Source organism: Phacochoerus africanus, chromosome 1 (assembly GCF_016906955.1).
Source record: "Phacochoerus africanus isolate WHEZ1 chromosome 1, ROS_Pafr_v1, whole genome shotgun sequence".
Taxonomy (NCBI): domain Eukaryota; kingdom Metazoa; phylum Chordata; class Mammalia; order Artiodactyla; family Suidae; genus Phacochoerus; species Phacochoerus africanus.
The window spans coordinates 272212466-272356644 of NC_062544.1; the positions used below are offsets into that span (position 1 = coordinate 272212466).

Sequence of the window (144179 nt, forward strand, 5' to 3'; positions counted from 1 at the left end):
CAAAGCAAAGTTCTCTATCACCTCCGGGTTACAGGTTATTAAAAAAGTTATTTGAAATCTTGCTTTTAAATCATTATAGATTATTCTTATGACATGGCATTCAATCCTTTTGGTTCATCTATTTCCTAAAATAATTTCAAGATTTCATACCCTCTACTTACAACACATTTTGAAGTTATGATTTTTATCAAAAGTTCAAGTGGTTGCTAGATGTGATATTCAGTGAAATATAAATATTAGAAGTCCAAAATAAAACTGTTACTCCACTCTTTCATTTTTTATTTTATTTTTATAGCTGCACCTGAAGCAAATGGAAGTTCCTGTGTTAGGGTTGAACCAGAACTGCAGTTGCAGGCCTACACCACAGCCGCAGCAGTGGCAACACCAAATTCGAGTCATATCTGTGACATATGCTGCAGCTTGTGGCAATGCCAGACCTTAACCCACGGAGCAAGGCCAAAGATTAAACCCACATCCTCAGGGAGACAACATCAGGTTGTTAACCCCCCTGAGCCACAACGGGAACTCCCTTTTCTCTACTCCTAAATGTTTCCAATGGAATCTAAATTCCAAAGGAATTTCACAATCACCAATGTCCATTTAAAAATATAAATGTCCATGTATCTTATTGTAGATGTGCCTTGAAGTCTTATTTCCATTTCTTTTTTCCCACAGAATTTTATCCTAATCCAAAGAATTACATTTGAATTTTGCTAAGTAAGCTTACCATATTCACTTTAAAAAGGATGACCATACAGTTCCAGTTTTTTTTTAATTTTTCTTCTGAAGAGTTATCCTAATTCTCATCTAGTTCACAATTAAGTAAAATAATGTAAAAATATTTAAATGTTGATAAATAAGCAACAATCCAAATGCTAGCAGAAATTTACTTCTTACTAAAATGGACAGAACAGTTTTATTTTTCCTAATTGGTTCATCTTTTCATGAAGGAATATTATTGTGCTACCAGAATGATCCAGAGGCCAGTGTTATTCCTCCTCTTAATAAATAGCACTGAAAGAACTTGTCAAAAAATAGCAAGTAGCTGAGAATGGAATAAATTTTGTTATAGCAATGTCCTTCAATTCTTTGAACTTTTCCAGAGTTACATCCTAAACATAACATAGTAGTCTATCATAAAAGATTATTTTGAAAAATCTTAAGTCTCAGGATAATTTTAGAGCAATTTTGTTGAAAGAATTAGAAACCATCTGAGTTGAAAAGGATGTGTTTGCCTGTCAGCAGATCACTTTGCTTTCTCAATATTGGTATTTCTCAGGGTCCCTCAGTTTGGCCCTTGGGGATTTTTCCATCATAAGAAGAACAGGAGTGAAGGGGGGGAGGGTAGTGCAAAAAGGGCAAGTGTGAAAAGTAAACAAGAAACCCTGCAAATGATGAGAGTGTCCACAGACAGATCAGTTTGAGAAGAGGAAGCAGGAAATTAAGGATCTGGAAGCTGATTTGGTTGATTGTTCCCATGTGCCTGTGTGCCACCTTAGGACATCTGTGAACCCCTAGAGCGCACGTGCACACACACATATAATTCACAGCTCATTGACTTGGAAATAGACTTTCTGATCCCCAGGTCCTCCTGAACTTTGCCTTGTGAAATTCAAAGGCCAACCTTCTGAAACCCTCAAATTTAGAACTAACTCTTTGGTTTGGCTGTTTCACCCTTTGGACGAGTTCATAAAACCTTAATGCCCTGGCAGCTGCCTTAAAAGGGGGGAAGAGACAGAGGTGATAGTTGCCAGAAAAGAAAAATAATATATCCATTAGCATTTCAAGGCTGTGCCTTGCCACAGATTAAAAAAATATATATGCTCAAAATTATAAATGAACTGGGTGTATCCTGGGTGCTATAGGAGTAACTAAGTCAAAAGAATTTGATTAGCTGGTAATTTAAGATTAGTGGAAGAGTCCCCACTGTGGCTTAGCAAGTTAAGAACCCAACTAGTATCCATGAGGCTACAAGTTCCATCCCTAGACTCTCTCAGGGTGTTAAGGATCCAGCTTTACTGCAAGATTCGGTGTAGCTCACAGATGGAGCTCAGATCTAGTGTTGCCCTTGCTGTGGCTGTGGTGTAAGCCAGCAGCTGCAGCTCCGAATTGACCCCTAGCCTGGGAACTTCCATATGCTATAAGTGCAGCACTAAAATTTTTTTAAATTAAAAAAAAAAAAGAAATATTAGTGGAGATGGAGTGTCTTCTAGGCAGAGGGCAATAAGATAAAAGATAGGGATGCTGGAAATCATCCAGGATGTTCAGGGAAAAGTGGAATGCATTAGTTCTGGTGATGTTCATGTAACAGACAAGGGGGAGACAACACAGGAAAAATTAAAGGAGGCAGTGAGGACTCAGTGGAGATTTCTAAATCAGGGAATTGCATGAAGTGGCCATTTTTAATGGCCTGTAATGAGCATGATAGCAGATGAAATTTGGACCAATCATCAGGATTGTATTCCACATGTCAAATTCATAAAATCTACAAGTAGATAAATTTTAAAAAAAAGGAAAACAGCCTGGCTCGACTTGCCTTTGTATAAACTTTCCAGGGATTGGTTCAGATTTGTAAGAATGTGAAATGTGCCTCTATTTTCTATGTAATATGTATACATACATATAATAATCTGAAACAGTCTGTGGTCATTTAATGATAGCAATACATGTGTAGTTTCAGGAAGTCTGAGCCAACTGGTCCCCAAACTAATGATTTCTTTACTGAATGATTTATTTATTGAATTCGAGGTGATTCCTTCCACAGTACAGCAGAAGGTCTCAATTAGTGTTGAATTACCAAAGAATTCAGCAAAAAAAGAACAGCAATAAAACTGTATCTTTTCTAGACAATAGCAATAAAAATGTATCTTTTCTAGACAATAGCAATAAAAATGATAAAGACTATAGTCTATTGTCTCATCTTGGCCACGATGCCTAAGGGTAGAGACAGTCTGGGGTCCTTTTCTATCATGGCACAGAAGCAAGTGTTCTTCTGAAAATTCTTACGGTAAAGAGAATATGGACCCCTTTCCACCAAAAGTTGTTCCCATGCTTATCCCCGGAACCCGTGACTATGTGGCCTTACAGCACAAAAGAAACTTTGAGGACGTGATCAAATCAAGGGCCTTGAGACAGGGTGATTTTCTTGGATTGTCTCAGAGTTCCCAATGTAATTACAAAGGTCCTTAAAGTGAAAGACGGAGGTTTGAGGGCCAGATCCTAAAGAGATGTCATGACGGAAGCAGATTGGAGAAATGCGGGGCCACAATCCAGGGAATGCAAGCAGCTTCTAGAAACTGGCAAAGGCAAAAAAAAAAAAAAAAAAAAAAGATTTCTCCCCCCCCCCCCGCCCCCGCAGAGACTTCATAAGAAACCAGCCCTGCTGACACCTTAATTTTAGCTCAGTGCGTTGGTGAGAATGTAAATTGGTACAGCCACTGTGGAGAACAGTGTGGAGGTTCCTGCTAAAACTAAAAATAAAGCTACCATATGATCCTGCAATCCCACTCCTGGGCATAAATTTGGAAACAAACATAATTCAAAAGCATACATGTACCCCTATGTTCATAGTAACACTATTATAATTGCCAAGACATGGAAGCAACCTAAGTGTCCATTGACAGATGAATGGATAAAGAAGATGTGGTACATATACACAATGGAGTATTATTCAGCCTAAAGAATAATGAAAGGATGCCATTTACAGCAACATGGATGGACCTAAAGATTATGATACTAAGTGGTGAAGCAAGTTAGACAGAGAAAGACAAATATCATATCACATTGCTTATATGTAGAATCTTTTAAAAAATGATACTAATGAATTATTTACAAAACAGGAAAACATTTAAAGACATAGAAAACAAACTTATGGTTACCAAAGGGGAAAGAGGGGAGGGACAAATTAGGACTTTGGCATTAGCAGATACAAACTACTATATATAAAATAAAGCCCACTGTGGAACAAAAGAATCAGCAGCATCTTGTGAGTGCTGGGACACAGGTTCAATCCCCAGCCCAGCACAGTGGGTTAAGGATCCAGTGTTGTCACACCTGAAGCTTAGGTTGCAACTGCAGTTCAGATCTGATTTCTGGCCCAGGAATTCCATATGTTGCAGGGCAGCCAAAAAAAAAAAAAGTAGATAACCAACAAGGACTTACTGCACAGGGAACTATACTCAGTATCTTATAACTTATAATGGAAAAGAATCTAAAAAATTATATATATGTGTACATTAGATATTATATATTATATATATGTATTCATTATATATATTGAACCACTTTGCTGTACTCCTAAAACACAATATTGTAAATCAACTATATTTCAATAATTTTTTTTAATTTAGCCCAGTGAGACCTCTTTCAGACTTCTGACCTCCAGAACTGAGATGAAAAATGTGTATTGTTTTGGAGTTCCAGTCATGGGCTCAGTGGTTAACGAATCTGACTAGCATCCATAAGGATGAAAGTTCAATCCCTGGCCTTGCTCAGTGGGCTAAGGATCCAGTATTGCCATGAGCTGTGGTGTAGGTCAGAGGCATAGCTCGGATCCTGCATTGCTGTGGCTGTGATGTAGGCTGGCAGCTACAGCTCCAATTTGACCCCTAGCCTGAGAATCTCCATATGCCATGGGTGTGGCTCTAAAAAGCAAAAAGAAAAAAATATATATATGTGTTGTTTTAAACATGTGGAAATTTGTTCCAGTAGCAACAGGAAACAAATACAGTGCCCAGGTATCTTTACAAATTAACTATGTAGGCTTATCACATATTAGCTATATATTAAAATATATAATGTCTTCCAAAATAAAATCCTTTCAAGGAACCCACACACTGTTGGTAGGAATGTAAATTGTTGCAGCCACTGTGGAAAACAATATGGAAGTTCGTCAAAAAACTAATGATAGAGGTACCATATAACCCAGCAATTCCACTCCAGAGTATATATCTGAAAAAAAAGAGAAAACACTAACTCAAAATAATATATGCACCCAATGTTAAGAGCAGCACTATTTACAATTGCCAAGGTATGGAAGCAACATAAGTATCTTATCAACAGATGAATGGATAAAGAAGCTGTGGTGTGTGTGTGCATGTGTGTGTGCATATGAGTGAAATAAGTCAAAGACCAATACTGTATCATATCATTCATATGTGGCATTTTAAAAATACAACAAACAGTGAATAAAAAAAGAATCAGATTCACAGACATAGAGAGCACACTAATGGTTACTAGTGGGGGATGGGCAAGATGGGGTGGAGGAGTGGGAGATACAAATTATTGGGTGTACAATAGGCTCAAGGATGTATTGTACAACACAGGGAATATGGCCAATATTTTGTAACAACTGTAAATGGAAAGTAACCTTTAAAATTGCATTTTTTTAATTTTTTAAATAAAATTCTTTTAGCCATGTGCAGCAACATGCATGCAACTAGAGATTCTCATACTAAGTGAAGTAAGTCAGAAAGAGAAAGACAAATTCCATATTATATCGCTTATATGTGGAATCTAAACTATGACACAAACGAAGTTCTCTACCAAGTAGAAACAGACCCATGGACATAGAGAACAGACTTGTTGTTGCCAAGGAGGAGGAGGGGGAGGGAAAGAGTGTGAGGCATGGATCCATAGACTTGAGCTATTATATACAAAATGGACAAAAAACAAGGTCCTACTGTGGAACACAGGGAACTATAGTCAATTTCATATAAGCCATAACGGAAAAGAATATTTATAAAAAAGAATATAGGAGTTCCCATTGTACCACAGCACATCTGGCATTGCCTCTGTGGCAGCTTAGATCACTGCTGAGGCACAAATTTGAATCCCAGCTGAGGACAGTGGTTAAAGATCCAGCATTGCTGTAGCTGTGGTGTAGGTTGCAGCTGCAGCTCAGATTCAATCCCTGACCTGAGAATTTCCATATGCGTGGGTGCAGCCCAAAAAGAATAAATAAATAAATGCACCAATAAATAAAATTATGTGTGTGTATGTATAACTGAATCTACTTTCTGTGCAGCAGAAATTAATATAACTTTGTAAATCAACTATACATCAATAAATGAATAAATAAAATCCTTTAAAAATAATTATCACCTATGACTTTCAACTACCCTATATAATCTAATGCAGATATGAAAGTAAGTATCTCACCAGGGTAGGTACAAAGCAAATTGAGAGAGTTGGGGAGTAGAAATTTAGGGTTCTTAGAAATCATGGAGCCTCCCAAAAGGGCAGGAAGGAAATTTATCAACTGTGTTTCTGGTTCCTACACAACCAGTCCTATTTGCCCAGAAATCAATGAACATGAAAAATCTCTTAAGTATATCTTCAGTGGGCAAATTTTTTTTTCCTAAATTCATGATGTAGAGAGCAGGATAAAAGGCCAGAGATCACTGTGTGTAGAAAAGTATTAGATTTTTAAGACATAGATCCAGGCAAAATGTCAAGGGAGCCTAATGATTTTTGAAAAATATCTATTGGGACTGTTATTCATGCAAGGCTCCAGAGTAAAACCACAAATAGGAATTGATCTGTTATATTTTATAAAATCCAAATGCTATTTTCCTGTTTTTAAATACTTTAAAACATACACACACACACACACACACCCCATCTGAAACAGGACACAAGGGAAGAAATCGAGACAGCACATTCTAACCTTCTCAAGCTGCCAGGTCACGAATCTCTCCCTCCTTCCCTCCAGAGGGGGTTAGGCAGTGTACACTCTCCACCCTCCAGGAAGCTGGGACTCTTAGTGAGAGGCTAGTCACACAGTGTCCATCCCTAGACTGTGTTTTTAAAAGTGCAGGAGTAGCCATCGCTGTGGAATTAAGTGTGCGCTCACTTAAATTCAGTGAAGTGAAAAAGAACAAGTGAGAAAAAGGAAAGGCAAACAAATGTCAAATGTTTTGGCCTTGTTAACACTTTCTGGGAAGATTTTATTTGATAATAATTTCAGTTTCTTTCTCTGCTTCTACCCAAGGTAAAATGAGCCACGATGAGCAGATGGGAAAAAGCCTGCCCTTCTCCTGAAGCAGCCTCAAAGTTGAGCAGCCACTTAAGCCACAATCACCCCCTACACTGGCTTTCCATGAATTTGAGATTTCTACTCCTGAAATTTAGGCTTCATGTGAGGATTTTTTTTTTTTAAATGGCCACATCCACAGCATATGGAAGTTCCAGGGCCAGGAGTTGAATCTGAGCTGCAGCTGCACAACCTACACCACAGCCACAACAATGCTGGATCCTTAACCCTCTGAGGCCACTGCAGTCAGATTCTTAGCCCACTGCACCACAGTGGGTATTCCATGGAGGGTTTTTTGTTGTTGTTGTTGTTTGGGGTTTTTTTTTGTCTTTTTAGGGCCGTACTTGCAGCATATGGAAGTTCCCAGGCTAGGGGTCAAATCAGAGCTGTAGCTGCCAGCCTACAGCACAGCCAGAGCAACACCAGATCCAGGCTGTGTCTGCAACTATACCATTGCTCATGGCAATGCCGGATCCTTAACCCACTGAGTGAGGCCAGGGATCAGACCTGCATCCTCATGCATGCTAGCCAGATTCATTTCCACAGAGACACGACAGGAACTCCCATTTTCCAGGTTTGTTTTTGATGGAAGCAAATGACAAGGCTAAGACAGAGGCCTTGCAAAATATGTGAATTGGATTTGGAAATGAAGGGACTTCAAATTACATAAGCCTCTGCAAGTCCAGGAGCTGTTCCTAGAAAGAGCCTGTGCATTTTTACTGATGGTGCTGGGAATGTGTATCTTGGGCAAAGCTGGATCCTTCCTGCTTCACTTGCAGCAAACCCTACAGAAATTCTTGGAGGCAAGTGGCATCTTATGGCAAGATTTCAAAGAGAAAACATCATAGGCTAAGCTGGAGACCACACTTAAATCCGAGGAACAAAGGGTTTCCTAAAACTGAGCACAAGAATTTGCCATATCTGCCCAGCTGTATTAGTTACCTAGTGCTGTGTAACAAATATCCCCAGAACTTAGCACTTTAACACAGAAAACATGTATTATCTCACAGTGCATGTGGGTGAAGAATCTGGGTGCAGCACAGCTGGGTTATCTGACTCAGGGTCTGTCACAAGGTTATAACCAAGGAGTCAGCCAGGCTCCACCGGGAAAAGATGGGCTTCCAGACTGACGGGCTGCTGGCAGGAATTGGTTCCTCATGGGCCGTCCAGCTGACTGCTGGCCAGAGACATGAGTCCCTGCTATGTGGTTCCTCTCCACAGGGCTACTTCCAACACAGCAGCTTGCTTCCCTCCAGAGCAATGGCTCCACCAGAAAGAGAAAGAGAGGGCCAGCTAGGCAGGAGTTACAATCTTTCTGTAACCTAATCTCACTAGTGATATCCCCTCATTTCTGCTATTTTTTGTTTGTTAGAAGCACATCACCAGGTTCAGCCTACATTCAAGGGATAGAGATTACAAAAGGACATAAGTACCATGAGACAGAAATCATCAGGAACCTTCTCAGATGCAGCCCACTTTGACAGACACGTCAGGCAGTGCTGGGTGAGGCTGCTAGTGCTCTCTCCACCATCCCAGAAAAAAAAAAAATGCCCTACCTATATAAACAGCTTGCCCCCAGGAGAAACGATAGAGGATGAGCATTCTATACATGCTCTTTGATATCCACCAATGGGGCCAATAAATTCTGAATGAGTGAGTAGAGGACAGACTTTAAGCCTTGGGCTAATCAGAGAGTGGAGAGAAATGGGCAGGAAAACATCTTTCCAAATGGAAAGAAACATCAGGAATAAGGAATAAGCAGCTCCCAATACTCACAATACTCCATTTATATCACGATGTCTATTTTACATAAAAAGAGAATCATCGAGAAACGGAGTAACCCAAGGTCACACAGATATGACAGGGTGGAGGCAGAATCTATAAATACCCAATTCCTGAGAAAGTGCCATACTCTGTACTATAATTATACGTCCCCATATTCAGAATCTGCTTGAAAGCAACTATTTGATGAAGATATTTATGCTTGCCAGGGAAAATATCTCATTTCAGGAATGAACCTCTATTGTTCTTTCCATGTCCTGAAATGTCCCCTAAATCTCAAGTTTTATGACAGCGATGAAACAAGAGCTCTGCCAGAAAATAAAATATATATCTGGCTTGAAAGCAAGCAGGCACTGGCGTCAAGAGCTGGCTGCCTGGGAATGCTGCAGAACACCTCAGGACCGTGCAACTGGTGCTTCCAGCCCAGAGACATGCCAGTCTTATTTGTAGCCCAGACGGAAGTGGTGACATTGAAAGGTTTGTCCATAGTGCATAGGTGGGATATGTCACTCCTGATACCGTAACAGGTCGCAAAAGCACCGCTTTGAACTTGAAACAAGGTATTGCTTTCATCAGCTAGCCAGTGCCTCCTGCCCTTTTGTTCTTTGATATAGGCTATAGATCAAAGATGGCGACACTTCGCTTCCTGCTGCCTTTGAAGTACCGGGTCTGTACAATAGCTATTTCTAGCCTTACATGTAGCACAGAAATACAATCCATGGAGATCTCTGTCTCCTCAAGATTTCACATCCCTTTTGAAAATGGAAAAAAAGAATTTTAACCAAAGGATGGTCATAGGTGTACTGCCACGTCTAGCCTCATTTCTATTCAGTGGGTATTTGGGTGCCCACTGTGTGCCAGGAACTGTGTGATGCGTGCTGAGGGTCGGAGATAAAACAGAGAACATATGTGCCAGGATCACAGGGTCCAGTGTGGGAGGAAAAGAAGTTGGCTCCCCAAAACAGTGAATGCTATTGTTAAGGGATGTCTCAGGCCATGGGGGTATCAAAGGAGGGGCTGTACATGTGAAGGGGATTCACAAAGGCGGAAGACTCTGAGACGCAGACACACCTATGCATCTCTCTCTCTCTCTCGCTGGGACCCCGTTCACTCAGCTGCTCTTCCCTGGCCAGATAAAAGAAGGCGGTAGGCATGAAGCATGGGGTGTGGAAAGGGGTTAGACAGGGTCAAGATAAAGGAACTTGTGTGAGTAATGTCTCTCGAGAGAACAGTAGATGACCAGTAACAGCCTGCCTATACACCCAAATTTGCAGAGTCTCCACACTCCAGAAAGATTTGATCTGCCCAAGAAACTCCTAGATTTTTTTTTTCAAGGGCCACACATGCAGCACATGGAGGTTCCCAGGCTAGGGATGGAATCCAAGCTGCAGTTTCTGACCTATACCACAGCCACAGCAATGCCAGATTCAAGCCGCATCTGTGAACTACACTGCAGCTTGCAGCAATGCTGAGTCATTAACCCACTGAGTGAGGCCAGGGATCACACCTGTATCCTTATGTAGGTTCTTGACCCACTGAGCCACAACAGGAACTCCAGAAAATCCTAGACTTTAACTGAATCCTAATCTTACAAATGTCCCACAGAAACCTACATCTCCCTCAAGATCAAAGGTTGCCTCTTGGGAATTCCCTGGTGGTCTAATGGTTAAGATTTGGTACTTTCACAATTGTGACCCAGGTTCAATCCCTTGTCAGGGGAACATCCACAAGTTGAGGATGCAGCCAAAAAAAAAAAAACAACATTGCTTCTTGGCAATACCCAGACTCTTCTTGTAGAATAGGGTCTATGCAAGATGAGGCTTTTATGTAATCAATAAGTTATCTATTGTATAACACAAGAAACTTTACTCAATATCTTGTACTAACCTATGTGGGAAACAAAATCTGAAAAAGTATGTATAACTGATTCACTTTGTTGTACACTTGAAATGAACATAACATTGCAAATTAACTATACTCCAATAAAAAATAAAAATTAAATTGAAAATAAATTAATAAAAAATAAATGAATAAGTAATAAAAATTTTGAGAAGAAAGATGAAGGCTTTCCTGGGGGTCAGTTTGCCCCCTTCTCATCATCTGCCAGTTGACTGATACAAACAGTGGGCAGAGATAGCATTTGCATGAATCCCACAGTCCTTATCTACTTGGATGTAACAGAATTCCGCTTACGCAACATTGACTCCATTTCTCATCTAAGCCTCCACAACAGGTTCCATCTGAATACCCTGTCAAACACACCAATCATTCAGTAGTTAGCTTTCCCTGGGGCATACCTGCAGGTCCCCAGGCCAGTGAAATCAGTGATGCCATCCCAACCTCTCTGCCATTGAACTTGAACATGTATATCCTCCATTCTTAACTTGCATTGTATTTCTCCTTTCTTTATGAGTCACTAACATTTTGAATCATTCCCTACCCACTCACCCACCCCCAGTTTTCTCACACACAGACATTCTTCCCTGTCCAACCTTTCAATAACCTGCTTGCTGCTGTTCCCAAGCCACTACTTATTCTTCCCCTGTCACAGCTCTCCCTCCACCCAATCCCCCAGCAGTGACAGCCTCGTTGTGTATCTATTTCCTCCTTCATGCTAGTCTTGCAACAACCTCCATTCACAGATGTCTGTTCTCCCATTTCTTGGTTCATTTGTGGACTGAAGTGAGCTGTCATCACAGCTCCTTGATGGAGATAGTAACATTCGATGCTGTAGCAGTTTTCCTATTACTGAAATACTACAGAAATGATAATGTCTAAACCCAAGATTCCTAATATCCATATCAGGAGTCCAAAATGAGACTGAGCAACCCACATCTTTGTTTCACAGACCTCTCTATTCATCTAGGGAACACAAAATAATCTGTGACCTGTGGACGAAGACTCCTAAGTATGCAAAACAGCCTCCTTAAGTCTACTGAAGACAATTCTGACTCTTACCAGGAGACACAGTATTTATTTATAAAACTCTGTACAACTTTAATCTCCGACCACATGGGTACACTGTTGAAATCGTTTCATCTTCATGTTTTACATGTGTTTTACGTTGTGTACATTATTGCCCCAGCCTGTCTGCTTCGGACCCTAATCAGAAATTTAGCAACAGGATTTTCTTTTATTTCTCACGCATTTGTAATTTACAATCATATTTACAGTTGTGAAAAGCAGAGTGGTTAAAAAATGTATCCTGAGCTCCTGATCACCAAGAATGATTTTAAATTGATCGTCTATCTGCCATGAATTAGAGAGGCAATGAAGAATTTTAACATGGCCTATGCAATTATCCCACCCAAAAGCCTGACACCATTTGCATCAGCTCTAAGGGAATATGCTGCCTGAATAGCTCCTTGAAATAAGATCTTATCACCAGACAGAGAAAAGCTTCGTATCTTCAGCACGGCTGATGCCATCTTTTCTAAATGTAATAATATACATTTTAGCATTAAGTTCAAACATCAGGAGTATAATGCCTGCTCATAGGGAAAGCCAGTGTATCAGTTAGACATTGCCGTGTAACATACCACCCCAAGACAATGGCCCAAACAACGATAATTTATATAACTCATTGTCTTAGCCCATTCAGGCTGCTCTAACTGAATTCCACAGACAGGGCGGCTTATAAACAACAAGCATTTATTTCTCACAGTCTGGATGCTGGGAAGATGAGAGCACCAGCATATTTGATATCTGGTGAGGATCTGCTTCCTGGTTCACAGATGACCATCTTTTCACTGTAACCTCACCTGGCACAAGGGCCAAGGGAGCTCTCTGGAGCTCTAATCTCATTCACCTCCCAAAGCCCTACCTCCTGGTGCCATGATGCTGGGGGTAGGATTTAACAGTGACTCTAGGAGGTACTTAGACATTCATACTACAGCACTCCTGAGTCTGTGGGTCAGTGACCTAGACTAGGATAAGCTGAATGTTCTAACTTTAGGCTGAGCCTATTGGGGCATCTGGGTCAACTGTGGACTGGTTACATGGCTCTGCTCCTAGAAATTGGCTGGTTGTCAGCAGGAGCATTTCAGCTCTGCTCCAGGTGGCCTCTCCTTCTCCAGCAGGCTAGTCTGGGCATGGCCTCATGACCTTGGCAACTTTCCAGGCGAGACTAACAGTGCACAAGTCTTTTGAAACTGTCTTAGTTTTCTCTTGCCATGTAACAATTACCATGAACTGAGCACTTCAGCACAACAATCTCTTATTAGCTGATGGTTCTATAAATCAGAAGTTCAAAACGATTGTATTTGGAGTGGATACAAAGTATACAGCACAGGGAAGTATATCCAATTACTTGTGATGGAACATGATGGAAGATAACATGAGAAAAAGTATATATATAAAACTAGATCGCTTTGCTGTGCAGCAGAAATTGACAGGACTTTGTAAATAAACTATAATTTAAAAAATATTATACAAAGAAGTTCAGCACAACATGACTGGTACCTCTGCTTCCAGATCACAAGGCTGAAAACTAGCCAAGCTGAGTTCTGGTCTGGAGACCCTGGGCAGGGAGAAATTCTGCCTCCAGTCTCATTCTGGGTGTTGGCAAAACTCAGTTCTTTGTGGTTGTAGGACTAGGTTCTCTGTTTCCTTGCTGGCGGTCAGCAAGAGATCACTCTCAGCAAATAGAGGCTACCCACACTCCTTACCATGAAGCTCTGTCCAGCCAGCAAGGGCACTTCCAATCCTTCTCATGACTCAGATCTCTGACTTCCTCTATCTCTGACCTCTAGACCCAGATTTTCAGGGCTACTGTGATTAGATCAAGGCCACCTGGATAGTCTCCCTCTTAAGGCCAGCAGATTTGGAAAGTTAATTATGTCTGCAAAATCCCTCTGCTATAAGATAATCACAAGAGTGATAACATTATATTCACAGATGCTGAAAGCAGTCAAGCAAGAGAATTACACAAGAGTGAAGGTCGCTGAAGGTCACCTTGGAATTCTGCTCACAGCAGAGGCCTAGACCCCACTGACTCATCATCACGTCCACTACATTTCAAAGACCAAAGTAGGTCAGCCCAAATGCAGACAATGGGAAAATAGATGCTACCTTTTGATGAAAGGAGCTGCAAAGTCACACTGTGAGGAGGCATAGACACAAGGAGGGGTGAAGGGTTGAGATCATCTCCTGGAATCCATCACAGACAGCATGCATGAGACTTATTTAGAGTCTGGCAGCAAAACCTAAGGTAGCTCTTTCTGTGACAAGATAGTCTGGAGGGCAAGCCCATTTTTTTAACTTTTTTTTTATATGGCCACACCACGGCATATGGAAGTTCCTGGGCCAGGGAGTGCATCCAAGCCACAGCCACAACCCACGGCCACAGCTGCAAAGACACTGGATTTTTTAACCCACTGCACCAAGCTGAGAATAGAACCCACACCTCCAAAGCGATCCAAGCCACAAGCCCATTCCAAATTCTGAGGATGAGAATATGGACAGGCGGACAGTAAATGTCAGCCCCCCCCACCAAAAAAAAGTAGATAAGCCACTTTTTATTTCCTGGCTACTCCACTCCACAAAGCCCAGTCTATCTTTGCCTCCTGCTCTCTCATCAGTGCAATGACACACCAGGATGCTTCCACACCTCACTTCAGGGGGCACTAAGAGGGGGACTTGTTTTTCCCAAACCGGAAACCTGAGTATGTTAATATCCTTTCTAGAAAACCTGCTGACTGTGTTTGTTCCCAAAGAAAAGGATGAGAGAGGCAGGTGCAAAGGAAATAAAACCACAACCAGTCCAGATGGGAAAGTCAAAGTTGGCAGATAGATTTCTTTTCACTTACTTATACTTCAAGATGAATGGGGTTTTAAATCTTGTCTTCATAATAAGTCCTCAGAATTCTCATCTTCCTGACATATGCCAAGTTGAGGAGTTGGGGATATTTAAAAGAGGCTACCCATAAACTCAGAAGTAGAAAGAGACAAGAGTCCCAACTAATGCAAAACTATTACCAACAACAACAACAACAAAAATTTAGGGGGAGAAAAGAGTTTCTGTCCTGAGTGGAGTTATATCTGTTATTAAAATGTTGCTGAGGCTTTGGGGGCAGGGCCAGAGAAAACAGATTTCAAATATCAGCCTCTTTTTTTTTTTTTCCCGGAAGTGTTGAAATCATGGCCTACTTGTGTTTAAATGGTTTTTCAGAGTTTAATTAGTTCAGAGAATGTTAAGGAAGAAAAAAGATGAGTTGCTGCATGATTCCCCGGCCACCTCGGAAATGTGCACCAACTTTAGAATAAGAGCTTGTGGGGAACATATATTTCTTTTAAGGACTTTCAACAGCTGTTGAGCATTGTACCTTTCTCTCCATACATCATTTTACAGCTCTCACAACTCAGCTCAATGGCTAAATTTACCAAGTTCCGCATAATTTGTCAAGCCAGGTCTGCCAAAACTCTCAGAAGTTTCCATTGCCGATTGGAGTCTAGCCAGTAATGTACACCCAGCATCCAAGAGTAAGAGGGAAGCTCAAAATAAAGAATCATTTTCAGGGAGAAACACAGCCGAGTGCAGGCTGGAGAGAGAGATGGAAAAGTGAATTGCACTGTGTTTTTATTTATTTGGAGATAGCACTATGAGAGGATTTGCAAATTGTTTCTTAGCTTCTTCAGATCATTACTGGGGATGGAGAGCTCAGAAGAGCAATGTTTTGCCAGCACATCTATTTTGTCACCTTCCAGCTACGTATGTGTTCAATTTTCATTCTCAAAAAAACTATTAGCTTAGCTGGTGGTCTTGTATTGTTTCCACATTTGAGCAATAAAGCAGTGCCTCTTTTTTTTTTTTTAATTTTACCCTTTTTTTTTTTAGGTTAGGTTTGTTTCCACATCTTCCAAAAAGACAGCTGAAATCTATTAAGTATGTGGATCCCTATTATTTGGATAAGGTGTTGGCAATCTTTTAGGACATCATGCTTCTGATACCTTTTTCTGACAGTAAGAATGAGATATGATAGGAAATAAATGAGTTATGATTGGCTTCACATCCGTCAGAAAGATGAGCACTGTTGTATGTCGTAAATGAGAATTCTTAAGAGAGTGAATCCTAAGAGGTTTCATCCCAAGTTGCTGCTTAGTCTCCAAAAAAGCAAGACCTAGGACCTAGAAAAATCACCCAGAGATGAACCTGATCCCTGATATTCTGCAGTAATAACATTTCTCACTCCCTAATAATATACAAACTGACTCCCCCATTTAAATGGCATAGAAACCCCTAAAGCACAACACGTTGGGGGCACCTGGGTTTGCTGTGGGGACAAAACAGACAAGATTGGTGCCCTCAAGATTGGGCCTTAGTTATTTTAATGCTTCTTGCTTCCAATTAGTTTTTCTTGATCATGTTATTATCAGAAAATGACAGCATTTGATTCCATTTTGATAGCATATGACCATTTTCAGAACATCAGCTACATCCTAAAACACACCCACACTAAGTTGTAACCATGATTTAAAAATAAGTAAAAGAGGAGTTCCCGTCATGAGCAGTAGAAACAAATCGGACTAGGAACCATGAGGTTGTGGGCTCAATCCCTGGGCTCATTCAGAGAGTTAAGGATCCAGCGTTGCCGTGAGCTGTGGTGTAGGACGCAGATGTGACTCGCATCTGGCACTGCTGTGGCTGTGGTGTGGCCGGCGCTACAGCTCAGATGAGCCCCTAGCCTGGGAACTTCCACGTGCCACAGATGTGGCCCTAAAAGAGCAAAAATAAATACATAAATAAATAATAAAAGAGTGAGGGGTGGGATGGATTAGTTAGGAATTTGGGACTGACATATGCGCACTGCGGTGTACGGAACGGACAGTCAACGGGGACCTGCTGTACAGCACAGGGAACTCGATCCGATTTTCTGTGATCTATCTGAAGAAGAAGACGTGTGTGTATATGTAGAAAGGAGCCACTTTGTTGTATAACAGAAAGTATCATGCTGTACAGCAACCATACTTCAACAACAACAACATTTTTGAAGAATGAACAGCTTGGGGAAAAAAAGAAAAAAAAAAGGTCTTCTAAAGCTAATGTGTATTAAAGTGAGGCCCCCAAAAAAGCCCACATGTGGTATTCACAGATGCTCTCTCGAGAAATTAGTTGGAAGAGTGAGGTGAGTTGACTGGCATGTTTTGTTACTCCATTTTGAAGACCTAAAAACCGCCCTCCCTCTTAATTTTTTATTGCTAAACCACAGCATTTTCCTGTTTGGCCTGAATGAAGAAAACAGGTCTTTCTCTTTTCTGTTTTTCCCACTGAGAATATGGACTTGGTCGCCCGGTTATTACAGGAAGGATTCGTGAGGACGTTTCAAGTTCAACTAATTAAAGAAGTGTTTCCTGAAATTGGTATATTTGTATGTAGCTGCATTAGAAAGAACTAAATATAAAATGCTGCAGATAAAAATAAACAGAATTACTCAGAATAGAGAGAAGGAAAGACGTTTGGGCAAATGCCAAGACGTATTTGAATAAAATGGAAGTTAAGTTGTCTTCTCCATAGCTTTCATGTCTAAACTTTGTTGCCTGGTAGAAAACGAAGTTGTCAATATTCTGAACAACACTACAAGCACAAAATTGATCTGACATACTCTAGAACTGAGCACCATCTAAATAAAAGTTTCTACGATGGCGGGTATGTAATATATCTGTGATGGCCCAATAAGGCGGCCAACAGCCACATGGGAAATTCAATAAAAGTAACTGAAGTTTGGGAGTTGCCCTTGTGGCTCCGTGGGTTATGAACCCAGCTAGTAGCCATGGGGATTCGAGTTTGATCTCTGCCCTCACTCAGTGAGTTAAGGATCTGGCATTGCCGTGAGCTATGGCATCGGTCCTAGTAAGAAGCTCAGATCTGGTGATGCTGTAGCATAGGCTGGCAGCTGCAGCTCCAATTGGACCCCTAGCTTGGGAACTTCCATATGCCACAGGTGCAGCCTTAAAAAGCAAAAAAAAAACTTAAATTCAATACAATTGACAAGTCAGTTCCTTAGTCCCTGGTCTTGTTTTAAACACTTAATAGTATCCTGGACGAGTGGCTATCACTCTGGACAGCACAGTTCTAGGATCTAGGAAAGATGTTTAGGCAGTCACTGAACATACATATTCAAAGCTTGCCAAAGAGGGTGGAAATGGAAGATGCCCCCCCTCAAAGCTTCTGTGGAGCGTGAGCAAAAAGGGTCCACTTTGCATCATCTGGGGGATTTTTTCCTCTTTCCATCAGATTTCAGCCAATAATTAAAACAAGTTAGCAGAACTTTTGATCCCAACCCCTTGAACAACTTTTCAAATCTTCCCCTGGAGAATTCCCTCGACATGATTTTACACAACCTGTCTATAGACGTACACTTTGCAAGCACCCAATGTATGTTTTTCACGTAAATTCACTTCTCCGGGCCTTTGAGTATATTCATAATGGAAATTCCCCCTACATAAAGCCTATCTATATCATAGTAACCACACTTTCCAAGGCTGTTCCACGAAGCAGTTTCTCTATTTAGTTTTGTCTATTTCTGCAGCTCAGACCACGCAGTAAGATTTCCAAACGGGCAAGAAAGATGAAAATGGACAAAGTCCTTTATTGTACAGGGAAGCCTCTGGAATGTCTTTACTTTCCCATGAGAGCTGACACATTCAAATGACCCCAGGTCAAGATCTGAAGGCCAACCACAGATTCCTGCCCACTTTTTAGTCCATGGGTATTAAAATCCATAAACAGATGATGACATTTATTCATTAATCAGTCTGCACAAAGGACATCAAATGTCATCTGAATGGATTTTGTGTGACAGAAAGATCCTTAACCAGCTTCAGTTTCACACTCAAGGTCATCTCTCCTATAAAATTACTTTTTTTTTTTTTTTTTGCTTTTTGGGCCGCACTCATGGCATATGGAGGTTCCCAGGCTAGGGGTCTAATCGGAGCTGCAGCTGCCAGCCTACATCACAACCACAACAATGCCAGATCTGAGCCGCATCTGTGATCGATACCACAGCTCACAGCAATGCCAGATCCTTAACCCACTGAGCGAGGCCAGGGATCGAACCTGCAACCTCATGGTTCCTAGTCAGATTCGTTAGCCACTGAGCCACAATGGGAACTCCACATAAAGTTTTTTTTAAGCTGAGCATTAAAGTGAGTCCCAAAGCCATCAGAAACGTCCTTTCATACCTTTAAACTTCTGTCCCAGAAGTTCCCGGGAGTAATTTGCTTCACTCTTCTGAGGTCTGTTCCAGTCTGGACAAGTGGAAAACAGCCTCGTCAGTCAACTCCCTTCAAGGGAATCCCTTTAAGCCGGAAAACAGTCTAGAGCCAAGCAGCGTTCAGATCCGCCCTCAGGTAGCCTGGAAGAGATCAGTCTTCGGGTTGACTCAAACTCATCATCATTATGCACATCTGGACCATCTTCAACCAGAGATTAGACATTGGCCTTGAGTGAACTGCATTTAGAATCAATATCTATGGGACCTGACAGTCGATCAACATATCAAGAAACACATCACCTTCCTGAAAACTGTTTAATGCCTTTTGGCACCACTAGGGCACTGTTCATACAAGCATGTTTATGTGACCTCTAATATAATTACTAATGCAATTTACTCCCTAAGCTGGTCGTTTGGCTGAGAGGCACATGCTTTACCTCCCAGGTACCTGAAAAGCGTTTGCCTCGTTACCTTCACACTTACAGGGCCTGTTTTGAAATAAGTACAGTCCCACATCCAAACCTTTATTCCTAAGGATGAACCCAAGCCAGGTGGGGCCCATAGGAAGAAATTAGAAAAAAAAAAAAAAGAACCATGCCCAGGCCAACACTGTGATTAAATGAGGCTCTGATGTCAAGCTCAACATTTTACCTCCAAAAAAAAAAAAAAAGACACAAGGTCATGCTTGAAATATATATGAATCTTAGCAATATTTAAGGTGTATGAGGAGATGAGAGAGGGACGTTTTTCTCAGAAGGTCAGCAAGCCCAGGTTGGCCTCAGTCTAAAAGGCAGCTCTTGGTCTCATCACTTTATTTCCCTAAGTTCTGAGAATAATTATTTCTTTGTTAACATTTGGCAAAATTTCTCTTTAGAAACTTGAAAGAAGGTTGGGACTATCTCTGAAAGTTCATTTCAAAATAAGGTTGAAATCTAACCTTGGGATGCTCCGAGTGGGTAGCTAGAATAACAACGTATTTGCCTAGAGGGTTTTCAAGGGGATGTTACTGATTGGTACTTTGTAGTACAGGCCATGGAAGTGAACGTGAAAAACAGGCATAATTGCCTGTCCAAGTTTTCACCATAAATAATCATTTTTAAAAAGGTTCCAGTAACTTACCCACTAGGAAAAAAAAAAAAAGAAAGAAGAAAAAGTGGGACAATGATGCAGCGGCTTTGCTCTAAAATCATCATGTGTGAGGTCATGCTGCCATCTGCAGTATTTTCACCCAAACACGGGAATTTTAAGGAGCCCAGTAGACACGTGGCCGTTGGCCTGAGGGAGAAGCGTCTCTTTTGCACAACAGTAAGAGAAAGTTTTAGACCAACATTTTCTCTTTAGTCGTGGCCTCCCTCTCTCCCCACCCCCACACCACCATTTTTAAGTTTGTTCCACTTCCTGATGACGCTTAGGCACACAGGGTGATGTTAAATATTAAAATGAATTAACATGCCGTGCCTGGTAGAGGTGCCCTGAAACCATTCAGAAATGCTGTGATTCAGTGTCTGTGAGCGTGCACACACACGCAAAGGCCAGGTGGGCAGCAACAGTGAGGTGTGGTGACGGTAGGGGTGAGGCCCTAGGTGCAGGAAAGCCTATTAAAAAGAAAAAAAAAAAAAGTTTGGTAAATTTTAGAGGCTAAGGAATCTAAGGGGAAAGCTAGCTTCAGAAGCACATATACTAAAATTAGAATAATACAGAGATAGAGTTCCCTGGTGGCACAATGGGTTAAGGATCTGCCATGGTCATGCTGTGGCGTGGGTTTGATCCCTGGTCTGGGAACTTCTGCATGCCAAGGGTGTGGCCAGGGGAAAAAAAAAGAACACAGAGAAGATAAGCATGGCTTCTGAGCAATGATGCACAAATTCCTGAAGTATTCCATATAATACATATATATATTCTACATAAAATGTATCTGTAATATTATAGAATATATATAATATAGAATAAGATTATATTATAATGCTATAGGGTATATATACATAATATACTATATATATATTCTATAGGAATGTATTTGTTCACTAAGGCTGCTGTAACAAAGTAACAAAGTAACAAACTGGGCCACTTAAACCACAGAAAGTTATGGTCTCTCAGATCTGGAGGCTGGAAGTCCAAGATTAAGATATCAGCAGGTTTGGTTTCCTCTGAAGCCTCTCTCCTGGGCTTGGAAACCACCGTCTTCTCCGTGTCTTCACAGGGTCTCCCCTCTGTGTGTATGGTTTCCTAAAGTCATCATATGAGGAAATCAGTCATCACATCAGGCCAGCTTGATGACATCACTTAACCTTCATCCCCCTCCTGAAAGACCCTATCTCCAAAGACAGTTACAGCCCCAGGTCCTGAGGGGTGAGGACTTCAACATGTAAATGGGGAGAAGGAAGAACATAATTCAGTCCATAACAAGAAAAAAGTTAAAGAATTTGCTTCTGATGTTTGGGTCTAAGACGAATAGAAGTAAGTAACAAGACTGGGTTAATAATACAGAGATAGAGTTCCCTGGTGGCACAATGGATTAAGGATCTGGCATGGTCATGCTGTGGCGTGGGTTTGATCCAAGGCTGGGTTAAGATACCTAGAAAGAAAGGTGTGGGAGGGAGGGAGAGGTGGAAGGAAGGAAGGGAGGGAGGAGGAGGGAGGAAGAGAGGGAAGAAAAGCTGGAAGCATAACTAGAGTCTAAATTGGTTCAAACAAGAGATCTTAAGGAATTATACCTACTAGAAGGAGGAAGAAGCCAAAAACAAGAGAAGATGGTGAAACCTGGATGATCCCAGCCATTAAGACCACTCATCTTTGCTTATTACGCCCTGTATGGTCCAAGGGTGTCCTGAACCTGCAGTGTCACTGTGGCTACCCAATAGTGTGTTGCTCTGAAGCTCTCCAAGAAACCAGGCACTCAGCAGATCTCAGCAAAAACTGCCCATGAAAGTGTTCCTTTAAGTTTGCATTGGAACTTTCATCTAAATGGAGCAATATAGAAAACTATAGATTTGCTCTTCTTGAAAGGTGTGATCAGTTCACTGTTGGGCTCCATGGTCTGCAGCGCCTCTTGAAGACAGAACCCTGTGTTGTTTATCCTGCGCTGATACAGTCAGCTAAGGAAGCAGAGCAGACAGCTCACCCTGTGATATTCCCACTAAAGCATCAGCCTGATATTTCACCATTTGGCTGCTCCTGTCTCACCATAGGAAAGGACTGTTGTGCCTATTCCCTAATCTATTATTTCTCTTAATAAATAGAAGCAGCAGCTTCCGTTTATTACAATTCCCTGCTATGCTTAAGGCTCAGGCAAGGCAGTTTACACACAGGATCTCATTTGATAATCACCTTGGCAAACTCTTCAACCCATGAATGCACTTACCGAGATCTATTTTATGCACAAATGGTTATAAAACATGTAAACCATAGGAATCATATTTTGTAACCATTCTGTTTTATGCTATTAGGAAAAAAGCCATAGGCTGCCAATCAAAGAGTTAATTATGAACGGAACTAATTTATGTTGTTTGTCTTGCAACTTTGCAGCAGTTGATATATTCTGGCCCTGAGGCTTTATACTTCAACTCCTATGCTGTTTTTTGTTTGTTTGTTTGTTTGTTTGTTTTTCACTGATAATTTTGAATCCTCAAATGCAGGGTCACAGATAATACACCCTTTAGGCTCCCATTTGAAAATCCCAGACAATAACTTTATACCTAAGTAACAGCAGAAACAACAAAAGTATATTTTATCTATGTAAAAAGCGCAAATAAAAAGTAATTGTTCCTTATAAGCATAATTCCAATTACTGCTACGAGTGGAAAGCCCATGTAGTTAATACGCGGTCCACTTAGCTCACAAAATGAACGGGTTGGTTTAATCGTTTTGTGGAGTAATACTGTCCTCTGGTGGTGGTTAGGAAGAACTTCACATTTAATTGCAGAGCGTCATTATCTGAATCCTTGCAACATTCCTGATCTCCTTTTAACTATTTTATGATTCCCCTGATCTATAAAAGATACAGAGAATCTGACATATACATATTGTGTAATCTGCATGTTATTTAAATTTCATGGATGACATTTTTCCAGGCGTTCACTTTTTAAATTCGGCCAAGAGGGAACTGCTCTGGAGGGGTGATTTAAAGGTTTCAGTTCTGGCTTTACCTGGCTGTGCCCCTCGCTGCAGATCAAGGCGTCCTGGGACGCGCCCAAACCCAAGCGCTTTTCTTCCTGCTACCCGCCCCTATCTCACTTCCACCTTCAGTTCCACTTCCTTGCATCCTATTAATGCACCAATGTTCTCATTTTGCCTGAGGTTTTGATGAATAATAGGCAAGCTCCCGCTTCCCAGATATCATTTGCATTAGAGCGCTTCCCGAAATACATGACACACCCCTTCCCAGAAACAATTATGAAAGGGAATTTTAAGATACAAAACAGACCCATGGGATAATTTCTCTCACCCTTTCTGATGATATAGGATGTCTACAAGGACCCTGGAGTTTTTTCCAAACCTTAGACCTCTGCTGCCACCTACAGGAAAATTTTTGTAACAGCATGTTCTACCGCTACTATGTCAAAAATGTCCGCAAAGTTTCAGCTATACAAGATGCTTTAACTTCTGGAGATCTGCTGTCAACATCGTGCCCATAAATATGTTGTGCACTTCAAAAAGAGTTGAGGGTATATCTCATGTTGAGTGTTCTTACAATAAAGAAATAAAAGCTTTTTTTTTTTTTGCTTGCTTTTTTAGGGCCTTAGCCCCAGCATTTGGAAGTTCCGAGTCTAGGAGTGGAATCAGAGCTCCTACACCACAGTCACAGCAACGCGAGATCCGAGCTGCATCTATGACCTACACCATAGCTCAAGGCAACGCTGGATTCCCCAATCCACTGAGCAAGGCCAGGGATGGAACCCACATCCTCATGCATACTAGTGGGATTCATTTCCACTAAGCTGGAATGGGAACTCCCAATAATAGTTCTTTGAAATAGAGGAGGGGAAGGAAGGAGGGAGGAAGAAAGGAAGAAAGAAAGGAGGAAAGGCTACCAGGAGAAACGTCTGAATTTTGTAACAGCGCCAGCTAAGGAAAAATTGGCTGGCATCTATTTTATGGTATTTCACAAATTTTATAGCACTTTTTATTTGCTACTCTATCAAATAATAGGATAATAAAAATAGGAGTTCCCATTGTGGTTCAGCGGGTTAAGAACCCAACGTGGGGTCTGTGAGGATGCAGGTTGAATCCCTGGCCTCATTCAGTGGGTTAAGGATCTGGTTAAGTGGTGTAGGTCACATATAAAGCTCAGATCTGGTGTTGCCGTGGCTGTGGCATAGGCCTGCAGCTGCAGCTTGGAATCGACCCCTAGCCCAGGAACTTCCATATGGTCCAGGTACAGCCATGAAAAGAAAAAAGAAAAAAAGAAAGGAAAGAAAAGAAAGAAAGTAGCTGATGCTACTTCTATCGTGTAAATATATAAATAATAAAAGCATGAAATTTTCGTATTACATATATAGAACAAAACTATATGACATAAGTAATATCCTTACATCCTACAGTAAGAACCCCTGGCAATTAAATGGGACTTACTACGCGGCCAGCTGGGTTCTCTGTACTTTATCACTGTTACCATGTTTACACCTTTAATTTCTCAATTACACCGTGAGGTGAATACTATTATTAGCTCTATTTTGCAGAAGAGGGAACTGAGATTCCGAGAAACTCACTTGTCTAAAGGTCCCCTTCCGGTGAGGAGCCGAGCTTGGATCCAAGCCCTGTCCATCTGCCTTCAGAGTCAGGGTTCCTCACCACAGCGTGGACGCCTGTCATTTCAGTAAGCAGATGATAACGAGAAATGTGGTGCTGTGAGATAAGAAGAATTAAACCCAGCATCACCCCTGCATTCATTCACAAGGATCACTGGGCCCTGAGAAGGCAGAGGTGAGTGAGATAAGCAAGGGCCTTTCTCACTACCATACATGCTAATCTGAAGACAATCAACAGAAAATAGACTTTTTTTTTTTAAAGAACTGTGTGTGTAATAAGCACAGCTTATGAAATAGATAAGCTATGTTGAGAATCAGGGTTACGATGCTGTGGGACAAAGTGAAGCTGTTTTATGTTGAGCGATCTGAAAGGAGGTGATATTAAGCTAAGAGCCAATCAAAAATTTAATCTATCTTGAAGTTCCCCTGGCAGTTAAGGGTCTGGCATTGTCCTTGCTGTGGCTTGGGTTTAATCCCTGGCCTGGGAAACGTCCGAATGCTGTGAATGTGGCCAAATTTTTTAAATAATTTTTTTAATTTAAAAATAAAAATGTAATCGATCTAATATGAAGTTCAGGGGAGTTGGAGCACTCCAGGAAGATGTGAGAGCTAGTTCAAAAACCCTCAGGTGAGGAAGCATCTCTCCACAGGCTTGAAGAGCACCAACAAGTCCCGTTGTCAAGAGTGAAGGGGATGGGGGCGGAGGATAGAGGTTTGAGTCTAAGGCATGGCTCACCATGGAAGGCTTATAATATTTGGGGCATGGGGACTTTATGGTGGGAAGGGAAGAATTTGGAAGACTTCAAGCCTATTAAGAAATCACTCTGGACAACAAAAGACAAAAAAAAAAAAGGACTTCCCGTCGTGGCGCAGTGGTTAACGAATCCGACTAGGAACCATGAGGTTTCGGGTTCAGTCCCTGCCCTTGCTCAGTGGGTTAACGATCCCGAGTTGCCAGGAGCTGTGGTGTAGGTTGCAGACGCAGCTCAGATCCCGCCTTGCTCTGGCTCTGGCGTAGGCCGGTGGCTACAGCTCCGATTCGACCCCTAGCCTGGGAACCTCCATATGCCGCGGGAGCAGCCCAAGAAGTAGCAACAACAACAACAAAAGACAAAAAAAAAAAAGAAAAGAAATCACTCTGGGGAGTTCCTGTAGTGGCTCAGTGGTAACAAACCTGACTATTATCCATGAGGACACGGGTTCAATCCCTGGCCTCACTCAGTAGGTTAAGGATCCAGCATTGCCATGAGCTGTGATATAGTTCGCATACATGGCTCAGATCCTGCGTTGTTATGGCTGTGGTATAGGTCAGCAGCTACAGCTCTGATTTGACCCCTGGCCTGGGAATTTCCATATGCTGCAAGTGTGGCCCTAAAAAGACCCCAAAAAATTAATTAATTAATTAATTAATTAAGCCATCACTCTGGCTGCTCCATGTAGAAAGGGTTTGAAGGAGGACAGAATAGGAGAAAGCAGGATACCCAGTCAGAAATCACTTAATATACACTGTATTCTGTATATTTCAGAATATACAGTGGGGAAAAGTCTCTTCAACTAGTGATGCTGGGCAAGTGGGACGGCCACCTGGAAAGTGATGAAGTTAGAACACACCCTCTTACATTGCACAAAAATAAACTCAAATGGCTTAAAGACTTAAACATAAGACATGAAACCATAAAACCCCTCAAAGAGGTCATAGGCAAAACATTATCTGACAAAAATCATACCAATTTTTTCTTAGATCAGACTCCCAAGGCAATAGACATAAAACAAAAAGAAACAAATGGGACCTAATCAAACATACAAGCTTTTGTACAGCAAAGGAATCCATAAACAAAATGAAAAGACAACTACAGAATGGAAGAACATATTTGAAAATGATGTGACCAACAAAAGGGCTTAATTTCCAAAATATACAAACAACTCATACAACTCAACAACAAAAACAAACAAACTCAATCGCACAATAGGCAGAAGATCTTCACGCCAAAGAAGACTTACAAATGACCGACAGGCACATGAAAAAATGCTCAACATCACTAATGATTAGAGAAATGAAAATCAAAGCTACAGTGAGGTACCAACTCACACCAATCAAAATGGCCATTATTAACAAGTCTGCAAAGAACAAGTGTAGAAGAGGATGTGAAGAAAAAGGAACCTTCCTACACCATGGGTGGGAATGTAAATCAGCACAGCCACTGTGGAGAATAGTACGGAGAATCCTCAGAAAACTAAGGATAGAGTTACCATATTACCCAGCGATCCCACCCCTGGGCAAATATCCAAACAAAACTATAATTCAAAAAGATACATTCACCCCTATGTTCACTGCAGCACTATTCACAATAGCCAAGACATGGAAACAACCTCAATGTGCAGGGACAGATAAATGAATAAAGAAGATGTGGTATATATACACAATGGAATACCACTCAGCCGTTAAAAAGAACAAAATAATGCATTCACAGCAACACGGATGCAACTAGGGATTCTCTTACCAAGTGAGGTAAGTCAGAAAGAGAAAGACAAATACCATATGATAGCATTTATATGTGGCATCTAAGATGACACAAATGAACTTATCTATGAAAGAGAAACAGACTCACAGACATGGAGAACAGACTTGTGGTTGCCACGGATGAGGGGTTTCAAGGAGGGGGTGGTCTAGGAGGTTGGGGTTAGCAGATGAAGCTATTATACACAGAGGGATTAATCAACAAGATCCCACAGATAGCACAGAGAACTGTATTCTGTATCCGATGATAAACCATAATGGAAAAGAAGACTTTTTAAAAAGAGTGTATATAGGTATGGCTCAGCAGGTTGAGAACCCAACGTGGTGTCAGTGAGGATGTGGGTTCCATCCCTGGTCTCAGTGTTGAGGATCTGGAATTGGCCCAAACTGCCGTGTAGGTCACAGATGTGGCTTGGATCTGGTGTTGCTATGGCTGTGGTGTAGGCCTTAGCTGCAGCTCCGATTTGACCCCTAGCCTGGGAACTTCCATATGCCACAGGTGTGGCCTTAAAAAAAAAAGTAAGTGTGTGTGTGTGTGTATGAATCACTTTGCTGTATAGCAGAAATTAATACAATGCTGTAAATCAACAACACGTCAATTAAAAAAAAAAGAAAAAGAAATTACTTGCAATAGTGTGTCAAGATGTGAAGACGCCTTCAACCAGTAGTGATGGGGGATGGAGCCTTCTGGAGGGGATCCGTTGCAACCATTGTACACATACGTCATGGTCATAGAGTCTAAGGTGTGGCTGATGCTTTCAATGTGAAAGGGAAGGGGGGAGAGACAAATTGAAAATATTGCTCAGATAGACACGATGACCAGAACGAATCCAAAATAGCTGTACCTAATTAAAGAAGCCAGACCAAAAAAAATTCGCTTTAGGTTTCCATTGATATAAAATTCTAGAAAATATAATCTACAGTGATAACAGATCAATGACTGGCTGGGAATGGGGGTGGGGGGAGTCAGGAAGGTGGGGTCTAGGGATTCCAAAGAGACATGAGGAAACTCTGGGGGATGATGTGTGCCCCCATATGTGCTATACATTTAGCTCATAGTGATATTTTCACAGGTGTGTATTTATGTGAAAATTTAGCAAATATGCACTTTCAACATGTACCACACATTATACGTTGACGATACGTCGATAAAACTTTAAAAAAGAAAAGAATGATCCAACGTGGGGCATTGCTATGGCCTAGAAAGGAGATGTTTTGTGGTGGACGGGAGTAAATCCAGTGTTACGTTGTAAGAAGTCCATTCTTACTGTCTTTCTGATCATGTGACTGTGGCCAAGCAACTACCGATATGGTGAAGATACACAGTAGCTTACTTCAGGTGGTTGGTCCTATGTAAAACGCCCCCCCCCACACACAATTGTATTTAACTTTCAAAGGAAACTTCCAGAAATGAAGACAAAGCTACATTGTGGAATCACAATACCTCTACTTCATTACTAGTTTAAAATTAATTTTCATGAATGATAGAATGAGAAAAAGAATGTGTATATATATATATTTATATATATATGTATGACTGTATATATATATAGTGATGCTGTATACAGCAGAAATTGACACAATACTGTAAGTCAACTATGTTCTAATTAAAAATATATTTTTAAATAAAAATTTTAAAAATGAATCTTCAGAGTTCCCATCGTGGCTCAGCAGGGTTCGATCCCTGGCCTTACTCAGTGAGTGAAGGATCCAGCGTTGCCATGAGGTGTGGTGTAGGTCACAGATATGGCTTGGATCCTGCATTGCTGTGGCTGTGGTGTAGGCTAGCAGCTGCTGCTCCAATTCAATCCCTAGCCTGGAAACCTCCATACACCACAGGTGTGGCCCTAAAAAGACAAAAGACAAAAAAAGAAAAAAAAAAGAATTTTCATGTTATGTAATTACGAAATCTTTGGAGGGAAAATCCCTCTAGACAAAAGAAATATCATCTGCTTGTGGACTTCCGTAAGCTTTTAATGAAGGTTGTAGATTGGAATGCGTTCTTTTTCACTTGACTTTGCCATTTATCTGTACCCTGGTTTCCATCAAGTATTGGATTACTTGGGCTCAATTCTTCCCTCAAGTTATTTTTAGAGGATTCCATGAGGTTTGAAAATGATTACTGGAGTATCTCAGTTTCCTAAAGAAAATTCCAAACAATCAAAAAGTTTAGGAGTTCCCCTCATGGCTCAGTAGAGATGAATCTGACTAGTATCTATGAGGATGCAGGTTCGATCCCTGGCCTTGCTCAGTGGGTTAAGGAACCGGTGTTGCCGTGAGCTGTGATGTAGGTTGCAGATGTGGCTCAGATCTGGCTTTGCTGTGGCTGCGGTATAGGCTGGTGGCTACAGCTCTGATTCAACTCCTAGCCTGGGAACTTCCATATGCCATGGGTGCAACCCTAAAAAGCAAAAAAAAAAAAAAAAAAAACTTATGAATACAGTGCACTGAAAATAGAAAAATGGAAACATGTCTTCCATCCTCTGGGAGCACATGCAGAATTATCAATTATATGGAACTAAGTGGCATTTAAAACTTGGTCCCTCAACTCATATGATATCACTTATATGTGGAATCTAAAAAAAAAAAATGATACCAATGAACTTATTTACAAAACAGAAAGAGACTCATAGACACAGAAAACTAACTTATGGTTGCCAAGGGAAGGATAGGGTGAGGCATAAATAATTAGGTGCTTGAGATTAAGAGATATGCACTACTATGTATAAAATAGATAAATAACATAGTCCCACAGTACAGCACAGGAATCTATATTCAATGTCTTGTAATAACCTATAATGGAAAATAATCTCAAAAAGAATACACATATATATGTATATATATGTATATTTGTATAACTGAGTCTCTTTGCTGTACACCAGAAACAAACACAACACTATAAATCAACTATATTTCAATTTAATTAATTTTTAAAACTTGGTCCTCTTTGCACTGTCAGAGCGAGACTGCTGGGGTGGGGTGGGAACATTCCTGCCCTGTTCCTTAGCATTTTTATAGAATTTCCATTTTCTGGTTTGTTTTCTCCAAATCCTTGGAGGCAACCGAATTGTTGGTGTTACCATATCCAACACATCATCTATATTTGAGCAAATTGATTTAGATTTTGGATAAATCCTGTTGTACAATAAACACCACACACTTGGGGCTCTAATTTTCTTTTTTTTTTTTTTTGTCTTTTTGCCATTTCTTGGGCCGCTCCCGTGGCATATGGAGGTTCCCAGGCTAGGGGTTGAATTGGAGCTGCAGCCACTGGCCTACACCAGAGCCACAGCAACGCGGGATCCGAGCCGCATCTGCAACCTACACCACAGCTAACGGCAACGCCGGATTCTTAACCCACTGAGCAAGGGCAGGGATCGAACTCGCAACCTCATGGTTCCTAGTCGGATTCGTTAACCACTGCACCACGACGGGAACTCCAGGGCTCTAATTTTAAGAATGTAAGGACCTTTTACAGAGTTCCCTTCGAGGTTCAGCAGTTAACCTCCATATGCCATGGATATGGCCCTAAAAAGCAAAAAATAAAATAAAATAAGTATTATTTTTTAAGTTTAAGATTCCAGTCAAGAAGTATAAATATCAACATTGTTAAGCACTTGGTAACCTTAAACTTGACTTTCAGAATGTGACCCTCTAAGAGGCGGTCTTGCTATTATAACATAGTCTCTGCTCACAGCACAAAGAGGATGGTATTTTTAGAAGCAAGATGAGTAAATGGCAGATGGCTAAGACGATGTGGCTATCAGCCAATTTAACTGATCAGCCTACCAAGAAACTAGAAAGAGTATAATCAGAGAGTATGTGCATCCTTTACAAGGATATCCGAGGTGTTTTATGGCTTCGTAATGTTGATGTTCTCTTCCAAACACTGGCATACTCTCTAACAAAACAGCAAACTGTACATTTACACACCAAAACAACTAGTTGAGAAATAAAAATCATCATTGGTAAGTCAGTCGCTTTATTACCCTTTTAACTAACCAACTACATGCATTACTATATGAAAGGATTCAGTCATGTATTGAGGTTAAATTAAGAAAAAGGAAAGTGTGTGGAAATCTTACTATAGAATGAGCTTTGGGGGAAAAAAAAAAAGAAAAATCTTCTAAGTATGAAATTAGGTTCCCTTAGTATTTTTAGTCTCTAGCTGTGAGGTTCTCACTTTGTGTACCACTGTTTAGAAGATCACGGTATAGTATGTGAAAGTTTAATCAGCTAGTTTAATAACTGGAATTAATATTTGATGTCTGCTGGACCAAACCCATTCTGCAGATGAGAAACCAAAGTCTCAGAGAAGTTAAGGAACTCTCAAGCTTCAATCATCTCACTGCGATCGGGGGTCAGGAGTAAAACCTGGCTCAGTCTCTTTTTTAAAAAATGAAAGACTTTTTGGCAACTGAAATATAGCCAACCCTTAGCTGTCACCTCCCTTTTTAGCAAGCTCTTCCAAACTCACCATGTTTGGAGACTTCAAAAAGTATTAAGATACATTTATTCACTAACACGACACACAGAAATCCTGAGACATTCTTCACCTAATACTTTTAAGGGCTCTTGGCTTCCTAGCAGATCTATGAATTCTTAAATGATACTGAAAAGAAGCAGCCCTCATTTTGGTTGATGTTGATAGACATATCTACTGTTAAGGATTTCACTGGGCTTAGCATGATTGAAAGAGGAAGATTATTATAGGTACCATGTGCTAAGTAAAAACTCCATCATGGTTCATTCTAGAAGGAGTAGACTAAAAAATTGTTTTCTTTTCCTTTTCTTTAGGAAATCATGTGCCTAAAACAAGCCATAAATCAAGGGCAGAGAGATGTTACAGTGAAGATTTAAAACAGATGTGATACCTATACACAATGGAATATCATTCAGCCATAAAAAGAATGAAATAATGCCATTTGCAGCAACATGGATGGACCTAGAGATTATCATACTAAGTGAAGTTAGACATTGAAAGACAAACATCATATGATATCACTTATATGTGGAATCTTTAAAAAAAGGATACAAATGAACTTATTTGTAGAACAGAAACGGACTCACAGACTTTAAAATCAAACTTATGGTTACCAAAGGGGATGGGTAGGGGCACGGATGGACTGGGGGATTGGGACTGGCATATGTACACTGAGGCATATGGAATGATTGGCCAATGGGGACCTGCTGTATAGCACAGAGAACTCTACCCAATATTCTGTGATAATCTATGTGAGAAAAGAATCTGAAAAAGAATGAATGTGTGTATATTTCTAACTGAATCACTTTGTTGTACAAGAGAGATTGTCATAACATTGTAAATCAACTATACTTCAATAAAACTTTAAAAAATAAAAAAGTTTCAAAAAAAGATTTAAACAGAAAATTTTGAAGCCAATTTTTAATGTCTACGTTCTATTTAGAACCACCATGAGCAAAAATTTTGTTTAAAAAAAAAAAAACTTTAGTTTGCAGATAGGATATAGGAAAGTAATAAATAGAATAGAATATAAAACCCTTTAAATCTAAAAACAGTTGGATTCATCTGACATCTTGTTTGCAAAATGAGTCCCGCTCAATTTTTTCTAACCTCTAAAATTAGATTGTTGAATGAAACTTTCCACAGAAAAGAAACTCATGGGGAGTTCCTTTCGTGGTGCAGCAGAAGCAAATCCAACTAGAATCCATGAGGCTGCATGTTCCATCCCCTACCTCACTCAGGGGTGGGGAAACTGGCATTGCTGTGATGTGTAGGTTGCAGATGAAACTTGTGTCCCACAGTTGCTATGGCTATGCAGTAGGCTGGCAGCTGCAGCTCCAATTTGACCACTAGTCTGGAAACTTCCATATGCCTCGGGTGCAGCCCTAAAAAGCAAAAAAAAAAAAAAGAAAGAAAGAAAGAAAGAAAGAAAAGAAACTCACGGCCTTGAAGAACAGAGCTGTGGTTGCCAAGGGGGAGGAGGAGGGAGTGGGATGAACTAGGAGTTTGGGGTTAATAGGTGCAAACTACTGCATTTGGAGTGGATAAGCAATGAGATCCTGCTGTATAACACAGGGAACTATATCTAGTCACTTGTGGTGGAAGGATATATGTATATGTATGGCTGGGTCACTTTGCTGTACAGTAGAAATTGACAGAACACTATAAATCAACTATAATGGAAAAAATTAAAATCTTTAAAAATTTTTTAAAATAAAATAAAATTAGATTGTTGCATTTAAGTGCTGAAACCAATTTTTAATCTACATTTTCTCAGCTCCTATTTGCTGGTAAATAGGCTAGGCCCAGAAGTCCATTCTTACAGGGCTGAAAGAAATATAATTTGAAATACCTGAGAGTACCATCACCAGTCTGGTTATCTGGGTTAACTTGACAACCAGGAATGAATCCCCTGAGCCTCGTGACAATTAAAAAGACCAAAAAACAGCTGCTTTTTCAGTAAATAAACACCACCACCCCCTTACATTCTCTAGCGCTTTCTACTTTTCACCTTCCTCTTAGGTTTATTGTCTTCAACATAACTCAGAGCTGGCCTCATGGCTTTCCTCTCTCTCCTCTTCCCATTGGAGGAAGAGGTGTGATGCAGTGACTTGCCTATGGACACATGGCTGCTTAAGGACCAAGTGGAGTGGAATCTTATTGTCCCCACGGCTACTCCAGGATACTGTGTGTGCTAACTCTCTATCCCAGCCAGGGAGCCTCTGTCCTTAGATGGAATAGATGCACTCAGGATCATGGAAGCATGCATGTCTAATTGCAACACTTTCTTTTTTTGATAGAAGAAAATATGTATCTATATTGCAAGAATAACAATGTTCTAGACATGTTCGCAGACAGGACCATTCCTCTGTCACAGCACAGTGAGCCAGGAGAGGCCAGGACATCTGGGGCCGGTGTTGCCAGACATCTCTGTAAGGGATCCCAAACTTCACTGCTGTGGTTGGCCTCTGAATGGTCATCACCACAGCCTCACTTCCACAGAATAACTTCAGAACTTAACAGTAATGATTCTTCAGGCTTAAGAGGTAAAAAGTGCCAGGAGAGGGCTCATATGTTTCCAGAATTGCTAGTGTCCTGAATCATAAAAGTGTGTGCATGGAATTCCCTGGTGGCCTAGCCCCTTAAGGATTCAGAGTTGTCACTGCTGTGGCTCAGGTTCGACCCCTGGCCCAGGAACTTCCTCATGCTATGGGCATAGGCGGAAAAAAAAAAAAAAATTTGTGTGTTTTTCGACATGTGGCCAGAATAGACTGTCTGGCCTCTCCCAGAGTCCTCCTCATCCCGCGGGGCCCTGATGAGAGCAGAAGGGTTAACATTCTCAGCAGCACCAGAGAAAGGGTACAATGGGTGTCATCCTGGACCCTAACAGGGAAACAGTGTCCAGTAATGTGTAAATTCCATGGTACCTTTTAAGGCAGGTGATCTGAATTCTCAGCAGTACTTCCTCCCTGGAGGTAACCACTCACAATTCTCATAGAGTTAATTATGGAATGTAAAAAGAAACACTTTTAATAAAACAACACTATTTTGGAAATAGAATTTATTCTTCTGAGTCTTATAAAATCCTTTCCTATAACCTACTCAACTAGTATTTTTGCCTAGACAGAGATTCAGTACACACACACACACACACACACACACACACACACACACACACACGCTGTCCTGCTCTCTCTTTTCTGGGATACTTCTCCATCTAAAAAAGGCAGTGGAATCACAGAAGTTACTAAATATACTCTGATGTTTTCCTGGAGCACAAAAATAAAATAGCATTTTCTTTTTATTTTTAGATAAAAGATAGTATTTTTTTTTTTTTCAGAAAGAAAAGAATAGACCTCTTGGATTTTTATCTGGAATTTTCTAAGATCATCTAGGACATGTTTGGAGTGGAGTGTATTCACGTGCATTTCTACTAATCCCACACCAGAGGTTCTAAACCAGCTGGAGCTTCCATTGGCACCAACACCAGAGCAGCCCAAGGTCCCCTTCACTCAGTTGATGTGTAACCTTATGCATCCACGACCTCACAGGGCACCTGACCCTCACACACAAATGTTATTTCCTGAAATGAAGAAGTGAATGGAAATTCACTTGGCACCAGCAGCCCGTCATTCCTCCAGTAGCAAAGATCAACTGCATCTGAGGAAGTTCTGGTGAACCAATCAAAAGCGGGGGCTTTGTTTCTGAACTTGGCTGAGCCTGTCTCATGCCTTGTAAATGTCAACGTGTGTACGTGTGAGCATCTGACATTACTCTGCAGCACATACCAAAGGCCAAGAATTTGGCAGAGCTGAGCTGATTAGAATGCCTAAAAATATTCCCCTTTATCAAAATCCATTCTGATGCCTTTTAGCATGTGGACAAAATGCTAGGGCAGCAGGATCTTTAGGAAGCATAAATTCTGAGAGGCTTTCCAAACATCCAAAATGACACAGCCTCATTGTGTAAGACGTAACCCTTCAACTTAAGTTCTTGTTTGTCTATTTTTAGCCCAACAGATTTTTTTTGGTTTGGGGGTTTTTTTGTTTGTTTTTTTGTTTTGGGGGTTTGTTTTTTGTGTGTTTTTTTGTTTTTTTGTTTTTTTGTTTTTTGGGATTTTTTTGGTAAACCATGTAAGGCAATGCTCTCTTGTTTATAAACATTTAGAAAATGTAATCTAATTTAGTTCAACAAATAGCTATGAAGAACCCATGACAAGCAAGGCACTTTCTTGGGCTCCGTGGGAAAAATCAGGACAAACAGATAATTGTCCAAACTTTGAATTTGCCTGCAAGGTAGCAAAAGCTGAGCCCTTTCCTGGGAATGAGCTGTTCTTGGGCCAGGCAAACCGTGATAGATGCTTAGAAGAGTTATAAACCAAGAGCAAGGGAAGAAGATGCAAGGGAAAGACTAATTTTGCTGGAAAGGACTGACAAAGGCTTCTTGGAAATGGTGGCATTTTGATCTGTATCTTTTTTTTTTTTCCTTTGGAAGTTCCTAGTCCAGGGATCAAACTCTTGCCTCAGTAGCAGCCTGCCCACAGCTGGAACAGCACCGTATCTTGCACCACAAGGGAACTTCCTGATCTGGGTCTTTAAGAGTAGGGAGAATTGGAGTTCCCATCGTGGCTCAGTGGTTAATGAATCTGACTAGAAACCATGAGGTTGCGGGTTCGATCCCTGGCCTTGCTCAGTGGGTTAAGGATCCAGTGTTGCCATGAGCTGTGGTGTAGGTCACAGACTCAGCTCAGATCCAGCTCTGGAGTAGGCTGGCAGCTACAGCTCCAATTAGACCTCTAGCCTGGGAACCTCCATATGCCGCAGGAGTGGCCCTAGAAAGGCAAAGAGACAAAAAAAAAAAAAAAAGAGTGGGGAGAGTTACCCAGCCAGAGCTGGGGAAGTGCTCTAGGCAGAAGGAAAAACATGAGTGTGTACATATGGAAAGCACAGGGCATTAGAAAAATTAGTGTGAAATCTTCAAGTGTCTTCCTTATCACAAATGATAATGTTTTCCAAAATGAGAGGGCTCGTGGCACCAGAACCATTGCTCCCACAATCTCTCCAGTCAAGAAAATCTACTACAGCAGTTCCTGTCCTGTCACAGTGGAAACAAACATGACTAGCATCCACGAGGATGCAGGTTCGATCCCTGGCCTCACTTAGTGGGTTAAGAATCTGGCATTGCTGTGAGCTGTGGTGTAGGCCAGTGGCTACAGCTCCTATTCGACCCCTAGCCTTAGCCTGGGAACCTCCACATGCCATGGGTGTGGCCCTAAAAAATAAAATTTAAAAAAAATAAAAAAGACAAAAAAAAATGTACTACAGTGGATCAGTCTCTAAACAAGAGGGACAATATCACTTCTGCAAAATGACCAATAGCACAAGAGTGATGATTTATACTGGAGGTTAACAAGGCTTAATCCTAATCTGGAGACACACTGAAGAACTGGCTGGCATTTGCATGTCCACACAAATGTATATATCTGTACATTTCATTCTAGGCACTTTGCTTCACAGTGATTCTTTCTTTTTCAGCAATCCAAATACTCAGGGTCCTAGATTTTAGGTATCTCACACCCTAAGGAGATTTTCCAAAAAGCTGCAAACTCATGGTTTCAACCATGTTCTCACCATGGAGTTCAGGTGAGTAAATCTGGGAGGTGTAATATTGCAAGTGGTCAGAGATTTGAAAGACTTTGCTCAGGAATTACTTATGTTCTTACCTGTAAAATGATTCTACCCAGCACTTACAAGGAGAGTGAATTGCCAAGCTCTGACCCTACCACACAGAAGTCACTGTGAAGGATTATGCCATAGTCAATGCACAAGCAGTTACTCAAGACCCAGTGTCTGTACACATATGAGATGATGAAATCATGTCTTGAAGATAGTTAATAAGACTTAAATAAGAAGAATGTGCTTTCTAGATCAATGACTTTTTTTCTTTTCTTTTTTTCTTTCTTTTCCCTATGCACCTGCAGCATATGGAAGTTGCCAGGCTAGAGGTTGAATAGGAGTTGCAGCTGCAGGCCTACGCCACAGCCACAGCAACTCCAGCTCCGACCTGCATCTGCGACCTACACCACAGCTTACGGCAACACCAGATCTTTAACCTACCAAGCGAGGCCAGAATCAAACCTGCATCCTCATGGATACTAATCGAGTTCTTAAGCTGCCGAGCCACAACGGGAACTCCAGACCTTTCTTTATGAAGAAATGGCATTGCTTATATTTCTTTATGAGGCAAGGACTGGTCCATCTGTTAGAAGACTAAAAAAGTGATAAAAAGAAAACAAAGGATATGTCCTAGCAAAAAAAGTACATTGCACCAAATATTAAAGAAATGTATTAGCACAATTTCCTACATCAAGGCCTGAATCGTAGCAACTGAAATCAAGTAACTTCTGATCATTGGCACCATTTGCATGAGTCTTTGACATAACTCAAGAGGACTCAAGGCAAATTCAGGCATTTGATTCATCACCTGTGCCTACAGATATATGCCTAGTTCTTACAAGCATCAGATGGATTGTTCAATCATATGTTCCCTGTGAACTGGGCACCTGCCCACCTTGGGACCACCTAATACCATAACCAGGACTACCTAATACCACAACCAGGACTACCTAATACCATAACCAAGCTGACCTCTCCTAAGAGCATCACCTGCTGGTTCAGCCACTATGGGTTGAACTTCCAATTAGAGATTCCAATGCAGGCAAATCATGCATATACTATGTGCTCTTTCTTTTTAGTTTAAGGCAGAAGAGTTTAAAGGATGAGTTTCCTCTCAGCAGTATAGGAGGGTTGGAAATATAAACTAAATAAGGTTCCAAGAAGATGGGAAGTTAAGCACAGCAAAGACAAGATGAATGAACTAAGGCATTCAGACGGGTTGGTCACTTATTTTCTGACACTTTAGCAACCCAATGAAGAGAAGAGCTTGAAGAGAAGGTCTGTAAAATGAAGACAATGATGGGGATGGGGAAGGCAGGAGCCCTGGTTAAATATGAGTTGTAGGTGCGATCAGTCCAGGGGGGACAAAGGGAGAAAGTCAGTCCTTAGATTTAGGGTCTAAAAATTCAGAGGAGACTCTGATCACAGCAAAGAATATAAGAAGAGAGTCTGGAAAAGACTGAAAAGAAATTGGCAAAAAGAAGAAATCATTCATTGTAGAGAAGCAGAGGGGTTGGGAGCAAACAGGGAAAGGAAATTCATGTGGCAGTGAGAGAGGCTCAGGAACTGGCCCAAGAGAGAATTGTGAAGGTAGAGAAAATTGAGTTAGGAAGGAGCAATGAGAAGACAAGAAATTCTTAATGGTCAGGCAACAAGAGCAAAACCAATACGCCCTAGTTGATATGCATGCGTTGCACTGTATTCAAGTCTTTGAAACATTTCCTGTGAAACCCAAACCTCAGGCATGAAAATTGCAAGTCAAACCTCTCCATCCTGGGGCACCTAAAAATAGCATCCAGGTACTGGGGAGAGCTGAGAGGAGGCTGGAGCTGAGTGGCGTGAAGACCCACTCTTTAGATCCAGAAATCACACAATCCAGCAAGTGATGCCAAGTCAGAGAAGCCTGGGCTGCTGGTGAGGCCCCTCTCCAGCGCTGCCAAGACTGGCTGCACTTCCGCTCCAGGTAGTCAGATGAGAAGTGCCAAATAGCCAGTTTTCGAAGTACAACTGTCATCATCTATGAAGAGGTGCCCTCTGATGTCCCTTTGAGCTCTAAAGTCCCAGGATCGGGGCCAGCTTCCTGGTCATGCAAGCTGTGCATTTGAACAGGGCCCCATTCTGAGGTGGGTCCTGCACTTGATGTAATACTCTGTGGCTGCCGTCTTGAACTTCGTAATAGGCTGTGTTGTTGGTTTTATTAACAAGGGCCCAGCGTTTTTATTATGTACCTGGCCTCCCAACTTATGGAGCTGGTCCTGCCTGAGATCTGTGTCCTACACTCAGGCTGGATAAGGACTGATGTGTCATCACTTCTGGGATTACCATTGATGGCTTTACTCCAAGGCTTCCTTCCTTGGAGCACAGACTACCGCACCGAGTTGCAGAGAGCTCACGATGCAGTAAGGGTCAAGATGTCTCACAGCTCCTGTCTGGACTGAAAAGGAGAAGGAGCTGCAAGAATAACTCCCCACTCCCAGGGTGGGAAGGAAGATTGTGATGGTTCATTTTATGTGTCAGCTTGACTGGGCTCCACAGTGCCCAGGTTTTTGACTGTTTTCTTAGCGTGTCTGTGAGGGTGTTTCTGGATGAGGTTAACATTTGAATCAGAAGACTGAGTAAAGCAGAATGCCCTCCCCAGTGTGGATGGATGTTTCAGGCCTCATCTAATCTGTTGTAGGCCTGGATAGAATAAAAGACTAAGTAAGAAAAAAAAATTGGGGCAGGGGGCCTACCCCTGCAGCATACTGAAGTTCTGGGGCCAGGAATCAAACCCACGCCACAGCAGCAACCTGAGCCACAGCAGTAACAATGCTGGATCCCTAACCTGCTATGCCACAAGAGAGTTCCAAAAATCCTTTTTCTCTGCCTGATTTTTTTTTTTTTTTTTTTTGCTTTTTAGGGCTGCACCCATGGCATATGGAGGTTCCCAGGCTAGGGGCTGAATCAGAGCTACAGCTGCTGGCCTACACCACAGCCACAGCAATGCCAGATCCAACCTACACCACTGCTCATGGCAATGAGCAAAAGCCAGGGATCAAACCTGCAGTCTCATGGATTCTAGTCGGACTTGTTTCTGCTGTTCCATGAAGGGAACATTGCCTGGTTACCTTTAAGCTGGGACATCAGTCTTCTCCTGTCTTCAGACTAGAACATGAACTCACACCATTGGTTCTCCTAGGTCTGGATTTCTTAGTCTCCATAATCATGCAAATTAATTCTTTATAATAAATAAATAGATGAATATATATATAATTATGTAATAATATATATTATGTTATAACATAAATAGATAAATACATATAAAATTATATGTAATGCTATAACATATAATAATATAATAAATATATATATACAATTAATTATATGTAATAATATAACATATATGCATATATATCTTCTTTCGGTTCTATTCCTCTGGAGAGCCCTGACTGATACAGTGATGGGAAAGAAAACTGCTGTAGTCAGATGACTTTCTTTGAGGCCTCTGAAGCTTTAAGCAGGCTTTATGCCATATTTCTAACGTCAACTATGAGAAATATCAACCCCATGATATTCAAGGTTTTATAACCTTCTGGACTCAGCAAACCTTTCTAGAAGTACCAGAGAGAACTTATTTTAGTCTTTGCGGCTCATAGGATCTCTGCTACAACAAGGGAGGTTGCCATAATGACACGTGATAACACGGGAAAGCAGGCGTAGATGACATGTCAACCAGGAGGCCTCTCTGTATGCTGATACGATTTTCATTGTCAAAAAGATGGTGCACAGGATTCAGCCCAGGGGTCAGAGTTTGCAACCCCTCCTCCAGAAGGAAGAATCATCTCATTGGATCAAAGATTGCAGTAAAAATCAGATGATCTGAAGTTTGTCCTTTTGGTTGCCTATGTCATATAATCCCAACCAAGTCCTTCCTTGGTGACTCAGTTTCTCCATCTGCTGTGCAAAGACTTTCTTCCATTTCTTATCTGATATCTGGGAGGAGTGTAGACAGCCTTGAGGGAAAAGCATACAGCCTGGCCTGGAGAGGCTTGCCTGCCTCTCCCCATCCTGTCCCCCTCAGTTGCCACGTGCACATGTTTTATAAAACATGGAGTATTTATAAAACACTGTGGAGGCAAGGGCCAGTGAGAGCTTGCAGCAGGTTGCATAAAAGATGAGGAGTCAGTAAGATAAAAAGGAGTCAGAACTTGGAAGGAGAGATGTTGACTATAACATGGGGCGGCACATTGGAAAGATGGATATGGGAATGAAAAGAGTTTGAGGCCAAACCACGGAGAATTCAACCCAATGAGATCACTAGACTGAGGTAGGAAAAGAAACATCATGATAGACTTCCAAATGTGTTTTCAGTCTCTGCTCATTAGAAATAAAATCTCTACCATTGTGTATTCCTTACACTCCCAGGTAATTTGATACTCGCTCTGGGGTAAAGCTGAATATCTTAGCTTGTCCTAAGAAAAGATGTTGCCCTCAGCTTGCTGACAACCTTCAGAAACTCACGCACAAGGAGAGGAATGTGGTTTCTCTCCTGGAGATGCTATCTCTAGTACATTATGTTTCACAAGCCTTTACTGCCATGGCCCTAGTTAGTCACATCAGTAGCTATTCCTGTCACACTTTTAAGTCTTTGCTCAAGAAGACAAAGAACATGCCCGTGAATATTTGAAAAGGTCTACAATATTTTCTGCTTGACATACGAAGGTTATTCAAACCACAGCCTATTTGAAAAATTGGAGTCTGAGTTTGTCCTTTGCGTCCAGCCCACTATAAAAGGCAAGTCCTCTGTCACCTGTTGCACACTGTTAGGATTCAAAGGGTCCCCAAAACTCACCAAATAAGGAAAATAAGCTCTAGAGGGGATATCTGTTTATTCAAAGGTTCTAGAACAAATTGGAATTAGTAGCATGTCAAAAATTCAGAAGAATTATTAAAACATCTCTGCAATTACAGAGAGCTAGTGCATTGATTTCAGCGTGGAGGAAACAGGAAGTTTAAGAACGGGAAGCTTAGAGAGAAATGTCACAGAGGAATGTGACCCCTTTCATCTTAGAATAGGTCATTGAGCTTCTCAGTGTCAGGGCTTCTGAAAGCAAAGCTGCATGGGCCCCTTTCCACCTCTGGGACACCCTGTTTGTAGAATAGTAACAAGACCTGTCACTGACCACTCATGTGACATTAGGCAAGTCACTTGCACATTCCAAGCCTCAGCTTCCTCATTGGAAAATTGGAGATAATCCCATGAGCTCAATCCTCGGTGACCAAGGAATAGTGATGTCTGACACACAGAGGCATCGAGAGGGGAGCTATGTTGGCATAGAAAGAAATGAGGTGATGAGAATGGCCAGGTTCTTTTCAGGGGACAAAAGAGAGAGGCAGATGTGATAGGTGCTTGCAAACCAATGGCTTTCAATTTCAAGCACCAGCTACTCTCTCCCTAAAGTGATTGCTGGCCATTGCAGCCCATTTAGACCACAAAGGAACAAGCCAAAAATGAGAGGCAGTTAACACACCCCAAGGAAGTCCTCAACCAAGGATTGAAGAGGCTCAACTCCCTCACTCTGGGGGTGAGAGCAAGGACAACAACTCTGGAAGCAAGTTCTAGGGTGTCACCCCGCAGAACAAAAGAGCTGCCACACACAGCAGTAACTTGCTTGATCTCACACCCTTTAATATCTTCCTTTTCTTTCCTGTCTCACCTTCCCACTCCTTGCTGTTATTTCCTTGAATCATCTCCTTAAATAAACTACTTAAATTCCAATCCTTGTCTCAGAATCTGCTACTGGAAGGCTCCAACCCAAGGCAGCCAAGCATTAACAACACGTAGCCCAAGAAGCAAGCCTGGGGGTTGTGTCAGAAGGACATAGCATATTTGCAAGGTGTTGTGCATGCATACCTACTGTGAGGAGCAGAGAGCTTAGAGTGAGTTCACTTTAAATACCAAAGGTTTCTAATGAGGCTGAAGCTACTAAGAACCAGAGAGAACATGAGGAGAGTCCCAAGAGGCAACAAAACAAGATGGTAACAGGGAAGCCCCTTATAATCAATAAGGAATGTTGGGGACAGAAAGAGTAGCTACAGTGGAAACTATTTTAACATCTAACAGGTCTACGCCCACCAAGACATGCACAAAGAATACGCAAATTCTTTGCAAGATAAAGAAATTTGTCCTGTTGGTGGTTCACTAACTGGGCTCTGTATTTACTCACTAGGAGAGAATATAGAGAGCAGCTTATCCCCTATTCAATATTGTCCCTTCCTAGAAGTACTCAAAGATCCAAATAGAGGCCACCTCTTGTAGGTTGTGACCATCAGGGAAAAGATGGAGACGGGCTCATCATTCTAAGTGGGCCATTCCTGAGTAGATAGGGCTCGCATTTTATGATCATTCTATCTCTTTTCCCCACATGCTTTGGTAAAGTATGCATGTGCAATGACCACTCCATTTACTTCTCCTTCTGACCATGAAGTATTATTTGTTTTTAAGTATTGCTGACTGACAGAGGGACTCTGAGGTCCATATCCATGACCCATCTGACACTCATAGTATCCTCCTAGGATTCATTGCCTAGTATGATCTCCTCTCCTTAAGCGTGAATGGAAGCTGGTCCTTGCCAGTATAACTGGACAAAGATGGTGGGACATATGTAATTGCACTGCATAAGATTATAACATCTGTCTTGCAAGGAAACTCTTTCCCGTGCTGCCTTTGAGGAAGCAAGTGCTTTTGTTGGGATGGTCCATGTGGTGAGGAACTGGAGGGAAGATTCAGCCAACAGCAAGCAAGAAACTGAGACCCCCAACACATCAAAAATAACGTCAAAAAAAAAAAGTGAATCCTGGAGTTCCCGTCGTGGCGCAGTGGTTAACGAATCCGACTAGGAACCATGAGGTTGTGGGTTCGATCCCTGCCCTTGCTCAGTGGGTTAACGATCCCGAGTTGCCGGGAGCTGTGGTGTAGGTTGCAGACGCGGCTCGGATCCCGCGTTGCTGTGGCTCTGGCGTAGGCCGGTGGCTACAGCTCCGATTCAACCCCTAGCCTGGGAACCTCCATATGCCGCGGGAGCGGCCCAAGAAATAGCAACAACAACAACCAAAAAAAAGACAAAAGACAAAAAAAAAAAAAAGAAGTGAATCCTTCCCCGGCCAAGTCTCAGATGAGCCTGCTGCCCATGTGGTAGTCTTACAAGCAGAGGACTAGAGGACCCATCTAAGCCATGCCAGACTCCTGACCTACAGCAATTGTGAAATAATGTGTGTTGTTTAAAGCTGTTAAGTTTGTGGTAATATTATAACTCAGCAATAGATAACTAATGTGCTAACTAGAATCTTGTATTGACTCATTATTGGCTCTTAGTCCTAAGAATTGCAGTGCTTATCTTGAATAAATTCTAACCAATAATCCTTGAGATTAAGCACCAGCAAGGACCCTGACTGACCCACTAGCAGACACAAGATGCCTCCAGAGGTCAGTTATCTAAATCCCACCTGAAACTCCCCAGGTTCCAAAACAAGACCCAATCTCTGGCCTGAAGCTTCTGGCCATTGCCGTCTGGGTGATGCATTAAGTATTCAGGAAAAAATGAAAAGCTGCAAGTTTTATTCTGGGATGTGAGCTAGCTAACATAATATTTGGACTTCTATTTTAGCTCAGTGACAGATCAAGAGTTCCTCTGGTTGTCCTCCCCAAAATGAAGGTCAAGTTCTACAAGAACTTTCAGCAAAGTAGAATAATCCAGAGGTCTGGCTCTGAATAGCACCATATGTGAGCACTAGGACACCCATATTTGGACTCCATTGTCTTTTCTATTCCAGATGGAAATTTCTTAGCATATTATTAAAGTGAGGTTGTGAGTTCCCTTGGAGATGATGCAAAATAGTCGTAGATATTTTTTGATCCCTTCCTAATTTAAATATTTCCACTTGGAACAAATCCTCATTCTCTCCCACTTGGTCATCTTGATTCAAACAAGATACCAAGTGAACTGAAAATTTCTCCGCAAAATCATGGAGTAAAGGCTCTCTTGTCCCATGTGGAAAAAAGTCTGCACATACTAAAATTATCCTGCTTAAGGGTTAGCTGTCCAGTTCCAAGGACAAAAATTCAGATCTTCATACTTGTAAAGGTTTCCAATTCTGAATCATTTCTAAATAGGCTTCCTGTGTGAGCAATGGTTTTCACTGCATGAATTGCATGCAAGGGTCACAGTCGGACTAAACATCCTTTGCCTTTGGGCTAGTGGGTTGAATCATAATTAAATTTGGATGAATCAAATCATCAGGCAGCACTCTGGGCGCCATGGGGCAGTGCTTCTAAGGCAGGAGTAACTACTGTCCGAACATGGAATTTGTCTTTAGAGGAAATGAATGGTTTGTATATGCCATGCCTGAAGCAAGCCTTTCTGTTGTTGAAGAAGGCTCGTCCAGTTCACAAAGGATGCCACCAGAGGCAGAATTTGGGGGTGGCTCCTCCACTCTTGAGCATTCCACAAACCCTCCCCCATGTCCTACTTGTCAATGGGCCACTGGGCTTACAGTTGGTGGGAAAAAAACCCTTTGGGACTTTCCCTCTTCTCTACGTCCCATGGCCACCCAGTCTCCTTAGGTGCCTTATTTCCCGCTCTTTAGGCTCTTCTTCATCAGTTTTGCTCACTTGTTCAGTTTTACCTGTTTCCAGGGGAAGGGGAAAGGATAGGGAACAAGGCTTCCTGATGAATAGACACTAAGATCTTTACAAACACTTTTCTGGGGATATCTCCTGAGCATAATTATGCTTTATCGGTTGTTTCCTCCACTTAGAATCAGTACCAAATGCCACCGCTCTTCTCTTGCTCAAGCCATGATGCAAAATGGAGAATGAAGGTTTAAAAAAAAAAAAAAAACCATATCCTAATCTAAAAACTGATACAGATGAACTTGGTGACAAAACAGAAACAAGACTCACAGAGAGTTCCTGTTGTGGCTCAGTGGTAATGAACCCAACTAGTAACCATGAGGATGCAGGTTCAATCCCTGGCCTCACTCAGTGGGTTAAGGATCTGGTATCACCATGAGCTGTGGTGTAGGTCACAGATGCAGCTCCAATGTGGCATTGCTGTGGCTGTACGTAGGCCAGCAGCTACAGCTCCAATTAGACCCCTAGCTGGGAACTTCCATATGCCACAAGTGCAGCCATAAAAAGCAAAAAAAAAAAAAAGGAAGAAGACTCATAGACATAGAAAACAAACTTATGGTTACCAAAGGAGGAAGGAGAGAAGGATAAATTAGAAGTTTGGGATTAACAAACTTTAGAAAATAAACAACTAGGACATGCTGTATAGCACAGGGAACTATATTCAATATTTTGTAATAACCTATATTAGAAAAGGATCTGAAAAAGAATATATAGATATATACAGATATATATATGAATCACTTTGTTATATACCAGAAACACAACATGGTAAACCAAATATACATCAATTTCAAAAAAAAAAAAACCATACCCTACTCACTAGAATTTATGGAGCATTTAACTACATGCCAGACCCTGTGATAAGTACTTTAGAAATATGTCAATTCATCCTCACAAATACCCTGTTATTCCTACAGTATAGATAGGCTTTTGAGACACAGCAAGCACACAATTAGTAAGTGGCAAACCAAGATTCAGATCCCCATTTGTGGTCACCGCTGTGGTCTGGGAACAGGAATCTTAACAGCCAAGTGCTGTATTACGATATCGGAACTTAGACTGTCCGGAGTTATGATGCAGAGAGAGATGGATCAGAAGCATAAATTCAGACTTTTTTTTTTTATTAGTCTTGAGTAGATGTCTTCAGTTGGAGGTGATTTGCACTTGCCGATATCTGGAGGTACTTTTGTTTATCACAACTGGGGGTCTTCTACTGGCATCTAGTGGATAGAGGCCAGAGCTGCTGCTACGACTCTGCTGCTAAACATCCTACAAGGCCCAGGATAGCCTCCCCATGGCAATTACCCAGCCCAGGATGGAGACACCCACTTTAGGGTTTAGTCTGGTTGACTCATCCTCTCCTCTCTCCATCCTTTGTTGTGGATTTTTATTCTCTCTGTCCATTGTAAGAGCCTCATGTTAATCTTTTGGGGTGAGGCTCCCCATGTCCTTTAAGGAGAAGGTGAGTAACAGACAAACAAACTGATTTTCAAAGAATCTCTTGAGAGGATAGCACTTGTTTGGAACAAAATGCTCTGAGGGTACTATTTGGGCAACCTTGACCCCATGGGCCAAGTGTCTGCCTGAATACCCATCACTTTCAGGACTGGTGCTTCTGGGAATCTAAAGCCGGGACAGTGTTTGGGGGTGGGGAGAGTGGTTGCCTTAGAACATGCTGTTGCAATGAGAAATGTTGAAAGGGGAAAAAAAAAAAAAAAACAACCTGTAACCTGATGCCAGTCTCAAATACTCTCTGCTAACCAAAAATCAAGAGAAAGTGAAATAACTTCCATTGCACTCAAACAGCATGTCCTCTGGGATTTGCAAGACCAGAAAAGACAATATGGAGAAAATGCACAACTCTGTGGTTCTGAAATCAAAGCCCAATTAGTCAGAAGATAAACTCAAGAGACTTCAGTAATAAAACATATGACCCAACCCTGCCTCTATTAAGCGAGCCCAAAACATCAAAAAAGGATAGACCATAAGGCAACTTGAGTTGAGAACATCTTTGTTTACATTACAGGATTTGCAGGTAAGCTTTGAAATCACTCTATCGACTAAAGAAAATATTTTAATTGGCCTTTAAAATAGTCTTATGGGGCAAAGTCAGCTTACTTAAAATGTTGCCTGACTTGTCTCTGGTTATGACAGCTCGTTATACTGTCTTAACTCCATACGAATTATTAATCATTATGTCAGTTTTTTTAAAATCACTCCAGATTTTATCCAATTCTGGGTAGTGGTTATTTATACATTAAAATGTTCTTAACAGCTCCATGTCAAAGGAAAAATCTGGAATGAGTTATAATTATGACCTCATTTAATATCTTTTCAAATTATAACATTGGGGGAAATTTTGCTCATCTAATTCTTTGAGCCTGGGATATCTTTTTATCCACTTTCCTGTCTCCCCAAATTCTCCTTATCATTCAAGACCTAACTCAGATACCACTTTCCTCCATGAAAATATTCCAAATGCTTCATCAGCATTAACCAGACGTTCCTCTTTGCTCTCAAGACACTGAGCATTTATCATGATCATTTTGTCTTATGTCAGAGTTACTTGCCTGTGTCTATCTTCCTGAGTTGAAATAACTGCAGTGGAACAGACAGGGTCTTATACATCTTGCATCCCAGGAAACGGATAGGGTGCCTGGTGTTACTAAGCATCCCACAAAGATTGATTAAGTTACATGAAATGGTACAAGTTTGATTTGACATAAAGTGTTTTTCAGCTTGTTCTCTTAGGTTGTTTGAAGTGGTTTGTTCATTTCAGTAATTATGAAACCCAAACCTCAATCAGTGAGGACAAATAGTTCTAGGGGCTTCTCTCCTCTTGTCTGAATTTTGAATTCCAGTAAGTGCCAGGAGATAAGGAAAACATTTTCTGATGCTTGCTGTCTCAGACTGGGATCACACCAGATACAAAAGTCCAAGTGGGTGAATAATACACTGGATATTTGGCCTGATTTTAGAAGCTTACGGGCCAGCTAGCTAATAATTAATTCAAGTAGACTCTTGTATAAATGCTTTGTTTCAAACTCCCCCACTTGTTCCCTCACTCAGTAATGCCTTCATTTATTATTAACAAATGACGTTTGAACCCATAGTACTTACTAGACATCTTTAGCAACTGGAACTCCAGGGCTCAATAAGGACATAGAACTGACTCCTATAAAGAAATGTAGGAGGACATTAGCAGAAGATTCTAATTTTTAATATTCAAACATCTAAAAGATTAGTTTAGCAGAAACTATTCACCCAGAATATGTCATGGGTGAGAAAGAAGAGTTTGTTTTTCAGCAAAGATGAGCTAGTCTAATAATTTCATCTCACAAGGACACAACGTGCCATTGAGATAGTATAAATACAGACTAAGGTCACCAGCCATGCACAACAGGAATAAGTGCAGAGAGGAATCCAGAGACAGGGTCCATCTCTGGGAAATCCCAACTACAATGCTCTACCAGGTCCTGCACCAGCCTCTCCACCGCTACTCCCTGAAATCTGATGTGAAGTTGTTTTCCTATGAGCTGAACCCTGATGTCCTGGAGCAAGCAAACTACTCCCCGGCTGCAATTTGTGGCTGGGATTCTGCTTACAAATATTGAGAACGGCACAGAGCTTTCGGATGCTGTAAGATTTATTTTGGCAGAAAAAGAAATCAGAGCAGATGCCCAAATGCTCTTTCTCGTAAGCACTTTTTAAATTTTACTCCCTTTTATTTTCTTATTGTAGTTGATATATAATATTATATGCTGCAGGTATACACACCACAGAGCGATTCATGGTTTTGAAAGGTTATTACCCCACTTAGTTATTATAAAATGTTAGCTATATTCTCCACGTTGTATCCTTGTTGCTTATTTTATACACAGTCGTCTATGCCTCTTACTCGCCTACCCTATGTTGCCCCTCCACCTCCCCACTGGTAACCACTGGTTTGTTCTCTATGTCTGTGAGTTTGCTTCTTTTTGTTATATCCACTAGGTCTTTTTTTTGTATTTTTTAGATTCTAAATATATGTGATATCACAAGCATTTATCTTTCTCTGTCAGACTGACTTCACTTAGTATGATCATTTCTGTTCCTGCAGATGACAAAATTTTTTTCTTTTTATGACTGTCATACTCCATTATACATATATACTATATAATATATGTTACATCTTCTTTATTCATATGCATTCTTAACCCTGCAACTCTGGCTAAAGCCAGGGGCTGACCTGTCACATCAGTGTTCAGCTGTATCTGCCCACCTCACGGTAGAAACAGAGTGAAATGTAATTCAAAGATCTTCATTGTCCACAGGCTGCTGTGTATAATCCTATTCTTGGAGAAACTCACACAAGTGTGGGAAGAGTAAGGGAAGGCCTGTGGACTGTGGTTATCCTATTTATTATTGAACATGTTTTTCAAAATGTGTTTGGTTTCCAGTAAGCATTGGGTGTATTTGTTAGAATGCTTTGGATGCACGTCATAGAACATCCAATTTGTTGTAGCTCAAACAATAAGAAACCTTGTGACAGAGCAATGCAGGGTTTAATTCAGGAATAAACAATATCAGCAAAGCCTGTGGTACTTTCTGTAGCTCAGTTTTATCATCTTCCATCCATCACGTGACTCCTGTTATGGTCAGAACATGGCTGCAGCATCGGATGACAGCTCTAAGCACAGCAATATGTAGTGAAGAGGAGAGAAGTTTCCTTCTGTGTCTTAATTGTTCTTAGTGAGGAAATTACCATAAGCTCCCCCCTAAGACTTCTCATCAGATCCTGTGAGCTGGATTTAGTCACATACCTATTCCTAACTCAAGACCTGCAGAGGGAATAAATCCATTGTGATTGCCTTAAACCAGTCATAATTCACTCCCTGGGGTCCATACAGCCTGTGACCTATCCTGCACTCATGAGAAGGTGACCCCAGGACAAAAATCAAGCCTCGAGGAAACAAATGCTTAGGGTTGGCAAGCAACTCTCACAACAGGGTTCAAGGGTACATTTGGCGGGAGAAGGAAACTGCTATTAAAGAATAAACCAGTCTTGACCTCCCAATGATGAAAGATAAAGCCATCAAACAGAGTTTGATTTCCAAGAGGTTTTCCAAAGCCTAGCTAGCGAATTCACTTATTTACTCACTCAAGTTATATAAAAACACCATTAAAATTCCAAAGCAGGAGTTCCCGTCATGGCGCAGTGGTTAACGAATCCGACTAGGAACCATGAGGTTGCGGGTTCGGTCCCTGCCCTTGCTCAGTGGGTTAACGATCCGGCGTTGCCGGGAGCTGTGGTGTAGGTTGCAGACGCGGCTCGGATCCCGCGTTGCTGTGGCTCTGGCATAGGCCGGGGGCTACAGCTCCGATTCAACCCCTAGCCTGGGAACCTCCATATGCCGCGGGAGCGGCCCAAGGAAATAGCAAAAAGACAAAATAAATAAATAAATAAATAAAATTCCAAAGCAAATTTCCGAATTCTAAGTAGCATCTTTACCTGTGGACAAGACCTCCAACATTTCATGAGAACCTTTATTTTAAAAAATAAATAAATTTCATACAGAGAACAGATCCGTGGTTGCTGAGGTAGGGAGGGTGGGGTGGATGAAATGGGTGAAGGTGGTCAGAAAGTACAAACTTCCAATTATAAGATGAATAAGTCCTGAGGAAGCAAAGTAGAGCGTGATGACTATGTTTATTAGCAGTGTGTTGTATATTTGAAAGCTGCTTAAAGAACAGGTCTTAAAAGCTTTCATCACACAGAAGAATTTTTTTTTTTTTTTTTTAGGGCCACATCCACAGCATAGTTGCCAGGCCAGAGGCCAAATCAGAGCTGCAGCTGTTGGCCTACACCACAGCCACAGCAACATCACATCTGAGCTGCATCTGCAACCTACACCACAGCTCGCCCCAACACCAGATCCTTCACCCACTGAGCCATGCCAGGGATTGGACCTGCATCCTCATGGATATTAGTCGGTTTTGTTACTTCTGAACCCTAATGGGAACTCCCCCCCCAAAATTTTTTGCAACTAGAGTGGTGATGGGTGGTTTACTAGGCTTATTGTGGTGATCATTTCACAAATTATACAAATATTGAATCTTGTGTTGTACACCTGAAACTAACATATCTCAATAAAAATGTTGAATTTTTTTTTTTTTTTTTGGTCTTTTTGCTATTTCTTTGGGCCGCTCCCGCGGCACATGGAGGTTCCCAGGCTAGGGGTCGAATCGGAGCTGTAGCCCCCGGCCTACGCCAGAGCCACAGCAACGCGGGATCCGAGCCGCGTCTGCAACCTACACCACAGCTCACAGCAACACTGGATCGTTAACCCACTGAGCAAGGGCAGGGACCGAACCCGCAACCTCATGGTTCCTAGTCGGATTCGTTAACCACTGCGCCACGACGGGAACTCCCAAAATGTTGAATTTTAATGTTTGAAAATGATCTCTACAGTATAAAACAATAGCCCTAAATTTCTAGATTTCATATCATTTTCTTGATTATCAAATTTTCAAAAGGCAGAACACACTTTTCCCGAAATCCACAAAACAAATGCTGGACTGGGTAAGTATAGTTTATCTCTTTTGCCAAGCTTGTCTTTTTTTTTTTTTTACAGCTACCTGCAACTGCATATGGAAATTCCTGGGCTGGGGGGTCATATCAGAGCTGTAGCTGAGGCCTACGCCAAAGCCACAACAACGCAGCATCTGAGTTGCCCCTGTCACCTGTGGTGCAACTTGTGGCAACACTGGATCCTTAACCCGCTGAGCAAGGCCAGGGATCAAACCCTCATCCTCACAGAGACAATGTCACGTCCTTAACCTGCTGCGCCACAGCAGGAACTCCCAAGCTTGTCTTAATACCTTCCTGTTTTTTTATCTTTAATACATTAAAAAGTTGGAATCTCAAGTTAGCGGGAATAAAGAACTTCTTGGAGATTTTTATTGAGGTAATTACAAATTCACATGCAGTTATCAAAAATAAAACAGAGAGATGCTTTGTGGACTTTGTCCACTTTTCCCTCAATGGTGACATTTTGCAAAGTTACAGTAAAATACCACAACCAGGTATTGACATTGACACAATGCAGCTACCTTATTCAGTGTCCCCAGTTTTACTTGTCCTGCTGTATGAACATGTGTCTGCGTGGTTCTAGAGCAACTGTTTCACCTCTGCAGGCTTATGTATCCAACCACACTCAAGATACTCAACAGTTTTGACACCATGAGGATTTCCAATGCTGTCTTCCTGTCATCACACTCACCGCCTTTATCTGACGGACCCTCTGACTCACATTCCCAACCCGTGGCAACCACTATGTCTAAAATGATGTCATTTCAAAATATTATGTAGGTACACCTTTGCTTTTTTTGTTGTTTTTTTTGTTTTTGTTTTTGTTTTTTTTGCATCTCACTGGATTGCACTTCGCAGCTAATGTGCTTTTTTCAAGTTGAAGTTCTGTGACAACCCAGCCTACTGGCACCATTTTTCCAACTTCATTTGCTCACTTCGTGTCTCTGTGTCACATTTTGGTAATTCTCACAATATCTCGAACTTTTTCCTCATTGCTATATTTTTTACCTGTGACCTGTGATTGCTGACTTTTTTGAGAGTTATATTTTATTCAGGGGACTTAAGTCTTCAAGCCCAGGAAGCAGCATCACAAGTAACTGATCCAAGGGGGCAGGAGGAGAGGTCAGCTTATAGAGGAGTTTTGCAGCAAAGGGCAGGTACCAGGAACAAAAGATTACTGTTAATAAAATAAAACTAGAGACCTCAAGTTAAGGAATTTAGCGCTTTTCTACCTATGGGGAGATGCAAGACTCCAAGACTCAGGTTCACTGAAATTATTCGTATGAACCTCAACTATCTGGGGCCAGTAGCCTGTGTTTCCAAATCCTGAGCGTCCTCAAGCTGCACCCTTGGGGGTGGCTGCAGTCTGATGGCTGCTTGATGGCAGGTATTCTTTGTTTCCTTCCTGAGTTCCCTCAGGGCTCACCAGGGGGGTGGCTACCATCGCCAATGCCTGCAATACACGGCAGTGATCTTCAGTGGCACTGCCATGGCTAGCTGGAGGCTCAGACAATCCTTAGCCCTTTTTAACAATAAAGCTTCTTTTAACGAATTATGTGTGTTTTTTTGGACACAATGCTACCGCACTTAATATACTACATTTTGGTGTAAACATAACTTTTATATGCATTGGGAAACCGAAAATTTCACTTTATTGTGCTATTCGCTTCATTGCCATGGTCCAGAGCAGAACCCACAATATCTCTAAGGTATGCCTGTGGAAGTGGAATCATACAGTAGGCAACTTTTGCAGACTGACTTTTTTCACTTAGCATAATTCCCTGGAGATTTGTCCAAGCTGTTATGTATATCAGTAGGCTTATTCCTTTCTGTTACTGAGTAGTATTCCTCAGTGTGGTTGTACCATAGTTTGTTTAATCGCTCACCTGTTAATGACAAATGGACTGGTTCCAGTTTTAGGTTACTACAAATAAAACTTCTCTAAACATTTGTGTTAAGTTAGGAGTTGGGGATTAACAGATAACACATTACTATGTACAAAGTAAGATAAGCAAAAAGGAGTACAGAGAGATATTTAAAAAAAAAATAATAGTGAAATTCTGCCTTTTGCAGAACCATGTATGGACCTAGAGACTATTATGATTAGTGAAAAAAGCCAGAGAAAGGCAAATACTCTCTGTAATCACTTATACGTGATATCTAAAAAATAAAACAAAATGAATGCTAATAGCAAAACAGAAACAGACTCAGAAATATCAAAAAAAAAGAAAAACTAGTGGTTTCCATAAGGAGGGGGAAAGAGGGAGTGGGAATATAGGGATATGGAATTAAGACACACAGCTGCTGTGTATAAAATAGATGAACAGGAGTTCCCGTCATGGCGCAGTGGTTAATGAATCCGACTAGGAACCATGAGGTTGCGGGTTCGGTCCCTGCCCTGGCTCAGTGGGTTAACGATCCGGCGTTGCCGTGAGCTGTGGTGTAGGTTGCAGACGCGGCTCGGATCCCGCGTTGCTGTGGCTCTGGCGTAGGCCGGTGGCTACAGCTCCAATTAGACCCCTAGCCTGGGAACCTCCATATGCCGCAGGAATGGCCCAAAGAAATAGCAAAAAGACAAAAAAAAAAATAGATGAACAATAAGAATATAATGTACATCATGGGAAAATACAACCATTATTTTGTAATAACTTTAAATTGAGTGTAAACTATAAAAGTATTGAATCACTCTGTTGTACACCTGAAACTAATATTGTAAATCAACTGTACCTTAATTAAATAATTAATATAATACAAAAAAGATAACATTAATACCCACCATAGAAATGTAATTTTCTGAAAATACTGATGTTCTCTGCTGCAGGATACACATTACTTTGATATAAGAAAAACTGATGATATTATTAAATCAGTTTTCAAAAATGTTTCTATGAAGTTTACTAACAGGTTTTTTGGGTTTGTTTGTTTGTTTTTTTGGTTTTTTGTTTTTTTGCTTTTTTTTTCCACAAAAGCCAAGTAGGAGTTCCCATTATGGCTCAGCAGTAACAAGCCCAACTAGTATTCACGAGGATGAGAGTTCCATCCCTGGCCTCGCTCAGTGGGTTAAGGATCTAGCATTGCCATGAGCTGCAGTGTAAGTCACAGAGGTGTCTCAGATCCTACATTGATTGCCGTGGCTGTGGCATTAGGCTGGCAGTTGCTATTCCAACTCAACTCTAGCCTGGGAACTTTCAGGGGGCCCGAGGTACACCTCCCCCCCAAAAAAGTTAAGGTATTAAAACAACCTAAGGCTGTCAATGGATGAATAGATTTTTTAAATGTATATTTACACCATAGACATTATTCAGCCTTTAAAAAGAAGGAAATCTTGTCACTTGTGACAGCACGAGGGTATTATGCTAAGTGAAATATGCCAGAGAAAGAAAAATACTTTACGGTATCATTATATGTGCAATCTTAAAAAAAAAAAAAAAAAAAAAAGGCAAACTCAGGAGTTCCCGTCATGGCACTTCAGAAATGAATCCGACTAGGAACCACGACGTTGCCGGTTCGATCCCTAGCCAAGGATCCAGCATTGCTGTAGGTTGTGGTGTAGGTCACAGATGCAGCTTGGATCTAGCACTGCTGTGGCTCTGGCATAGGCCCGTGGCAACAGCTCCAATTAGACCCCTAGCCTGGAAACCTCCATATGCCATGGGTGCGGACCTAAAAAGACCAAAAAAAAAAAAAAAAGGCAAACTCACAGAAACAAAGAGTAGAGGAGTGCGTGTCAGGGGCTGAGGGGTGAGGGAAAAGGGGGGAGGTTGGTAAGTGTACAAACTTTCAGTTATAAGATGATAAGTTCTGAAGATCGAATGTATAACCTGGTGACTATAGTTGATAGCACTGCGTTGTATGTTTGAAAATTGCTAAGAGAATAGAACTGAGTATTATTACTAAAAAAAGCAAATATGCAAGATGACTGAATGTGTTAATTAACTCAATAGAGAGACTATTTACATAATGCATATATATATTGAATTATCACATTGTATGCTTTAAATATCTTTCAATTCTGTCAATTATAGCTGAAAAAAGGACCATCTCATAAGACTAAGTTGTTGATAGAAGCTTGAACTACCTAAAAGAAACCCCATACAATGAAAATGTAGGTATTTCTTTTCTTAGACTTCTCCTGACGCGCATCCATCGATTTTAGGATGGGGAACGACATAATATTGGGGTGGGGGGGGGTCTTTCCCAGATGGAATTTGAAAAAGGCAATGATCTAATCCTTTAAAAATTATCGCCATGAGGCAGTTGAGAAGAACGGAACTTTACAGAACAGCAAGCATAGCTACAGATTTACATAAGCAAAGAAGAAGAGAAAAACTTCTCAGAGAGCCTTCAACCACAATCTTGTTGCAAGAAGACAAGATTTCTTTCTCTTTGCAACAGGAAGCCCCAAGTGAAGGGAGCACAGTGTCAAGTGAAGAAATGAATCCATATGGGAACACAGTCAATCTTAATGGAATTCCTGGAGGCCAGAGTCGTGACCCTAAACCTCTTTAGGGAGAAGAATGAACGCAACAACAAATGTGGAAGAAGGGAGAAAATGACTATAACTTTCTTTTGGAAAATTAAAAACTAGGGTAATTCTGTAAAACGCAAAAAACAAAGCCTCCCTTGTAAAACACGCTATGAAACCGACCGGGACGTCTTGTAATGAAACATATTGACTGAAACTTATTAGGAGAAAGAACATTCAACCAAAACAAATGTGCTGGAGTAAATTAAAAAAAAAAAAAAAAGAACACTTGAAAGTAACATCTTTGCTGTCACAGAAATAGATGTGAATTCCTGTCCTATATAAAAAGACTCATGAACTAAAGGAAGCTTTTTTTCCTCTAAAGCTTTTAAGTTTCCAATTAATGACACATAAGGAGGGGTTTGACCTGGAATTTCTCCAGGGGTCCCAGAATTCAAATTCGTTCTGCTTAAAAGGAAATGAGTGGCCAGTGTCATTTTTTTTGAAAAGCAAGCAAAGACATTTCAAAGTGCGGCATGTTTAAAAATTGAGGAGTACCTATCTTACTAGATGAGGGATGAGACAGGCAAAAATCAGAAGAGCTATCATTGTCTTAGGGATTGCAGAGATCTAAATAACATAGATGAGACCCACAAATAAAATAACTCCAAATCACTCGAGACCAAAATCGCTACAAGAGGAATATACAAGAGTGGAAAGGATGAAGAAATGGGGTAAAATCATAGGGTACGGGTTACAGGCTGGTCATTAAAACATCAGTGCAATAATGATCACTTACCAGTTTCAATGGAAGGAAAAAATAATTTTTAAAAGAAGAAAATGTGTTGTGTTCTCGGAACTATCTAAGCAAGAGGAGGCCCATTATAGTCTTCAGGAAAATATGTCATCGTCTGAAGCAGCAGGGGCAAGACAAAGGAAAAGAACTTGCTTTTATTGGACAAGCACATGGCCAAACATGAAACTTGGTTTCTTTTTGTGCTTTTTTATTCGATCCCCGCAACAATCATGGTAAAAGATGTTACTGATTCCATTTTACAAATGTGAGTAACAATTTCATGAGTCCTTCTCATATGCCAGGTACTATGCTAAAGATTTTGCATGGGCAAGTTCCCACTGTGACGCAGTGGGTTAATGATCCAGCGTTGCTACAGCTGTGGCAGAGGTCGCAGCTGAGGCTCAGATTTACTCCCTGGCCCAGGAACTTCCATTGGCCTTGTACAGTAAAAACAAAAAAAAAAACAAACAAAAAAAGACTTTGCATGGATTATCTATCTCATCTAAGCCTCATGGCAACTGTTAAGTGAGTGCCAATGTTATCCCATTTTACAGAAGTGGAGACTGAGTTTCAGAGTTTTGAAGTCACTTGTCTATGATGACACATGTATTAACAGTGGAGCTGGGATTTCAAGAACCCAGGACTCCTCACAGCATATGCTCTTCCCACTATACTAAATGAAAAAATGCAAATGAGAAGGAAATCTAGAAAGCATGTCTAAAAGGAAACTGAAATGCAAACCAAAACTACCACGAGATACCACCTTGCACCAGACAGAAAGGCCATCATTAGTAAGTTCACAAATAACAAGCACATGAGAAAATGCTCAACATCCCTGATTATTAGAGAAATGCAAATCAAAATTACCATGAGATATCACCTCACACCAGTCAGAATGGCCATCATTAATAAATCCACAAATAACAAGTGCTGGAGAGGGTGTGGAGAAAAGGGAATCCTCCTGCACGGTTGGTGGGCATGTAAGCTGGTACAACCACTATGGAGGTCAGTATGGCGGCACCTTAGAAATCCAAGCATAGAACTACCATATGACCCAGCAGTCCCACTCTTGGGCATATATCCAGACAAAACTCTACTTAAAAAAGACACATGCGCCCACGTGTTCATTGCAGCTCTATTCACAATAGCCAAGACATGGAAACAACCCAGATGTCCATGACAGATGATTGGATTAGGAAGATGTGGGATATATACACAATGGAATACTACTCAGCCATAAAAAAACAATGAAAAGAATGCCATTTGCAGCAACATGGGTGAAACTAGAGACTCTCATACTGAGTGAAGTAAGTCAGAACGAGAAAGACAAACACCATATGATATCACCTATATCTGGAATCTAATATAAGGCACAAATGAACCTCTCCACAGAAAAGAAAATCATGGACTTGGAGAATAGATTTGTGGGTCACCAAGGGGGAAGAGGATGGAGTTGGATGGTTGGGGAGCTTGGGGTTAATAGATACAAACTATTGCCTTTGGAATGGATTAGCAACGAGATCCTGCTATGTGGCACTGGGAACTATGTCTAGTCACTTATGATGGAGCATGATAATGTGTAAAAATAGAATGTGTACATGTATGTATAACTGGGTCACCATGCTATACAGTAGAAAAAAAAATTGTATTGGGAAAATAGCTATTTAAAAAATAATAATAATAATTAGAAAAAAATAAAATAAAAGGAAACTGAGGGAGTTCCTGCTGTGGCTCAGTGGTAAGGAACCTGACTAGTATCCATGAGGATGCATGCGGGTTCGTTCCCTGGCTTCACTGAGTGGGTTAAGGATCTGGCATTGCTGTGAGCTGTAGGATAGGTCACACACATGGCTCAGATCCTCTAAGGCTGTGGCTGTGTCTGTGGCCAGCAGCTGCAGCTCTGATTCAACCCCTAGCCTGGAAACTTCCATATGCCATGGGCGCAGCCCTAAAAACAAACAAACAAAAAACAAACAAACAAACAAAAAAACCCAGGAAACTGATCAATGGCAAAACAGCAGTCTGGTTGTGAATCCCAGTTCAGAGCTCCTCCCAGCTCCCAATGGGGCCAGGATGAAACCTGCAAGATCAGCTTTGTCTTTTTCTACCCTCACCAAAATAAAACTTTCTGACCTGAACTTTATTTTCAAAACAAAGTTTTTTCATCCTAAAAAGAAGAGGCATTATATTATATGGAAGTTATTTTAAAATGAAGGCATTAAAGGGAAGTTTTTGAAATGGCCCCCTAAGAATTTTTTTTTCCTAATCAAGTAGGCAGCACTGTTAATCATCAAGGAAATGGAAATCAAAACTGCAAGGAGACCTCACTTCACACCCGTCAGAATGGCTATCGTCAAAATGAACACAAATAGGCGTTCCCTTTGTGGCTCAGCAGGTTAAGGATCCCAATCAAAAAATGGGCAGATCTAAATAGACATTTCTCCAAAGAAGATATACAGGTGGCCAAAATGCATATGAAAAGATGCTCAACATCTATAATTATTACAGAAATAAAAATTAAAACTACAGTGAGGAGTTCCCATCGTGGCACAGCAGAAACAAATCCGACTAGGAACCATGAGGTTGCAGGTTCCATCCCTGGCCTCGCTCCCTGGGTTAACGATCCAGCATTGCCATGAGCTGTGGTGTGGGTCACAGAGGCAGCTCGGATCTGGTGTTGCCAGGGCTCTGGCGTAGGCCGGCAGCAATAGCTCCGATTAGACCCCTAGCCTGGGAACCTCCATATGCCTCGGGTGTGGCCCTATGAAGACAAAAAACAACAACAACAGCAAAACTACAGCGAGGTAACAGAGTTCCCGATGTGGCTCAGTGGGTTAAGAATCTGATATAGTGTCCGTGAAGATTCAGGTTCAATCCCTGGCCTCACTCAGTAGGTTAAGGATCCTAGATGCGGCTTGGATCTGGCATTGCCATGGCTGTGGCTTGGAATGGCAGCTGCAGCTCTGATTCCACCCCTGGCCTGGGAACTTCCATATGCCACAGGTGCAGCCAAAAAAAAAAAAAAAAAAAGAACTGAGTTCTCAAACCTGCCAAAGGGCGTAGAAGACTCTGGAGGGAAGGCGCCACAAGGAATTATTCCACAGCCACAATACCTCCCTCGGTGTTTGATCACGTCTGCCTTCATGGATGTACAACCTGGCAGGGGAGGTAGACGCTGAACAAATAATTCCAAGGATGATAAATGCCATGCAGAAGAAGAGTTATGGAGGATGGGGACCCAACAAAATCTAGGACCAGGGAGGGGCCAGGGTAATACCTGCCTGAAGGTTTCCCTAAGGAAGTAATGTTTACGATGAAACCTGAAAAGTGAGAGTGTGAGAAGAGGTTACCAAGCTCTGTGTGTGTGTGTGTGTGTGTGTGTGTGTGTGTGTGTGTGTGTGTGTGTGTGTGAAAGAGAGAGAGAGAGAGAGATGGGGAGTTTATGTATAGCAGAAATCAACATCCTTGGAAAGGGAACCCCCCTACAGACAAAACGATACGAAATAAAAAGCACAGAACATTCGCAAACTAAAAGAAAACCCCTATACTGGGCGCAGAAGGAACAGTGGAAGAGAGGCCTGGAGATGCAGCTGGAGAGGTAGGCAGAGACATTCTGATTTTATTTCTCTGTCTTGTGAGCTATTTAACAAGCCTGCTCATGAGAGATGGATCTGCTCTCAGTGTTCTGCCAAAATCCAGCTCAAGAACCTCCAAGACAAAAGCCCAGACCAAACATGCCATGTACCAAGGCAATGATGCCGTCTACCAGCCTTGCGGGAAAGGGCCCGCCAGCATTTTACCCAAGAATGTTATGGTTCTGCCACGTGGCTGTGAAAGCACATTTCAATTTTCTTTTGTGGTTAATCACAGATTATCAGCATATAGACAAAAGGATTCCTTGCATTGATTTGTGAAAGACAATTTATCGATTCATTTGGGTAGGAATCTAAAGGTCTACTGGTTGCTGGGATTTTACACATTGGCCAAAATTCCACTTCCTTTAACCAAAATTGACTTTCTAATTGATCAACTGAGTTTTTTGTTTTGTTTTGTTTTTCTTTTTAGAGCCTCATTCACAGCATATGGAAGTTCCCGAGCTAGGGAGCTGAAGCCAAGCTGTAGCTATTGGCCTACACCTCAGCCAATGCCACAGCATCACAAGATCTGAGCCACAACAATGCCAGATCCTTGACCCACTGAGCAGGTCAGGGACACTGATCGGGCTCATTACCGCTGAGCCACAATGGGAACTCCAATCAACTTAAATTTCTTTGTTTCCAAAGTCCAATCCATAACACACTTACAGAAATTCAGAGCATGCCTAGATTGCAATTCTCTGCCTCTTTTATCTACACCTTAAAAAGGAGTCAGTGATAACATAATTTAACTTAGTAATTCTGAATATGTTTATGTCAAGTCCTCATAGGAATTTTACAAAGTATCTGCTAATTAGATATGGACCAAAAGCCCTCTTTTGCAAGAAAGGTTTACAAAAAATTAAATTCAAGTTTTTCTTGCTTCCCTGCCAAACGTCAGAACAAAAGACTGAAAAATAAGTTGCTGTGTCAATTCCACAGACAATTCCAGAAGCAGATGCAGCCTCAACAACATGGGCTATTTTTTTTTCCACATCCTACCAAATAAACAATTCTAAACACTTAATTAAGAAAATGAGTTCCAATTTGACATCGAATATTCCAGATCTTGAATACATCTAGATCAAACACTCAGGGTTACCTAACTAAATTTTGCAATTTACAGTTTGTTATCATTGGATGTTTTCAAATAGATGCCAAAAGTTGGAAGGATGTGGTCAAGGAGGGCAGGAAGTGGGTACCGCTGGTGTGAGCTGCTTAACGGAGACGGGGCTCAGTCGATGCCCAGAGGAATATTCTTCATGTTCCCACCTTTTTTTTTCTTGGCTTTTTAGGGCTGCACCTGAAGCACATGAAGTTCTCAGGCTAGGGGTCGAACTGGAGCTACAGCTATCAGCCGACACCACAGCCACAGCAACACAGGATCTGAGCCGCATCTGCCACCTACACACCAGCTCGGGGCAATGCCGCATCCCCAACCCACTGAGCAAGGCCAGGGATCGAACCCACATCCTCGTGGATACTAGTTGGATTCATTTCCACTGCGCCATGTTCCTACTTCTTAAAAGAATCAGGTCAGGCTGGACATCATCAATTTTCACCAGAGTTTAACGAGCGGCAAAAAGAGATATAAAACCGTAACTTCCTACGTACTGAACTTGAAACTATCGAAAAGCAAAACCATAGTTCAGTACGTAGGAAGTTACGGTTTATATCTCTCTCTTTTTCAGGGCAAATTTTTATGACAGTCGTCGGTGTTTAATTCCAGAAGGACAAACACTGAGTGGTGGAAGATCAGAAAAGCTTCTGAAGGCGACAGTGAGGATTGCCAGGTAAAACAAAGTGTCCAGTTAAACTCGAATTTCAGACAAACATCCAATAACTTTTTAGCGTTAAGTATGTCCCATGCAACATTAGCAGTACTTTTATTTGCCAAATGTTGTAACCCTGGCGAGGGGAGACTATTTCTTATTTTTAGTGCCCTCTTGCTTTATAAGGATTTGAGTGTGCAGGTTTATCTACGAGGTGCTAAGACTAAATTGTTCATCACATGTAAGAGAGAGATATGAGTGCCTAGGCTAAAGCTAGGAAGATTAAAGCTAGCAAGGAGAGGGCAAGGAGACAAGCCACTTGGCAGAGGTCTGAGGGGCATGAGAAAAGGGATGGAAAAGGAAAGGACGTTTATAAAATGTTAAATCATTTTCTTTTCTTTTTTTTGGGGGGGGGGCTGCACCTGCAGCATATGAGTCGACTCGGACTAGGAGTCGAATCAGAGCTGCAGCTGCTGGCCTACCCCACAGCCACAGCCACACTGGACCCAAGCCTCATCTGCCAGCTACACCGCAGCTTGCAACAGTGCCAGATCTTTAACCCATTGAGTGAGGCCAGGGATCCAACCTGCATCCTCTTGGACACTATGTCAGATTCTTAACCCACTGACCCACAACGGGAACCCCTATGCCATTTTCCTCTTCCACTACAAATACATTGGTAAATCTACATGTCTCAACATGCATGAGGGTTGCGTTAAGTAGATTCATTCTAGAGTAGATTCATTCTTGCCACTACAAGGGGTCAATTCCTGCACAAAGCTTGGTATGAAACAGCCAACACATTTTAACCTAGCAGGACCCTGGGAGGCCTTCCCAGGTTGGACCCCACTCAGGTCCTCCTGCCTTTTTATCCATAGAAAAACTTTAGTCAAAGAATCAATTTAATCAGAGAAGTGAGAAACCACAGAGAAAAAGGGAAACGGTCAGGCAAGATAGAATCATGAGAGTTTAGCCATTCATCAAAGTCAAGGACTTTAGTTAGTTCTTCTTCAAAGACTCTAAATAATATTCTGAGCCATGTCCTTGGAGCTGTTTGGCAGGTGCTGAAGCCCCCACCAAGTGGAAGAAGTTGCTGTATGCTGCCCACAAGCATGTAGACCCCAGACTGGTTGGAACCAGAAGGTCCATGATGCTGACTCCCAGTGACCTCACCACTCATCAGTCAGCAAAATATCCAGGAGCTGATCACACACTGCTCCCCAAACACTAGAGGACTCCTCACCACCCCCTGGGGGTGCGGGAGGGAGGGGGGTGCACAGTCCTTGAGGCACTAGCCTGCTGTGTTCCCTCTTTGCCTGGCAATTAAAGCTACTTTCTCTTTGTCCTCCAATTCTGTCTCTGAGTTTCTATTTGGCATCAGTGTACAGAGGCAGCCAATATTTTGGCAACAATATGGATGATATAAACAACTGGAGAGACTATTTAACAGCAATAGTGTTAAATAGTCTTGCTTGAGCCTCCAGACTGGCCAGTCTGCAAACCCTCCCTGACTAAAAGAACCAACATAAAGAAGGTTCTGCTTAGAGACAGCGAATGACAGCTCGCAAGCAAGTGAGTTTGAACCCAGACCAGACTATCCACTAACCATTCATGGACAGGGGTGTCAAAGATATCCTACAAAGAGAAGACTAGAACAGTACCTCTGCTAAGATGTTTTTCTTCTTATTGTTACTGTGAAACATTGGCCTACTGCTATAAAGTTTGAACACCAACAGACAACAGCTAACCCAGTGTCTTGTGAGTTCACTTTAACTAACTTAGTTAACTAAATTTTTAACCTGGTGTTTCCTTTTTCAACGATTTTATGAGCTTGGCCATTTAGCAAACATTTTGTGGCTAGTCATGTTACAACATGTTACATATACAGAAATGAAATGAATTTTGGTAATGCGAAGCAATGAATCACATCATTAAAACATCTCTGCAATCTTTTTGAATGCCAGCTTTCAAAACAAAGACTTGGAAATGTGATTCTCTTTTGATGATAAACACCTGCTATAAACCAAGAACATTTTTCCAAACCACTCTCCCAGTTCCACGGAACCTCAAGGTGCTATTTGGTTTGGGGGTGGAGGGGGCGGTGTTTGTGGTTGCTTAAAATGTTTTGTATTATTCAGAGAGAACTTAAATCAGTGAGCCCACACTTGTTAAGCATCCTGTGTTCTGTCACAGAGGACAACAGAGTTCAGGTGTTTTAGTGGTTCTTTGTTTTGGACTTTATGTGACAGTTCTGAGTAATTTCCATCTGTCATTAACCATGGAAGACAGAGCATGAGATTACACCATGACTGGTGTGAAAAAAACACAGCAGGAGTAGCTGATATACTCCCCGTAAGACTGGGTACAGAGTTGATGATAAATACTCATTAAAGCCATAAATAATTCTCCAATCAGAGCTGTACCTACCAGCCTACGCCACAGCCACGGAAACACAGGATTGGAGCTACGTCTGTGACCTGTACCACAGCTCACAGCAACGCTGGATCCTTAACCCACTGAAGGCCAAGGATCGAACCCGAGTCCTCATGGATACTAGTCAGGTTCCTTACAGCTGAGCCACACTGGGAACTCCCTGTTTTAAAAGGGATTCCATTATGTACTCAAGGCTGAAAATGATTGACATAAACGCGATTCTCCCCTTTGCCCAAGAAATGTATGTGTATTACTTTGTTCTAGACCACAAATGGATTTTAAAAAAAACCCACCTGCCATTTCTGAGACACTGGAGCATTGCGTCGCCCCCATTCCCCACCCTTGACTGAGAACCATTCCTCTCCCTCTGCACTGTGTTCCCGACTGGTGGGCACAAAAATGATATAAGTCCCACAAAGGGTGGGGGCAGTAAGGAAAGTTGAGTGATTTATGTTTCCTCTTCCGATGAGACTCCTCTTATGATGCTCTATTTGATATAAACTTACAAAAGTTAACGTTTAAAAGAAACGCACAAGAGCTTTTAGGAAATCTCTGTGGGGTCAGGCAGAGTCCATGTGGGGAACCCCTGCGCTGATGGTCCTGGATCTCTTGGTGCCTGAGCTGACCAGGAGTCGGTCCCCTGGTGGCTTCAAGCCTGCGGAGGAGGATGAGCCAACTCCGCTGCGTTCAAGTCCCCTGAGCGCCCACAGGTATGAGGGAGGAGACAGAGCAGAGAGAAGCTCAAGGAGTCCACAGCCTACACACTGGAAGGGCCTATGTGCCCCTGCTTTTGTAGCTGCAAAGAAAGAGTCTCACAGGCTGACTCAAGTCATGAAGACTCTCCAGATGGAATCCTGGGGCGGCAAGAGAAAACTGAATTTCAAATCACAAAATGGTCACACTCAGCAGCAGCTCTTCATTGAACCTCTGTCGCTACGGTGACATGGCAGTTTCCCCTGCGTTGGCTTCTATTTTCTCATCCCTCTACCCCTCAGTACTGCATCTTTCCTCGACCTCACGGTGTCTGTTTACCCCGCAACACACCTTCCTTCCTATGCCTTTCCAGGAACCTCGCTGCTTTCTCTCTCTGGATCTTTTCAGCCTTTGCTCCCCAAACCCAGGCAAATCAGAATTACCTTTCACGCAGCACCCAGGCATCAGTAATGTTTCAAACCCCCCGGAGGATTTCAAGGTGCGGCCATGGGGGCGAACCCCTCTGCACCAAAGACCAGGGGGGTGGGTAAAGCCAACCGGATTTCTGATTACAGCTTTAGCCCCAGCTAAAGAAAACTTGAGACATTTTCTCAAAATGCCTGAGAATGCTGTTACCCTCGCATTTTTGTTTTAAGTGTCTCATTTCTCCTTCTGTGGAGTATAAATGTACTCACATGTATGTTAGTATTTTAACTAGGCTGTATTTCAAGGGAAGCAAAAGCTGCCTTAGGAAGTGGTCTCAGCGCAGTCATTTTCTGGAGAAACCACCAAGCCAGAGATTTGCGCTCTCTCATGAGCCAAGACTGCCATCTAGTGGTGACTACCGCTGAATTGCAAACATGAGGTTTCTCAACTTTTAACAAAGCTGTTGGGGAAGTTGCTGGTCAGTTTCAGTAATTCGTCTGCCTAAAACAAAATGCATCTATTGATAAAAGTAGCTTTGTCATTCTCAAGCTGTGGACGCAAATATGTCCAGGATAAATCATTGGCATTGAATTGGACTTACAAAAGAAAACCAGACTCTTGATTCTGTTAAACAAGGAGTTTTTTTAGTGACCTAAGAGGTTATGTGACTGATAGAGTGAAAGCAATGGTTGTTATGAAATGGTTTATGTACATCCGAAGTGAAATGGCTAGTAATAAAACCTTAGTTTATAGTGCGGGTCGAATGGTGGACCCCGGAAGAACACATTCACATCCTAACTCCCCAAAACCTCGAATGCAATCTTATTTCTGAGGGAAAAAAAAAGTCTCTGCAGATGTAGTTAGGTTAGAATCCCCAGATGAACTCACCCTGAATTATCCAATGACCTAAATATAATGAACTTATAAGATACACCCTTAATTGTATCCCTTCTCTGTACACCTGCAACTAAGACAACAGTGTAAATCAATTATAGTCCAATAAAAAAAAGATACACCTTATAAGAAGAAAATACAGGGAGAAGGAAGCAATGGTTAGTTGAAGACAGTGACAGAGATTGGAGTTAATGTAGCCACAAACCAAGGAACACCTGAAGCCACCAGAAGCTGGAAGAGGAAGAAAGGAAACTTTATAGGAGATTAATGGGAGGTAGTCCTGCTCATCCCTTGACTTTAGACTTTAGCCTTCAGAACTGGGAGAGGAAAAAAAAAAGAAAAAAAACTCTGCTGTTTTAAGACACCCAGTTTGTAGTCATTTCTTCCAGCAGCCACTGGAAACTAATGTTCCTCCTCCTTCCTCTTTAAAATACATTTTCAGGAAACAAAATTAGCGTGTTTAGAAATGACCTAGGGGAGTTGCCTGGTGGCTCAGTTGGCTAAGGATCCAGCATTGTCACTGCTGTGGCTCGGGTTCAGTCCGTGGCCTGAGAACTTCCACATGCCACAGGCACGGCCAAAAGAAAAAAAAAAAAAAACCTGGGTACCTAAAATTCTTTTTGTTTCTTACACAGGAGCGGGTAAGCTTGACTTAGAGACACCACTCCAGGTGAGTAACTTACTTATTAGCCAACATCACCTACTATCAGGAGGGGCCTAATGACCTGCTCCCATAGAAGTCAAGGCAAAAAGAGTAAAGGAGAGAATAAAGCTTTTGCGAACATTCGTCCAGTTGGATTGGAGACCTCTCACCCAAACCTGGGACTAGCTGCCATAAAGAGCCACCTAAAGGGTTTTTTTAATACAATACATTTAAATTCATCAACCTATGATACTATAGAATGCTGTCCAATCAACAGCATAAATGTGTCACTGCCTCGCCATTATTTCCAAAAGTGTAATGTGTATCCACATGTTCACTTTGGAACTCCTTTCCACTAAAAATACTGAAGCTGAAAGATTCATCAACTAAAATTCTCTTTTCTCAGAGAGACAGTAAAGAAACAAGACTTTTGCCTAAATTTGGATATGTGTAATCAGAGTAACTCACATGTCAGATCCAGTTGGGACAACATTGTAAATTCAACAGGAATGTTTGTGAACTGCCCACCAAGTGAGGTATTTGGAAGATATGTGAACACAGAAAACAACCGTGTCAATGCACTCAGACGGGTACATTAATAAAACCGTCATTCAGATCAGCAGATAAACTTGCAACTTAATATTTGGGTATCTGGTGGAAGGAAATGTACAAATAATCAAAGGCAGAAAATTCCCTTCAGGAAATGTGGTATCCACACATTGTATTCCAGATTTGGTTTTACTGAATAATGCATGAAGCTGTCTGTTTTGAATTATTCACTGACTACAGAGTCGACAAGTAACCACTGAAGAACTATGAGATTAGCCGCGAAGAGCCTCTGTTTGATGTCTGGCTCGATGAAGGCTGTTTTTCCTCTAGGGAATGAGCGGTTGTATGTAATATAAGACTCAAGTAAAAAGGGTTGATTCTGGGGTCTGCTCACAAGATGGTCCCGTGTAACGTGTTGATAGAATTCTGGAGACCAAGAGTCTACTAAGAGGTGCCATTGAAGTCCACACCTGGTCCTGTAGCACTTTGATGTGTCAAAGAGTTAGGTTCTGCCATTTCTCGTAATAAGTACATCCAATGACCACATGACATGAAGTGTTGGATTACCTTATAGGGTCCTTTGAGTATTTTGGCAAACACTGCCCCTAAGAGACAAGAGTTCTATCCTTGCTGAATTCATTCCATTATTCTGCATCTATGTTGCTTTCAGAAATTTTAGATACACCGAGAAAGAAGGAATTAGTCCATTTCCTTCCACCAGATACCCAAAGTTATTCAGATAACAATACCTAAATAATAGGTATTGATTTAATAGATGAGAAATCTAAACCTCAGAATGTTTGAGAAACTTTTCCCCCATTTCAGTAATAATAAGTAAGGTCCTTCTCTCCCAGAAGGACCTGGTTGATGGCAAAACACTGCCCACTATGAACCACAAATAAAAGTTTTTCTTATCAGCTGACCATTGGCCAAGAGCCTCCTCTATCCAGTTTCAGCTGATTCTACCAGAAGTTTGGTAAAGATGGAGACCATGTCACATCATCTTTACAACTGCAACTCCTAGCCCAGGTATCACCCCCTCATAAAGCGCTCAGTGTTTACTGAATGGACAGATAAAAAGTACAGGAAAAAAAAGGGAAGGATTTGTGGAAATATTTGCCATTCCCAAATGGAAGTATCAATCCTTTATAAACATCCCAATCATATTAATTTATAAATACATGAAAAGCATCCCAGTGTTCAGCAAATATAAACTGAATTGGGACATACTCTGGGGAAATTAGAGACTGATCAAGAAGGAAATATGGTTTGGGATTTTGGAATGTTCAGGTACATGACTGAAATAAATTCTCCTCAAATGAAGTTGAAGGTTTGGTGAAAAGATGATAAAAAAAAATATAACAAACCTGATTTAGGAAGTGATTAGCAGTCAGTTTAAAATTCTGTTGGTGGTTCCTTTGGATATGAAAGCTAATATTAAAGGCTCCTCCATATAAACTTTAGACAAAGTCCTGGCAGTGGCAGGGGTGGGGTTAGACATTTTTTGTTGAAGTGTAGTTAATTTACCTTGTTGTAAATTACCTTAATTTCAGGTGTACAGCAAAGTGATTCAGTTTCAATATATATAGCCTTCTCTCTATATATATTATACATGTATATAATTATATATAAATTATGTAAATAATATATATTTATATAATTTTTATATATAATATATTTATATAGTAATATATTTCTTATTTATATATAATAAACATTATACATAAAATTACATATTTATATAATTTATATATATATGAATTTTTCAGATTCTTTTCCGTTATAGGTTCTTAGACCAAATTTTGTTTTGAGTGATTTAAGGTTTTTTCCTAGGGTCGCTATTTTATTTATTTATGTTTTTGGTTTTTCCCTGCATTTTGTTGGTGGCACCTAAGTATCTCCTAGGTCACTGGTTGGCCCTTCTGAAATTTATAGTATGAAAAATGTGTCTTTTTCCCCAGAGAGCTGAGGAGTTTATATACTGCTTTGAAAGTCAACATAATTTTGTTTTATGCACTCCCGGCAGAAATCTTTGGCAACCATCTATAGACACTAACCCATCACCAAGGCCAATGCCTCCTTGTTGAATGCACATGGCACCCCTGTCCTAAAGGGCACAGGAAGGACAGGGATAAGCAATGGTGTCAGGCAAGGGAGTCAGCTAAGAAGAGGCTTTTCAAGATAATTTTCACAAAGAAAAAGAGGAACTTGGAGACTGAAAAATCTAATTCTGAATATTAAAGGGCGTGAGAAAAATAACTTGGGTAAGAGCTCACAGCTTGAACCGGATGCAGGAAAATAAAGCCCAGCTTCACAAGAGTGAAGAAAACTGGCTGGTATAAAGTAAGGGGTGACAGGAGATCCTGATGTGGCTCAGCAGTTAAGGATCCAGCATTGTCTAGGCGGGGGCATAGGTTTGTTCCCTGCCTGGCACAGTGGATTAAGGATCCAGTGTTGCTGCAGCTGTAGTGTAAGTCGCAGCTGCAGCTAGGATTCAGTCCCTGGCCTGGAAACTTCCACATGCCATGGGTGTCAGCCAAAATAGAATAAATAAAGTAGAGAGTGATGGGTGGATGATCAAAAGGCACTGGCTGGTAGTCAAGGTAAAAATAAGGAATTCTGTAATACGGGAGTGCAGAAGGAGCTACTTGAAGGTCCGTATTTGGAACAGACATAGACAACCAAGATTTCTGTCTATTTCTGTCTGTGTGTCTGAACTGATTGGTGCCCAGCAAACATTTCCCAGCCCCAATTCTTCATGAATTTTCAGTCCTTTGACTTCTGGCTGGAGCACCATGAACCCTGCCTCCTTTTAGGCTCAACATCTGCCAAGAGCTAGTCCAGAGGATCGCTCACCAGAAAAAAACTGAGGCTCTATGGCTGGAAACCATCTCAAGCATTCCGAAACCATCCTTCTGTCCTCCCTGCTCACTGTTGCTTCCCCATCTCTCATCAAGCAGCAGCTGCCCACTGCCAGAACTTCTCTGCGCACAGGGTATGCCGTTCCTAAACCTCGGACTGAGGCTTTGGGTGGGTGTTTTTTGTTGGCCTGTTTGTTTTTGTCTGCACTCGCAGCATATGGAAGTTCCCAGGCTAGGGATTGAATCCAAACCAGAGCTGCGGCAACACCATATCCTTTAACTCACAGTGCCAGGCTGGGGACGGAACCCATTCCTCTGCCACAACCCAACTGCTATAGTCAGATCCTTAAACCACTGTGTCACAGCAGGAACTCCCTCGGTAGGGTGTTTAAAACCACTATCTCAGTGCCTCCTGACCCTTTCTGGATGAAACTCCAAAACAATCATAATATAAACAGAACATTTTATCCTCCTTTTATCACTCGGTAGCTTTGTGACCATTGGCAATTTAATTGACCTTTCTCAGCCTCAGTTTCCTCATCCTTAAAATGGGGATAGGAGTTCCCCTTGTGGCTCAGCAGGTTACGAACCTGACTAGTATTCACAAGGATAGGGGTTCAATCCCTGGCCTCACTCAGTGGGTTGAGGATCCAGCATTGCCATGAGGTGTGGTGTAGGTCAAAGATGTGGCTTGGGTCCAGTGTTGCTGTTGCTGTGGGGTAGGCCAGCGGCTATAGTTCCGATTGGACCCCTCGCCTGGGAACTTCCATATGCCGCAGGTACGGACCTAAAAAGCAAATAAATAAATAAACGAACAATCAAATAAAATGGGGATTTAAAAAAATGTACCCACCCATAGAGTTGCCATGAGGGTAAAATGAGATCATATATGTTCAGTAGTTACTTTGTAGGTAGACACAATGCTGGTAACTGGCTAGATGGGACCAACTGTTTTTACTCATTTGTTTTTATTGTAGAGCAGTAAATTTTGGAACTTTGGAGTGTAGATGGAAACTAAAATAAAGAGTCTGTGGTCGTTTTTTCCTTTTGATCCTCACTTCTTGCTTTTAGGAGGCCTGGGCAGGGAAGAATGGTAATGGCAGAGCACCCGTCAATAGACTAAAAGCAGGAGACGCTGCTGTGGGCAGTGGGTTAATGATCTGGTTTGTCTCTGTACCAGATCAATCCCCAGTCTGGCACAGTGGGTTAAGGATCCAGCATTGCTGCAGCTGTGGCTTAGGTCGCAGCTCTGGCTTAGATTTGATCCCACATGCTTCCATATGCCATGGGGCAGCCAAAAAAGAAATAGAGAGAGAGGGAAACTAATAGCATTAGTGATGGCGGTCATAGCAGATATCATGCCCCTACTAGAAGCTGTAGTAATAGTAACTTCTGATCTGTGGATGACTTCGTGCTAAGGACACAAATCTCCATTGCATCGGTTGTTGCCACTGCTCTTCTAGCTAGAGATGCAGCCGACCCTGGAACTGTCCTATCTCCTCCCACCAAAGGCTGCCATGTCTCCCCCCCAGTAAGTTGAGATGCCTGTGCTTTTCCCGAGAGCATCTTTTGAGATGCTCTTCCTCCCCACTGGACTCCTATCTTAAGTGCTAGCCTAAGATTGTAAACAAACACTCAGCTGGTAGTTTTCAAATGACATTATGAACAGCACTCAGAGTTCCAAATTCCATGGCACCTCCCAAGAACTGGAAAAGCAGGTGGTATGGCCAAGAACCTGGGTTCCAAGACCCAGATCCCTTCACTCAAAGTAATTCTGTTTTGATCTGTTTTCTGCATTGACCTCTCCCACTCCCTGACCTCATTCATAATACTTTTTAGTCAAAAAGGCTCACAGTTTTCCCAAAACCGTGAAGGCCACTCCACTAAACTTGGTCTCCTTACAGAAAATGATAGTTCTAAACTCTCTGCAGCATTTGGATAACCAACTCAGTGTTTAACTCTTGAAGGTTTTAAAAACTCAACAAGCTTTTCAAAAAGTGGGGTTTTTTTGTTTGTTTTTTTTTTTTAGGTTGCACCCACGGCATCTGCAAGTTCCCAGGCTAGGGGTCAAATTGGAGATACAGCTGCAGACTTACACCACAGCCACAGCAATTCCAGTTCTGAGCTGCATCTTTGATGCACATCACAGCTCATGGCAACCCCAGATCCCCAACCCACTGAGTGAGGCCAGGGATAGAACCCACATCCCCATGGATACCAGTTGGACCCCACTGGGCCACAATGGGGAACTCCCTCAAAATGTGTTTTTTTTTATGAGTAGATAATATTTTTTTTAATTTATCATCTCATTTCTAGGTCCATAGCTTTATTTAAACAAAATGGTCCTTACACATTCAGGTGGCCAACAGGCAAATGAAAAAATGCTCAACATCACTAATTATTAGAGAACTACAACGAGGTACCACCTCACACCAGTCAGAATGGCCATGAATAATAAGTCTACAAACAACAAATGCTGGAGAGGGTGTGGAGAAAAGGGTATCCTCCTTCACTATTGGTGGGAATGTGAATTAGTACAACCACTATGGAAACCTGTATGGAGGTACCTCAGAAAACTAAATATAGAACTACCATATGATACCAAAATCCCAAACCTGGGTATGTATCCAAACAAAACTTTCATTCAAAAAAAATACACAGACTTCTATGTTCATTGCATCACTATTCACAATAGCCAAGACATGGAAACAACCTAAGCATCCACTGACAGGTAAATGATTTAAGAAGATGTGGTATATATATACAAAGGAATACTACTCAACCATGAAAAAGAACAAAATAATGCCATGTGCAGCAACATGGATGAAACTAGAGATTCTCATACAAAGTGAAGCAAGTCAGAAAGAGAAAGACAAATGCCACATTATCACTTATATGTGGAATCTAAAATATGGCTCAAATGAAACTATCTACAGAACAGAAACAAACTCATGGACATGGAGAACAGACCTGTGGTTGCCAATGGGGAGGGAAAGGGAGTGGGATGGACAGGGAGTTTGGGGTTGGTAGATGCAAACTATTACACTGAGAATAGATAAGCAATGAGGTCCTGCTGTACAGCACAGGGAACTATAACCAATCACTTGTGATAGAACATGATAGAAGATAATATGAGAAAAAGAATGTGTGTGTATGTGCGTGTGTGTGTGTATATATATATATACACACATATACGTATTTATATATATAAGTATATATAACTGGGTCACTTTGCTGTGCAGAAGAAACTGACAAAACATTGTAAATTGACTATAATTTTTTAAAAAATTTAATGATCCTTACAGCTTGATTTTGATCAGGTCTAAAGTTTTAGTGCCCCCAAATTTGTGTGTGTGTGTGGTTCGATGATGAGAAGGCCCAGTTTCAATCAAGTAATCAGACATTCATTCTTTTATTTCTCCAAGTAATGGTATATTTTAACAGTATACACTCTGAGATTCGCATTATAGCTTCACCAATCCTGTTTTATGCATAGGACGCTGAAGTTTATGTACAATAGTATTTTCCAAGACAGGGAAACTCCTCATGATTGTGTTCATTGGGCCAGACCTACAAGTGGTTGGGAATCAAAACACTGTCCCTGTGTATGAGTTATCTGCTTCTTGCTTTCCAGCAGTCCCCTTTGTTTTAAAGCAGGGGCACTTGTATAAACACCAGACTTATTCATCTTATGCTTACGTACGTGTGAAATTCTCAAACTACACAATTTTGGATTGCTTAGTGTTATGACAGGCAAACCAATCCAACCACTAAAAAAAGTCTAGTTAAAACAAAGCTGTAACCTCATCTTTTTCTTTTAAAACTTGGTGGACGCAGAGAGAGGAGATGGAAATTTTGTGTTCAGAATCCATACAGACATCACCCTACATGTTTCTTCATTTGGCTGGTTCTGATCTGCACTCTTTATAGTAAAACTGTAATCACAGAGTAAAACTGACAAAAGTGTTCTGAGCCCATGGGGTCCACTTGAAACATTCATTAATCAACTGCACAGATGGGGTGTATTACTAGTAGGAAATGTTAGTTTTCTTTAAAAAATCCATCACAGCTTTCACCTAGTTCCCTCCATGTATCAGTCAGGAGTCTCCAGAGAAGTAGAATAAATAGGATATATAGAGAGAGAAAGAGATCTACTTTCGGGAATTGATTAATGCAATTATGGGGGCCAGAATGTCTGCAATACATAGAATAAGCCAGAATAGGCTGGAAATTCTGGTAAGAGTTGACACTGTAGTCCTGAGACCCAAATAGGGCAGGCCGGAAAGCCTGGAAACAGGTAGGATTTCTACATTGCAACCTTGAGTTAAAATTCCTTCTTCCCCGGGAAACTTCAGTCTTTGTTCTTAAGGCCTTCAACTGATTGATTGTGGCTCACCCATACTATGGAGGATAATCTGCATTACTCACAGTCTACTGACTGTAAGTGTTAATCACATCTAAAAACGGTTTTCCCAGCAACGTCTAGGCTGTTGTTTGAATAGACAACTGGAGACCATAACCTCGCCAAGTTGACACACAGGATAAACCATCACATTCATTATGCTCTTCTCTACTTTCTACTGCTATGAGTCAGCTTCTACCAGGAAAAAACATGTGACACAAATCTGCTTACACAGTACTTTATGTCCTTAATTGAAGCTATCAAGACATTAAAATGAAAACTTATCCTTATTGGCACAGATTTTTCTCTCTTGCTAGATACTGCAGTGGGTCATGGGGCTGATCTCCATAGTTAAAGCAGTAAGGTACTAGCACAGAAAGAAACCAACCAATAGAGAGAGACTAGAATGTCTCAAAATAAACTCAAATTCACTTAAAAAATGTATTAATTTATACTCTGTGCTGAAGAGGTCATGACACTTGATTGACTGGTAGATTGTGCATCAATAATCCTCTCCAAAAGTTTTATCCCTCAGAACACTTGATAATCAAAAGTTAGATACTGAAAGAATGGTTCTGCCACCTGCCTCTACTGTGACCACCTTACATGAGTACATTCCCTTCATCTCTACCTACTTAATAAGGGAAGAAGTGGAAAGATAACCAACATTCATTGAATGCCTATTATGCCACATACCCTATTCTAGGCACTTTATATGCTATATGTAATTCATGTTTCTCAAAGTACTCCATATATTTAATGACAGCTAGGATTGGGTGCTCTGGAATCTGTGTTTTTAATGAAATTTGTTCTCGAGTCCAATACTATAAAAGGACTGTCCTTGTTCTCATCTTGCTAAAGCAAGAACTGAGGCACCAAGAAACTAAACAACTTGTCAGGATTCCCAAATGATACACAGTAGAGCTATATGTTCAGTCTCAAGGAAGACTTTACCACTAGGTGAAGCCACGGGCCACTGAAATTCCATTTGCACCCTGTGCCTGCAGTAATGGCTTCACTGGCATGTCCATAGCAGCTCTAGAGTTCCTTGGTGGCTCAATGGGTTAAGGATCCAGTGTTGTCACTGCTGTGGCTTGGGTCACTGCTGTGGCACAGGTTCGATCCCTAGCTCAGGAACTTCTGCATGCTGTAGGCACAGCCAAAAAATAAACAAATGAAAGGAAAGATACAGCATCTCTAGCTCCCTGGTGCCTTTTTTCCTTTCCACCATCTGCCTCTAGTACCTAAAACTACATAGCCTCTTAAACTATACTATTGATTATTACATGACAGAATTCTGCTCCGTAGCTTGAGCATAAAGATGAACTAGTGAGTTCCATATCATATTTCCTAATTATCTCTAACCATACCTCTACAATGGGAAAAAAAAGTTTGGGAATTACAACTAGCAATTTCTTTTTCTTTCTTTCTTTTTTTTTTCTTTTGTCTTTTTAGGGCTGCACCCAAGGCATATGGAAATTCCCAGGCTAGGGGTTGAATCGGAGCTGCAGCTGCCAGCCTAAGCCACAGCCACAGCAATGCAGGATCTGAGCCATGTCTGTGACCTACACCACAGCTCACGGCAATGCTGGATCCTTAACCCACTGACCGAAGCCAGGAATCGAACACACATTCTCATAGATACTAGTTGGGTTCATTATCATTGAGCCATGAAGGGAACTCTCCAAACTAGCCATTTCTTTTTTTTTTTTTTATTGTTATTTCCCCAATACAAGTTTTTCTCCTACTGTATAGCATGGTGACCCAGTTACACATACATGTATACACTCTATTTTCTCACATTATCAGGCTCCACTGTATAGTTTTCAGTGCTACAGAGCAGAATCTCATTGCTAATCCATTCCAAAAGCAATAGTCTGCATTTATTAACCTCAAGCTCCCAATCCATCCCACTCCCACTCCCACTCCCTCTACCTCCCCCTTGGCAACTACAAGTCTATTCTCCAAGTCCATGGTGAGTGAAGTAAGTCAGAAAGAGAAAGACAAATATCATACGATATTACCTATATCTGGACTCTAATATACAGCACAAACTAACCATTTCTAACCAACAAAATTTATCAGGAATTTGGAGGCTTCCATTAGCTGAGCTGTTTCTCAATACACGGTCTCAAGTCCCGGGACCTTTCAGCTGGGTAATGTCTCCATGGACATTTCGACATGCCTTTACATTGTTTTACTTAAAAGTTCTGTTTCCTCACTCTGAAAATAGTGTGTTTATAGGTGCTACATGCTTTACAAGTGTACAACTGTGAAAAATGACATGGTGCTGAAGCAAGCAAAACCTTTGACAGAAAGTTGAAATTGAGGTTATCCAAGAGCTCAGCCAGTACATAGTGTTTCTGCCTAATCTGAATCTTCAGCAATTTTGTGAGTTCTTTTTCCCTCATTTTTCTTTGAGTACACACATCAGTATGTACTATGGCGTAGCATCTGTTTTCCTAAAATCCAGAAACATGAGTCAGCTGTTTAATTCTTATCTACAAATTTGGTAAAGTACTGTATTCATGGAATCCGTGTCTGTTTTCCAGGAATTACATCTCAATGCCTCCACACTGACCTGATCAGTGTGTGATGCTCTGAAATGTTCTGTATTTACTTTCTAAGGGCAATATTTTCAAGATAGATAATTATTCATAACGAATGAATAATGCAATGGCTTAATACATTTAATATTCTGGTTAATATAAAATGTCCTATATAGTCATATGTAATGTGGTTATCACTGAAAAATATCCTTTAACTCTGTAAACTTGGTAGAACCTTTGCAGGAGCCTGTTAGGGGCTGAATTGCATACCCTCAAGAAAGATACTTTTTGTTGTTGTTTTGTTTGTTTTGTTTTATTTTTGATTTGGTTTGGTTTGGCTGCCCCCCGCATCATGTGGAAGTTCCCTGGCCAGGGATAGAATCTGAGCTGGAGCTGCAACCTACACCACAGCTGCAGCAATGCCAGGTCCTTAACCCACTGCACCACAGCTGGAACTCCAAAGAAAAATGTGTTGAAGTCTTAACCCCCATTGACTCAGAATAAATACTACTTTATTTAGAAAGAGCAGTGTTGGAAATGTAGACAGTTAAGAGGAGGTCACACTACTCCAATACGACCCGTGTGCTTTTAAAAAAGGAGAAATTTGGACACAGACATAGACATGCACAGACAGAAGATTCTGTGAAGAGACATATGGGGAAAAGACAGCCATGTGAAGATAGAAGCCAAGATTCAAATTATGTTGCCACAAGACAAACATGCCCAAAACCATGGGAAGCTAGGAAGGGACAAGGAGGAATCTTCCGCTAGATGGTTCAGATGGAGCCCAGCCCTGTCAACACCTGGATTTGGGACTTCTGGCCTCCAGAACCACGATACAAGAAATTTCTCTTGTTCTAGGCCACTCAGTTTGTGTGTTGTGTTTATTGTTCTAGGCCACTTCATTTCGGCAGCCCTAGGAAACTAATACAAAGCCCTTGCTAGTATTTGCACCTGTGACTGCTAGAAAATGTGAGAGGAAGCCATAGCTAAACTGAGGTCTCTGCTTAACTCAACTTATCCAGCTCAGGGCTTTAAATGCCATTTGTATCATAAGACTTCCAAAGGTAGTTATGTGCATTTATGCCTCTTGTGAGCTCCAGAATCAAATCTCCAAGTGCTCCCCTGATAGATGGCTGATGGCATCTCAAAACTAGCATGACCTACTATGTTATCCATGCGAAAACAGTCTTCTTCCTTCCCTGCCACATAATCCATCCATGTGCCTCTAAGTTCTACCTCCAAAATAAGTTCCAGTTCAGTACCCTGGGAGAAGTAGTCTAAGATGTAGATTTGTAATAAAAGAATAAAAATATTTTTTAAAAAGAATTTAAAATGCCATTGGAAATTTGATAGAGATTGTATTGAAATTGTAGATTGCATTGGGTAGTATGGACATCTTAACAATATTAAGCCTTCCAACCAATCAACACAAGATGTCTTTCCATTTATTTGTCTCTTTAATTCCTTTCAGCAATGTTTTATACTTCAATGAACAAGAATTTACCTCCTTGGTTAGGTTTATGTCTCCATATTTCATCATTTTGATGCTGTTATAAATGGTATTGTTTTCCTAGTTTCCTTTTTGGATTGTTCCTTATTAGTATATAAAAACATAACCGATTTTTGTATGTTGATTTTAAAGTATCCTATAACTTTACTGAATTCTTTTATTAGTTGTGACAGTGGACTCAGCATTTTCTACCCATAAGGTCATATCATCTGAAAGTAGATTTTACTTTTTCTTTCTGATTTGCTTGACTTTTTTTTTTCTTGCCTAATTACCCTGGCTGGGGCTTCCCATACTATGTTGAACTGAAGTGGGGAAAGCAGTCATCCTTGCTTTGTTCCTGAGATTGAAGAAAAAGCTTGCCGTCTTTCACCACTCAGTATGATGTTTACTGTGAGTTTTTCCATATATGGCTTTTATCATATGGAGGTAGTTTTCCTCTATTCCTATTTTTCAAAATGTTTTTCTCATGAATTTTGCCAAATGACTTTTCTCCTTCAATCAAGTTGATAATGTAGTTTTTTCCTTAATTCTATTAATGTGGTATATGACATTGACTGATTTTTATATGTCGACTCATCTTTGTATTTGAGGAATAAATCCCACTGGGCCTGGTGTGTGATCATTCTCATGTGGTGTTAAATTTGGTTTGCAAGTATTTTGTTGAAGATTTTTGCATCAGTGTTCACTGTCGGAGTAGTGGCAACATCAGGTCCTCCACCAGCTGAGCCACAGTGGGAACTCCTACTTCTTCCTTCTGATCTTAGTCTTTTACCTAAATGCATTTTAACTGATTTGAAGTTAATAGTTTTACTTAAGAAAATGGTATTATTAATGTTTGCTAAGATATTATTTTTAAAGCACCCGAGGACAACAGATTAAAATTGTCATTGACTTCAGGAAAAAATTATGTACTCTCTTCCTCGTATGGTCCTAGTGTGGTAATAGAGCAGAGTAAGGTTCCGTTCTAGATGAATCGTCTTAATGTAATTGACAGTCCTACTATAGAGGTGATATATAATTTGCAACTTCAAAAGGTGAAAGAGATTGCTGATCGGTAATGTGAACTGAAGAAATGTTTTTGGAAAACAAGCCATCTGAACTAACCTTTGAAGAAAAGGTAGCATTCAGAATAATGGTAGGAAGGATACACGCATAGAGGAAACAAAGGTACCAAGGGAGAGATTCACAAAAACATCTTCCAAAGGTGGAGATAGAGACCAAATCAGATTGTCACGAGGAGTACTGGCACCTAGTAACAGAAGGTTTTCAAATGATGGGCTTCTGAGTTTGACTTTCGTGCACCACTTTCCTTAAGGTCTCTAAGCATGAAATACAACTCAAGAGAAAAATCTTCCAAACAGACCATGGTCAGAGAAAAATCCTGAGGTCTGAGAGGAGATAATGGATATAAATACCCCTGCAGGCGAGAGTCCACATAAGGGTTAAACACAGTTTTCCTTCTACCCAGGTTTGTGCAAACCAAAATAAATAATACTTCTAGTGACATCTGAAAACTTTTTTTTTTTTTTTGTCTTTTTAGGGCCACACTGACAGCACATGGACATTCCCAGGCTAGGGGTCAAATTGGAGGTACAGCTGCAGGCCTACGCCACAGCCACAGCAATGCCAGATCTGAGCCACGTCTTCGACCTTCACCACAGCTCATGGCAATGCCGGATCCTTAACCCACTGTGCGAGGCCAGGGATCAAACTCACATCCTCATGGATACTAGTCGGATTCGTTATCACTGAGCTGCAACAGGAACTCCTCTGATAACTTCATTTTAAATGCCGCAGCCCTAAGTCCTCATGTCACTCCTGTACTATAAGAATGACTTAATGCAAGCCTAATATCCATTCAGTATTCTAAAATGAAGATGCACTTTGTGCTGCATAGATAAAATTGTTCAGGAAAAACAAGTCTTTCTTTCTAGCATTTTTCTTAAAATGATCTGATATAGGAGTTCCCACTGTGGTACAGAGGGTTAAGGATCCATCTTTGTCTCTTCAGTGGCTTGGGTCACTGCTAAGGTGTAGTTTCCATCCCTGGCCCAGCACAGTGGGTTAAGGATCCCGTGTTGCACAGCTGCGGCTCAGATTCGACCCTGGCCCAGGAACTACCATATGCCATGGGTGCTTAAAAAAAAAAAGCTCTGGATTTATTATGTTGAAAACACATTGGAGACAGAATTTAGAATCAGTTGGATCTAAAAGGAGTATTAAGTGTACCTAAAAGGTGTTTCACCTTTGAAATATAAAGAGAAGTCTGCTGTCTAGAGAAAAGAAGCAAACTCATGGACCTGGAGAGCTGACTTGTTGTTGCCAAGGGGGAGGGGGAGGGAGTGGGATGGACTAGGAGTTTGGGATTAGCAGATGCAAACGATTGCATTTGGAGTGCCTAAGCTATGAGATCCTGCTGTATAGCACAGGGAGCTGTATCTAATCACTAGTGATGGAACATGATGAAGGGTAATATGAGAAAAAGAATATATATATGTATGACTGAGTCACTTTGCTGTGCAGTAGAAATTGACAGAACACTGCAGATCAACTACAAATAAAAATTTTTAATAAATAAATAAAAGGAAATCTGAAATACTCAGGAAAATGCCTCAAGGAATAAGTAGGAGTCGATTAAAACCTTGGAGGATTATCAATATCCGGGCATAAATTTCCTTGCATTCTTTCATTGACTTGATCTCCCACATAGCTTCATGGTCTGCAAGGCATAGGGATATAACAAGTCCCAACAAACCTGGATGCCTGAATCCATTGTGGCCATGGTGCATACAGAGATTCCCTCAGCCCAGTGCCAGAACCGGGCACTGCCCTGCCAGAAATTTACTTCTCTCTTTTCAGTAGCATCCAATCCTCTGGTTTTTTGGTGAAACCATCTTTGGAAAGGGCACTACGTTAAGCTCCCCAAATTGTGTGCACAATTTTCATACCAGTTCAGGCAGCAATCATTTCCCTTCAGTAAGTCCGAGTTCAGCCAGAAAATCAGGAGCCACTCCAACTAATTAAACCAAGAAATAACTTAATTAAAAGGACTCAAAAATTACAAAACTGTTAAAAGGAACTCTTGAGGAAACAATAGTCATCGAAGCCTCCATTTACATTCCATAATTCTTCAGGGGCAAGAATCCCAAGAAATTTTCACAAGCATGAGGATGAGTCATTCTCAGGGTACCCAGTAGCCATTTGCAAAATCTCACTTCCTTCATCTGCTGATGCTCAATCACCTGCCTGCCTTGGTAACCCAAGATCAATGGCTCCTCCTTCTTTTCTGCTTTCCCAAACTCATATACATGCCTCCCATCGGGGAAATCTAAACTAGAACCTGCTGACAAGATAAACTGGGAAATCCAATTTTTAAGAGGTCAGCACTCTAAGGCAAGGTGGAACTTAGAAAGACAAGGATGTTGCTGGCCGCCAATAAATAGCACGCAGCCCACTTTTCTTCTCTTAACAACCCAAACCCAAAACCATTCCCAGGCCATCAAGACTCATTCCTATACAGTATTCTCAGAGCAATGGTTCCACCCAAGACTCAATTCATTGTTTCTCCTTCCCTATTCTGTGTTCTGCTGGTCCTTCTGTTCCTCCTTGGAAACCATGGCCTCATCTTCCAAAGAGCCACTTTCCCAGAGTTGAAATAACAGTGTGTGGATTTTTGTGGGTGGAGAGGTAGAGGAGGAATGGTATGGAGACTTGCACTAAACCCAAGATTAAGCCCCGAGCATGAAAAGGAAAAGTTGTGCAATGCATATTGAACAGTGCACCAGGCAGCCGGCCAAACACCTACAAAACAAGCAGTTGCATAGTACTTTGCTCTGGCATCATGCAACCCCAAGAGATTCCACAGAGTGGGTAGAGACTTGGAACTGGCTTCTCCTCACTCTTCTACTCAGCCTTCACAACCATTGTTTCTCTCTTACAGAAATTCTTGGGAGTTCCCCTTGTGGCTCAGCAGTAAAGAACCTGATTAGTATCCATGAGGATATGGGTTCAATCTCTGGCCTTGCTCAGTGGGTTAAGGATCAGACATTGTGGTGAGCTGTAGTGTAGGTCACAGACAAGGCTTGGATCCTGCGTTGCTGTTGCTGTGGCTTAGGCCCACAGCTGCAGCTCTGATTTGGCCCCTAGCCCAGAAACTTCTGTGTGCAAGGGGTGCAGCCCTAAAAAGCAAAAAACAAACAAACAAAAAAAACCCCAAAACAGAAATTCTTTATGTGCCTGACTCTCTCACTAAGTTTTGAGTTACTTAAATGCAGGTATCATGCTTTGCTAATCTTTGTATCTCTGGTGCATGATATAATATCACTTACATAGTAGGATTTCCTTGAATAAATGAAACGGTAAGCTGGAGCTTGAGTAGTTTTCTGCCATGTCTCCAACTGACTGTTGAGTGATCCTATATGTCTACCACTTAGTCACCTCAAACATAACATATCCAAAGATGAAACCCGTCTGTTGCTTAAAGCTTTTTCCTCTCAAAGGGTTAATAGTAATCTTTTTAATGATATGGTTCATCAAAAAGGTAAATAAATCCTAAGGTCAAAATGTCCTATGAATTTACATGGCTATTGAAGACATTTAATAAAATACATGAGAACAAAAATGGTAGAAGTAAAAATGCTGATTTGGGGACATTAGGCAACAACTATTTGTGATCCAGCCAGAGGGAGTGATGACATTTTTAAGGTATTTGAATACCTACTGATATTGAATGGTACTATTCATTTCCAGGTATACTTGACATATTTAAAATATGTTAAATTGGCGTTCTCATCGTGGCACGTTTCATGAGGTTGCAGGTTCGATCCCTGGCCTCTCTCAGTGGGTTAAGGATCTGGCATTGCTGTGAGCTGTGGTGTAGATCTCAGCCACGGCTCAGATCCCTCATTGCTGTGGCTGTAGCATAGGCTGGCAGCTATAGCTCCAATTTGACCCCTAACCTGGGAACCTCCGTGTGCTGAGAGTGTGGCCCTAAAAAGCAAATAATAATAATAATAATAAAATATGTCAAATTTTAGAAGCAATTATAAACATTATCTCTCTTACCACAGATTTCATGAAAAGCAAAATAAATAAATAAATAAGGATAAATTCACCAAACGTTAGAAGAAGAGAAAGTGTACCATCTGGAGACATTTTGAGGAATCTCTAAAAGGAAGTAAGCAGACAGAATCATATCTGCAGAGTCACAAAGTTGAAAAAAGCCTAAGTATGAAAGACATGCAAAAGAAGGCAACAGGCAGTTCTAGAAATTCCAGAGTTGACAGATATACTACTATGTATAAAACAGACAAACAACAAAAGCCTACTGTAGAGCACAGAGAACTAGAGTCACTATCTGGTAATAACATATAATGGAAAATAATCTGAAAGTATAACCGAAGCACTTTGCTGAACAACCGAGAAACTAACACAACATTGTAAATCAACTACACTTCAATTAAAAAATCATCCTAATAATAGAGAAAAATCTGAAGGCATCTTTGAAGATGCTCACCTGGTTAATCCCTCCCACATCCTGCTGAACAGCTGCCAGGAGAGATGCTGGCAACTGGACCAAAGCACTGGTGTTGGCCCCATGGTCCATGACCCAGGTGGTGTCCTGGTAGAAGCTGACCCAAGGAGGAACAGGGAACCTCCCTGCATGGCACCTTTCACCCGGCAGAGCATGCCACCCCTCCCACACAGTCACTAAAGGTGAGCTGCCATTACCACAATCAGCATCCTCATGCACATGATGAGGACAAAGATGAAAAAAAAACAATCAAAATGCACCAAACATTTGAGTAAAAGCAATACCACTAAGGAGTGGCACCAAATCCAACTAACTGATTAACTACTATCTGAGAAAACAGAATTAATAGAAAAGTGGTGAGGGAAACATCTTTAAGTAAAATTTGTAAATAGTTAATAAGGGCTGATTTTTATTCCCCCCCACTCATCTCTCGAAGCCCTAGCTCAGTAACACAGAATATGATTTACTTGTTGAGAGAGCCTTTAAAGAAGTAATTGAGTTAAAATGAGGTTATTACGGTGGCCCCAAGCCAAGACTAGTGTCCTTACATACGAAGAGATTAGGACACACGAGGGAAAGCAGACAAGTGCATACACAGGGGAAAGACCTTCTGAAGAGGCAACGAAAGCTGGCCAGCTACAAGTGAAAGAGACAGGCTCAGAGGAAACCAGCCTTGACCAGCACCTTGATCTTGGGCTTCCAGCCTCCAAAACTATGAGAAAGTAAATTTTTATTGTTTAAGCCACGAAGTCTATGGTTTTTCCCCCAGGAGCCCTAGCAAATTACAATCGTGATGTTCTCAGATAGAAATCAGGAGGCTATTGCCAAAAAAGAAAAATAAACTAAAGGATTTAGAAATTTTAAATGTTACTGTTGAATATTTTAAGTTGTCTAAATAGAATAGACATAGCTAAAGAATGAACTGGCCAAGCAGGAAGATCATGCTAAGCAGTTCTCTCAAAATTCAGTGCAAAAGGAAAATGAGACAGAAAGCATGAAGGAAGAGAAGAAGACATCAAGGAATAGATCCAGGAGTTTCAGCAGCTGTCTGATAAAAGTCCTACAGGGAAAACAGAGTACAGAGAGAAAAGATGACACAGACATTATTGAAGAAACAGCCCCAGAGCTAAGGAACATTCAAAGGGCCCATCAAGTGCCAATCAGAATGAATGAAAGAACCATAGCAAATCACATCCACATGAAACATCAAAAATCTAATCTAGAAGTTCCCTTTGTGGCTCAGCAGAGTAAGAACCCAACAGCGTGTCTGTGAGGATATGGGTTTGATCCCTTGCCTTGAACAGTGGGTTAAGGATCCGGCATTACTGTGGCTATGCAATAGGCCTGAAGCTGCAGTTCAGATTCGACCTCTAGCCAGGGAACTTCCATATGCCACAGGTGCAACCATAAAAAGAAAAAAAAAAAAATCCAATGCTATGAAGAAAGTCCTAAACACTTTTCAGAGAGGGAAAGATTGTCAACTAAGGAATGAGAATTGGATTACTGTCTTTCATTTCAACAGCAATGCTGGGTGTGAGAAGACGTTGGCATAGTATATTCAAAATTCTAAGAAAAATTAACAGTTGAGGGGAGTTCCTGTCATGGATCAGTGGTGAACGAATCCCACTAGGAACCATGAGGTTGCAGGTTCGATCCCTGGCCTTGCTCAGTGGATTAAGGATCTGGCATTGCTGTGAGCTGTGGTATAGGTCGCAGACACTCAGATCTGGCGTTGCTGTTGCTCTGGCATAGGCCAGCGGCTACAGCTCCAATTAGACCCCTAGCCTGGAAACCTCCATGTGCCGTGGGTGCAGCCCAGAAAAGACAAAAAGTCCACAAAAAAAAAAGGAAAGAAAAAAAAATTAACAATTGAACATAGAATTCTATGCCAGCCAAATTTCAAATAGAAACACAAAAGAAAGATATTTTCAGATATGAAAGGACTCAGAAAACATTTGTTCATCCTTTCTGAAATAATTTTTCAAGAGATTTACTCCAAAAAGATAAAAATAAAACATAAAAAGAGGAAAATGAAAAAAAGAGGAAAATGTGAAATACAAAAAATAGTAGAGAGCAAAGAATACAGTATATATTTTAAAAGTTACTGATATTTTTAATGTAATAACCATTTATAACCAAAATCAGAAGTAACTTCAATATGGCAGGTACATATGAGGTTATTCAAAGAGAAAGAAAGAAAAGGCACACTTCTCTTGTTTATGAGCAATGTTTAGATACTTATTAACTCTAGATCTCATTTGAAAAACAAAAGCTTACAGAGTTCCAGTTGTGGCTCAGCAGTAACGAACCTGACTAGTATCCATGAGGACGCAGGCTGTGGTGTAGGCTGGCAGCTGCAGCTCTGACTCGACCCCTAGCCTGGGAACTTCCATGTGCCAAAGGTGTGGCCCTAAAAAGACAAAAAAAAAAGAATAAACTTAAAATGGTTCAATTCATAGGTATTGAGAAATATATGCGTGTGGGAGTAATTATAGAAAGGAAATGAGGGGCCTTATTAAGGATACTCATTGTGGAGTTCCCACTGTGGCTCAGCAGTAACTAACCTGACTAGTATCCATGAGGATGTGGGTGCAATCCCTGGCCTCTCTCAGTGGGTTAAGGATCCAGAGTTGCCATGAGCTATGGTATAGGTCATAGACAGCTCAGATCCCATGTTGCTGTGACTGTGGTATAGGCCGGCAGCTGCAGCTCCAATTCAACCACTAGCCTGGGAACTTCTATATGCCTCATGTGCGGCCCTAAAAAGCAAAAAAAAAAATAGAAGAATACTAATCACACCAAATACCTACTCATACACATCTGATGGAATGAAGAAGATGGGCCTCTGAAAGGAACAGGAGCAATGACCTTCCTCAGTGGCCCCTTCCATCCCTTGGCCCTACATGTTGGGAGATGGACAGTACAATGGTCAAAAGCTTTGGGTTCACATCCCAGGGTCCCATATACTAGCTATGCGATCTGAAGCTTCCGTATTACATTCTCAGAGCTGTGTTTTTCCATTGTTAAAGTGGAGCTAATACCACTTAGTAAAATTGCTGCACAGATAAATAAAAAATATAAGGTAAATATCTCTTGGTGACAAACCACCTGCACTTCTGGATGTGAATATAGAGTGTTGTCTAGACAGAGCCTGAGACCCTCCCCCTTCCAACTACCTTCTGCTCTTCTCTTCTTCCTCTTCTTTTCCCACATTCTTCTCAGGAATTCTCAGCCATCCAAACTTTAGGAAAGTTGTACGGAGAAGTGGGCATGGTGGGCTTACTGCAGCTGGAGCCCACTGTATCTTCCCCAGAACCTCCCAGGAACTTCAGCACAGCCCAGGGGGCTTGGTATAAAGCTCTGGCAGCATCAGCTTAGCTTCACCACTGGTCACCACCATCTCCAGGCAGAGAACTATTGTTTTCACAACCTCCTCAGTGGATAGAACCACAGGGAAAAGCATTAGGAGGCATGTCATAATGCCAAAAGTAATAGCAGTACAGAGTTATGTTCCTGCTGCTTTAAACATTGCGTTTTTGATAGGAGTTCCCGTCGTGGCGCAGTGGTTAACGAATCCGACTAGGATCTATGAGGTTGTGGGTTCGATCCCTGGCCTTGCTCAGTGGGTTAAGGATCCGGCGTTGCCGTGAGCTGCGGTGTAGGTTGCAGATGTGGCTCGGATCCCCAGTTGCTGTGGCTCTGGCATAGGCCGGTGGCTACAGCTCCAATTAGACCCCTAGCCTGGGAACCTCCATATGCCGAGGGAGCAGCCCAAGAAATGGCAAAAAAAAAGTTGCTGTTTGATAAATGTCAAACACTCATCTATAATTTGTTGTCTTGTTTTAAAAGTGCCTCCTTATCTGTCTCTTCCTTATTAGCTCCAAATCTAAGAACAGTGGGTTATCTATAATCGGTCATTAATGTTTTAGTTGCCCTCAGTTGGTGAATATTTGAAGAAAGTGGGAATTCTTGAAGCTCTGGTAGTTGCTCAGGAAAAAGCCAACAAATAATAGGGTGTAGAAAAGCCTCAAGTAAAACTAGATGGGTATTATTTGGTACCCATGACGTAGGATACACAAAGCCTTTTGTGTTGCAAGGTCAAAATATGCCTTCTAAACCCAGTAACAACCATGTGATTTATTAGCTTTAAAAAACCTAGTAATTTAAACCTACATCGTTCATGTGTTTATTTACAAGTGTCGTTATATACTTTACATGTGAAGACTTTTAGCTTTTTTTGATTTAAGCATAGGTAAAAGTCAACAACTGAAAAATCAAATACATGGGAATATTTGGGCTTTTTTCTTTTGGCTTACTGAATTTCTGGTTAGCGGAAGATTTACCCAAGAGCCACCTAGTTTTACACCTTTATTTGTTAATGATTTATTTTAAAAAATCATCCTATATCCCTGAGTGCCTAAGTACATCATGCCTAAGAAGCATACCTTTTTTTTAACCAAGGATTTCTTGCTATAAAATTCCTCAAAAATGTCATTCTGGTTTTCCATTGTAAGTGACATGAATTCAGGGATAAAAATGCCGTCAGGCTGCGAGTATGCTCATCACAGGTGATGACATAGGTACACTTTGCAAAATCCAGAAAAATCTGTGTTTAGCAACCTACCTCCTTTTCCTGATAAGTTGTGTACAAAGTGTACAGATTTCATCATGGTGTCCAACTACTTTAAAGCATGTAGGTTTGATGGAGTATTTCTATCACTTATTTCTTGAATGTTACAATAGTGGAGAACCTAAAATGTGGGGAACCTAAAATGCAAGGAATTAAAGCAATTTTATTGCTTTTATTGGACCTTACCCATGAAACACCCAAGTAAAGTGCCTTCTCCTCAAACATCTACGTCAGAGGCTAAATTCTGAATGTAGCCCACTTGTCTTACACCCCAGGTGCCCAGTAAGTGAGTTTTCACTTTGCAGTTTTCCACAAGCCAAAGGTTTTCACTTTTTTTTTTTCTTTGTCTTTTTTAGGGCCGCACTCACAGCATATGGAAGTTCTCAGGCTAGGGATCGAATTGGAGCTGTAGCTGCCAGCCTACATACACCACAGCCACAGCAATGCCAGATCCAGGATGCGTCTGTGACACACACTACAGCCAGATCCTTAACCCACTGAGTGAAGCCAGGGATCGAACCCTCGTCCTCATGGATCCTAGTCAGTTTTGTTACTGCTGAGCCACAGTGGGAACTCCTTCACTCCTTATATTTAAAAGGCTGAAATTCTTAAAGTATGCACAGGGCAAAGCACAGATGGTTGAAATGCCTACAATGTAGCTTTGGTGTGACTTGGGACTCGTTCAATTGTGTTCTTTTTCTTGAGGATCCCCACTTCACCTCCATCATTTGTTTCACTGACACCATCCAAAATCTATTCTAATATCTAAAGTCACAGCACACTGCAGTGGAAAAAGATGTAGGTTCTGGAATCAGCAACCTCAGTTGGAATCTCTGCTGCCCCACTAAGCAGTAGCATATCATGCAAAGTCTTAACATTCTCTGGGCCTCTGTTTTTCTCACCCGTGTAAATGGAGGTATTCGCACAAAATAAATAATCTTGAGATAATTAAATGAGTTGACCTGTGTGAAAGAAACTGGTCCATAATAGATGCTCAGTAAAGACTGGTTTCTCTTCCCTCGTTGGAGGAATTTGGAAAGGAAAAACAATGATTCTGCCCATAAACTCATATTCCTTGACCCCCACAAGCTCTTATCATCACAATCTAAATGAAAATTCAAGGGCAGAGCACCAAAGAAAAGAGGCTAAAATGTTTGCCTGAAAAAAAAAATCACTAAAATCCTCTGCCAACTTTCCAGCCTCAGAAGACCCAGAATACCCTTGCCAAGAATTTCCACTGCCCCTCTTCCAACTGCTAATGATAAGACCAACAGACCTGACATTTGTTTGCCATTAGAATATAGTGATAGAGTTCAATCCTCAAGAAAATTTTAGTATAATCAAGTATATTCGAATGAAAGCACAATTTCATGTTTTAGTTTACAAGTCAGAAGGTATTCCAAGTCCTTGCCCTGTCTCTGTTTGCTAACTGGGAACATCTATTAGCACTTTATTCTGGTTATTTTCAGGGTTTACATCTTTGGAGCTATTATATTAGACGTTTACTCTAGTAATACAACGCAGAAGACCAAAAAAGGGCATAAACACAAATATTAGGGTAAATTTGCACAAACACCTTCAAAGAGAATTATTCTACCTTGTAGAATATCTCATTCTCTGTTCCCTTTTTAATGGACATTCTATCCTGCAAAATTCCAGTCACCATGTTAACCTTTAAAAAGTCGTTTTCGGAGTTCCCGTTATGGCTCAGCGGTAATGAACCTGACCAGTACCCATGAGGACTCAGGTTCAATCCCTGGCCTTGCTTAGTGGGTTAAGGATCTGGCGCTGACATGAGCTGTGGTGTAGGTAGCAGATGTGGCTCGGATCTGGTGTTGCTCTGGCTGTGCCATAGGCCAGCAGCTGCAGTTCTGATTCAACCCCTAGCCTGAGGACTTCCATATGCTCCAGGTGCAGCCCTAAAAAGCCTAATTAATTAATTAATTAATTGAAATAAAATAAAAATAAAAAGTCATTTTCTTACCTAGCATTATAGTGGAGCCAATGGGTGTAAAGGAACATGGGGAAATACATATCATCTAGGATAAAGAAAATAGGTCTTTTTTTCATTCCCTTAGCAGTTGACAAAGTCACCTAATGGTATGTTCACATTAAGCAGAAAAGAAGGTATAGTTATTTTAAATGTTTGACAATCTGTGTTTTAAGTCCTATTGATAATAATAAGATATCCACAATTTAAATCACACATCATGTGGAATAGTCATTTTCTTTAAAAACTGCAGAATTTCTTGGCCCATGTTGTAAAATGATATTATCAGGGTCCAATTGCAGCAGGAATTTGATAGAACATTTGTGGAATAAAGTATGTGAAAAATTTCTCTAGTTTATTTCCTTCAAATGAGCCACACCATAAAAGTGGTTACAACACATTTTTATATATAAATGTCCCTGGGCCCTCTTAATTGTTAGATTGTTAGACTAGCTTTACTATAAAAAATCTTGAAGACGTCCAGCTGGAGTCTTTCTTTTCTCCAGTTGTTACTAAAGTTTGATTTAATTATCTAGCTGAGCTCCTGTCCTTAACATCCACAAAGCTTTGTCCTATAATGTCTTGAATTAGACTTTCGGGAAGTCTATTACCAATTGGATGGACCCTCTGACATGTAACATTCCACCTGGCAGCTCACCCCAGAAATTAATGTCCATTCAATTTCCATCCCCCTCTCCTAATGTGTTTGTGTACTGCTCACTGACAACTGTAACATGTTTGTAGTACAAACAGTACTTTGAATTTGGGGTTTAAATCTCTTCAGGCTTTCTCATGTGGCTGGAATGTTGGCATGGCTTGGAAAACAAAAGTCAACTGAAAAAAAAAAAGTTGGTTCCTCCAGGAAGAGGGAGATGGCTATGAGCTTGACAAAGGCAATGTAATGTAAATAGGGCAGCAAGAGCTGATTCCGTTAAGCTATGTGCCTTTGCTTGTCTTGGACGTTTAGCCTTTTACTGTAAACAGGGTGGGCCTGGAGCAATTGCCAAGTGGACAATTTTATATCCCAAGGCTTTTGACCATTTTATATCCACAGGCTTTGCTTTTCTGTTGTGATTTTTTTCAAGTTCAAAGTGCTCTGGGACTTTCATTTCTGAAGCCATGATAGCACTTAGCAAACTTGGTGGATTTTTGTTTGCTGGATGCAGGCTTAGAAATTGGGTTCTGAGAGAAAAAAATAGCTCAGATAAAATCATTGATGTGGATATTCCAATGGACTCTGCTGGTTTCTGTTGGCTGGTCCTTTTTTAAAGTTTGCGTCAGACCTGTTTCCATCGAACCATTTCGGAAACCAGAACACAGGCTGAGTTAGAATCTAATGAGTAGTGTGGGGTTATCATTCTTTTTTAAATTAAATTGCTTTATTTTTATTAAAGTATAGTAGATTTACAATGTTTCTTCAATTTCTATTGTAGAGTGAAGTCATACACAGGTCACTGTGCCGTACAGTGGGACTCCATTGCCCATCCATTCCAAATGTAACAGTTTGCATCCATCAATCCCAAACTCCCTGTCCATCCCACTGCCTGGCCCCTGGCAACCACAAGTCTGTTCTCCACAGCCATGATATGTCTCTGTTTCGTAGACAGGTGTTATCTTCCTATTGACAGGGCGTTCTCCAGCTCAGCAAGCTTTTCGACACCATGGAGTGTGTACTGACCTCTTACAATTCTCATCTGGTCAAGCTTAACTGAGGCTCATATTATTTAAAAAGCAACCCCCAAGTCCAGAGGCCTGTGCCCTAGAGTCTAAGAACTGCAATCATTATCAATGGACGCAAAACAACGTCTCATTCAGCACGAATTGATTAAATGTCTGAAATGCATTAGACATTCTACTAATCATGCATTACATATTGCGCAAAAATAAATTAAATAAATGTCTGCATAAAGGCTTCTACAAGTCACCCCAGACCCACTCAGCCGGATTGAAGTGGAGGCTAATTTTGTATTTCTAACATCTCCCCGATGATTCTTAAGACTAACATTTGAAAACTATTCTAGGAGTTCTCAAGGTGGTGCAACAGGATTAGCAGCATCTCTGGAGGGCTGGGATGCAGGTTCAATCCCCAGCCTGGCACAGTGGATTAAGGATTAAGGATCCACTGTTGCCATAGCTTGGCCTGGGTCACAGCTGTGGCTCGGATCTGATCCCTGGTTCAGGAATTCCATATACTGCAGGGTGGCCAAAACAGAAAAAAAAAAAAAAAAGAAAGAAAGAAAAGAAAAAGAAAGAAGAAGAAGAGAAAACTATTCTAGACCTATGACCCGCAAATCTGGCTGCCTATTTGAATTACCCAATGAATTTAAAACCACCAAGGTCTGAGCACCACAGCAGACTGGTTAAATCAGACACTCTATAGGGGAGGGGGGTATCCCTGGCATCAGTTTGGTTTCAGTTTTGGTTTTGTTTTTTAAGAGATACCTAGGTGATTCTTTTTTTTTTTTTTTGTATTTTTTAGGGCTGCACCCATGGCATATGGAAGTTCCCAGGCTAGCGGTCAAACAGAAGCTGTAGTTGCCGGTCTACACCACAGCCATAGGAACACCAGGTCCAAGCTGCGTCTGGGACCTACGACACAGCTCATGGCAATACCAGATCCTTAACCCACTGAACGAGGAAAAGGATCGAACCCACATCCTTGTGAACTAGTCGGGTTCATTACCCCAGAACCACGATGGGAACTCCCCTGAGTGATTCGTGTGGGCAGTCAAGACTAAGAACCAGCCTGGACAGTAAGACCTACAGGAATTCACAAGAGAGAGAAATGACTTCCATCTGGGGCAGTCGGGTGCTACCTTTAGTTTCTTCTCATATCTTTCAAGAGCACATCTTTCAAGAGACATTATGTTCTCTGGAAAGTGTCTGTGTATGGGTTTATTATTGTTAATAAAATGACATATTTATACAGCATCCATCCAAGAAATAGAGGACTTTTATAGACACCACTTAATCTCATTTATCCTCAATTCATCCCCTGTAATATAATTAGAAGAAAAATTTATTACTGTCCCAAATACGGATAAAGCAGAAGATCAGTGCCTTGCCTGAGATCACAGAGCAAGGTCATTCTAAAATCCTGACTCTGATGAATTTGCTTCCCAGAAAAGTCCTTTTTGTGTGTGTGTGTGTGTGTGTCTTTTTAGGGCCACAACCTGCAGCATATGGCAGTTTCCAGGCTAGGGGTCCAACTGGAGCTGCAGCTGCCGGCCTACGCCACAGCCACAGCAGTGCCGGATCCAAGCTGCATCTGTGAACTGCACCACAGCTCAAGGCAATGCCAGATCCTTAACCCACTGAGAGAGGCCAGGGATCGAACCTGAGTCCTCCTGGGTACTAGTCGGGTTCCCCTGAGCCACAACAGGAACTCCCCCAGAGAGGTTTTTTTTTAAGTCTTTAAACAGTCCTAGTTGAAATGAACCTCTTCAATTCTGAAAATTATTTAATTATACAATTAGCACATTCATACCCCATAATGGATTGTCTTCCTTTTGGGTGTTTTTCTTTTGGTTGTAAGTGAGAGAATATTCTGAAGGTTCAATAATCCTATTTCCATTTTACTGTCCCCATAAGTCAACAGCACTGAATACACTGATGGCCTTACTTGGTTGGAGTTTTCATCTGCCCAGAACTTTCCCAGTTCCAGCACTGAAAGTTGTGTGCCCAGTAAACGCCTTCGTCCTGGACAAAGTGGACCATCTCAATCAAGAGTGGAAGTAACCATGCTTTAAGGTTCTATGTAGGAATAGGAACTTGAGGCTGGTCAGGAAGGAAATGGACCTTGCCAGCAATGTGTAGGGAGTGGACAGTAAATACCCACCAAGGTGGGTAGACTTGGCTTTAGGCCCCAAGGTCTGGCTGGAGGGACACACTGTACAGTCCAGGACAGCAGCTCGCAAACTTGATTGTGCAATGGAATCACCTGGAGGGACTCTTAAACACCCCCAGAGGGAGTTCCCTTGTGGTCTAATGGTTAAGATTTGGTGCATTCACTCCTGTGGCCCAGGTTCAATCCCTGGTCTCGGAACTGAGATCCCACATCAAGACACTACACACCATGGCCAAAAACAAAAAACAAAAAACAACAAAAAAAGGGAGTTCCCATTGCGGCTCAATGGGGTTAAGAATCCAACAGAGTGTCAGTGAGGATCCCTGGCCTCACTCAGGGTGCTAAGGATCTGGCATTGCCACAGACTGCTGCATTGCTCTCAGATGCAGTTCAGATCTGGCATTGCTGTGGCTCTGGCATAAGCTGGCAGCTACAGCTCCAATTTGACCCCTAGCTTGGGAGCTTCCGTATGCCACATATGTGGCCATAAAAAAATAGTAGTAATAATAAATAAAACAGAAAATGCCCCCAGAGTTTCTGATTCAGTAGATCCATGGTAGGACCCGAGAATTTTCATTTTTAACTCATTCCCACGTGATGCTGATGCAGGATGTAACAGATCCTGTGCTGAAAGTGCTAGGCAGACTTCAAGTTGAATATAGGTAACAGGCGGTAGAGGTGGAATCCTGGCACCAAAGGGCTAGAAGCAGACCACATTAGGTGGAAATGCAGGCTGGGGACCAAGGCTAAATGGCAGCATCCAGGCCATGTGGACCTGGAGTACTAGGCAGATAAACATAAAGACATATGAGGGAGTTCCCTGGTGAGTCAGTGGGTTAAGGATCCAGTATCATCACTGCTGCTGCTCAGGTTACTGCCCTGGCATGGGTTTGATCCATGGCCCCAGAACTTTTACATGCCATAGGCACGACCAAAAAAAAAAATGAAGAATTATGACAAAGGTCTTTCTATTGGCTATAGGTGCAAGGTAGGTTCTCAACCATAGATCAAGGCAAAATTCAGTGCCAGGGCAGCAATGCAGAATCACAGTCTTTTTTTTTTTTTTTTGCCTTTTCTAGGGCCGCTCCCACAGCATATGGAGGTTCCCAGGCTAGGGGTCGAATCGGAGCAGTAGTCGCCTGCCTACGCCAGAGCCACAGCAACATGGGATCTGAGCCATGTCTGCAACCTACACCACAGCCCACGTCAATGCCGGATCCTTAACCCACTCAGCAAGGCCAGGGATCAAACCCGCAACCTCATGGTTCCTAGTTGGATTCGTTAACCACTGCGCCACGTCGGGAACTCCAGAATCACAGTCTTAATGTCCAGTCACTGAGGCTATTGAATTAGGAATTCTTAAATATCCCCTGACAATTGTAAAAGTATGGCAATCAGCCATCCTGGTTTGCACAGGACTTTCTTCACTTCAGCATTGAAAGGCCAAGACCTGGGTAATTTCCCAGCCCTAGGACAAGTGGACACTCTCAAAGTGATCTCAAGCGTCTGGAGCCCAGATCCACCTGCATCTCCTGGATAGGTGGCTGCAGCCATAAGAGAGGAAGGGACAGGCAAAGAGGAGGGGCCGGTTGGGAATATGGGCACCCAGCCAGGCTGGTCATTTCAGCTTATGGCCGTAAAGAAAGGGGAAAAGGGCACCCAGAAAAGTAGTCTATAAATGCCGAAATGCATTTGCTTTAAATGGTCAAAAAACGTTAAATGATTTCACAGGCCTGCAGTTTTTCTAAACTCACGAAAGTGGAAAAGTTCAGCACAAACAGAGCAATCCAGACAACCCGTAGATGGAAGTCACCCTTGCTGCCTTTTGACAATCATCACACACACTTAAGATCCCATTGTAAGTATAGCCTTAAAGAGCTCTGATATTACACGCACACCCCAATAGGGAAAAAAAAATTTTTAAATATTGGCAGAGTATCCCATGTTATCTTGAGGTTTCCCCCCCATAAAAAAAATTTAGCTAAGTGGATAAACACAGTTCAAGACAACTGAAACACTAAAGATTACTTACAATTGGGAGAAGAATCTCTCTGGTTGAAATATGATCTCACCTAAGATCCTTAATGCCATCAGCTAGCACGCCAGAGCCATTCAAATCTCCCCATGACTCAACATTAATTAACCTTTCACCAGAATGGGGAACATGAGGCCACTATTGACAATAGCACATCCTACAATTAATAATACATTTTTAAGTGGTTCTTCATGAAGGTCTTCCACATACTGTATAAAAATTAATTGATAACAGAAAATTTTCCAACCATAACAGGATCTTCACCAAGGAAAGTACCTAAACCAGCCTAAAGGATCCACATGCAAATGCTGAACAAACTCATCTTCCCAGTAACCGAGTAAACCTTGCTAAATGCTGCTTATATGGAAATAATCTCCTCAGTCACACTTAAAACAGTCACTAGAGTGCAACTAGAGATGCCCACACTGAGTGAAATAAGTCAGAAAGAGAAAGAGAAATACCATATGATATCACTTATATGTGGAATCTAAAATGAACCTATCTGCAAAACAGAAACAGACTCACAGACACAGAGAACAGATTGGTGGTTGCCAAGGGGGAGGGGGTGGGATGCACTGGGAGTTTGGGGTTAATGGAAGTAAACTATTACATTTAGAGTGGATAAGCAATGAAGTCCTGCTGTACAGTACACGGAACTATATCTAATCTCTTGGGATAGAACATGATGGAAGATAGTACGAGAAAAAGAATATATATTTACATATATATGTATGTATGACTGGCTCACTATGCTGTATAGCAGAAATTAACCTAACACTGTCAATCAACTATACTTTAATTTTTTAAATTTAAAAATAAAAATAAAAAATAAATCAACTATACTTTAATTTTTAAATAAATTTTTCAAAAATAAATAAAATTTGAAAATAAAAATTAATAAATAAGTTGGGGTGAATGTCAGCCTAGATGGATTAGGAAGAAGAGGGCCCCAATATACCAAGTTTTCATGGATGGAGAAGAACTCAACATAACCAAGGTCTTTAAAATACAAATATGTAATTTATGAATGAGCCACATTGTCTAATAAATTGAAACACAGAGGATCCAAGGAGGGCACCCTCACAGAACCTTAGTGAGAGTTCAGAGCAGAGTGAAAAAGTTTGCAAACCTCCCAGATAATCTGGGAGCGAATCCAAAAGAAACACAAGCTGGGGTTCCTGTTGTGGTTGAGTGGGTTAAGAACCCAAAATAGTGTCCTTGAGGATGCAGGTTCAATCACTGAATTCACACAGTGGGTTAAGGATCTGGTGTTGCCCGCCAGCTGTGGCATAGGTCACAGATGCGGCTCAGATCTACTTTGCTGTGGCTGTGGTGTAGGCTGGCAGCTGCAGCTCTGATTCAACCCCCCAGCCCAGGAACTTCCATATGCTCCAGGTACAGCAAGAGGAAGGAAGGAAGAGGAGTTCCCATTGTCACTGAGCAGAAATGAATCTGACTAGCACCTATGAGGATGCAGGATCAATCCCTGGCCTCACTCAGTGGGTTAAGGATCTGGCATTGCTGTGAGCTATGGTGTAGGTTGCAGATGCGGCCCCAATCCTCCATTGCTATGGCTGTGGTGTAGGCCAGCAGCTACAGTTCCTATTCAGCCCCTAACCTTGGAACCTCCACATGCCTCAGGTGCAGCCCTAAAAAGACGTAAGAAAGAAGGAAGGAAGGAAGGAAGGAAGGAAGGAAGGAAGGAAGGAAGGAAGGAAGGAAGGGAGGGAGGGAGGGAGGGAGGGAGGGAGGGAGGGAGGGAGGGAAGGAGGGGAGGTAATGAAAGGAAGGACAAGCTTAGTCATTCAAGCAATCATTCAACAAATTATTATTAAGCTACATCTATATTTCAGATCCAAGGTGCTAGAGAGACATTCAAGTTTGTGTCTCCCACAAATTCATTTGTTGAAGCCCTAATGCCCAGTGTGATCATCTTGGAAGGTAAGGCCTTTAAGAGGTGGCTAGGCCATGAGAATGAACCTGCATGAGTGATTTTAGTGCCTTTATTAGAAGAAACACAAGCAAATTTGCTCTCTCTCTACCACGTATGTATATAGTAAGAATGTGGCTATCTGCAAACCAGGAGGTCGGCCCTTGCCAGACACCAAATCTGCTGCTTTCAGGCTTAATGCACCACTGAGAAGTAGAGGGTGTAGGTGGCTCTAAGACCATCTAGGCAGACAGTCACATTGGCCATGCCAGTTCTAAATCTACATTTGGAACCTACTGCAGAGTGCAGGAAAATCTACTCAATAGTTTATATTAACCTATATGGGGGAAAAATGTAAATATTTATATGTATGACTGATTCACTTTGCTGTATACCTGAAACTAATACAATATTTTAAGTCAACTGTACTCCAGTAAGATTAAATTTAAAAAATAAAATAGGTGTAGGCCAGCAGCTACAGCTCCGATTCTACCCCTGGCCTGGGAACCTCCATATGCCGTGGGTGCAGCCCTTAAAAAACAGCAAAAATAAAGTAAAGTAAAATAAAATAAAATAAAACAATCCATGTGGGGGGAAATTTTGAAGCTTAAAATTTTTTTTAATTTAGAAGCTACAGGACACTGGCATGAAATGTTTTGCTCACTTGGAGGAAACCCCTAGAAAGGGGGCTGGCAGAGGTCCCACCTCCCAACATGGAAGCCTAAGGGGCAGGTGGTCTGCCTGCTCCCAGCCAGAGAATCAGTCTTTCCTCTGCCAAGGTCTAAGCTGGACTTTGCTTCCCAAATTCTTGCAAGAGCCTGGTACTCCATACAGTTCTATTAAATTCTTTTTTAAAAAACCTAAGTAAACTAGAGTCAAATTCTTTTGTTTGAAACCAAGAATCCTGGTTTCCATCCATACACTTATAGGAGAAAGTATCTTCAAAATATTTTTTTAATGGTTGGGTGTAAGATAGAAAAAGGTGAAAGAAGAAGGCAGAAAGGCTGGGGAAAATGAATATTCCATTTGTAAATGGAGGGAAAAAATCTTTTATAAATATGTATTGTCTTTTTTTTTTTTTGCTTTTTAGGGCCACACTCGCAGCATATGGAGGTTCCCAGGCTAGGGGTCGAATCAGAGCTACAGCCACCAGCCTATGCCACAGCCACAGCAATGCTGGATCTGAGCCAAATCTTCGACCTACACCACAGTTCACAGCAACTCGGGATCCTTAGTCCAGTGAGCGAGGCCAGGGATCAAACCTGCAACCTCATAGTTACTAGTAGGATTCATTTCCACTGCGCCACAATGGGAACTCCTGTATTGTCTTCTATTCTGATTTCTTTTGAACTCAACTTACGGATCCATGAGCCAGTGACCACTGGTACTCAATATATTGGTTAAAACTTGTTTGTGGGGATGGAAAGGATATAGCATGATGTCATGGCTACACAAAGAGCAGCAGGTTGATAATTTCAAGTTACAAATAAGAACAGTATCACCTTTCAAACAGGAATTGGTCCCTGACATCTATGTGCCAAGTATTTTCAGACTCATGTCCAGGGCTGTCGATATCCTATGTCATTTTCACTATCTGCATACAGGTTAATGGGAAAAAAAAAAAAACAGTGTTAAATTAAGATTCTCTTTTTTTAATGTAATAAGTATTATATAATTGTTTACTTAAAATTGTTTTGCAGGAGGAACAGTGCTTAATTCATTAGCAAATTTCCAAGGGGACTTTATCAACTACGCTCTTTCTTTTTAAGAGGGTTCATATATTTATGCGGCACTTCCAGACTTTAAAAGCACAAATTATTGTGCTTAAGGCTTTTGATGTTCAGTTTTTTTCACCCTAAACCCAACAGAGCAAAGGCACAGACACTAGGCATTTCTCCCTGGAGTCACTTTGTCTTATTATCAGGGCTTGACTTAATTATCCTTCCTTGGAAGGGTCACAAAAATCTCGCCTTGTAGGACAAACATTCTTGAACCAGGACAAAGAGGTACAGTCATGTTTCAGGATGTGGTTTCAGCCAAAGGTGATGCAATCACAAGATGAGGTTAAGAGAGGAAATCACATTCAGGAGTTGCCTTGAGTGTGTTCCCAACACCTGGAGTCTTCCTGGTCTTTCCCCTCTCTAACTCTCTAAGTCTCAGTTACCATTGATGGGACTAATTAGTAATGAGAGCCAGAAGCAAAAGCTTTGGAACACTTGAGCTCTTTTGAGCACAATGTAATAATAGTAGTAAACTCACAAATGAATCACTGCATTGGGGGAAGATTCTATGACACCGAAAACCTGTACTGTGATATTCATTGAGAAGATTGTTCTAAACTATATACTATACCTGGAGTCAAAACACTTTCAAAACATCCTGCTGCACCTAAAAACTGTTAACTCTCTGATTTTCACACAGGAGTGACAAATATTCACAGTCTGGATCTTTATTTGGTCTGGCTCATTTTTCCATCATTAGAAGAGTCAACGTAGAGGTGTTGCATTATGTATAGATGACCATATATATGTATAGAGAGAGAGAGAGAGTCTGTTTTTGTCTTTTTAGGGCCATACCCACAGCATTCCCAGGCTAGGAGTCTAATCAGAGCTATAGCCGCTGGCCTACGCCACAGTCATAGCAACGCCAGATCAGAGCCTCATCTGTGACCTACACCACAGCTCACGGCAACACCGGATCCTTAACCCACTGAGCAAGGCCAGGGATCGAACCCGCAACCTCATGGTTCCTAGTCGGATTCATTTCCACTGCGCCACTATGGGAACTCCCCTAGACAACTACGTTAATCACAGTCAGTCAGTCATTGACCCATACATGCAAGCAACAACTGTGAATTGAGTACCTGTTCACAAGAAACTCAAATTCAGATTCAGCTCATATATTTTGAGTAATAACTATGCACTAGGTATTGAGCTCAACACTTTTTTTTTCTTTTTTTTGGCTGTCCCATGGCATATGGAGTTCCAGGGCCAAGGATCAGATCCCAGACGCGGTTGCAACCTACACTGCAGCTGCAGCCACGCTGGTTTCTTTAACCCGCAGTGCCATGCAAGGCTGCGGATGGAACCTGCATCCTGGCACTGCAGAGATCCCGTGGATCCCATTGTGCCACAATGGTGACACCTGAGCTCAACACTTTAACTTGTTAGGTAATGAGCTAGTTATTTTGACATATTATTTCATTTGTCTTTGAAACAACCTCTGTGGTAGACATTAGCATTTTTCTTTTACAGATGTGAAACTGTGACTCAGAAAATTTAAGTGACTTGTCCAAAATCATATTATCAGCCAAGCTTTAAAATTGGACTTTTGGCCCTGAGACCTCTGGTTCCTTCCAGCTGGTAATATTTTCTGTCTTATGATCCTGCCTTAACTTCCCTGCTCTATGTAAAAAGAGTATCTGATCGGGAAGAAAGAAAACCACTTAAAGTTTGATCAGGAAGAAATGAAACCACGAACTGTTGGAATCGTCTTTGACCATAGTTTCATTCACACCAGGTCAAGCAGACACAAACTCCAGAGACACGACATACATCTAATCCTTTCAGTTCTTGCGACCATGGTACCCAAAGTCTCCTACTTACAACCACAGGAGAGACACATACACAGATGGACATGACATAGTCCATCAACAGCATTTACATAATTTCAAGATTTTTCTAAGTGACTCTTACAATCTGTCCAAGACTGAGAATGATTTACCAGGGGCATTCCAGCACCATAATCGAAAAGAAACCATTTCCCAACTAAGTATACACCAGTGAAATTATACCTCTTTCTTGGCTCCACTATTTTGAAATTTCTATCTCAGTGAGGTTGTTTTTAACTTTTTTTTTTTTAATTTGTGGAAAGAGACCATATGCACACATTTAGGTTAGAGCATGGGTTCTGAAATTAGACTGCCTGGGTTCAAACATTGGTTCTATTACCTACCAACTGTGGAAGCAATCATATTTCTTTACTGGGATTCAGTTTCCTCAACGATAAAGTGAATAGAACAAAATCTGGAATATACCAAGTGCTGAATAAATGCTTGCCTTTTAAAAAAAATTCTAATATTATAAAGAAGGAATGTACAGGAGTTCCCATTGTGGCTCAAGAGAAACGAATCTGACGAGCAGCCATGAGGATGCAGTTTCCATTCCTGGCCTTGTTCAGTGGGTTAAGGATCCCAAATGGCCATGAGCTGTGGTGTAGGTTGCAGACACAGCTCAGATCTGGGGTTGCTGTGGCTGTGGCCTAAGCCAGCAGCTATAGCTCTGATTTGACCCCTAGCCTGGGAACCTCCATATGTCAAGGGTGCGGACCTAACAAGAAACAAAAAGAAGAAGAAAAAGGAATGTATAAATTCATCCAGTTCCTCCGGTTTCTCACTTTTCCTCCCCTGGGATAAACTCTAGTAGCAATTTAGAGAGAGAGGTGCAGAGAGATACTGAGATATTCTATGCATGCCTATTCTATGCATGCATGTTATTCTGTGCATACTGAGATATTCTATGCATGCATGTTATTCTGTGTATACAAGCATACTTCGTTTTATCATGCTTTTATTTATTGTGCTTTATGGGTATTGCGTTATTTACAATTGAAGATTGTCTATCAGTGCCACTTTTCTAACATTTTCTCTCTTTGTGTCTGCGTCACGTTTGGGAATTCTCACAATGTTTCAAGCTTGTTCAGTATTATTATCTATGTTATGGTGATCTGTGGCCAGTGATCTTTGATGTTACCACATAACTCGCTGAAGACTCAGACGATGGTTAGTATTTTTCAGCAATGAAGTATTTTTTAAGGTATGCACGTTGTTTTCTTAGACATAATGCTGTTGCACACTTTAATAGACTACAGGGTAAACATAAATGCTTTGTTTTGTTTCATTTTGTTTTTGTCTTTGTCTCATGGTTCCTAGTCAGATTCGTTTCTGCTGCGCCACAACGGGAACTCCAAACATAAGTTTTATATGCACTAAGAAACAAACAAACAAAAAATTGTATGACTCACTTTATTGCTATATTTGCTTTATTGCAGTGGTCTGGAACCAAACCCAAAACGTCTCTGAGATATGCCTGTATACAATCACACACACACACACACACACACACACAATTACTTATGTATACATGTTTATATACAATGTGTATATGGTGTGCATACATGTTTTACTTTTTTCACAAATACAGCACACCATACACATGTTGATTTTTCTCCTTTGAAATATTTTGGAGGTATTTCTATATTGACACCATATTCTTTAGATCTACCATATTCTACAAATGACATGATATATTCTATTTTATGGATATACCATAATTTATTTAACCAGGCCCCTACTGGTAGGCATCCAAAATGTTTCCAAGATATTGCTACTTCCAAAAAAATGTTGCAGTGAACATCCTGGTACAGACATATGAGAGTTTATCTATAGAAAAACCCAGAAGAGTGAATCTGGGGTTGAAGATTCTGCATACTTTAAATTTTTATGGATATTGCCAACTACTTTCCAAAAGAGTTAGAAAAAATTTATATTCCCACCAGCAAACCATGAGAGCTCTTGTTTTTCCAAACCTTTGGCAAGATGTATTTTTCAATGCCAAACTCGTAGAAGAATACTGATGGCATCTTATTGTAATTTGGATTTGGATTTATCCTAGGAGCGAATTTGGTATATTTCAACTGTTTAAATATTTTAATGTCCTTTTCAAAATTGGCTTCAGGTCACCTGCTCCAGAGATGGTTATTGATATTTGAATTCTGCTTCTGAAGACTTATGTGGTTTCTCCTGTAGATTATTCTGCAATAGTTGAAATTGGCAATATGTGCTTCTTTGAAATTTGGTGCTGCTGAGTGTAAAATTCATGGCATCAAAGAAAACTGTTATCAATGCTCGCATTTTTCATTACTACGTTGGGCAGCTGGAGGTGAGGAGGAGGGACTCTACAATCATATCACACCACCTCAAGGAGGTTTGATGAGATTTTGATGTGATACCAAACGACCAGAAAGAGAAATTCTCTATCCCACACCTTGTTCCAAAACTTGAGTTAAAAGTATTTCCATTCTCTTCCTCAGCTCCACCTGTGGAGGTGGCAGCCATCTCCCGCCTGGCATCACAGCCACTCTCAAACCCCTTGTGAAGCCCAAGATCATCAAAAAGAGGACCAAGAAGTTCATATGGCACCAGGCAGACATATGTCAAAATTAACAGACCTGGAGGAAACCCAGAGGCATTGAAAACAGGGAGTGTAGAAGGTTCAAGGGCCAGATCTTGATGCCCAACATAGGTTATGGGAGCAACAAGAAAACAAAGCACGTGCTGCCCAGTGCCTTCTGGAAGTTTCTGGTACACCATGTAAAGGAGCTTGAAGTGCTGCTGATGTGCGACAAATCTTACTGTGCTGCGATTGCTCTCAACGTTTCTTCCAAGAACCGCAAAGCCATTGTGGAGAGAGCAGCCCAGCTGGCCCTCAGGGTCACCAATCCCAAGGCCAGGCTGCGCAGCGAAGAAAATGAATAGCCAGGAGTTTCTGTTGTGGCTCAGCAGGTTAAGCATCCACCCATGAGGATGCTGGTTTGATCCCTGGCTTCAGTGAGTTAAAGATCCAGTGTTGCCACAAGTTGTGGCAGATGCGGCTTAGACCCCGAGTTGAAATGAATAGTGGGCTCGTGTGCACATTGTATCTGTGTGAATAAAACCATGAAACTTAAAAATAGTAATAATAATAAATGAATATATTTCCAAAATTGGAATATGGATTTGAGAATCCCCAGATGTAAATGGTAAAACCTCTCTGAGGTGAAACGCTGATGAGCTCTCATATACCTAAGATACTTAGTGGACGGACAGCAAAACAACATCCCTGGTTTCTTTTCCGAAGATCTTTTGAGGCTGATGCTGGCAGGACACTTGTGCCCTAGGAAATTCCTTGCTCTCTTTCTTCATATTCCTTGAAAAGCATTCTATGGTCCTATTCTAATTTTCAATAAAGGATTTTCCAAACGTAGGAAGTAAAAGAGCATGACCTGAACAATTGCTACATAAATGTAAGAAGAAAAAATTTATTTCATCTGTCTGAAAGAGTGTCTTCGAATACCAAAAGTAAATCCCTTATTTTTATTATTCCATCAGAAATTAAAAATAAAACCAAAAATGTACATTCATATGCACTATTTAGGGTATTATAGGTGTTACTTTTTTAAAAAAGTTTTTTAAAATCTATTGCTCATTTTATGGTTTATATAACATCTTCCTCCCAAAATGTGAGACTATAAATACATATGAACAAAACTTATATGCATATATATATATATACACACACATACATATAATGATATATATGCTTTTGCAAATATCATAAAGTCTATATCTTCCAAAATGTTTCATTTGTTAGACTTTAATTTTTTTTAAGTTTCTCATTGGGAATTTTATTCAGAGTCAATATCATGTAATTTTAAATATCCTCAACAGTGCCTAGTATTTGTCCTTTGTAAATGCAAAAATGATAGCTTTCCTTCTTTTTTTTTTTTAGGCCATGCCTGTGGCACAAGGAAGTACCCTAGCCAGGGATTGAATTTGTGGCACAACAGCAATCCAAGCTGCTGCAGTGACAATGCTAGATCCTTAGCCCTCTGTGCTATCAAGAAACGATAATTTTCTTTAGCTACCTATCTTCTTTCTCTTCACTCCTCACAGAAGCCTAACCTTCCATATAATCCCTGACCATGTAATCTTAAATAGAAATATATATGCAAATATGTCTAAATATATGAGCATCATTGGTTGTTTTACAAAAGAGTATCTTGTTCTATGTCTTACTCTTCTCACTCAAAAATACCTTGTGGAAATCACTACAGGTCAAGAGATATAACACTAATTCACCATTTCTAATGAGGTTTTAGCCACAACAATTATAAGACCTTATATACAGTTGCCTTCCTCTCTATGGAACAGAATCCATGGACTGGAACTGCTGGGCCAAAAAGTATACATATTTTTTTAAATTTAATAGTTGTTAGCAGATGGATTTCCCAAAACCGGTAACACCTCATATTTCTACCAGCCATAAGAGTAATCCTTTCCCTAAATCACTACCAGTAATAGTTATAGTTCTTTTCCATTTTTGTCAGCCTGGTGTAAAAATGACATTTTATTTTTACTTTAGTTTGAATTTTCCTTACTAATAATAAATTTGAGAAGCTTTTCATAAATTTGTTGGCCATTTGGATTCACAATTCCTTGCCCGATTCTCTGTTAGGTTGTTTCTCTTTTTGTCAAACATTTAGCAATTTGGACAAATCAGTTACAAATATTTTATTCTAAATTTCACATTTGTCTATTGGGGTTTTTTTGGGGGGAGGTATCTTTTTTCATATCAAGGTTCTTAGCTTTTATACATTTAAACACGTCTATCTTTTCTTTTATAGCTTCTGGATTTCCAAAGCTTCTGGAAAATATCCTTCTCAGTGTGTACATTTTATACATTTGCTTTTTCAATCATCTTATATAACTTCTGCGATTTCATTTAGACCATGTAAGTTTTTCAGCTGTTTGGAATTTATATTTATGTAGAATAAGATAGGGACCCACTTTTCTTTCAGATGGGTAATCAATTGTCCAGACATCATTTATTAAATAACCGATTTCTCTCTCAAATCTTCTACCATTTTAGAAATATATTAAATATCAATCTACACTGGGCTCTATTCATTGTTTATTCTATTCCTTTACCAATACCACATGACTGAGATGCAGTAGCTTTATGATACATGCTAATACCAGTAAGATAAGGGTACTCATGATGCTCCTTCTGCATGTTTTCTTAACTATTCTGGGGCATCTGTTCTTTAATATGGACTTTAACTTTTGATGGCCAACCATCCTCCCCAAAATTACCAATTCTAATTTTAGCGCATTGTGCTTATACATCCATTAGGTGTATGTATTTAATGTTTGTGTTATTAAATACTCCTGTCCAACAGGTATGCTTTCCATTTGTTCAAACTTACTCAATTTCTTTCAGTAAGATTTTATTTCCCTTGTAGAGATAGTCTGTCTTATTCAATCAATTGTTAAATATTTTACTTTTTTTTTCAGTGCTTGTAAATAGGAAATTTTTCCCATTTCTATTTCTAAGTGTTTTGTTAAAGTATATAAAAATATAACTTTTTAAAAATGTATCTTATATCCATGCCCTTACTGAGTTCTTGTTTTTAAAGCTAGTGATATTTACTAGGGCATCTTGAATTTTCTAAGTATATGACATCATCAAAAGAGATAATTTTATCACTTTTTCAAACTTGGTATCAGTTACTTTCTTTCCTTCTATATACATTAGCACCTCCAAGATAATGTTAAGTATAATATGATAGTGAATATCATTATCAAGTCACTAATTTAATTTAAATGGTTTTTTGGGAGTTCGCTGGTGGCACAGTGGGTAAAGGATATGTGTTTTCACTGCTGTGGCTTGGGTCACTGCTGGGGCTCAGGGGTTTTTTTAATGATTTTTATTTTTTCCTTTATAGTTGGTTTACAGAGTTCTGTCAGTTTTCTACTGTACAGCAAAGTGACCCAGTCACACATACATATACACATTCTTTTTCTCACATTATCTTCCATCACACTCCATCACAAGTGACTAGATATAGTTCCCAGTGCTATACAGCAGGACCTCATGGCTTATCCATTCCAAAGGCAATAGTTTGCATCCACTAACCCCAGATCCCCAGTCCACCCCACTCCCTCTCTCTCGGCAACCACAAGTCTGTTCTCCAATCCCATGAGTTTCTTTTCTGTGGAAAAGTTTGTTTGTGCTGTATATTAGATTCCAGAAATAAGTTATATCATATGGTATTTGTCTTTCTCTTTCTGACTTATTTAACCTAGTATAGAGTCTCTACTTCCATCCATGTTGCTGAAAATGGCATTCTTTTGTTCTTTTTTATGGCTGAGTAGTATTCCATTGTATATATACACCACATCTTCTTAATCCATTCATCTGTCAATGGAATTTAGGTTGTTTCCATGTCTTGGCTATTGTGAATAGTTCTGCAGTGAAGATACGGGTGCATGTATCTTTTTAAAGGAAATTTTTGTCTGGATATATGCCCAAGAGTGGGATTGTGGGATCATATGGTAGTTCTATATTTAGTTTTCTGAGGTACCTCCATACTGGTTTCCATAGTGGTTGTCCCAATTTACATTCCTACCAACAGTACATAAGGGTTCCCTTTTCTCCACATCTTCTCCAGCTTTTGTTATTTGTGAACTTATTAATGATGACCATTCTGACTGGTGTGAGGTGGTATCTCATGATAGTTTTGATTTGCATTTCTCTAATAATCAGGGATGTTGAGCATTTTTTCATGTGCTTGTTGGCCATCTGTATGTCTTCCTTGCAGAAATGTCTATTTAGGTCTTTTGCCTATTTTTCAGTTGGGTTGTTGGCTTTTTTGCTGTTGAGTTGTATAAATTGTTTGAATATTTTAGAGATTAAGCCCTTGTCAGTTGAATCGCTTGAAACTATTTTCTCCCATTCTGTAGATTGTCTTTTGGGGTTTTCTTTTTGGTTTCCTTTGCTATGCAAAAGCTTGTCAGTTTGATTAGTTCCCATTGGTTTATTTTTGCTTTTATTTCTATTGCCTTGGGAGATTGACCTAAGAAAATATTTGTAAGATTGATTTCAGAGAATGTTTTGCCTATGTTCTCTTCTAGGAGTTTGATGGTGTCTTGTCTTATGCTTAAGTCTTTAAGCCATTTTGAGTTTATTTTTGTGCATGGTGTGAGGGTGTGTTCTAGTTTCACTGATTTGCATACAGCTGTCCAGGTTTCCCATCAATACTTGCTGAAAAGACCGTCTTTTTCCCATTTTATGTTCTTGCCTCCTTTGTTGCATATTAACTGACCATAGTAAGGTTTGGTTTTGATCCCTGGCCCAGGAATATCCACATGAAGCAGATGTGGCTAAAAAAAAAAAATAGTTTGTGTTTTAAAATTGAAAATATTTGCTGAGTGGCTTTATACCTTCTTATTCCATGATCTCTCTTGCTTCATAGTTTTATTAGAAATTACTGATACGTTCTATCAAATGCTTTTAAACTTCTATTGATATAATTACATTTGTTCTTCAATGTGTTGATATAATAGATTATGTTGATAGAATTCCTGATTCTCAAGAACTCTTGAAAATCTGAGATGGGGATTCTGCCCTGTAAAATGCATTATATATATTGTTTGGTAAAATTGATTAAAAATTACCTTCTGAGAGTTTCTGTTGTGGTGCAGTAGAAACGTATCTGACTAGGAACCATGAGGTTGCAAGTTCAATCCCTGGCCTGACTCAGTGGGTTAAGGATCCTGCATTGCCATGAGCTGTGGTGTAGGCTGCAGACACGGCTCAGATCTAGCATTGCTGTGTCTGTGGTGTAGGCCAGCAGCTACAGCTCCTATTTGACCCCTAGCCTGGGAACCTCCATATGCCGCAGGTGTGGCCCTAAAAAGACAAAAAGACAAAAAAAATTGCATTCTGCATTCCTTAGTGATCTATGGTTTTATTTGCTTGCCATTTTTAGCAGGTTTGTTTTTACAGTTATTTTGGCTTGAAAGAATAGATTTGAAAGATCTCCTTCAACAGTTTAAAAAACATTGCAGTTGTTTACTTTTTAAAAATTAGCTAAATCTTAGTTATGAAAGCATTGATCATAGTGCCTTTCTCAATGTTAAAATTATAATCACCCTTCCTGTATTACCTCTAAAATTTAATCCATTCAGATTGGTTTTGTTAACTTTTTTTCTAGAGCCCATATGGAAGTTCCCAGGCTAGGGGTTGAACTGGAACTGCAGCTGCCAACCTACACCACAGCCACAGCAACGCAGGATCCAAGCCACATCTACAACCTATAACACAGCTTGCAGCAACACCATATCCTTAACCCACCGAGCAAGGCTAGGGATCAGACCTGCATCCTCACAGACACTATGTCAGGTTCTTAACCTGCTGAGCCACAATGGGAACTCTGCTTTTGTTAAATTTTAACTGTTAGGAAATCACTTGTTTTTTTCTAGGCTTTTCAAATTCATTACTCTGGCGTTGCATACATTTTTATATTTTAATTATTTTAAACTTTTTTGCTAGCTGTATGTTTCTTTCCTCATTTTTTTTTTTTTTGCCATTTTCTTGGGCATATTGGAGGTTCCAAGGCTAGGGGTCAAATTGGAGGTGCAGCCGCCGGCCTACACCAGACCCACAGCAACACGGGATCTGAGCCGTGTCTGCGACCTACATCACAGCTCAGGGGCAATGCCGGATCCTTAACCCACTGAGCAAGGCCAGGGATCGAATCCGAAACCTCATGGTTCCTAGTCAAATGTGTTAACCACTGAGCCACGACGGGAACTCCATCTTTTCTCATTCTTAATATTTACTCCTTTTCTAACTCTTTTCCTTAATCAGGGCTATAATGTTTTCATCTATTTTATGGGTATTTTAATTTTTTCTTTTTTTTATTTAGATCAGTTTTATTTAAGAATTTCCAACAGTGGCCACTCTCATAAAAAGCATCCAAGCACAGGGCACAGAACCACAGCAAACAACATTCTTATAAACAGCTAACAGACGTTAGAACTTCCACCCTTCTGTGAGACACCCCGAGCTCACTGATGAACTCTGCTTCCAAGTACTCCTGCAAACACACCACAAGCTCAGTCCATGTTGTCAACCCATCAGCTTCAGTTCACGTTACCACACTTACAGCTCAGTTACAGAAGAGAACATGCACCATACAGCATTCACAGCAGTTGACAAAGGGGCAGGGAAATACAAGTAGTGTTTCACTTAACACATTCAGCTAGCATGGGTTATCTAAGAACAAAACTCACTTTTAAGTCTTCCAACAGATGTGGATGTCCTTTGGATGTGAAGAACATTCGTACATTATTTATGATCATTGCTCTCTGCACATTCTCTCACCAAAGCCGCAGGATCGAGAGACACATCTTGCCAAGTTGAAAAATATCCATTATGCACCACCAAGTCTCTGTACATTCTCTCTCCTTTTCTTGCTTATACTAGCTTTTCATGCCTCGGCACCACCATCAATCCCACACAAGGTTTCAAAAGTTCAAACAGCCTTCTGGTTCCATTATCACAGCCTCGCCTTCAAAGCGTTGATTCGACTCCACGAAATAAAGAGTAGCACATAGAAATGGGACACCTACCAAGAAAGATGCAGCCGGTGCAGCGTGATGACGAATTCTGGAATGAGAAAGCATGTCGACAGAAGCATTCCTATGGCAAAATATTTACAGCAGTACTTTCAATGAAGTGCTTCTTCCATAAACATTTGAAATGAGATGAACTGCAGAGATTAAATGAAGGTTTCATATCGTACTTTTGTATATAAAGGGAGACAAGTGTTAAAAAACAAAAATGAAAGAACCAAACACTGTGACACCATGAGCTCCAAAAAGGAGATTTTCCTAAGGGAAAAATCCATGTGGTTGGGTTCAAATTAAAACAAGGGGAAAAGAATGTAGTTCTAATCAATGGTTTCCATTTTGAACATGCAAAGAATTCACTTGACAAGCCCAGGAATAATATATTACAGGAGAAAACTTTTGATATCAATTGTAGTGTGTTGGTTTACCAATCAGGCCTACAGCAGTACACTTTCAAATTCACAATATTTCAATCCTTTATGTAACAAAACTTATGAAATTCCTTTAGATCTTCCTTTTCTAAAGAAAAATGTCAAAAATACTGTTGAATATACTCCACACCAAACAAATCAATTTTGAAAATTCCTAGTACATATGTATTTTACAATATGCTTACCATAAGGTTAGAAAAATTTGAATTCTTACCAGTCTACACCACCAACCATAAGCCAATGTCTACATTCCCCAGCCAGAAGATTTAGAATCCATGCTTGAGCCAAAGCTTCCATTAAAACCACTGCCTGACCCTGCATTTGATGCTGATCCCCAACCAGTTTCTGCACCTGAATTGAACCACTGAGATATTTCCAGAACCAAGGACCTGATTTGGCTCTCTCTGCATGTTACCTTGGCTTTGGTTATTACCCAATGGGCCTGACTGGTTCTGCTGACTGGCTAGCATGCCCATCATACCCCAGCTACTCTGCAGAGCTACCTGAACGGCAGCCATCTTCGCTGGATTGATGCTAAAAACACCAAAGTTCATCCCTCCACCCATGTTCCTACCTTGATTGTTTCCCAAACCAGTTCCATCCCCTCTACTGTTACCAAATCCAACCTGATTCCCAAGCCATCTGGATTACCACCAAATCTCCCACTTCTTTCTGTCTACCACTGTTGTGTTTAGGTTTAGCATTGGAAATAGGTATCCTGTTTCCTTTAATGTTCAAGTCCTCTCCACAAAGAGACAGGGCAAGCTATAAGAAATATAGGACATAAATAAAGGAGATTAAGCCATTGATTCATACATCAAAATAGTGATAAAACTTAAATTTCAAGCCATTATCTACAAGCCTCTACTAAAGGAAAAATAAGCAATGAACACTTATTTCACTTAAACCCATAACATAGGCTCTCACTTTAGTAACAGCAACAGGGAATTTTTAGTTCATTTTCAAAGGATGTGTAACACTTCCACTTAAATGTTGCATACTAAAAAAATAACCTAAGGGGTTTATCACAAATATCTATGCCCTGACACCCCACAGCTTACAAGGTCAGAGAACTTAGCTAATATGGATGGCAATTAGCTATAAGGGCAAAGTTCAACAGAAATTACCTAGTTAGCTGGGGTAAAATTATGAAGAGAAAAATATACCTGATCATTTGCAAATATAACAAAGGCAAAGCCCTGAATGGTTTGGGAATGAAGATATCTGCCATTTCTCTGTACTGGCAAAAGAACTGCTGCGACTCATCAGCAGTCATGTCCTCTGTACAATGCCCAGCAAACACCTTTCTGCTTCTCAAAGGCTCATCTGGGCTTTGCTTAGAATTTGGAAGTTTATACAGTCACACCCTTGTCCATCTATCATATGTCGCTGTGACATTACTTTGACCTGGGTTTCATATTCCATAAAATGAAAGAAGCCAAATCCTTTTGAATGACTAGTTTTAATATCTTTAATGACCTGAACCATAAGAACCTCTCCAAAGGTACTAAAATATTCTTTTAGACCCTGTTCAGTTGTTTTCCACGGGAGACCCAACACTATTAAATCAGACGTTTTCTGGACTGCTCTTTTCACTTTCACTATTGATGAGGCATCTGTCTCATCCATTTTTCTTTTGCTATCTTTGGGATAGTTGACAACATATACCAGATTCCCCCAGTCAGCATCAGGGCATGCAGATTTCCTTCTACCAGCAGACACCTCTCATACATTAGAACACTGGATTCCTGTAGCGCAGCCCACATGCCTCCGGAAACTGGGCTGTAACTGTGGACAGCAGCACTGTCCCATCATCTTCTGATGGTGTTTCAATGGGCTCGTCATTCTCATCTTTGGTTACCCGAATATATTCGGACATCTTTTCTTGTTTTTCTGCTAGACCACTGCTAGGAAGACCGACAGGGAAACCAAAAAAGCAAGGAATCCAAGAGCAGCCCAGCTACCACTTCGCTCCCACTAATTTTTTCTTTTAGATTTGCTTGTTTTTTTCTTTTCCTTTTTTTTTTTTTTTTTTTTCTCTTTAGGGCCACACCCACGGCATATGGAGGTTCCCAGGCTAGGGGTCTAATTACAGCTGTTGCTGCTGGCCTACACCAGAGCCATAGCAACGCCAGATCTGAGCCATATCTGCAACCTATACCACAGCTCATGGCAACGTCGAATCCTTAGCCCACTGAGTGAGGCCAGGGATCGAACCCACCACCTTATGGTTCCTAGTCGAATTCATTTCCACTGTGCCAAGATGGGAACTCCCAGATTTCATTTCTTATAACTTTTTTTTTTTGGTTCATTTTGATTTTCTCTTTCTAATTTCTTAAATGAACTTATTATTCCATCTATTTGGTTTTCTCCTTTAATAAAGATGGCATTAAAATCCAAAACATCTTCCTGAGTACAGTTTTATGATAGCTTTGAGGTTTAGATATGAAGTATTCTCCTCTTAACTGTTGTCAACATAGTTTGTAATTTCAGTTAATATTTTAAGTGATCCAAGATTATCTAGAAGTGTTCTTATTAATTTCCAAAAAGACTGAAAGTTTTGGCCAACTTTTTATTATTTTTCTTCAATTTTATTGAACTTGAGCAGAGATGTTAAATTACAAAGTTTCTGCTTTAAAATTACTGCAGTGGAAGCTCCTGTCATGGCTCACCAGAAATAAATCTGACTAATAACCATGAGGACGAAGGTTCAATCCCTGGCCTTACTCAGTGAGTTAATGATCCAGCATTGCCATTAGCTGCAGTGTAGGTCGCAGATGTGGCTCGGATCTGGCATTGCTGTGGCTGCGGTGTAGGCTGGCAGCTGCAGCTCTGATTCAACTCCTAGGCTGGGAACCTCCATGTGCTGTGGGTGCAGCCCTCAAAAGAAAAGAAAGAAAGAGAGAAAGAAAGAAAGAAAGAAAGAAAGAAAGAAAGAAAGAAAGAAAGAAAGAAAGAAAGAAAGAAAGAAAGAAAGAAAGAAAGATTGAAAGAAAGAAAGAAAATCACTGAAGTTTTCTGAGACCAAGTATAATACAAGAACAAGATCTATTTTGTAAATTTTCTGTAAACATGCAAAAACTATTTATTATCCCTTAAAAAGATGTAAGGTTTAATTTATCTCTATTAAAGTTTTTTCATTGTATCATTCTTTCCTGAATGTCATTTCATTGTTTTTAACTAGAATTATGTAATTATGGAAGACAGAAAAATTCTTTTTTTCAAATTTGGCCTTAATTCCTAAAATATTTTGCTTTATATAGTTAGGTGCTATGTTGTTTGGTGCAAACAGACTTATAACTATAATATATTCTTTATAAACTATTCCTCTTATTATTATGTACTGTACCTCTTCCGTACATTTAACTTTAACTTTGACCTTGTCTGTTATTAATATCACCATTTGTTGCATAAAATAAATTGCACCTGTGTCAGAAAATGGATGTTCTGAGTCTCATAAAGAATGGCCAAAAACTCTCTCCTTTGGGGAAAAGGATTCTATGAGCTACTGTCCATATAAGCCTTTATACTGTTTAACTAGACTGTATTCATGTCACAAAGCTATGTATGTTCTAGGAAAAGTGTTCTAAAATGGTCAGATGCTCACTAAAAACTATCCAGATTGCATCAGATATTGTGGTTGGTTTTGACTTTTAGATAGCAACAGACTCTTGTTTTACAGGTCATGCTGACCCAATTCAGCCTGTAATCCCACTATTAAGATCGTCTATCCTTATTCTTATCTTCAGGCAACTGGACAACAAAACAGCTGCAAAATTCGGCTACACACTCCTTTCTTTTTTTGATTTTGTCTCATTTCTCTTAGTTCCATATTCAATTTTAGCCATTAATACTGCCAAATGAAGACAAAAGACAAAAAAAAAAACACTCCAACCAATAGGAGTTCCCATCTTGGTGCAGCGGAAACGAATCCGACTAGGAACCATGAGGTTGTAGGTTCGACCCCTGGCCTTGCTCAGTGGGTGAAGGATCTGGAATTGCTGTGAGCTGTCGTGTAGTTCACAGACGCGGCTGGGATCTGGTACTGCTGTGGCTGTGGTGTAGGCCAGCAGCAACAGCTCTGATTAGACCCCTAGCCTGGGAACCTCCATATGCTGCAGGTATGGCCCTAAAAAGACAAAAGACAAAAAAAAATTTTAAAAAAAATCACTGCCTAAATGAGGTTTTCTTTTCTTGTAAATAGCATATAACTACGTCCTAGTTTTATCTGTCAACTATGTCCCTAACTTCCTTCCGCCACAAGAAGGCTCTATCTCATCTCTACTTCTTTCTCAATCCAGATAAGATGAAGCCCACAGAATATCTCCATTCCATTCACCCCTTTCCTCCTCCACTCTCTGCTTCCAATGAGAAACTTGGAGTGTTCATACTTTCCATTACTTTCCAAAATCACCAATTCCTGGATCTTTCTGAGTTAGTATAGTATATACTAGAAATTTCAAACTAAAAAATTTCTGTACAGCAAAGGAAACAATCCCAAAATGAAAAGGCAATCTACAGAATGGAAGGAAGTATTTGCAAACCATATAGATAAAGGGTTAATATCTAAAATGTTTAAAGAACTCAAACAACACAATAGGAAAAAAAAAAAAAAACCCTCCAAATATCCAATTTAGAAATGGGCAAAAGGGAGTTCCCATTGTGGCTCAGCTGGTTAAGAACCTCACTAGTATCCATGAGGATGAAGGTTTGGTCTCTGGCCTAGTTCAGTAGGTAAAGGATCCAGCTTTGTTGCAAGCTGTGGCATAGTCCACGGCTGTGGCGTAGGCTGGCAGCTGCAGCTCCAACTTGAGAATTTCCATGTGCCTCCGGAAGAGCCATAAAAAGGGAAAAAAAATGAAATTTCATTTTATTTTATAACATCCTCCAGGTTCACCATGGTTTTACATCCTTTTTTTTTTAAGGTGGAATAATATCCCATTGTGTGTATATACATTTCCTTTTTTTTTTTTTTTTTGTCTTTTTAGGGACACGCCATAGCATATGGAAGTTCCCAGGCTAGGGGTCAAATCAGAGCTGCAGCTGCCAGCCTACACCACAGCCACAGCAATGCTAGTTCCAAGCCTCATCTGGGACCAACACCGAAGCTGACAGCAAATCCAAAGCCTCAACCCGTTGACCAGGGCTAGGGATCAAACTTGAGTCCTCAGGGATATTAGTTGGGTTCATCTCTGCTGAACCACAACAGGTACTCCTAAATTTAATTTTTTTTTTTTTAAGAAAAAAAGGGCAAAGAACTTGAGAAAACAGTTCTCTAAAAAAGACATAGAAATGGTCAACGGGTATATGAAAACATAGTCAATATCACTAATCTTCAGAGAAATTCAAATCAAAACCACAATGAGATATCACCTCCTACCTGTTAGGATGGCTGTTATCAATAAAACAAATGAGGAAGTTCCCATTGCGGCTCAGCAGTAAGGAGCCCAACTAGTATCCATAAAGATGTGAGTTCTATCCCTGGCCTCGCTCAACAGGTCAGGGATCCAGCATTGTCTGAGCTGTGGTGTAGGTCACAGACACCAATCAGATCCCACATTGCTGTGGTTGTGGCTCTAATTTGACCCCTAGCCTGGGAACTTCCATATGCCACAGGTGTGGCCCTAAAAAGCAAAAAAATAAAAAAGTAAAACAAATGATAACAAGTATTGGTGAGGATATGGAGAAAAGGAAAAATTTATATGCTGTTGGTGGGAATTTAAATTGATGTAGCGGCTATGGAAAATAGTGTGGTGGTTCCTCAAAAAGTTTAAAATAGGATTACATTTGATCCAGCAATCTCATGTCTGGGCATATATCCAAACGCATTGAAATCAGGATCTTAATGAGATATTTGCATTATTCCATGTTCATTGCAGCGTTATTCACAATCTTTACAAACAACATATATGTCCATCAACAGATGAACAGATAAAGAAATGTATGGAGTTCCTGTTGTGGCTCAGTGAAAATGAATCTGACTAGCATCCGTGAGGATGCAGGTTGGATCCCTGGCCTTGCTCAGTGGCTTAAGGAACTGGCGTTCTGTGAGCTGTGGTGTAGGTCGCAGACATGGTTTGGATCTGGCGTTGCTGTGGCTGTGGTATAGCTTGCAGACACAGCTCAGATCTGACATTACTGCAGCTATGGTGTAGGCTGGCAGCTGTGGCTCTGATTAGACCCCTAGTCTGGGAACATCCATTTGCTGCAGGAGTGGCCCTAAAAAACAAACAAACAAACAAAAAAACAACAAAAAAAGGAAATGTATGTACACACAATGGAATATTATTCGACCTTAAAAAAAAAAAAAAAAAAGGAGGAGTTCCCATCGTGAAACCATGAGGTTGTGGTTCTATCCCTGATCTCATTCAGTAGGTTAAGGATCTGGCGTTGCTGTGAGCTGTGGTGTAGGTTGCAGACCTGGCTCAGATCTGGTGTTGCTATGGCTCTGGTATAGGCTGGCAGCAACAGCTCCAATTAGACCCCTGGCCTGGGAACCTCCATATGCCATGAGTGCGGGCCTAAAAAAGCAAAAAAATAAAAATAAAAATAAAAAAAGAATGTAAAACCATGGTGAACCCAGAGGATGTTATGCTAAGGGAAATAAGCCATATGCAGAACAAATATGACATGATCCCACCTATGTGGGGAATCTCAAATAGTCAAATTCAGAAAAGCTGAGTGAAGCGGTGGTTACTACGTGCTGGGGGAGGGGAAAATAAGAAGGCTTTGATCAAAGAGTACAAAGTTTTAGCTACAAAAGATAAGATCTGTACACCACTGTGCCTATGGTTACAATACTATATTGTATACCCGAAGCTTTATTAAGAAGTTAAATCTTTTTTAAGTGTTATCACAAAAATAAGGAAACTTTTGAAGGCGATGGGTATGTTTATGGTATTTATTATGATGTTGGTTTCACAAGTATGTTACCTCCAAACTCATCAAGTTTTATACATTCAATATGTATATGCAATAAAGTGATCTAAAAACAAAGAAAAAAATTCCTTAAAGCATATTCCTATTTCAAAGACCTTGCATAGTACCTATGGATCACATGTTGAGGTGTTATATTCTTATTCAGATAGATGTATGGACCAAGACAAGAAGGAGAGAAAGAAAAAAGAAAGAGAGAAAGTGAGAAAGAAGGAAAGAAAGAAGGAGAGGAAGAGAGGAAGGAAGGAAGGAAAGGAGGAAGGAAGGAAGTTCAAGAAAGGAAGGAAAGGAGACGGAGGAAGGGCATATACAACTGCTCCCCACCACTCATTTATTCTCTTGATCTTTAGATTTCTGCCGTGGCTCATTTTTTGTTCGGTTAGAGTGTTTTCACAAGGCCTTTTTTAAGGGGTGCATGGTTGATAGACTCCCTGCAATTCTCATTTATGCTCCCACATCTTTATTTCACTCTGACAGGCCAATGTTACCTTATTTAAGAATACTTTCTGTTGCAACTCTTTGATGCTATCTCACAATCTAACAGTTTTTAGTAAATTAATTTTAAAAATTCATAAAGGATATTATCGTCCAGTGCTTCACGGATATTTGCTTTGGCTGATGGTTTGTTCCTCCACCTAGAACCTATAATAGTCTCTTCATTATTAAAGTTCAAGGCCTTAGCATATGCATCTCTATCTTTATCAGTTTTTGTGTCCTTTCTTTTCAGTAAAGACCGTAATTTGGGCAGCACTTGCAATCTACAGTCTCAGGTCTTTATTTACTTCAGATAAATGCTTCACTAGTATTTGTTTAATTATGCTCCTCTTCCATCTGGTCTTTAGAAGAGTTGATTATTTTCATGATAGTGATCCTCAGACTGTATGTCCAGTTGTCTACATTTTCCATTAGGATTTCCATTTGTGCTCTGATCATCAGCTGACTAATTCAAGCATCAACAACAACCATCCTTATTTTCATCTATTCAGTTGTTTATTTCAGAAATTATGTCACATCCAAAGAAGACTTTTATCTGCTGCCCTTAAGCACAGTTCCTTTTTTTAATCTGAGTTTTTTTCGTTTTTTAAAGTTTTATTGAAGTATAGTTGATTTACAAGGGTGTGGTCCTTTCTGCTGCACAACAAAGTGATTCAGTTATATATGTACATATATCCATTCTCTTTCAGATTCTTTTCCCACATAGATCATCCCAAATTATTGGGTAGATTTCTCTGTGGTATACAGCAGGTCCCCATTGGCCAATCATTCTGTACATCTCAGTGAAGCACAGTTCTTTTTTTAAATTAAATCATTCTTCTGCTCTTTCAACAACACTCTTCCACTGAATTTGTGCTCTAGGTTTCCTGCCTGATATTTTTTTTTTCCTCTCTCAGCTATGAGACTCTTAGATTTGTGGTTCTTTACCTTTAGGAGCTCACTGAGACCCCAGTCGTGGTGTGGAGAATTCTGAATGGCCGGATTTTCACGGGTGTTGAAAGAAGAAGCATCCTCAGGTTCCCTAGGCTCTTAATCCTGAGTTTCTCTGTAGAGAGAAAAGGACCCAAATTCATGTCACCATGTCCCCAAAAGCCCTACTGCTATCCATCTTTTTCCTCAATGTTTGTTTGTTTTTAATTTATTAATAAATAAACTCTTTGAGCTTTATCTTTTGAAACGAGGCATACTGAGATTCCTTCCACTATATTCTCTTGTATTCCCAGGCTTTATGTAAATAAGTGGTTCTTAACTTCTGGAAGAGAACAGCCATTGGTGAGAAACTGAACAAAGCCAGACACTCTCCCTAGAAGAGAATGCCCATGTCTACACTGGCAGTCACCAAATCTATGGAAGTCCATGAACTTCAGGTTAAGAGACCTCCAAAGTGAAGAGAAGTTTCATAAAGGCACTTATCCCTCTTCTGAGGACTCCACCCTCCTGAGTTCATCATCTCCCAAAGGCCTCATCTCCTGATGCCTTCAACGTGCTGAGTCAGAATTTCAATATGTGAACCTTGAAAACTCAACACTTATTCATCAGTCAATGAGTTATTACTTGAATTTGTGATTCAGTTCATGGTCAGTTGACACCATGGCATTCAGTATGAAGGGAGAAAATGAAAAATACAAAAAGAATGTGTGTGTGTGTGTGTGTATGTATGTATATATGTATATGTATGTATAAAATGTGTGACTGGGTCACTTTGCTGTACAGTAGAAAATTGACAGAGCACTGTAAACCAATTATAATAGAAAAAATAAAAATCATTAAAAAAAAAAAGAGTGAGCCTGACCTGTCAGTTACAATTATAAGGAGTCAAATCATTTTAATCTTACTAAATTACTTTTTTAAATTTTTTATTAAAGTAGAGTTGATTTACAATGTCATTCAATTTCTGTTTGTATGGCAAAGTAACCCAGTTATACATATATACATATTTTTTAAACTATCTTCCATCACGTTCTAACCAAAGAGGCTGACATAGGTCCCAGCGTTGTATAGTAAGAGCCCATTGCTTGTTCATTCCAAAGTTAACAGTTTGCATCTAATAACCCAAATTCCCCATTCATCCCACTCCCTCCCCCTCCCCCTGGCAACCACAAGTCTGCCTTCATGTTCATGATCTGTCTCTGTTTTACAGATAGGATCACTTGTGCCATATTTTAGATTCTACATATAAGTGATATATCACTAAATTACTTTTTTAACCATAAAGATTAAGCTAGGCGAGCTCTAAGTTGTCCTTCAGTTATAAAACTTAATCAGTTTGACTCATGCTCTAAAGTTCTATTATCTCTATATCAAATACTGCTTTGTGAATCAAACTGTGAACACTTTGGAAATAGTGACTGTACCTGATGCTTGTTTTTATCTCTCACAGAATCTATGGAAATGTCACACACTGGATAGACATTAACGCATTGACCAGTGGTTCAATATTTTAGTTTCTGGATTTTTCCATATTCACTTAATTATTTCAATAATTGACATTATGGGAGTTTCCACTGTGGCTCAGCAGAAACAAATCTGACTAGCATCCATGAGGATGCTGATTCAATCCCTGGCCTCACTCAGTGGGTTAAGGATCCAGCATTGCTGTGAGCTGTGGTATAGGCTGGCAGCTGTAGCTCCGATTCGACCCCTAGCCTGGGAACTTCCTAAGTGCAGCCCTAAAAAAAGCAAAAAAAAAAATTGTATTATCAAAAACCACCAAAGGTGATTATTTCTGGCAGATGAAAGTATGAACGTACTACTTCTTATTCATTTACTCTTTTACATATAAACCATTCATTTATCCTTTTTTTGTTGTTGAATACTGACAGCTCAATCTATTTTATATGACTTTTTACAGCTTACACTTAGTCACAATTATTACTTTTTGTTAAAGAGTTACTTTGGCTGTGAAACTTGGCCCAGGGAAATTTCTGGGGAATAATAGTTCAACCCCAAGGAACTGGTGACCTAAAATAAGTTGGTCGTTTATTTTGTTGAAAGGCCAACGTTCCTTTCTGAAAATGGGGGCTAAATAAGCAAATAGGTAACTTTTAATAGGTAGTACAGTTTTATTGCTATTCACATAGAGATTTTAATGAATTTTCACAATCCAACTAAAATAGCTGATTAGCATTCCATCCAAGAGAGCAAATAATTTTTATTAGATTCTAACCAGCTCTCATATCCAGAGACTAAACAGTTTACATCTGATTTAGGACTTATTAGTTTTTGCGGTTTCACATAAGTATTTCAGTTCGTACAGTAATGCTATATAGTGGAAAGAGAATCTGTAATGGATGATTCATATTATGGTCTTGGTCACACCAGAGAGTAGCCATTGGCCTTAGTGAAGCTACTGATCCCTCATACACTTTGGCAAAATAGGAATAACCTCCCCCTCCAAAATAATAGTATAAACTCTGATGACAGAGTTCTCATTGTGGCACAGCAGAAATCCCACTAGTATCCTTGAGGATGCAGGTTTTGATCCCTGGCCTTGCTCAGTGGGTTAAGGATCCAGTGCTTCTGTGAGCTGTGGTGTAGGTTGCAGACATGGCTCAGATCCCACATTGCTGTGGCTGTGGCACAAGCCTGCAGCTATAGCTCCAATTTGACCCCTAGCCTGGGAACCTCTATATGCTGTGGGTATGGCCCTAAAAAGCAAAAAAAAAAAAAAAAATTGAATATATGAACTCTGATGACAGGAAGAATTTTACAGATTTGTCTGCCTTAGAAGACATCATCCTAGAAGTCTAACAGCTTTCCTTTATTCTGTTCCACTTGCTCTGTCCCTTTAGTTCAAACTGGTGGTGTCTCTGCTAGTATAATCCCATCTCTATTCCTGGCTTCTACTGAGAGGGCTGATCAAATCCAGAAGGACCCATGACCTCTTTATCAAATGGTTGTTCAGCCAACATCCTTTTTGTTCTTTTCAGAATGCAGTTCCTCACTTTTGGCAATACGGATAAGCTGTGATTTTCCAAATCACAGTCCTGGCTGCCTTTTGCTTAACAACTCCTTCAATTTCTCTCTTTTCTCTCCAATTTTACTATAAGTCAGAGAGAGAAACCAAGCTGCTTTTTCAACCCTTTGCCTAGAAATCTCCTTGGCTAATGATCCAATTTCATGCTCACACTGGAACATTATTCAGCCAAGTTCTTTGCTTCTTTATAACAAGGTTTGCCTTGTCTCCAGGTTCTAATAACCTCTTCCTCATTTCCATTTGTGACTTCACTGAAATTGCCTTTAAAATGCATACTTCTACCAGCCCTTGATTTAAGACAGTCTAGGCTTTTTCTAGCATGCACCTCAAACCTCTCCCAGTCCCTGATTACTACCCAGGCCCAAAGCCACTTCCTCATGTTTAGGTATTTGTCCCCCATTTCTCAGCCCCCAAATCTGTATCAGGAGTTCCTGCTGTGGATCATTGGATTAAGAACCCAACTAGTATCAATGAGGATTCAAGTTCCATCCCTGGCGTTCCTCAGTGGGTTAAGGATCCAGCATTGCTGCAAGCTGTGGTATAGGTCACAGATGTGGCTTGGATCTGGCATTTCTGTGGATGTGGAGTAGGCCGAGCCAACCTCAGTACTAATTTGACCTCTAGCCTGGAAACTTCCATATGCCACAGATGCAGCCCTCAAAAAAAAAAAAAAATGTATCAGTCAGCTTCAGCTGCTGTAACAAAATACCATTGGCTGGGCCTTAAACAAGAAAAATATATTTTCTCACAGTTCTGGAGGCTGGGAAGAGATCTAAGATTAAGGTTCCTGGTTAGAGCTCTCTTCCTGGCTTGTAGATGGTCATCTTCTTACTATGTTCTCCCATGGCTTTTTCTCTTGGTACAAGCAGAGAAAAAGAGAGAGACATCATTCTGATGTCTCTTCTTCTAAGGACACTGATCCTATCATACCAGGAACATTTCACAATGATAAAGATTCATTTCCCCAGGAATACATAACTACTCTGAATTTGGTTATTATTAATATATGCTGAAAATCTATAATGCAAAAATTGAAAAATCTAAAATAGAAAACCAGAAAATTCACAGTCGAAGAGGGAAACTTTAACACACGTCTTCCTATAACTGCTAGAACAAAGAGACAAAAACAATCAGTAAGGTCAGAGAAGACTTCCACAACATGAAAGTTGTCTTTCAAAGACTGAAACCAAAGCAAAGACAAAGATTATATATGCCTTTAGTGACCCAGAGTTATTCCAGAAAATATCAGCATAAGATGTGGGGTAGTGGGACTTCCCTTCATGGCTCAGCCATTAAGGAACCCGACTAGGATCCATGAGGATTCAGTTCCATCCCTGGCCTCACTCAGTTGGTTAAGGATCCAGCATTGCTACGAGCTGTGACGTATGTCACAGACTCAGCTGGGATCTGGCGTTGCTATGGCTATGGTGTAGGCCAGCAGCTGTAGCTCCAGTTTGACCCCTAGCCTGGGAAATTCCATATGCCACACTTGTGGCCCTAGAGAGCCAAAAAAAAAAAATGTGGTGTAGTGGTGGGGAAGAGAACAAGTGACATGAGAGGACTCTAAATTACCTGTCTGGTTCAAGGGAAATATGAATATTTAAAAGCTTCAGGACTCAAGACAACCTACCAATTTTCTACAGGAGAAAATAGGTGCAAATGATGCAACCAATAGGGCTTAATTTCCGGAATATACAAACAACTCAATAGCAAAAAAAAAAAAAAATCGAAAAGTGGGCACTAAGACCCAAATAGACATTTCTCCAAAGAAGAAATATGGACGGTCAATAGGCACATGAAAAAATGCTCAACATTACTAATTATTAGTGAAATGCAAATCAAAACTACAATGAGGTACAATGACCTCACACTAGTCAGAATAGCCACCATTACTAAGTCTACAAATACCAAATCTTGAGAGGATGGGAAGAGAAGGATACCCTCCTATACAGTTGGTGGGAATGTAAATTCATACAACCACTATGGAAAACAGTATGGAGATACCTCAGAAAACTAAATGTAGAGTGATCATAAGATCAAGCAATCCTACTCCTGGGTGTATATCCAGACAAATCTTTCATTCAAAAATATGCATGCACCCTTTGTTCATTTCAGCACTATTCACAACAGCCAAGACATGGAAACAACATAAATGTCCATTGACAGATGACTGGATTAAGAAAATATGGTATATATAACAATGGAATACTACGAAGCCATAAAAAAGAACAAAATAATGCCATTTGCAGCAACATGAATGGAGCTAGAGATTCTCACACTAAGTGAAGTATGTCAGAAAGAGAAAGACAAATACCACATGATATCCCTTATACGTGGAATCTAAAATAGGGCACAGATAAACCTATCTACAGAACCAAAACAGATTCACAGACATGGAGAGCAGACTTGCATTTGGTTGCCAAGGGGGAGGAAGAGGACAGAGTAGGATGGACAGGGAGTTTGGGGTTGGTAGATGCAAGCTATTGCATTCAGAATGGGTAAGCAATGAGGTCCTACTGTACAGCACATGGAACTATGTCCAATCACTTGTGATAGAGCACGATAGAAGATAATATGAGAAAAAGATTGTATATATGTGAATGGCTAGGTCACTTCACTATATAGCAGAAAATGACAGAACCTTGTAAATCAACTATAATTTTAAAAAGAAATAGGAAAGCAACAACAAATAAATAAATATTCTAGGCCCTTGAAACAAACAAAAAGAAATGTTTCAGGACTCAATAGAAAAAAAAATAACTATGACAATAGACTTAAGCATGGAGCAACCACCATAAGAATAAAAATAGAATATATGGCTTTAAAGCATAGAGGAAAATAACTCTACTTAGAATAGATTTACAAGGAGATCCTGCTGAATAGCATTGAGAACTTTGTCTAGATATTCATGTTGCAACAGAAGAAAGGCTGGGGGAAAAATGTAATTATAATGTATACATGTAAGGATAACCTGACCCCCTTGCTGTACAGTGGGAAAAAAATAATAATAAATAATTTAAAAAAAACTCTATATAGCTAAAGAAAAGTGGAAATTTGAAATGACAGACACAAACGTCCCCTCTTCAAAAAAAAAAAACCCACACTGAGATAGTAAGTTCCACTAAACTTTAAATAAAATTGCATTTCGCAGTTCCAGCACCGAGGCTGTGTGAGCTTTGCAGAGGTTACTTTACCTCTCTGAGTGTAAATTCTTCTTCTGTAAAAGGAAATTGTTATTGCGCATAAGGAATTTAGCACAATGTCGGGGTAAAAGTAATGTTACTAACTTTTACTAGTATTGTTACTACTGTTTCTACTCCCGTTATCCATGTTTCTTCATAGTCTCCTGAGTCCCTGATATAACGAACTCAACATTTTTTTTAGTTTGACTTATGCAAATAGATGTAATTAGATCTTGCAGATGTATAGGGAGTGTTTCTCAGCAGGATGAGATCCAGACAAAGAAAAGTTTGTGTGAGCTTCAGAGTAAGCCAGAAAGAGTATTATATGGTGGCATCGCTTCTGGAGGCATAGAATGCATTAGAAAGTATTGGTTACAAAGACTGATTGATTTGGGTGTGGAAGGTATTCTTGCCCAGTTGGTGGAAGTGAGAGCAAAAAAGCTGAGAAGAGCTCATTCTTGTCCATGACTTACTGGTAGGGAGTCAGGAAGCATGTCACTATGTCTGTATGTTAAGCTTCTATATCTTCACCAGTGTTTAAGGCATGGCAAACCTCAGTTCAACTTGGCTTTGCATAGAGTAGGTACTCAAGAAATATTTATCAACGTTGGTCATTTTGTATATTTAGCAATTTCAGTCATTTTATCAACATATCAGTTAGGTCGTACAGAGTTTGCCACTCTTTTTCAGATTCCAAACTTTCCCAAAACTGATTTGTTCATCAATATCAGGTCTTCAGGCTAAGGAGACCCTACATAATAGAGTAAAATTCAAACTAGGAGTCTGTGTTATTCATTATGGATGAATAAAAGAAAATTTGCTTTTCTTATCATTCCCTACAGAATGTGATGACCTGCTCTACCTTTCAGGAGGCATGGCTTGAAATTTTATAGAATACTTATTAGAAACAAGAAAAATGAGGAGCTGCTACTGCTGCACAAGGACACAACAGGATCCAGCATCTTGGAAGCACTGGTTCAAGGGTTTGATCAATGGCTGGCACAGAAGGTTAAGGGTCTGGTGCTGCTGCAGCTGCAGCTTAAGTGGAGACTACAGCTCAGATCTGATCTCTGGCCCAGAAGCTCCATATGGGTCAAGGCAGCCAAAAATGGAAAAAAAGAGAGAGAAAGAGAGAAACAAGAAAATGAACACCTGAACAGTCAGGAAAATGTATCAAGGATAAATGCCTAAGCTCATAGCAAAATGTTTGGCAAGAAAAAGAATGTTGATGTTAGAGTGAAATACACAGTGGATTCAGTTATTAATTTTCCCATCAAAGTTTCACTTCAGAAAACAAGCTGTGCAGACTAGTCAATGTTTCATAATGGGAAGAAGAAAAAAAGGCATACCTTTGGAACTAGTTCAGGGAGTTATTTTAGTTCCCTTGCTTTGTTTTTCAATTAATCACTTGACTATTTTGTGTACTTCCTTTCCTTGGGGAGATATTCTGAATCTGATCTGACTGTTTTCTTAAACCTATTTCGTGTGTGCAAAATACTTCTGGTATTTTCAAATTTGCAGAATGTTCTTAACCTCAAGAGAAAATAAATAAGTTAGAGGAAATTAAAACAAGTCCAAATCATTAGGCACATTTTTTGAAATCCCTCAAGTGTAGGAAGAATGTAGGTAGATGAGAACAACAGTCAGGCTTGGCCCAGAACCTGGAGAAATCTCTGAAGATGTCAAAAATGATTTCATGTGAATAGTTGTGTTTAGGTTTTTTTTTTTCCTAAGGATTTCTTAAAAAGACAGAGAAGAGGTAGAGGAAAGCATGAAAGAGGCAAGCTTATCAGAATTCAAATTTAGCAAAGATATTTTGGTGTAGATAGCCCTCCCTAGCCCATCCAGCTTAACATCAAATGATAGTTTGATTTCCTTCAAATCAATGGGAAGGAGCCCAGGCTAGCACTGAGGGCGAAGAGAACGATGGACAAGACCGGCTTCTCACTCAACACAAACTATTTAAGATGATGACACTGGTTGAAATTTTTACAATAATATGATAATGTTGTATGGGATCATAACCTAATCATTTTATAAAGAGGATTTCCCAGGTCATCTTCTCCCAGAAGCCAAAGAAAGATGAACTCTACTTCTCATCTGTTTAATCCTTCTTATCCCTTAGGCTTTGGTCCCACATCTGTTTCAGGCTCCACAAAATTTTCTACCTTGCTAGTTGTTAATGCTGCAAATGTAATTCCATTATAAACATTTCTTTCTTTTTTTCTTTTTTTTTTTTTTGTCTTTTTGCCTTTTCTAGGGCCACTCCCTCGGCATATGGAGGTTCCAGGCTAGGGGTCGAATTGGAGCTGCAGCCACCGGCCTACGCCAGAGCCACAGCAACACCAGATCCGAGCTGCGTCTGCAGCTTACACCACAGCTCACGGCAACGCCAGATCCTTAACCCACTGAGCAAGGCCAGGAATCGAACCCGCAACCTCATGGTTCCTAGTCAGATTCCTTAACCACTGAGCCATGATGGGAACTCCTATAAACATTTCTTGATTTTAGTTTTAAAATCATTGAAAGAGTATCTTTGGCCCCAAGGGAGAATGCAGCATAATAAGCATGAGTAACAGAGCATAGTGGCTAAGAATTCAGACTTCAGAGCCAGATGATTATGGTGTAAATCTCGGGATCACCAATGGGCAACTTTGGAACAGAGACTTAATCTTTCTAAGCCTCAGTTTCCTCATCTTCAAAATGGGTATATTAGCCATTCTTACCCCATAGAGTTGTGAAGATCAAATGAGGCAGCAGCTAAACTTAGAAAACTAATGGGCATAAATATTAGCTACATAGGCATTAGCTGTGATTAGAGTTTGATATAGATATTTTCATTCGTGCAATCCGCAAATATTTCCTGCATGTCTATTCTGTGCCAGGTTCTGGTCTAGGCACTGGACCTCAACAGTGAAAAACACTGACATGGTCCCATGAAGATTCCACTCTCTTCTCAACAGGAAAATTGGCTCCTTTAGGAAAAAGAGCATCAAATATTATTCCGTATCTCCCATGATGCTTTGCATAAAATAGACAAGAGGTATTTGTGAGGAAATTACAATTTAATAAGTGGAAGAAAAAAGATGTGCTTCTAAAATCTTGCATTCCTGGGCAAAGAAAATAACAGTTCTGTAGACAAACCAATTGTATTCAGCTAAGAAGTTCTGGAATCTAGCCCTTTAACTTTTTTTAAAAGTCACTTCCTTGGTAAATGAAAATATAATGGATCACATGAAGTTTCCACCTGCCCCATGAGGCAGAGGAGTACGTGACATGAAGTTTCCACGTTTTGTCATGAGGTAGAGGAATAGATGGCATGGAGCACACTTCTGGATTGTGATGTTGAGCCAGGTAAGCCAAGATCATCTTGGATTTTGTGGTCGTTCAGTCTGAAGCATTTGACTGCCAGTTAGAAGGCTTGGCTTTGCTCTCAGCCTTAGCACTGCAGGAGATAGTCATGAGGCCAGAGTGACTGCAGGAGGCCAGGGAGGCCCAGGAACTCCTGGCTAAGGAGTTTTCACTTCTCTGAGACTTGAGTTACTATTAAAACATACATTCCTCTAGGGCAGTAATTTAAGTAATTTAATTTTTATTCACTCTTCATGGTAAATTAGAATCAGATATTCTCTTTAAAAAAAAGAGCTTCAGGAATTTCTAGTCTAATTTTAAAAATTATATTTTGTTCATTGAAAAAAACTGGAAGCCACAACTTTGCACACCTACACAGTCTTTCTAAAGAGCAAGTTTGGGGAGTCCCCTGGTGGCATAGTGGTTAAAGATCTGGCATTGTCACTGCTGTGGCAAGGGTTCAATCTCTGGCCCAGGAACTTATGCATGCTGTGGGCGTGCTCAAAAAAAAATTTTTTTTTAATAGAGCAAGATTTACGAATCATGGAGAAACTTAAACTAGGTTTGCAAAAGCATTGGTCTGGGGAGTGAGGAGACCTGGGTTCTACTGCTGACTCAATAAAGTAGCTTGTTGAAGCTAACAAGAGAAATAACATCTCTGGACCCCAGTTACCATATTTCTTAAGTGCCCTTTCCACTTCTATTTTTTTAAATTATTTATTAAATAATCATGTACCATAGGCCCATCTCTTTCACACAGTAATAAAAACAACCTTGTATGATAGTTGCACTTTATGATGAGGAATTTAAGCCTCAAAGAAGCTTCTTTATTTACCCAGAGCTAAAGGATACGGGGCAAAGGTGTGATTTATGGGCATCTTCTGACTCAAAGTCATATCCTCGTCTTCCCAAACCACAGCTGCCTTTAATTAACTAGGGTGTAGGCATTCCCACTGTGGCTCAGTCAGTGCTAACGAACCCAACTAGTGTCCGTGAGGATGCGAGTTCAATCCCTGGCCTTGCCTAATGGGTTAAGGATCTAACATTGCTGTAAGCTGTGACGTAGGTCACAGACTTGGCTCAGATCTGGCATTGCTGCAGCTGTGGTGTAGGCTGGCAACTGCCCCTCCAATTCGACCCCTAGCCTGGGAACTTCCATATACCACAGGTGTGGCCCTAAAAAGACCAAAAAAAGAAAAAAAAAAGAAAAAAGAAAAAATTTACTACGGTTTGAAATGCCTCGAGGATGAAGAAAAAATGGCCCTGACAATACAACCTCATTGCTTACCTGACCCTTTTGCCCAAGAGTATCTCTGGTCTTCTACTTCCTATAGAAAATCCTCTATGTTTTATATCTGTGAAATGAAGAAGTTAAAAAGTTGAGTCTTAGAGTTCCCTTGATGACTCAGCACTTAACAACCTGACTAGGATCCATGAGGATGAGGGTTCAATCTCTGGCCTGGCTCAGTGAGTTAAGGATCCAGCATTTCCATGAGCTGTGCCATAGGTTGCAGACTGGGCTCGGATCTTACGTGGCTGTGGCTGTAGTGCAGGCTGGCAGCTGTAGTTCTGTTTCAACCCCAAACATGGGAACCTCCACATGCCATGGGTGTGGCCCTAAAAAAAAAGAAAAAATAAATAAATAAAATAAAACTTGAGTCTTACCCAGAGACTCTGAGTTTTGCTGACTGGAGCTTCGAAAGTTGTGCTCTCAGGGAACTATATACAATCTCTTGGGATAGAACATGATAGAAGATAATATGAGAAAAAGAATGTGTGTGTGTGTGTGTGTGTATACATGGATGAATGGGTCACTTTGCTGTACAACAGAAATTGAGAGAACATTGTGTATGAACTGTAATTTAAAAAATTTAAAAATAAATAAAATAAAATACACAGAGAAAAGACAAAAAAAAATTGCTCTCAAATAAAAGTCTTTGTCTTTTTCCACCAGTGCTCCAATGATGGCAGTGGGATGTAGTCAGAAAATAAGATGGCATGGAGATTGAATCCAGCCGTGACCATCTCCCAGGAGCCATCAGATATATCAGTCATTGTGCCAATTATACTTACAACCTCAGTAAAAATAAGATGAGATAACCACCCAATCTCCCTGCTGAAAGGAAAGTCCTTTAATTAACACTCAAGTCTGGCTCAGAGTCAAAGACCTGTCCCATGGCCAGCCAACCCACAGATTGGTCACTGGACTACAATGACGTGGCCAATAAATGCTTATCCAAACAGACCAGAATGCCAGTTTTAGGAATCTGAGGAGTGAAATACAGAAACATTAGGTCATTTGGTAGCCATAGCAAAGATACTGGATGTATAGTGTCTTCGTATTAAAATTGGGCACCCAGAACAAAATTAACAGGCCCCTACTTCTGAGGATCCAAGACTTGTGTTAGATTCCAAATCATTTCCCAGTCCCTGTTCCATTTTCCAGGGAAATTTTTCTATTAACCCTGTACTTGGAGACTGTTTTTCTAAAAGATATATGTATACTGCTACATTAAAATGTTTAAATTATTGGGATAGGTGACTCTCCAGTATTTACAACCAAGAGAACTGAATAAAACTGTGCGCAATTATTTTATTATACTATATACTACTAAATCCCATTTAGTAGAACAAATAAAGTGTATTGGGTAGCATAATAAATTATTTTCCTATACTACATGCTACTGAACTCTGCCATGTCAAATAAGACTGAAATTAACAGGGATTTGCCACTTGGTCTGTTGATTTCAAGGCCTGATGTATTTCATTGCTGCATTATACTGCCTGTCATTCCTTGGCTAATCTGACTGGCTCAGTGATAATCATTGAGAATCTTAAGAATTCAGTAGGACATATCAGGAAGAGACATCTAGTATCATGACTTACCTATCAACCCAAAGACCACTTTCTTCTAAGACCAGTCCCATATTCTCTGGGAACAAATTTGGGGCCTTTGGTTTGAATCCATCCATAACTTCTACACCAATAAGAAGCTGGATTTTTTTCAAATGTGATGAAACTATAGTTAGAAATACATGTATCGATTATTTATGAGAGTAATAAATACTTTCATAGTAGGTTGAGCAAGCTTCTCTTTAGAGGAACTTTTTGGCCAATAAAGTTGAATCAAAGGGTTTCCAACCTCTGACTTATTCAAGGCACTCAGCCCTGTAAATTTCATTTCCATCAACAATAATGAGTTCTGCATGCCTTAGAAAAGAACAAAACACTTGGTTCTTGCCCTGAATTCTGATTCTCAACGTCCCCACTGCATCTAGCTCTTCTGATGCTCCTAGGAAGCTTCTTCACCTATTTTAATGTTAACGTTTCCCTCACTGGCTCATTAAATGCCCTCCAGTACAGATTAACCAATGAACCCCAAAAGAGGTCTCCAGTTGCCCTGCAATGATGGTGAGCAATTCTCACCCTGCACTTCAGCCAACAAAAATGTTGGGCCTTTTTTATAAGCAGTAGAAGTCCCAGAAGGCCACATGGTTTCATGGAATAATATATGCAAAAAAAATAATAAAAAGGTTTATATGGCTCTGGGAGAACCAACCGGTCTCAGTAAAGCCCCAAGGTAGGTAAACCTGGTGTGTCCTCACTCAGTCTCGTGCCTTGACAACATAACCAAGGGCACTTGGACTTGAAGTCTATTTGGGATAACCACTTGAACCAGGTTCTGCAAAGTGCATTTATACCAAACTGGTATCTTGCCTAAGAAATCGGGAGCATTCTTTATTGGAAACATGAAAGTTATTTTAATGAATGGGATTTTTTTTTATACCCTTGGCAAGCTAAGAAACATACATTCCACTTCCCACTGGGAAAAGAAGTAAGACTTTTGTCAACGGAAGTTCCATTGGATATTAGTGTCTAGTAGCTGACTTCCAATACAAGTGTTCATTGAAAAGCTTTCTCTACTCCCTGTGTGTATACCACAATGACAGATGTCCACAGGGACATTACCAGAAAGTGTGGAAACCTTTCCAGAGGTTACCATTTCTCTATAGACCCCTTTAGATGGTCAGTACTAACACCAAGAGGGACATGCTGGGTATGGTAGTCCCTACAAAATCAAGTGGAGAACTAGAGGTGGAGAAAGATGATCCAGGTAATTTAAGGAGAAATCCACCCACTAAGAATCATTTATAACCTTCATTCAGTTATTGACATTTTAATGTTTGTGTAGATTTCCTCAATATACATATTTGCTCAGGCCAAGAGTCAAATCATGAACGTTATGCCCTAGATGATACCTGCATCCCCTAAATATCATAGAGAACCTGAAGACAAGGTCATTGTCTTTTATCAAACATTCGTCACTTTGCTTTTGCCATTATATAACTGTATATGTATGTGTATTAGGAATATACATGTATGTAGGCGCATGTAACTATACACATACTATTTACATGTATTATATGTGTTAATATATACATAATATATGTATATATGTGTTATATATGTGTGTGTATATACATAATATATATGTATTGATATGCTAATACACATATATAGTTTTTTCTTCACTGAATCTAAGGTAATCACCACCCACAATATAATTGCTTACAGATTCTGTTGCGTTTCCTAAGATTTCTTGATCCTACAAACATTAATTTGGTCCAGGAAATTACACTGGCTAGATGCCTTCGTGAAACATGGACTGGATTTCAAAAGAAATTCTATTTCCTCAGAAAAAGAAAGATGTCATGTTCGTGAGGGCTTGTGAGAAGACAAAAAAAAGACCTAAATGATCCCAAACTACCCCTCCTGCCTGCAGGCACAAAGGCATATGTACCCCGAATGTTGAAGCTGTGGTTTCCATATTCCTAAACCATATTGAAATTCACCCATGTCCAGGCTGCTCTAACTTAATCATTCATTTGCTAGCATGCTCAGTTCTCACCCAGACACATTTGTGTTAGTGAATCCAAAAGTTTTAGATTTTTCCTAACAGCTTCGATTGGATGATTTCATCCAGGCCAGCTGCCTTTTCTTTTTCATTCTAAGCCTTCCTTGTGAGTATTCCTACAGCAGGCAGGGAAAATATGCTTTTTATTTTACCCTGAAAATGACTTAAAGTTAAGATTTTCATAGTAACAATGTCTTCATATTTACAGACCACCTTTCCTTTCTTGGAAAGAAAGGCAACAAAGCATGTGCAAAGATCATCTTCACCCATTCACCGAAGCACCTTTCTTCATGCCAAAATGTCATCTTTGAGCTGCCAACATTATCCCCTGAAATTCCCCTAAGCTTTTCCTCCAGGTCTTTTTTTCAAAATCTTACCACAGTTGAATCTGAGATTGTGGAGATCAGACTCTAGGAGAAGGTGACTATAAAAAAGGGAGATCGTAATTGCTAAATGCATCAAATGTGTATAAATAAACCATGTAACGCTTTCAACTGCATTTGTATATTCATTACTCAATAATATATTAATCAGCATGTAAATAATCTGTATTCTGTTAATTAATTATTAAAAGAATTGTCTGTTTAGAACAGGATGGTCCAATGAAAACATAATATGACCCACCCACATATGTAAATTAAATGTTATTTTACATTCAAAAAGTAAAATGGAATTGAAATTTAACACAGTATTTTATTTTACCCATTATGTCTAAAACAGTAATATTTCAACATGTGGTCAATTTTAAAATTATTAATGAGATATTTTCCATTCTTCTTTACAACATCCATAGTATGTTTTACACTTGCAGCCCATCTCATTTCACACTGGCCAGATTTTCAGAGCTCAGTAGCCCCAGAGGTGTAGGCAGTGCAGGTTTAAAGGGTGATGGATCTTAAAAGACAAGTCTTGTATGCCCACAACCAGCTCCCCCCAGCTTTCAGTGAGGTACCAATGCATGCTAGAGCCTTAAATTAGCCAGTCTTTTAAATCCACCACCTTGCTAACACGTCAGGTGCCTCTGTACACTGATGCCAAATAGAAACATGGAGACAGAGTTGGAGGACACAGAAAAAGTAGTTTCAATTGTCAGGCAAAGAGGGAAAACAGTAGAATAGTGCCTCATTTTGCCCCCCCCCTTGGAGAGGGTAGTGAGGAGTCTTATAATGTGCAAGGAGCAGAGCATAATCAGCTCGTGGACAATTTCCTGACTGGTGGGTGGTGAGGTAACTGGGAATCAGTGTCATCAACATTCTGGTCCCAGCCAGACAGGTTTGTTGGCAGCATACAGTTAACTTCTTCCACACTTTGGGGGCTTCAGCACCTGCAAAATATCTCCAAAGGCATGTTCAGTATATTTTCTATAGTCTTTGAGGAACAACTAAAGGTCCTTGGCTTTGTTGAATGACTAAACTATTATTATTCTGTCTTGCTTGATGGTTAACTAAAGTTTTCCTATAGACAAAAAGGCCGGTGCGGGGTCCCCTCTAGGAAGGCCTCACTGGGTCCTGCTTGGTGACAGCCATGCTTGTGTCTTTAGAGATTTGGAATGAGTGTCTAAAGTTTAAATTGCTTTTAATTGGTATTGGTAGAACCATGTTAAGAAAATAAAATCAGTGGCAATTGACGTATTATTTCCTGTGGCTGCCGTAACAAATTACCACAAACATAGTGGCTTAAAACAACACAGATCCATTATCTTACAATTCAAGAGATCAAAGTCTAACACAGGCTGGCAGAACTGCATTCCTTCTGGAGGCCCCAGGGAAGAATACATTTCCTGGCAATTTCCAGCTTCTAGAGGCCCGCCACATTTCTTGGCTTGCTCTCTTCCTCCATCTTCAAAACCAGCATCTTCAGGTTACTTTCTCTCAATTTGACTGCTGCAGCCATCACCACATTTCCTATGCTTATCCTGACTCTGCTCCCTCCCTCTTAGAAGGAGCTTTATGATTACACTGAGCCCACTCAGATAATCCAGGATACTCTCCCCCTATCAAGATCATTAATTTCATCACATATGTAAAATCCCCATTTGCCAGGTAAGGTAAAGTAGTCACAGATTCTGGGGATTAGGATGTGGACATTTGGGGGGACCACTATTCTGTCCACCACAATGGAATCCGTACAACTTAGCTCCATAGGTAAAATTCCATCACAACTCATTTAGGTATGACATAGATTGACAAGTGACAAAAACTAGCCATGTCTTAGATGAACCCTTACTGTTTCAAGTAATATTGCATACAGTAGATATCCAGGACCATAAATATAAGACATGCATATGCTCAGCATCTGTTTTTAAAAAGTAGGATTTGGCAGTTTCTAGAAGTAATTTAGGCTGGAAGTTTGTATCTTTTGATGACCTTCACCCACTTCAAAGTTAGAATAGGTCAAAAGGTGCAAACTCCTACCTTAAATTACTTGTGGTATAAATGAGCCATACAAGCATACTTTCTGGCAAGAACATAATAAAGTTTTTGATAGGCATTCTATTCTTGGCTAAAGTTGTGCCATGAAATAGAAAATATCTTCAACCAAATAAAAAATATTTAATGAGAGTAGTATGAGGAAGGCATAGTGCTCAGCTCAGAACATTCCATGACTTAAATTATAAATTCAACTTTCTTAAAATAATAACTGCTTCTAGAATTTCCCTTCATTAGCAGACAGTACAGGCAAAATGATCATCTGACTTACAAATTGTTCATTGATCCCACTGGAATACTACCCTTTTAAGGCTGTCCCTTCAACTTAACTGTCTTCTAAGGTTCTATTTATATACTAAAAGAGGCAGAAAATGAAACTGTAAAGCATGTGTTCCTGAACTGCCTGGAACACCATTTGAATTCCCATTTGAACTTTTGTGTGTGCTCTTGTTCCAAGTATCTTGTCCTTGGGGGATATGTTAGTAACTTAAGGCGATCATAACAAAATACTATTAACTGAGTGGTTTAAACAACATTTATTTCTCACAGTCCTGGAGGCTGGAAGTCTGAGGTCAGGGTGCCAGCATGGCTGAGTTCTGGTGGGAGACCCCTTCCTGCCTTGCAGATCACTGCCTTCCCTCAAAGAAAGAGAGACAGCAAGCTCTCTGATGTCTCTCTCTCACTATCTCTATCTCTTCGTCCATGGCATGTGAATGTTCCCAGGTCAGGGATCAAACTTCCAGTACAGCAACAACCTGAGCCACAGCAGTGACAATGCCATATCCTTAACCCACAGAGCCACCAGGGAACTCCTGGTGTTTTTTCTGATAAGGACATTAATCTCATCATGAGGCCTGCCCTCTTGTGACATCATCTAAACATAATTACCTCCCAAAGGCCCCACCTCCAAATACCATGACATTGGGGGTTATGGCATCTATGTGAGAAGGGGCAGGGGGAAGCACAAGTCTATCCACAGGAGGGCACACATAAGATGTAAGCAAAGAAGAGCCTCAGAGTGATAGTACATGTTCTGGCAACCTGATAAAAGTCAGCACTTTAGTCATCATCCAGTTCATCTGGAGATTTCTTCCAGACTGGGAACAAAGTAAAAAAGCTCATTTTTCAGATCTCTAAACATGGCTTCAATGGGCAACCTCCAAAGGGTGTTTTCTACCCCAAAGTGTAGCTTTACAGTTAATCAATCATATTCTTGAAATGATGTAACAGAGAAAAATAAGCCTGATTCCATATTGGATCTGTTCCTTTAGCTCTTAACTTTTGTGCTCTGTTGCCTATGCTTAGCCATGCTGGTTCTGTGCCTTTTGTAGAACATTGCCTGTAGCCTGAAATATACAGGATAGCTCATTCTCAATGCTCTGACCTCTATTTTTTCCTTCCAGTTTTATTGATATAATTGACATACAGCACTAAGTTTAAGGTATACAGCATCATGATTTGATGTACATATGTCATGAAGTGATGACTGCAATAAGTTTAGTGACTATCCATCATCTTATGTAGGTAAAAAATTAAATAGAAAAAAATTTTTTCTTGTAATAAGAACTTTTAGGATTTACTCTCTTAACAGATTTCACATATGATATTCAGCAGTGCTAATTGTATTATAATGTTATACATAACATCCTTAGTACTAATGTATCTCTCTTTTTTTGGCCATGGTCATAGAAGGCTCTGACCTTTAAAGTATAACACTTTTCCATTCATATAGAGAGAAAAAATTGCAGCACAAAGAATTACATTTGTCTTGTTGGAGGTTTATAGGAATATTGTGACCATACCTACCCTATACAGCTGCAAGAACAAAAAAGTCCAGCACCAAGAAGTTTCATACAACCAGCCCTTTTAGTATAAAAGAAGTCTGAGTTCTAACTCAGATAAGGTGGTTCTTTGGGACATTAGTCCACCATCTTCTCAGTCTAACAGCTTTCTGAATAAAGTTGCATTCCTTAAGCTCATCTCTACATGTATTATCCTGTCATGCTGTGAGCTGTCTGAGCTGGATAACAATGTCTACAGTGATTGAGTTTTTCTGAATTGACATTTCTAAAGAGAAACCAAAAACCTAGGTAGGAATATGACTTTATTATTTAACCTTGCCTTTTAAAATATTTTTATTTGTCTTGTGGAGTTCCCATTGTAGCTCAGTGGTTAACGAATCCGACTAGGAACCATGAGGTTGCGGGTTCGATCCCTGGCCTTGCTCAGTGGGTTAAGGATACGGCATTGCCGTGAGCTGTGGTGTAGGTCGCAGACACGGTTCGGATGCCATGTTGCTGTGGCAGCTACAGCTCTAATGAGACCCCTAGCCTGGGAACCTCCATATGCTGCAGGAGCAGCCCAAGAAATGGCAAAAAGACAAAATAAAATAAAATATTTTTATTTGTCTTGAAATAGAAATGGAGAGGGTAAAATTTCATAATCCAGGAGAAAGATTCAGTTTATAATTCCTAAACTAAAATATCACTGTGCTGAAAAGAGAAATGAAAGATGAGTACCCATGAGGATCATTTTCATAAAAACTCAGTTTCAAAAAGACACTGAATTCCACTCTGGAGTTCTCATTGCGCCTCAGCAGTAACAAACATGATTAGTATCCATGAGGATGTGGGTTCGATCCCTAGCCTTGCTCAGTGGGTTAAGGATTCGGCATTGCTATGAGCTGCAGTATAGGTCACAGAGGAAGTGTGGATCTGGCATTGCTGTGGCTGTGGTGTAGGCCAGCAGCTGTAGCTCCAATTCAACCCCTAGCCTGGGAACTTCCAGATGTCGTGGGTACAGCCCTAAAAAGCAAAACAAAAAAAAAACAAAACAAAACAAAAAACAAAAAACTCTGAATTTCACTCTTGATTCGTCTTTTTGAAAAAAGAAAGGGTAATCATTAACCAGAGAGGTTAACTGCAAAGGTTGTCTATTTTTATGCTTTATCCTGTATAAACACAATGTAATTATGATTTCTGTTGTGAATTTCAGTAAAGCATGATTTAAAACTACAGCAAGGGTGCCATTAAAATGGGAATATTAACTTTCCAATAATTTCTAGAAATTGAAATGAAATCTGTTTGGCAATAACAGGACATTTTGACACCAATGAAAATATTTTATGTAGTTATGTAAGCGATAAAAATAAATATTTTATAAAAATTTACCCAGAAGGACTTATAACTAGGAAAAACAATCATAATTAACAAGATTTCATAAAGTACACAGCAGCCAAAGATAACTTTTAGACCAGCTGAATGTGATGAGGTCATTAATGGTCCTAAGTTCATAAGATCTGAGCACCTGTAGAGATTTTTTTCAAGCCCTTAAAAGAATTAATTTTCCAACTATAGCCAGGCTGGAAGAGTCTCCTTCTTTTACATGACTTTCTATTGTGCCAAAATAGTGGAACTGAATGCATACTTCAGCTTTTCTAGCAGCAGTTCCTATGGTGCAGAAGTAAATGTGGAAACCCTACCAGAACCAGCTGGAAAAAAAGACATGAGTCTACTATTTGTGAATGTATTATGGAGCTTGGATTTTTATTTCCAACGTAGAATGTGTCCAAAGCAATCAAATTTAAGAAGAGGACTGTGAAATTATCCAGTGGATGAGTAACCATCTTGACAATTCAACTGGCTGATGAAAACAGAGTTATGTTGGCGGTAACTATACCGCTTACTGTGCTGGCTGTGCAGTACTGGAGAGATTCTTTTGAACATTTTTACCTAAATTCTTATACCACGAGAAAAGTTACAACAGCAACATCAGAGGAACAAAAAACAATTTTGTCAAGTATGTATTTTTTTTTCAATAAAAACATCACTTGATCACTAAATTTATAAAGTCTATTGCAGGTTCTTAAATTATTATGATAATAGTAATAATAATAGAAGGCATTTCATTGACTAAAACATGCTTATCTTTTGACTCTTAAAAAAAATTTAAACTTCTAAGCCTAAAAAAATACCAAAAAATATTTTTAGTGTAGCATAGTTTTCTTTAAAAAAAAAAAAAAAGCAGTTTTAGATTCACAGTCAAATTGAATAGGAAGTAAAGAATTTAAATATATCCCCTGCCCAGACAAATATACTGTCTCCACACTATCAACATCCCCCACTACAGTGGGACATTTGTTACAATCGATGAATATGCCCTGACACATAATTATCACTTAAAGTCCATAGTTTACAACTAGAGGTCACACTTGGTGTTGTACATTCTATGGGTTTTGACAAATGGTATAACGACATGTATTCACTATTTTGTATCATACAGAATATTTTCTCTGCCCTAAAAACCCTCTAGGTTCTGTCTCTTCACCCTACCTCCCCCCTAACTCTTGAAAGGAGTGATATTTTTAGTGTCACCAGAGTTTTGCCTTTTCCAAAATGTCAATGAGTTAGAATCAAACTGTATATCACCTTTTAAATTTGGCTTCTTTCACTTTGAAATATTTGTTTAAGTTTCCTCCCTATCTTCTTGTGGCTTGATAGTTTATTTCTTTAAAGAGCTGAATAATATTCCACTGCCTAGAAGTATCACAATGTAACCATTCACCTACTGAAGGACATCTTTGTTGCTTCCAAATTTGGGCAATTATGAATAAAGATGCTATAAACATTTGTGCACAAATTTTTGTCTGGACCCACATTTTCCATTCCTTTGCGTAAGCATCAAGGAGTGCGATTGCTGGCTCATATGGCAAGGGTATGTTTAGTTTTGAAAGGAACCACCAAACTGTCTTTCGAAGTGGCTGTAGGAGTTCCCTTTGTGACTCAGTGGGTTAAGAATCCAACTAGTATCCATGAGGATATGGGTTCAAACCCTGGCCTCGCTCAGTGGGTTAAAGGATCTGGTGTTGCCATGAACTGTGGTATAGGTTACAGACGTGGCTTGGATCTGGCATTGTTGTGGCTATGATGTAGACCAGCAGTTGC

General features: G+C 40.4%; 2 pseudogenes; one reads left to right on the top strand and one right to left on the bottom strand.

The window, feature by feature from the left end:
* The first annotated feature begins 66386 nt into the window (after positions 1-66386).
* Positions 66387-106822, top strand: LOC125111396 (60S ribosomal protein L32-like; annotated as a pseudogene).
* Positions 106823-114144: 7322 nt separating this feature from the next.
* On the bottom strand, positions 114145-115870 carry LOC125135253 (TAR DNA-binding protein 43-like; annotated as a pseudogene).
* Between the last annotated feature and the right edge of the window lie 28309 nt (positions 115871-144179).